The sequence below is a fragment of the Rhinolophus hipposideros genome (genome assembly GCF_964194185.1).
Source record: "Rhinolophus hipposideros genome assembly, chromosome: 9".
NCBI classification, from domain to species: domain Eukaryota; kingdom Metazoa; phylum Chordata; class Mammalia; order Chiroptera; family Rhinolophidae; genus Rhinolophus; species Rhinolophus hipposideros.
Window position 1 is genome coordinate 11,261,441 of NC_138055.1, and position 144,179 is coordinate 11,405,619.

Here is a 144,179-nt window from a genome sequence, read left to right on the forward strand (position 1 = left end):
TCTGTCTGTTTGTCTCTTAGCTCTAGAACAGTGCTCACCTCATAACAGGTCCTAAATAAGTAGTTTACAGAGGATAACATCTCCCCCTTGACTTAAGGAGTCTGTTGTGGGTTGACTTGTGTCTCCCCAAAACACCTGTTTAAATGATAATCCCTAGTGCCTGTGACTGTGACCTTATTTGGAAATAGGGTCTCTGCAGATGTAAATCAACTTAAGATGAGATTATCCTGGATGGGGTGGACCCTAACACAACTATTGGTATCCTCACAAGAAGAGGGAATTTTGTCAACATGCAGAGGGAGAGCATCCTGTGAAGATGGGGGCAGAGATCGGAGTAATGTGCCTACAAGGTAAGGAACACCAGATTGCCAGCTGTCACCAGAGGCTGGGAGAGCGGCCTGGAATGGATTCTCCCATAGAGGCTGCAGAAGGGATCAACCTAGCTGGCATCTTGATTTCAGACTTCTAGACTCCAGAACTGGAAGAGAATAAGTTTCTCTACTTAAAATTCATATTAAACTACTCAGTTGCGGTATTTTGTTATGGTAGTCCTAGCAAACTAATAAAGTGTCCTAAATAAATCCCTTTCTTAGCATCATAAAGAATTTGCAAGCTATTTCTCCTTTCTTCTCTACCTTGGGAACAATTCCTTATTATTCAAAGCTTGGTAAAATAACATTTCACTCATTCATTCATTCATTCATTCATTCATTCATTCATTCATTTACTCATCCATTCATTCACACATCTGTTGAGTGTCTACTACAGGCCAAGCAGTGGGATATAAAAAGAAGTAAGACTTGGTAAAATTACCACTGGCCAATTAGCCACATTCTCCTCTGTGCTCGCATAGCATTTTGCAGTCCCTTAGTGTAGCCCTTATCACATTACATTTTAGTTAGATTTTTTAGCTTCTTTATCTCAAGGGCCCTATGCTCTTTAATGCTTAGTGCACTGTGCCTGGTACAAAGAAAATTGTCAATAACCCCAGAGAATGAATGAGTGGGTAGGTTAAAGATTGTGTTCATAGTATCAACAGGGAAATGTTAACATAGTGCCAAAAGTATTGTTGGAAATGCTCTACCTGTCTTTCTCGTGTGTCTATCTGAGGGTGAGGGAGATGGCACAGTGTGAAGGAACAAAGAGGGAATGGAAATCAGGGTTATAGTTCTGGCTTGGCTGCTGGAAAGGATTTGTTCAGTGTGGTCTTAACATGGAGAGCCAGAGTAAGTGGGCAAAGTGGGCAAAACTGGGGACAAGGAGGGAGGGAGGAAAGAGGGGAAGAGAAGAGAAGAGAAGAGAAGAGAAGAGGGGAGAGAGAGAGAGAGAGAGAGAGAGAGACAGAGAGAGAGAGAGAGAGAGACAGAGAGAGAGAGAGAGAGAGAACAGAGAGAGAGACAGAGAGAGAGAGAGAGAGAGACAGAGAGAGAGAAATGGATTACAGCTCAATTTCCCAGCAGTCAGAGATAAACAAAGATAAAATAGATCGTTGCCTTGGGATGTGGTAAGTTCTCTAATGCTGGAAGCTGGATGAATGACAGTTGACAGGAATCCTGCAGACTTAGAAACTCATGGAGAGGGTGGCCATTAGATTAGAGGGTCTTTTAATTTCCTCTCCACTTCATGCAGGGTATAGGATTCTATAAATGTGACTTGGGCCAAGCCACTCCCTCTCTGGACCCCCCATTTCCGGGTCATCTAAGGGAGTTGCCTTTAAAAGTCACCCAGACTAGGAGTTCTGTGGGTCGAACTGAACTGGACATGTCTGCATTCTAGAGAGCTGCGCAATTATGACAGGAAACACTAGGCTTTCTGGAGAAGTAAGACCATGTCTGCGTGATGTATAGGAAACAAACCTAGGCGTCTCAGCAAAGTGTGAAGTACAAGTATCTGCTAGCTCTAAACAGACAGTGGTGCAGGGTCTTTTGCCCTTGAGGTAAGGATTTCTAAGAGAGAGGATGGTTCAGTGGCATAGGTGGGATTTGGATGTCTGACTGTATGCCCAACACTTGGGCTGTTCCTCACACTGGAGCTCAGGGCCTTGTTATCCTAGGTTCTTTGTAACGATCTGTCAGCAGTAAACATGGGTTTGCCTCATGTTGCTTTCTTACTCATCTAAAAAATTTTTGCTTTTTCTTAGTGGTTACCAGAGGGTAAAGGGGGTGGGAGATGAGGGTAAGGGGGATCAAATACATGGTGATGGAAGGAGAACTGACTCTGGGTGGTGAGCACACAATGGGATTTATAGATGATGTCATACAGAATTGTACACCTGGAATCTATGTAATTTTACTAACAATTGTCACCCCAATAAATTAAAAAAAAATGTCATCGTGTCCGTTCATCATTCATTTGATTCATTAATTTCTGAGCAGCTAGCCTTTGTCATGTGCTAGTGTTGGGCATGGGGAGCTCAAGACAATGTTCGAAACCAAAGACATAATGGAAGGGAAAGTGTTTTACAGACTCTTAAGTTGCTAACTAAATGTAAACTGTATGATTATTACCCCTTCTGGAATATTTGCATCTTAAATGATGATGGCTGGATGACAGCCAAGTGTAACAAATGGATGAACTCCTACTGGTGGAACTTTAGGACTTGTGTGTGTGTGTGTGTGTGTGTGTGTGTGTGTGTGTACTTAGGTAGGGAGTAGTTGATAGTAAACTAGCAAATGGGGGAGAAAATTAAAGGGAGGCAGAGTTTTTCACTTGGGGAAAATTTCCATTAAATTCCCCCATGGAATGATGGCATGGCACGCTTGCTCTAGAGGTGGGAGCAGAGAAAAAGCTCAACTTTCTTTGTGGAGACCCAAAAATTATCTGCTACTAGTGTTTGCTACTCAATCATTAGGGGAAGCAGGGTTTGCAGTCTCTGATGAACTTTCCTTTTTTATAAATATTATCTTTGCTGATGCTATCTTAACTTCAAAGCTGATAGTGAATATATTTAAACTTCCCACAAAGGGAAATGAGGTTGCCCCTTTATTGAAAACATCCATTCTCCCTAAAAGCCAAGGCACCACAGATCACCTAAGACTGGAGGCCTTGATGAAAACCTGGGCTGGAGTTTAGACGCTCCATTCTGGGAAAGACCTTGGAAGCCCTGGTGAAAAGTTCCTCTTTCTTGGCCATCACACTTTCCATAGGAGGGTGAAAGAATTGGCTACATGTTCAACCCTTTGAACTTGAACTTCTTCATCTACAGAATAAGGATAAACTAATATATGTGTATATATTATTTTTTAATTTTATAGTGCTGTATATAATTTTAATATATAAGTATATAATAATATATAAAATATGTTATTTTATATATAATAATATTAAAATATAATATATCATATAATAGAAAAATTATAATTTAATAACATATTATATATAAAATATATAATAAATATAAATATATAATTTAGTAATATATAAATTATATATATAATTTTTAAATTTTAATTTAATATATACATATTTCCCCCCTAAAGGAACCTGATGTCTGAGGATAGGTCTTCAAATGCCAATACGTTCACACGTGCTACATATCATCTGCTGCTGCCATGTATTAGGTTCTGGGGTCTCATATTTACTATGTTGAGCCCCGTTCTGAGCCATCTTACTTCTGCACACAGTAGCCGAGGGTGCCTGGGACAGATGCCCCGTCTATTAACAAGTGTATCTATCAGTCTGGATCCTGCATGGGTCTCACTGCTGCTCTCATGACATCCCAGTCTCTTTACTAGTTTGTACCTCAGATGATGCTCCATTCTCATCATCCTTAATGTGAAATGCCCTTCCATATCACCTTCTCTTTGAGCTTCCCTTAATAATAGCTGTCATGGTACGAGGCGCTGTGCTTAGTGCTTAGAAAAACTCCAAATTGTGCACATTTTGCAGAGGGGGAAACTGAGGCTTTGAAGGTTAAGTGTGTTGTCCAAGGTCACACATCCTGCAAGTGGCTGGGCTGGAATTTAAAGAGCCATACGGTCCCTGAGACTCTTATGACTCTTCCTGAGATTCTGGGAGTATTTTTATACACAAAACAATGAATAAAGGACAGTGAAAGAGAAAACTTCAATAGGGCAGGTGTTATTTTGAGGGTGACACACACTGGGTTTCTTAAGCACCTGTAACCCAGTGCTTGAGTGTGAATGCTTAGAGGCAGAAAGAACTCTCCTGTCCATCAGAACAATTCACTCATCCAGCAAATATTTGTAAAGTGCCTCCCGATGCCAGCACTAGTTTAGGCACCGGGAATATAGCTGTGAAAAAACATGCACCTTTGCTCTCCGGGAGCTTCATGGCTCTTTGGGGGTAAACAGAATCAACGGTTTGTCAGGTGGAGATAAATACTGTGGAGAAAAAATGAAGTCAGTAAGAGCCCCTTGAGAGATTGGGAAGATAAATTTTCAGCTCACATAGAATGATGGGAGAAGGCCATAGCGATAAGGTAACGTGTGAGCAGAGCCCTGAAGGGAATGAGGGTATGAATCATTTGGATATTCTAGAGAAAAGGATTTCAGGTGACGGGGCAGCAAGTGCAAATGTCCTGAGGAAGAGTCCTCGCTTAGGCTACTTGAGGGACAGCAAGAAGGCCTGTGCAGCTTGAGCAGAGGGAGCGAGGGGGAGAAAGAGTGTTGAAGACAGCAGGGGGATAGAGGAGGGAACGCTTGGGTTGAGCCCCGCTGGGCATCGTAATAACATTCTTTTACTTTGAGTGAGGGAGGGAGCCATTGGGGGGTTTTAAGAAGAGATGTGATATGGTCTGCTTATGTTTTAAAAGGATCACTCCGGGTGCTACTTGTAGACAGGCGGAAAGATGGAGGCAAAGTGAACAGTGAGAAGGCTGCTGTGCTCATCCAGGAAAGAAAGATGGTGGCTGGACAAGCCCAGGAGAGGGACAGCCATGCTCAGATTCTGGATATATTCTGAAGATCGATGCCATCCTGGAGAGAGGACTCTAATGGCATGGAGCCCTGTCTGACCATGTATATATATATTTTTATCAGTGTCTGGGATGAAACGAAGGAAGACACACTCATCAAATGTGTGAAAGATCAGAAGGTAGGAGCAGAGAAAATGTGTTGAATGAGAAAGCCAGGATCCCAGAAGATGCCGGCAATGTAGACTTCTGAACCAAACTCAATGAGAAGGCGTTAAAACAAGACTAAAAGTACAGTTTTACTCTTGGATTTACAGGGCAGCTAAACAAAGAGTTGAGGAGTCAAGAACGCGCAAGTCACAATGAGAGCATCATAGGGGGAGGGGTGTCAGAATGGATAAAAGCCCACATGAAGAAAAATAGTATAATCTTGAGAAAATAATAGGTCCTGATCTGCTATTCTGCTTAGATCAGGCAACACCTGAAGAGCATTCAGGTTTGGGCACCATAATTTAAGATAGATTTGGCTACCAAAAATTGACTCTGGAGTTGGACTGTCTAGAGTCAAGTTCCAGGTCTGTCTCCTGCTAACTGTGTGACTTTGGGCAAGTTATTTAACCTCTCTGTACATCAGCTGCCTCATCTATAATAATAATGTCAGGACTTGTGAGGCACAACTGAGTTCATGCATAAAGACATTGTGTGCTATGTAGGAATTATAATTGTTATTTGATTACCATTTAATGTTCTTTATATATTCTCCCATTTAGTCTTCACAATAATCTTACACGATAGGCAGTTTATCCTTATTCTATAGATGAAGATGTTGAAGTTCAATGTGTTAAGCATGTAGCTAATTCAGATGCCCTTGAAATGACACCCCTAGAACTGAGAGCCTGGCTCCCAAGCTGGTACTTTGCACCACTATTGCACTGTCCTTTGCAGCTGATTCCAAGGAGAATGACTAGGATGGTGCAGGGTGCAGAGTCATGTCATGAAGTTTGACTGGGGGACTTGTGGGGGAAGGTGTTGGTGACTAATTATGGAGAATATATGCCATATGTAAGAGGAATCAAACTTGTTGGAGGGTAAAAATCGTATTTATCTACCAGAGATAAATTTCACATCAATCAAACAGTCAAACTGCAGTTTCATACAGTAATGAGTTCCCCATCACTGGAGGAGTTCAAGAAAAGGCAACTAGAATTCAAGCACCAGATAGGTGGTTGGAGTTGATGTCTTTTAAAGCTACTTGTAGTGCTGTGATTGTCTGTCCTCATCTCTGTACTCTGGTATCTTTGTTTCCAAAGTAATTTTAACGATATTTATATCTTCTCAATTCTAAAGGGTATTATGAAGGTTAAGAAAAAAGTGATCATTAAACATGCCAAGCTCCGGAGAAGAAATGCACTATTTTAAGATAAACTATTATTGTAACACTATATGTAATTGCCAAGTGGATAATGGCACTAAGAATCTGCTAAATTCCTGTAATAGCAAACTGATAATTTTGTAGAACCAAATGTGTTTATTGCATGTGCCCAAGTATTGCAGTTGAAAATTGCTCTTACATCCTGTGCTGTAGCACACAGCAAATTCTCGTAAACTATTTGGAAATTTCAAAACCAAAATGCCACCAAAACAAAAGCAATCTTGCGACACATCTGGAACCTCCCCGCCTCAGAATTTCCTAACATATACATGCTGAAATTCCAAGTGATGAGTCTTCTGATTCAATTATGAGATCTAGAAAAGGGACCAGGCTGTGGTCTCATGGGAATTGGTGATTCTTTTTTTTTTTTTTTTTTTGGTGTTCAGGTTTGGAGAGCGGACCGTGGTCCTTGTCCATTTCCAACTTGCTTCTCTGGCCAATGAACAGCATATTTTTGTCCAGTTGGGCCAATGGGATTTAATTGCCCGCTAATTTTGTACTGGATTGAATTAAGTTCAAGACCAAATTAATTAAAACAGATGAAGCTCCCTTCATCTATTATTCATGAGCTTGTTAGAACAGGAGGAAGCACATTAGCTGCATTAAGGATATTACGTTGTGTTAATGAACTTCTTTTCCGTGCCCATTAATGGGACTTTGAGGACCCCACCATGGTGTCTCCAATCAGCGGCTGTGAAGGTGCTCTGCTTTGCTCTGCTAAATAACACATACATGTAGAAACGGCAGCTTTGAAAGCCTCATGGACTTCAGAGGTGCTTGGTATGTGTGCAGGGGCTGGGGGCAGGGGACAGAATTATACACCAACGGAAGTGTCTCTGCTTTGAATGGAACTTCCTGGTTGTCCGGTTTCAGTGTGCAGTAGGAAAATGACTAAACAGTGTGTAGAGATTGGCTGGGTAGTGGCAGAGGAGGGAAGCAAGAAATGAATGGAGCTAGTACCATGTTTCCCCCAAAATAAGACCAAAAATTAATATGACCGGGTTTTTAAATATAATTAATATAATATAATATAATATAATATAATATAATATAATATAATATAATATAATATAATATATATATAGCATAATATAATATAATACCAGGTCTTATATTAATTTTTGCTCCAAAAGACGCATTAGAGCTGATTGTCTGGCTGGGTCTTATTTTCGGGGAAACATGGTAAGAGGGAGAAGGTTTGGTTTGGTTTATTAAGTTCATCAGTTTCATGTCTCCACAAGCATGGTTCTCGGCTGACATGCAGGAAATGCTGACAGGTTAGAACAGACTGAGGCACTGTGATCACGACTGGTGTGGCCCATCCTGGCTGCCAGAATCTTGTCTCTGGGAGATAGGTTCCACCAATTCACACAGAGGTGGTCATTTTAAAACAAAATAAAGGGCTTATATGGAATGACTGAATGCACTCACGGTAGTGGGGAGGCTGTAGGGTGGCTTGCAGAGGGAATATCTGTAGCTTCTATGCCAAGGACTCTACGTGCTGTCCTGTCGGGCTCTCCTTATTACTCTTCACCAAGGATGCAGCAAAGACTTTCCCAGGGAATTAGTCTCTGCCCTGGGAGATAGTCACACTGCCCAGTTGCTATGTCTGTCATAACAGTCGTGATCCCTTTTCGCTAACGGGGGAGGTACCAGTCAACCTCGGACTGGTTCTGAGAAAACATTTCTTCAGTGCTTGGCACCTGTCAGGCACTGGGCCAGGTGCAGAATTGAGCATGACAAGATTTCTCTCCCCGAGAAGACGATAATCTCATCAAAGGATCTTTCTGAGAGTGGGTGGGAGGAGGATAGGAAGAATGGTCCAGGATAGGTGCTGCCTCCCATTGCCACCATAGATGCGTGATGGCACAGGTTCTCCCGAAGAGCCCCAATTTTAGCTTTCTGTTCTTCTGTCCGGCATAATTACTGACTTGTGCTTTAGAAAATACCCACACAGTAAGAGGAATGAAAACCAACATTTATGGAGCGTGTACCATGTGCAAACCTACTTGACACTTGGCACCTTATCTCATTTCACCCTCAGGACTACCGTATGAGGAGCCGATTCTCTATTGCAGATAAACAAACTGGGGTCCAGCGAGGGCCAGTACCACGGCTCAGATCACTTGCATACCTTTTTCATGTAGATTTGGAATTTTGAAATTCAGAGCAGCAGAAAGGAATGGATAATGTCAAGGTGAAATGGGGCAAGGAAGTGGGAAGGGGAGAGGGGAAAGCAAAGAAGAGTACCGTCTATGTGTCTTTGGTGGAAGTGGGGAAATGGTGACAGGGTGACATTCCTGTCCTACTCTTGGGGAGTAGAGGGCCTTCAGGAACTAAAGTGCTTAATTGGCCATGGTGTGGGCAGTTAGGAAGGAGCGGGGCAACGAAGTAAGATGAGACATTGCTGATGATTCTGAAGGGACACATCCCAAACCAATGGACAGATTTAGTTGCCAAGCAAGTCGTTGAGAGGTGGGGGAAGGGATGGAGAGAGAACCTGAGTAAGATGGGCTCCATGGGGTCAGATCCCAAGCTGTTAGAAGAACTTAGCTGCTGTTTGCCCTTGGCCCTTAGGAAGACTTTAGGGATACCTGGAGGAAAGGTGGGCATAGTGCTCTCTGCGTGTTTAGAAAACGATCCTTTGCTATTGATATCTCGATACACGCTTATAGTAACCATAATAGCTAATACTTGTAGAGCGCTTACGTCTGCCAGCCACACTCTCATTTAATCTTCTCAAAGCCTTATGGGGTTTTTATTAGTGTTATCGTCCTCATCCCCTTTTTACACACATAGAAGCCAAGGCTCAGTGATAACACAGAGAGTACGTGATCCTAGACTCCACACCACATAGCTAGTAAATAACGGAGCCAGTATTCCAAGTTAACCTGTCAGACCTCAGAGTCAGGCTGTTAACCATCAGGCTCTGGATAAGCCAACGTCAGCTCAAGAATTTTACTGTCTGGCACAGAAATGAATATGTGAGTCAACACAATGGGGCATGTGTTGTGACATAGGGCTCTAGAACAGGGTGGGCATACTTTCCTCCAAAGGGCCAGGCTTTGCCAGACATTGGGTTTCTGTGGCAACCACTCAACTTTGCTGTTACAGCCTGAAAGCAGCTAGACAATATAGAAATGAGTGGGTGTGGCTGTGTTCCAGTAAAGCATTATTTATAGAAAGATGGCCAGCTGGAGATGGCTTGCCGACCACAGTTTAGTACAAAGAAAAGAGGCCCAACCTGGACTAAGGGGAAAGGATGGGGCCAGAGAAAGCTCCCCTGAGTTTTGGCTTAAAAGGCAAGTGATAGAGACCCAGGCAAAAAAGTAGTGAGAAAAGAGGGCACCAGGAGGAGGGCATAGCATGTGGCAGGGCATGTGGCAGGGCACGTGGAGTTGTGTGCCAAATGGAGCACTGGGGCTTGAGTCTGCAGGAGGTGGCAGGGCCCAGTTCTCAGATCACCTGGCAAATCTTGGGCAGGAGCTGGTAGGGCTTTTCATGCACCAGGAACGACTGCTGTGGTTTGCATTCCTTAGAAAGTCCTTCCAGCAGCATGGACTGTGGTGGGGGTGGGGCGACAGAGAAGACAGGACCCAAATGCAGGAATGGAAGGTGGGCCAGGGAACCTGGGTGAGGAGGAAGAATTTGTGTGTGGGTAGGGGGAGGGAGTTGGGGGAGATGAAGGGGAAGTGATATCACATTAGAAAAGAGAAAAAAGAGAGGGCAGAGGGAAGAGAGTGAAAAATAATTCAAGTCAGAACCCATCTCCTCCCTCTCGGCTGCTCTCTCTGTGTGAACAGTAGGCGCTGTTTGGCAAAAGCATTTGGGGGAAGAGAAAGACCCAATTATAAAAATACCTGTAACTTAACCGCGTTTGGTTTTAATTCTCCCTCTCTGGATGGGAAAGCTAATACCCAGGCCTTCCTGTGGCCTGAGGACGCAAGAGAGGAAAAGGCTCTCCGTGGGGCCTGAGAGCTGGAGGGACCGCCAGGGCCCGTGTGCAGGCCTGCTGTGTTCCGAGTCTGGAAGCTGGGGTGGCCTCCCAGGTCGGCCGCCAGAGTGCATCATTAATGCCAATATTTTAATTCCCCTGCGTACGCGATGACATTGTCAGCAGCCATGTCTGTAACATGAAGGACAACAGAGACTATATATGTATCTGAGTAGGGCCAACAGGCTCCTAAAAAGTAACCCGGCATCCTGGTTCCACAGCCACCACGGAGCTCTCAGTGGGAAAGGACCGTGGTGGCGGCGGGCTGAGTCTGGCCGGAAAGCGCACTCCTACGCATGCACACCCACCATCATTTTTAATCACTTGCGTTAGCTGACACCCTGCCGGTCGCCTCCCGTTTGCCAGAATGCCCATACAACTTGGGTCAGGAAAATACTTTGTTTCTTTTTCCTTCAAAGACCCTAGACTGGGTGGAAGTCTTATGTATGGAGAAGAAAAACCAGCAACTTCTCTTCTCCGTGGTCTGGGCCTTTGTGTGATTTTGGACACAAGATGCCAGTCTGGGAGCTCTGGCCCTGCCAAGGCCTGCAGCAGCAACGAAGGCCTGGGATTTGAGGATTGGCTTCTAAGTCACCATGCAGCACAGGAGAAGACGCCAGCTAACTGTCCCCCAGTTTACAAAGGAACCTCTCCCTTACGAGACACTGAGGCTGTGCAGGTTTGGGGTTATGGGTCACTCGACTTTGCTTCAGCTTGTTAGGAATGTGTCGGTGCCTGGCAGAAAAGAAAAGACAGCAGAGCAGCAACGTATACATGACTCAAAGCACCAGAATTGTACTTCTAGAAGGCCCCAGAGCTCCAGCGATAAAATCGGGAAAGGAGAAGCTCTGTTTCTGAGGAGCTCCACCACCTTCCTCTAGTGGATGAGGAGCACACACCTCTCTGGGCCAGGAACATCCCCCAGAAGCTAAGAAGGGGAGATTTGTTGGAACTGGGGTTGCAGGCTTAGATACGATGTCAGAAAAGGCCTCACTGAGAAGATGGATTTTGAATAGGGACCTGGGACCTGAAGCAAGTGAGGGAGTGAATCCTGTGGATATGTGGGGAACAGCATTCCAGGCAGAGGGAACAGCACATGCAAAAAATGATAACAACAACAATAATAATAATGCTTAGCTACCCTGCTCCAGGTCAGTAGTTTTCAAAATATTCCAGATCAGCACCTGCACCGTCACTTGAGAACTTCTTAGAAATGCAAATTCTCAAGCCGTAGCCCAGAACATCTCTGAAGGTGAAACCCAGAATCTCTCTCTCTCTTCCTCTCTTTCTGTGTATATATTTTCATACTGCAAAATTCAACCCTTTTAGTGTACATTCCTATGAGTTTTGAAAAAGTCATACCATCATATAACCATCCCCACGATTAAAGTATAGAAGCGTTTCATCTCTCCCCTAAGATTCCCCTTTGTAGTCAGTCTCTACTTCTATTTCCCAGGCCTTGGCCACCACTGATTTGGCCTCCCAATGTATGTTTTCACAAGTTCTCCAGGGGATTATGATTTACACTAAAGTTTAGGAATTCTCGTATTATTCTAAGTCCTCAAGCAACTTTATGAGGATTTATGATATCAATAGTACACATAAGAACTTCTTAGGTTCTCGTGAGGATTCCAAGTAACCCTTTTTCTATTATGCAGAAGAGTGTCATCTCCTATTTAAAAGCTTCGGTGAGGGTTGGTGGGGTGCAATTCATCTTCTATCTCAAATATATATATTAAGACATTTTTCTTAATAAATAAAGTGTATGCCCTAAAAAGAATGCTGGTAAAGAAATGCTTTCCCCCTTCCCCATGGCTAAACATAACCTGTGGCTCATGTAAAGGCAAAAGCCTTTATCACCTAGCTAAAACGTTGTAGGAATGTTCCTTTTCACTTTCACACATACCCTTCTGGTTGTACATATATTACCTGTCTTTGATTAAATCCATGTTGAAATCTTTACAACGTGTTTATATTACATAAAATTATTCTTTAAAAATTTAAACAATGCACAAATTGGAAGAATCAGAGTTTGTCCCCCTATATCTATTCCTACTGCTCCCTGACGTCCCATTATCTTCTCCCAAAATAGTCACTCTTAAGGGTTTGGCATACTGGTTTTTAAACATATATACATATATACATACACATGCAGATAAGACTATACAGATTTTTGTGTTAAAGAAGAGCTAATAAGTATATTTACTACATAATTTCATATTTGATATTATTTGTGAACTTTTCCAGCAATTTCATAAATTGGATAATCTGAAAACTTTGAATTACAATTCATTTAGTATATTGGATTAAACATATCAGACATTTTAAAAGACATTGCTGAGTTTAAAAGAATATAAAGGGTATCTCTGGGGTCAGATAGAAGCAATAAAAACCGCAGTAGGAAGCAGTCTTCTTTTTCGGTTTTAGTTTCCATTGCTAAGGGGATTGGGTTTTAATAGCCATGTGGTGACAAAATAAGTGCCTCTGGCTTCCTGAGAGGGTAAATTGGAAATGAGACAGCCACTAAAGCCAGGATTCTCAAATGGCTACATTCTCAGTAACTGTGTATTAGAAAAATTTGCCCACCAGCCTAAGGCGATAATAAGAAAAATTGTCTGTCTGGCTTCTGCTCTCAGTGTGCAAAATCTGCCTTAAGAAGCTGTAATCATAGACTGCTCCCATGTAGGTGTAGGATTAATATTGGCACTAACTATGTGCTTTGGGAACTCCAAAATGAGAAACTATGTAAGTAGTTTTGGGGACTGATAATTTGGTCACACATGAGCAAATCTTTAGGGAGGAAATGCCCTCCTGTCAGACAGCATAGGATTACCACCAATAAAATCCCACTGAAGATGATTTCAAATAAAAAGTTAGGAAATACACAAAGAAAGAATACACCAAGGCAGAGCAAGTCAGCACACAATAAACCAGACAGTTAGGTCATCCCACACTTTGTATAATTGAGCTCTTGGATGACAATTATAAACTACATATATTAAAAATGATTAAAGCTATAAAAGAAAGAGTTAGAAAATAAAAAGAAATATTTTAAAGTCCTAATATATTTGAAGAAATATAACAGAACTTTGAAAAAATAAATATTACAGCTTAAAAAAAAAATCAATGGTTGAATGAATCAGCAGATTAGACCCAATTGAAGAGAGGATTGGTGAACTGGAGCTAGTTCTGAGGAAATGGTTCAGAATGCAACACACAAAGAAAACAAAATATGTTAAGTAGAAAATAAGAATAAGGACAGAGTGGGAAGGTTTAATGTGCATCTACTAGGAAAGAATAGAGAGACTAAAAAGAAGCAACATTTGATGAATTAATGGTTGAAATTTTACCAGAATTTATGAAAGACATGAATTCTCAGTTTAAATAAGCACAAATACTGAGCATGAATTAAAAAATAAAGATTATGCTTAGACATATGATTGCAGAATAATAAAGAGAAAAAGAGGCTTTTAAAGAATATGTCTTTTGCTTTTATACTTAGATGTCAATTTGGTAATGTAAATATTATTGTGGGGCCATATTTTCTTTGACTCCAGGTTTTGTAGGTAGTTATATTTTTTTCACATATTGAATATTCTCGGGAAAAGTCTAAAATCAGCCTGTTTTTTATACCTTTGACTTGCCCTCTCCCTTCTCTCCTCCCCACCTCCACCCCTACCCCTGCCCACACACTGGCTAGGTTTAGGAATTTACAGCCTGAGAATCCTTTAAAAACTTCCCTTTCATCCTTTGATGGTCACTGGCTAGATCCATTAATGGTATGCAGTTTTAAAATTTATTTTATAAATTATCATACAACAAAATTGACTTTATTGAGGGTACATTTCTATGACTTAACACATGTATACATTTGTGTAACCACCACCATGGTCTAAATACAGAAGAGCTTTACTGGCTCCAAATCCTCCTTTCTGCTATCCCTTTATAGTCACACCCTTTCTCACCTCTGTAAAATTTGTCAACCATAGATCTGTTCTCTATAAGTACAGCTTTTTTTTTTTTTTTTTTAAGAATCCCATATAAATGAAATCGTACAGTATGAAATCTTTTGAGGCTGACCTCTTATCATTCAGCATAATGTTTTTGAGATTCATCTAAATTGTCACACATATCTGTAATTCGTTCCGTTTCATTCCTGAGTAGTGTTCTGTTTGTGTGGTTGAATCACATTGTGTTTATTCATTCACCCATTGAATGACATTTGGATTGTTTCCAGCTTGGGGCAATTATGAATAGATAAGCTTTAAACATTTGTGTACAATTTTTGTCTGAGCATAAATTTTCATTTCAGCAGGGTATATTATGGGGTGGGCTATATACTCCAAGGGTGGGATTACTGGGCCATATGGTAATATATCTTTAAGTTTATAAGAAACTTCCAAACATTTTTCCAGAATGGCTGTACTATTTTGTATTCTCATTGGCAATGTATGAGATGTCTAGTTTCTCTACATCATCACCAGTACTTGGTATTGTCAGTATTTTTTTTATTTTTAGCTGTGATTTTATTATTTTACCTTTAGCTGTTATAGCAGATGTGTAGTGATATCTCACTGTGGTCTTGTATTTGTGACTAATGATGTTGAATTTTCTGTTTTAGTCTCTTGCTCATTTAAAAATTGCATATGTCTGTTTCCTTATTGTTGGGTTTTGAGAGTTCTTTATGTATTTTGCATGTAAATTATTTGTTGGATATGTGATTTGCAAATATTTTAATCCAGTGTACTGCTTGTATTTCCAATCTTTTAGCAATGTCTCTTACAGAGTAAAAGTTTTAAATTAGGATAAAAGTCAATTTGTCTTTTTTTCCCTTTTATGGATCATGCTTTTGGTGTCACATCGAAGAACTCTGCCTAACCCATCTCACAAAAATTTTTCTTCCATGTTTTTTCCTAAAAGTTTGACAGTTTTAGCCTTTAATTTAGATCTGTAGTCCATTCTGAGTTAATTTTTAAATGTGGTGTGAGGTATGGATTAAAGTCCCTTTGTCCATATGGATATTCAATTAGAGTACCATTAAACTGCTTTTGTACATTTGTTGAAAATTAATTTGCCATATTTGTGTGGGTCTATTTATTAATTCTGTTCTATTCCACTTATCTATGTGTCTATTCTTCCACCAATACCATGCTGTCATAATTACTGTAGCTTTATAGAAAGTCTTAAAATCAGGTAGTACAATTCATCAACTTCCTTCTTCTTTTAATTTTTTTTTAAACTATTCTAGTTCTATTGCCTTTCCCTATGAATTTTCCCTATGGATTTGCTTATCTATCTATAAAAAGTCCTGCGAGTCCTTGAGATTTCGATTGGATTTGTGCTAAATTTGTAGATTAATTTAAAGAGAACTGACATTTTTACTATGTTGAATTCTTCTGGGACATGAACACAATATGTCTCTCCATTTATCTGGGCTTTCATTGATTTCTTCCATCAGCTTTTTCTAGTTTCCAGCACACAGATTCCATATGTGCTTTGTTGGATTTACAATTATATGCATTTTTAGTTGTAGTAGATAGTGCCCCCAAAACACTGTACTAATTTACCCATCTACTAGTGGTTGAGATTTTCAATTTTCTCACATTTTTACCCACAGTAGATACTATTAAAAATTGTTTTAAATCCTTTTGCTCATATATACTTATTTTAATTTATTTTATAGGGTCGACAGGCTCATCTTCCTCCAACTATCTTTAGACTTAGTTGTTGAACTTAGGACGCATGTCCGGAACACAGGGCAGTGCACGTAAAATGTGTGTACTACCTGCAGAAACTCTTATCTCTTCCCAGCTCAAAAGGAAGGCTGTTGTGAGTTTAGCTTAATCTCTTTTCAGCTTTCTAAGGAATAAACCTAACCAGTTTCCAGATGATCATTTTGGCTCTGAGATTCCCCGAGACAGTTCAGAGTAAATGAGCTATGGACTGGTTGCTGGAGAGCCAAGTTTAATTTCCAGCTCTGCCATTGACCTGAGGTGTGAATTTGGGGAAACCACCTTGCTGTCTCATCCTCAGTTCTTGTAATTTTATTGAGACTGAAGATCTAAAGATTGTTCTAGTTCTGTGGTTCTGATTTATATAAATGATCAATGATACTTCTCAAGTGGCAAATAAAGAAACAGAGGAATGGAGAAAAGAAAAAAAGAAAAACAAGGAGAGGAAAGGGAAGGGCTGAGAGGAGAAAAAGAATCTCGGTTCTGATGGCTGCCTTGCTAAAGGCTGAGTATTTGTGAAAATCATCAGTCACTCCAAGGGAGCTTTCTCAGGAGGGAGCGGATGACATCAGTCATTTCTAGTACAAGTCCAAGTGTCTGACCTCCTGACTGTAGGTCAAAAACCCCATTTGCCATATTTTCAGTATTGTGATTATACTTCCTTTGCACAATAGACCAATAAATATGTTAATCTTGTCAATTTCATAGCAGGCTATAAACAGATAACAGAAAAAAAACACACAATAATTTTGCAATAGAAGAAATGGAGGTTCAGAGAGATCAAGATACTCAATTTCACAATTATTTGTGGAGACCCCATTTGGTGCCAGATGATGTGCTTGCTGGGCGCTGAGAATTCAGAGATGAGCAAGGCGTCCATGTCACTACCATTAGTGACGTTCATAGGAATTGCCCAAAGAGATGCCCGGTAAGTGGTGGTGCATAGATGCGTATATCCCCTGGTCTGTCAGGTTCTAACTTTAGAGACCACTAACCCATGCTGCGTTCTGTATCTGTGACTCGTGCGGCTGAGCACTCTGATTTTACCATTCTGCTTCTAGTGAATCCCAATATTTCCTAACCCAGTAGAAAAGTCACCTTGCCCTTTACTTTGCTGATTAGGTATTTGATTATAATAACGTTGCTGTTATTGCATTTATTGAAGGTGTTTCACATACTAGAAAGAAGATATTGATTATTTGATGAGCTCAAATTTATCAATCTTTCCTTTTATGGATTGTGCTTTTGATGTCATGTTAAAAATCTCTAAACCCAGCCCTAGATCCTGAAGATGTTTTTCTCAGAGTTTTACATTTTATGCTTAAATCTATGATTCATTTTGAGTTGATTTTTGTGTTCAGGTGTGGGGTTTAGGTTGAGGCTCATTTTATTTTGTTGCCATTGAATTGCTTCCATACCTTCATAAAAAAATCAGCCGACCATACTTGTGCGAGGGCCTGTTGCTGGGTTCTCTAGTGTATTTCATTGATCTATGTGTCTGTCTCTCTGCCAGGACCACACAACCTTGATTACTGCAGCTATATACTACATTTAGAAATTGGTAAAGTGAATCCTCCGACTTTATTTTTTATTTTCAAAATTGTCTGAGCTACTTTGGCTCCTTTGTCTTTCCAAGTCAACTGAAGAATGATAGTCTTTTCAGTAAACGGTGCTAGAATAGCTGGATAGCCTGAGACAAAAAAATGAACCTAGATCTCTACACACTCACATCATATACAACAGTTAACTTAACATGAATCAAAGGCTTAAATATAAAATGTAATAATACAAAACTTTGACAAGAAAACACAGGAGAAAACCGTCAGAGCCCAGGCTTGGCAAAGAATTTTTATACTTGATACCAAAAGCATGATCCAGAAAAACAGATAGATTGGAACTCATCAAAATGCAGAACTTCTGCTCTGTGACAGACCTGTTAAGAGGATTAAAAGACAAGCTACAGAGTGGGAGAAAACAGTTGCAAACTGCATATCCACTAAAGGGCTAATAGCTAGAATATATGAAGCACTCTCAAAATTCAACAGTAAAACAATTTAATTAGAAAACGGGCAAAAGATATGAACAGATGTTTCACCAAAGAGGATACAGGAATGGCAAATGAGCACATAAAAACACATTCAGCGTCACTAGCCATTAGGGAAATGCAAATCAAAACCACAATAAGATATTCCTATACACCTATCAGAGTGGCTAAAATAAAAAGTAGTGACAACATCAGACGCTGGGGAAGATGCAGGAAAACTGGATCACACATGCACTGCTGATGTAAAATGGTGCGCTCTGCTCTGGAAAATGTCTTGGAAGTTTCTTCTAAAACTAAACATGGAAGTTTCATTTTTTTGCATTTTGACCTTATAGCTAGCAATGTTGGTGAACTCTAGTTAGCTCCAATAATATGTCTATAGGTAATCTTGGCTTCTCTACGTAGAAAATGATTGCTTTGAATTATTATCCTTTGTTTACTCTTTTCCAATTCTTGTATCTGGTACTGATTTATTTATTCTTATTGTGTTGGCTAAGACCTCTAGGACAATACGTCACTTGTTCCAGACTTTAATGACAATATTCTAATGTTTCCTCATCAAATTTGAGGAGGCATCTATGGTACTGCTGGGTAATTTTTTAAATTTAAGGAAACTTATTATTTTGGAGTAGTTTTAGATTTAGAGAAAAGTTGCAAAGATAGTACAGAGAGTTCCTAAATACGTTTCACCCAGTTTCTGCCACTGTTAACATCTCACATTTTCTTTCCTTTTTTTTTTTTTTTTTTCACGTCAGACGGGTAATGTGCCGATGTCGTAACAAGATTTGTGGGAGGCACATCTCACGCAAGAGCGTGATCACCCAATCATCACGCTTATGAACTACAAAAGGACCAACATCTCACATTTTCATTGTACCTTTGTCACAACTAAGGTACCTCATCAGTATATTTCTATCTAAACTAAACTCCACCCTTTATTTGAATTTGACTAGTTCTTACTTAATGCCCCTTTCCTGTTCCAGGATCCCATCTAAGATATCACATTAAATTGAATTGTCATGTTTCCTTAGATTTCTCTGGTCTGTGAAAATTTCTCAGATTTCCCTTTTTTTAAAAAAAAAAACACAAAAAATTAAATTTATTGAGGTGACATTGGTTAGTAAAATTGTATAGGTTTCAAAAGTACATTTCTATAATATATCACCACATATTTGACCCCCCTTTTCCTTCTTCTACCACCCTCTCTCCCCCTTACCCTCTGCTAACCACCAAGCTGTTGTCTGTGTCTATAAGTTTTTGCTTGTTTGTTTGTCTTGTTTGTTTTTGATGACTGTGATGGTTTTGAGGAGTACTGGTGAGGTATTTCTTAGAATATCTCTCAATTTGGGATTGTCTGATGTTCTTCTCATGGTTGGACTGGGTAGAGTTACATTTTAAGACCTGAAGAAAAATAATCAGGGCGGAATGTATTATTCAGCTGTTCACTTTCAGTGAAGGCAGGAAGGAAGGGGAAAGTTGGTTGAATTTCACCCCCCTGGGTAATAACACAGGGCGGTCATTCAGTGACTCATCCCAGGGACGAAAATAGCCATTGCTACCAAATGGACACCCACCATGTTATGTATGTGCTATATACCAATGCCTGTATCTGTTTGTATGTATATCTGTACATTTCTATCTCTATCTCTGTACACTCACATGTACATACGTGTGTATGTATATAAAAGAATACAATCTTAAATCCTATAAACTACTCACCCTGGTAGATTTAATTTTCTTTATCTTACAAAACAGAAACCAAAAAAAAAAGAGGTTCAGAAGAGAAAGGTTCAGGAAAAAAGGTTCAGAAAAAAGGAGGTTCAGAAAAGAGGAGGTCCAGCAGCCTTCAGTGACTTGCCCGAAGTCATCCCACTAAGCGGTGCCAGAGCTGGGACTCCTAACACTGCACTGCCGGCTCCTGGCTACGTCCTCTGGTCATCTCAGACCCAGGACCAGAGTGATAAGAATGGCTGTAATATTTATTAAGTCTCTGTACTTTTCCCAAGCTTGTCATTTCTTTCTTGCTTCCGATTTTCCCTTTGGTGTCTGCAGCAAAATGCCTAAAACCAAAAGGGGCCCATGGGATTGCTTTGAGAGGCAAACCAGAAGAAACATGTTGGGAGCTTGCATTCCACTCTGTGACCAGATGAAAAGACTAGGAGAGCAACTTCCCTGGGGAAAGAGTGGGGGACAGCAGCTTTCAGAATAGAAGGAAAATAACCAGACCCTCCCTAGAGACCATCAGGTACCAAGCCTGAGATGGAAAAGGGATCCTGGAGCCTTGGTATTTCTCAGCCATTTACCAAGATGCTTTTGAGAATACCTCTGCTCATGTGCGTGGGATGGTAAAATAATAGCGATATTAGTAATAATAACCACAGTGAAAATAATTTTCCCCCCAGTGCATCCCTTCTCATCTCATTCCCGTTTGCTTTCTTTGTTCCTCTTTACTGGGTTTGTTCCCAGTTCAGACACTCTCCTTACTGCCAGTCTCTGCTCGTCTCAGGGTGAACGGAGTGCTGTGTCTGGCCGAAACATTTCACGATTATTCACTTATTGATTAGCTTCCATAAGATTCGCTCATAGTCCTCTAAAAGTTTGCTGCAATCTGATGTTCTGATTACTCCCTTATTAGGTTCTGCTCTGGACGGATTTACTAAGCCAAATTGAAATTCATGGTTGTTATGAACCATTTCCAAGACATCACTCAAAAGCAAGCCGGGAGATGCTTCTTGCTTGCTTCTGTCCGTTAGATTTTGGATCAAGATTCACATTCCATGCCATGCCCATTAACGTGAGGTTTTTGCTTTATTTATGACCTTTACTCGGTATGTTGGAGTCTATTTCTGTTGTCACATTTTCACCAACTTATATCAAATTCTGACTCTCACCTTGCATAACTGTGGAAGCTTCAGTGTCTGTGTTACTTTATTTAGCAGATGCCTGGACCAATTACAATTGCTTTGCCTTTGCCTCCCCCGTTGGACAAGGTGGAAGAGAGTGAATAAAACCAGGACTTTCTCTGTGTTTATTTTTAAACAAAAGCCTCCTTAAAATTGAAAAGATATCATCTCCTTCCTCGGGAAGCTGGCAGCTGTCTGGCCCAGGGACACAATTACAGCTTCATTATTAAGACTGGAAGTCACCGATCAGTCTCTCCTTCTCTGTGTAGCGTGTGCTGATGGAAACTCAATTACTAGATCAGCATGGAGGACAGCGTCACCTCTTAAGGAGTTCTGAGAAGTGGGAGTTCAGAAATGAGCTCATGTCAATGGGGAACCAACCTACATTGCTTTCCCCAGAAGTTCCTGGATTTTCGTCCTGTGTGTCACCTGCCCAGCACCCTGACCTCAAAAGACTTAGTTGTGTGGGTGTCAGGTGACATGGCTCACTTCAGGGCCATGAAAAGGCATTTTCTCTAGAGCGAGACTCACGAAGAAGTTGAAGCCTGAGTGCCAGTCCCAGGACCACCCCTTACTGGCTGTGTGACCTTGGGCAAGCTGCATCATGTCCTGGAAACACCATTTTCTCGTCTACACACTACACATTAGACTATTTAATGCATAGTGTTCTGCCAATAAGAGAAACGTATTTAGTACTCGCACTTGACATGCCCCATTGTTCCCTTAAGATAATTTTTTTTTTAGAAAACTAAACCTTTCGGCTATTCTGAGGCACAGGCTCTTGGGGAAAAAGCTTGGACATCGAAATGAGACAGACCTGTATTCAAAATCTGGTTCTACCACTTATCAGCTTTATGACCTTGAACAAATTGCAAGTATTTTGACCCTCAGAATTTTGACCCTTGTTTTATAAGTATTTTGACCCTTATAAAACAAGCAGAATGATATGGAGTACATTGCACGTGTGCAAAAACTATTAGTGGATTCTCCTGCCTTTGACCTTGCCCTCTACCACCACTTGTGCTGGTCGTTTCATTTAACATGGCTGATGTTTGGTCATCCGAAAAGGTGGTCATGCGGCTTGGTAGTCTTAAGATGACCAAGCACCTGGAGACATTTTCCGTGCTCTAAGCCATATATATATATGAATTCACATACGTGTGTAGTGTGTGTGTTTGTGTGTGTGTGTGTGTGTGTATATGTGTGGTTTTTCCTTTCTTCCCAAATCTTTTCATCCTTTTTATTTCTCCACCTATGATCCACCATTGGCTAAATCATAGGTCTTTTATTGACCTGTGAGTCAGCCGAACCATTTATACCTCTGAAGCCTGCCATCTGATTCAGTGACGGGGGTCGGGGGGAGGGCTGAGGTTGGGGTGTGCTTCTGTCCACCCCCCTCCAAAGACCCCAGGTCTGGAGATCTGGAAATCCCCTCTTCTTACCTCCTTGTGAGCACAGGGATAGAAATTTAACCTTCACAACTTTGGAGCAAGGATATGAGAGAAAAACTTACCTTCCTCTCATTCTTTCTTCTCCACCCCTCAACCCCCTTGAACTTTCACTGCTTCTGTCTCCCTGCTCTCATGCACCTGGCTTGTGGTCATGATGGGCCTCACTGTCCCCATTTGCAGCACAGGAATAATATGGCCTCTTACCCCATCTGGGGATGTCAAGATGTGCTGGAAGAAGTGTCACACACGAGGGGCTTGCAGCACCTCTGTCCTATGGTAATGTGGAGTTAGTCCCTCTTCCCTGAATACCTCTGGGCTTTCCAAGGACCTTACAGTTAAGCCAGAAACCGTTCTCTTGCGTGGCTCTTCTGAACTTAGCACTTTTTTACTATGGGGTCTTTCATAGAAGCAGAGTAGGTATTACTCTCCCAATGCCACAGATGAAGAAAGTGAGGCTCAGTTGTGCCACTTGCTGAAGTGACCCAGGTACCGATGAAGTTGGAGAGCTGATCTCTCTCTCTGTTGGATACGCTGAGCTCAGGGCTTGGAGCGTACAAGCTTCTTAAGAGCCTTCAAAAATAGTTAAGACCTGAAAAATGATGGCTAGTGCAAACATAGTAAAAGAATGCTGTATAATCAAAATGAATATGTATTTAGTTAAATATTTAAGGAATATAGTAGGTCAATTTGTGCTTTGCAATTTTCCTCTTATATAGTTATATGTAAGTTATATTAATGTGGAATGTGGGTGAATTTTACTGGTTTGTAAGCTGTGAGATTTGTGTAGGGCCTTCCAGAGCAAAGGAGCTTAAATCCTGGGAAGAGCCTAAAACAGCCTGAAGTGAAACCCAGTCATAGAGCCTGGTCTTTCCAAACTGTTTCAACCTTCTCTGGAGTTTTCCTATGTCACTGCTCTGGGCTTTATCTGGTATGTGCAATTGCTTAGGTGTTTTTAGATTTTTTTCTGAGCTAACAGGTGACTCAGGGAGTTGTTTTTTTTCTTCTTCCCCCTTTCTTCTGTCTCCCCTCACCCAACTCCAGTTCAAGCCATTGTTTCTCAGTCTAGTTGTGTAGGAAACAGCTCAATGGCCCATGCTGGTGTTATGAACCTGTGCTCGCCCCTGGCTGAGGCAGTCGGTCGCTGGTTGTTGGTTGGTCGCTCACAGCAGCTCTCGCCGGCTGCTGGCCGCTCATGGTAGCTCAAGGCAGCACATGGCAGCTCACACAAACCTCTGGCTGCTCACAGCAGCCCAGCCCTAGGGAGAGCTGTTGTTCACAGTCTGTAGAGGGTGCAGCTCACCGGCCCATGTGGGAATTGAACCAGTGACCTTCAGTGTTAGGAGCACGGCACTCCAACCACCTGAGCCACCAGGCTGGCCCGAGTCAGGGAGTTTAACAGTCCTCTATCCTTCCACAAAACTGAGCATCTTCACTGCTTTTCCATCCATTTATTTCACACGCCTGGTGTCATGCAGGGCGTCCGGCGGGGTCTCAGCTCCCGCTCCCCACATAAGAACGCAGGATATGGTGAGGTCAAAAAGGAACACCCACGGAGCCATAGGTAGGGGAGTCATACCACTGTATTCTCGATGGCGGCTGGGTTGGAGACACAGGAAGCAGGAGCCACACGATCTGCAATATGCTATCCACTTCTCTCTGCCAACCAACCTCACTTGCTAGCTGCAATCCCCCGTGCTAAATGCAATCTGCTCTTGCTAGCTCAGCCACCATCTTCTTGCTAGCCCCCATTTTTTGCTAGCATAGCCATGGCAGTTATATAAGTGGCCAATGGCTCACTGATTACAGCTGACGGCCAACTAGTCACAGCTGATGGCCATCCAATCAGTTGATGGCCATTTACTACCCGAGTGAGCACGTTTCCACATGAGGGCAAGAGGTTGGAAACTGCACTCCTGGATCTGTCCCCACACCTGGTCATCAGGATTCAATCCCCTTATGCTTCTGCTGTGCAAGACTCTGTCAGTGGGACTCCCTGGATGTCTGCCTCATGCTCACAAGAGGTTGGGGGCCTCCCATTCCCATTGTTGGGAAACATAGCCACTGCCTTCATTCCCCATCACTCGACATTGCAAACAAACCCAAGGACACCAGGTCTCATTTGCCCACCAGTGATGTCCTCCTTGTTTTCCTGGCTGGTTTTATTGGCAGAAACGTACAACTTAGTCCCCAGCCTGGGCATTGCCATCTGCCACAGGGTCTTGTACCCAGGCAGGGGGCTGACTAACTTGCTGATTCACAACAAAAATTAGGTCAACAGAGAGCCCTGAGTGGATGAGGTGGAACATGTCTGCACACAAAGCTGCACTAATGACGGGAGCTTTCCAGAGCTCATGGACAGTGGCTGCCCCACCTGTCTCTCCTCACTGAGCATGTTCTTTCCTCAAATTGTTCTAGTGGCTTCTACACCCATTTCCAGAACCTTCCATGTCACTATGTTAGAGATGTCTTCTACAGCAGAACCTACAGGATACCTTGCTGTGACATTCAGAGTCTGCCATTGTCCATGTCCACCTTTCTTGTGACAGTTAATTTTATGTGTCAACTTGACTGGACCATGGGGTGCCCAGAAATGTGGCCAAAGATTATTCTGGGTGTGTCTGTCAAGGTGTTTCTGGATGAGTGTAACATTTAAATAGGTAGACTGAGAGAAGCAGATTGCCCTCCCTAATGGGGGTGGGTCTTATTCCATCAGTTGAAGACCTGACTAGAATAACAATGCTGAATAACAGGAGCTCTGTCTGCCTGTCTACTCGAACTGGGACACTGGTCTTTTCTGGCCTTTGGACTCAGACTGAAACATTGCTTCTTCCTGGGTCCTGGGTTTACCGACTTTCAGACTGGAACTTCCACCATCAGCTCTCCTGGTTCTCAGGCCTTCAGACTCCAACAGAAAGTACACATTAGCTCCTTCCGGTCTCCAGCTTGCTGACTGCAGCTCCTGGGACTAGTCAGCCTTCATAATCCACTGAGCCAATGCCTTATAATAAATCTCTTTATATGTATATATTATGTATATAATATGTTAGGTATACATGCATATACAAAGAGATTTATTTTACACACACACACACACACACACACACACACACACACACACACACCTATTGGTTCTGTTTCTCTGGAGAATCTTGACTGACTTTAATATTATGGACTGAATGTTTGTGTGCCCCACAAGTTCATATATTGAAGCCCTAACTCTCAAGTTGATTGTATATAGAGAGGGTGCCTTTTGGGGGTATTAGGGTTCCATGAGGTCTTGATGGCGCAGCCCTAGTCTGATGAAATTAATGAGCACATAAGAAGAAACACGAGAGCATGTGCTCCCCTCCCTCCTTCTTTTCTCCCTTCTTCTCTCTCTTTCTTTCTCTCCCCACTGCCCCCATGTCCCCAACATGCACAAAGAGGAGGGCACGTGACACACAGTAAGCTGGTGGCCACCTACAAGCCAAGAGAGAAAGGCCTCAGGGTGCAACTTACCTCTCTAGCACCTTGATCTTGGACTTGCCACCCTCCCGAATGGTGCGAGAAATACATGTCTGCTGTGTGAGCCACCCAGTCGATGGTATTTTGTTACGGTAGCCCGAGCTGCCTAATAGACTTCTTTTAAGTTTCCCTGGGAAAGGAGACCACTCCGAATCACACAGGAGCTGTTTCTAGAACATGAAGCACACATATCTGAACAGAACAAAGGTGGACAGTAGCGCACGCCGTGATCCCACCCGGACTCTTCTTCGGGGCAGAAGCCCTCAGTTCCCAGCTGCTGGGAAAGCTGAGAGCTCTCTGCTGAGTCTTTCTCTAAGAAGTGCCCTCAGCAGTAATTCATGTCCTCAGGCCGGCCCGGTGGCTCTGGTGGTTGGAGAACGGTGCTCCTAACGCTAAGGCAGCGGGTTCGATTCCCACATGGGCCTGTGAGCTGCGCCCTCGACAGCTAAGATTGTGAACAACAGCTCTCCCTGGAGCTGGGCTGCCATGAGCTGCAGGAGTTGGAGTGTGCGGCTGCAGGCTGCTGTGTGCTTCCATGAGTGGCCGGTGGCTCATAATACCAGCATGAGCCAGAGAGCTGTGTCCTACACACGACTAGACTGAGAAACAATGGCTTGAACCAGAGTGTCTGGGGGGAGTTGGAAGAAAGGGGAAGGAAAAAAAACACAAGTTCATGTCCTCACGTCCTATCCACAGGGATTACCTGCAGCCAATGACACTGGTACCTGCAGGAATATGAGGCCCAGTCCTCCGGGCAGGACAACTCTGAGGGGCCATCTAGCTCAGAGTTGTGGGCTAGATGTGGGCTGGGCTAGTTGTGGGCTGGGCTGAGGCCTCTGGAGGCCTCTGCTGTCACTCTGTTGCAGCTCAGCTTGTCCCTCTGCCCCCCACCCCCAGTCACCCACTGTTACTTCCAAGGGCACCTGCAATATGTTTCCTGCATGCAGATTTCCGTTTCAGAAGCAGTTTCCTGGGAAACCTGGCCTAAGATACCTTTATATTACAAATGTTTTATTATGTCTCCTTTGTATGAAATTTATAAGTAATCTATCTACCTAAACACAAAATTAAAAACCATATATTCCCTAACCATAAAAAACAAAGCATCGTCCTAAACTTGCTGAATAAAGACAAGTCACTTTTAAAAAACAAAGAAACAACGACAAAGCAGTGTTTAATAAAATGGTGCCTTTAATATTTAATAAAGCAACAATGTAGCAGGTGAAACTTGTCAGATGATAAGAATCAGTCAGATGCCTGTGCCATACAATCACCAAGAATTTGCGGGACCAACAATCGAGGGGTCGTGTTTTGCCAACTCTGATGCTGCCAGTCGTCCTGCTATGGGGGATATTTTGTGAATTAGCAATCAACTTCTGGGTAAAGTTCTGAACAAAACGAGTACAGTATTCTCTCCATTTACATGGTAGCTGTACTCCTGGAAAATTCGGTTTAAAAATAGTATAAAAATAGGGAAACATTGCTTTGTGTTTCTATGTAAAACACAGCAAGGTTCTCAGCTCATAGAATAAGAAAGTTTGTTTTTCCTGCACACGACTGTCGGTCAGGATGTTGGGTGGTTGTAAGGATCAAGGGACAATTCTTTTGTGGCACTAATGGGATCGTTGCAGGACAGAAGCACCTACTGTGGTTCTCCGAAAATAAGACCTAGTCGGACCATCTGGTGTGTCTTCTGGAGCAAAAATTAATATAAAGCCCGGTATTATATGAATTATATTATATTGTATTATATTATATTATTTATATATATTATATTGTGTTATATTATATTGTTATGTTATATTATGTTATGTTATATTATATTGTGTTATGTTATATTATATTACATTATGTTATATGGACCAGGTCTTATATTATAGTAAAATAAGACCGGGTCTTATATTAATTTTTGTTCCAAAAGACGCATTAGAGCTGATTGTCTGGCTAGGTTTTATATTTGGGGAAACATGGTAGGTCCCCACCTACGAATGGCCTCCTTCCCTACCATTCAGACAACTAGAATCACTCCCATAAGTTTCCTATCTGCCTCCTAGGAACAGTACTGGTTCTGCTGTAAAGGAAGGCCAGCGGAGAAAAGGCAAAGAAGGAACTTTTGAGTAGCAGCCCCTAAACTGAAGACATCCACTCTAGAGTCACACAGGTCGGCACAGGACCCAAATCTGGACCCAGGACTGTGTGACCCAGTCCTAGAACCTCTCCAAACTGCCCATACTCCTATTCTCTCTGTATTAGGGATGACTAGGATTAGAGGAGACTGCCTGACTTCTGGGGACCCCATTGCCACTCTCTCTTCTTATTCTCATTATTTTTAGGAATGTTGAAAATATAGAGTGTTTTTAAGCAGACCCTTCCCCATTTGGCCTCAGGGGTCATACCAGCACTCTTTGAAACACTGCCATAGGGTCTCTGCTAAATCAGTAACTTCTATTTTCAGCAGGATGATTGAGGGACTATATCACCAGCCTTTTATAACTCCTTGAGAAAGACAGCCATGGCGGGCAAGTTTAGCTCTTATGGTATGACAGCCTGGCAATTGGTGATTGGTTGGTGAAGGCTGTGTTTGAACAGTTGCAGAGGCTGTTTGTGGAGGTGGTTACTCTGCAAAGGCACACATAACCCTTCCCCTCTCTTGTCTTTCTTCTTTCCTGTGGCGTCTTCTGAGCCTCTCATTTTCCTTCTGTACTTTTCTTAATTGGACTGCTCTACTTCTCTTCTGAAGATGGAGATGGTAATGAGGGAGAGAAGAAAGGAGCAAGGGAGAGAGGGAAGGAGGGAGGGAGAGAGACTCTGCTTATTTACAAAGGCATACTTTCAAACTTGGCTTCTTTTCCAGGTCCCAGGTCTTGCCACACTTCCTAGTTCATTCAGGCTGCTATAACAAAGCCTATGGTAATAGGCTGAGTGGCTTATGAACAACAGAAATATATTCCTCACATTTCTGAGGCTGGACGTCCAAGATCGAGGCACAGGCAGATTCCTGGTTCATAGATGGCTGTCTTCTTGCTGTGTTCTTTCACAGTGCAGGTGGAAAGGGAGCTCTCTGGGGTCCCTTTGATAAGGACACTAACCCATTCGTGAAAGCTCCGCCCTCACGACCTAGTCACCCTCTAAAAGCCCCACCTCCCAACACCATCACACTGGGGGTTAGGCTTCCACACATGAACTTTGTGACGCTGCAGTTCACGGCTGGGGAGTGATGAGGATCCCTTCCTCCCTGTGGTATCTCTTCGGAAACAGATTAGGGAAGCATACTAGGCCAAGGGTTGCAGAATTAATCATAGACCTAATCAAACTGCAAGGGTTCTTCCTTTGCAAGCAATGGAGACTGAGCCGTTAGTTTAAGTAATGAAAGGGCTTATTTGAAGGTTATTGGGTAACTTGCACATGAAAGGATTTGCTGAACAACCAGCTGGCAGAAAGGACAGGGACAAAGGCTCACCAGGACATCTCAGCATTAGAAACATGTGACCCGGTTCCATTGGCTGCTGCCATCAGATGACCAATGGCGAGTCCCTTCTGGCTTTGTCAATCTTTGCTTCAGATTCAAGTTCCTCCACTGAAAGAGATGCTGACTGTCCTGGCGTAGGTCAAGCCCCCCTCCAGTGGAGGGGACGGAGGAGTGGGGGGGAGGCACTATGGACTGCAGTCCTGTGATTGACAGTCTCACCACAACCACCAGGGGGCAGGAAGGGAAGTTCCCCTAAAGGAGAAATGCTGCCCAACTCAAACCACAACTATCCACCAGGGAAACCTAGAACTGAAGGTTATGTTGTCCACTTGCCTGTTTGATGCTCGAGAGTCCACCACACGATCCTGTACTAGGACACGGCATGATGGACAACTCAACAATATTGAGGCCTCCTTCACAGGGAGCAGCCGTGGGAGAATCTGCCCCAAAGCAGATTGAAATCTGCCTCCATGGGACTTGCTCCTTTTGCTCTTAGCCTATTTTCCTGGAGCTCCCCAGATCGACTCAATTCTATCATTCAAGAGATGGTGTGCTAAAGATTGGATGATGGAAATCACGTCTTCACGGGCCATTTCTTATCCAGGCTTAAGAATCCTCCAACCATTCCTCAACCTCTTGGTGGCTTACACACCTCTATTTGTACATCTCTATAAATCTCGTTTAAGGCAGATTCCAAGTTGTAGATCATACATTCATTTAACAATGAGTATCTATGGAGTGCCTGCCTCGGGTTAGGCACTGTATTGGGTGCTGCGGATACAAAGTCCTCCCTTCCACCCCTCCCTAATGTGGACCTTGGTCTAGCATTAACCACCTTTCCCCCTCACATGCCCCTTCCTTTCTATTAGACAGGCTGGGTGGGGGAAAAAATGGAAGAGGTAACAAAATTATTAATTATCTTTCCCTCTTCCTCTCCCCCACCCTAGAACATGCTGACTTAAGTTTCCTTACTTTCGAATAAAAAAAGGAATTCTTTCTTTTCCAAATGGAATACGTAACTAACATTTGTTGAGCATCTGCCACATGTCAGATGTGAAGTTAGACAATTTCATGTATTTTATCACTTTATCAGCAACCTCTTTGGGAAGTGTACTGGCCCAATTTTTACAGATGAGGTGACTGGGGCTTTCAAAGGGTTAGTCAATTGTCCAGTGACAAGCTGGTATAGGAGCGAAATTATGTTTCTGTGATTTATCAAGTGGGAAAAAAATCCTGTATTTTATTCTGCTAAAGTACCATCACCGATGAGAAGACCACGAGCCTCTAAAAGGAAGACACTGTGGCTTGTTCATCTCTGAACTCCTAGCACCTGGCACATACTAAGGACTCAATATATGCTGGTTGATTGGATAGTCATCAGATTCTCGGGGTGGGAACAGACATTAGAGGACATGGAGTCCAGCCCATATCTTACATGCCTTCCAAAGGGACGACCTCATTGCACCTGGTGGGAAATATGTGCAGCTCTCTCCATAGGCCAGGCTCCCTCCAGCCCTTGTTCCTTCTTGCTTAAGTTGTTCCTTTTCCTGGAGGACTGGTTCCCTGCCCCTATTTTATTTTGGCTTGGCAAATAAATACCCATTCATCTCTTCAGCTTCATGTCACATGCCATCTTCTCTGTGGAGGTTTCCCCAACTCTCCGATTTAGCTCCTACTCTCGTTCCTACAGTGTTTTGCATGGGTACCGATTGCCTTGTTGTGTCGAATTATCTATTGACTTGACTCTGTCACTAGGCTGGGAGCTTTCTGAGGGCAGGGGCTCTGCTTCTTTCTCCTTTGTATATATTAAACATCCAACAGAATGAGTGACACATGGCAGATGGCCAGGGAATATTTGTGGAATGAATGACTGAGAGAATAGCAATATATCTTGGAACTGATACAAAGCCAAGAATGGTAATACCAACGACCACCGGCTTTATTAAGTTCCCAGTGTCAGAAATAATCAATAAAGTCAAAGCTTAGCATTTTGTTTAGATTTCAGAAAAACCGTCAGCTCTCACTTTATTAAATGACTCTGTATGGAAAGAATAGGAACCGGGAAGTTCTTCCATCTTCTTGAGGAAGGTAGCAATGAGCTTCTTACCGCTCTGAAGTTTCTACATGTTTCTACAGAAAGAAGCACAGCCAGAACTGCAGATAAGATTTACAAATATGCACACATTTTCACAGTCATTGTTTTATGGTTTAAGTACTTAAAAATGTTTCATGAACTTGAACCGCACTAAGCAAAGGGGTCCTAATGTGAATTCTCTCTCAGAGAAAAACATGGTTGAGGCCAAAGGGACAATTTTGTTTGTGTGGTTGTTACTCGTTTCCTCCTTGAATGTCAAGAAGTTTAGAGAGTTAGAAAGAATAGCATGAAGTAGACATGCAATCTGATTTGGGACTTGCTATTCTTAGCAAAACAATTCCAGATAGCAAAACATTTTACTAATTAAAGCCAACCCCTTTCTTAAAGGGGAAGCTCACATGATTTAATTTGTCATGCAAGGTCTCTGGTCCCACTCCCCACATAAGAATGCAGGACATGGTGAGGCCAAAAAGGAACACCCACGGAGCCATAGATAGGGGAGTCACACCACTGTATTCTCGCTGGCGGCTGGGTTGGAGACACAGGAAGCAGAAACCACACAATCCGCAATCTGCCGTCTGCTTCTCTGTCAATCAACCCCGTTTGCTGACTGCAATCCGCTTGCTAGCTCAGCCACGACAGTTATATTAGTGGCTAATGGCTAACTGGTAACAGCTGACGGCCATTTACTACCTGAGCCAGCCCCTTTCCACGTGAGGCCGAGAGCCTGGAAACTGCTCTCTGGGACTCTGTCCCCACAAATTCCACGTTTTCCTCCAGAAAGAGAATTTTGTGTGTTTGTTGTTTTTCTTACTGATATAGTACGTGGAGCTATGCAAAGAAAATCTCAAACACATACACCCGATACACCCTTCACATAATAAAGCCTACTGGGGGAACATGAGAATTGGAACAAGGATAACAATTATCATCTCATGAAAAAGGGTTTATGTAATAATAGCCATCACTTATTGGGCCCTACTGTGTGCTGGGTGCTTTCCAGACAGCACTTCATTTAACTCACCAGCCAGCCCCTGTTGGTATCATCAGCCTCCACCATTGTGTTCTGCCTGCTGGAAGGCACACTCTCGTCTGTCAAAACTTTATTCACCTCATAACAGTCAAGAAGGGTCTTTTAAAATCGAATCTGATCACATTGCTCCTCCACTTAAAACCACCTGGGTCTCCGTCTCATGCCCTGAGAATATCTCCCTCTGCTCAGGCAGGTGCTGGAGGACCTGCCCTCTGTACCACACCACCATCTTCTGCCACGCACTCCTTCTCCTCCGGCCTTTGTGGTCTCTTTACTGGTCCTCCATCCTGCCAGGTGAGCTCTCATCGCCTCACCTGTCCCATCTGGGGGTCTTTGCTCTTGGTCTTCCCTCTGCCTGGAATCCTCCCCCAGATTTCCGCATGGTTTGTACTTTACTCCCTCCAGTCTGTGTCAAAAGTCTCCATCTGAATGAGACCTTTGATCACTGCATTTAAAACTGGACCTCTCCAGTCCATTCCCTCGGCTTCTTCTCCTTTCTTTTTCTCCTCAGCAGGCAACACCTTCTAATGTCCTATACAGTCCACTTACTTATTTTGTTTGTGGTTATCTCAGCCCCCACACTGTCTCCTCAGCATACCACTAGAATGTAAGCTCCATGAGGGCAAGCACATTTGCGTTTATTTTCTTTACCTTGACCAGTTGCTCAGCACATGACAGATCCTCAATAAATATTTGTGGAATGAATCAACAAAGGAACAGGCTCACAGTGGTTGAATAACTTGCCTGGAGTCACACAGCTATTAAAAGGGCAAGGGTTCTAGCTCAGATTTGTCTCATCCCGGAGCCCATGCTATCCCCCTATGTAACACTGGGTCTGTATCTCTTTGTGGGCTAAAGGGAAGAAGGATACAGGGTTGTACATAATTGAACTGCAGGAAACTCTTGTGGGGCTGGTGATGTGTTTTCATCAGACTGGGCAAGAAAACAGTGGTGAAGCCAGACCTGAGTCTATGTCCCAGTTCTCCACTTTCTGGCTGTGTGACCACAGTCAAGTTACCTGACTTCTCTGAAACTCAGTTTTGTTAGCTACCAAAGGAGGGTGATGGTGATCATCAGGTGGTTATCGTGAGAATGAAATTATACAGTGCTGGTAAAGTCAAGGTGGGAGTTCCATAGATATAGGTTATTACGTAGTGAAATGCTAAAAGTGATCAGCGCTTGAGTACTCTCAGATTTTTCTGCCTCCTGCTGGTTGCTAAAATAAATTCTGACCAAGCCCCATCAGTCTCTCCCTGCTTCTCGTCTCACCCATGAAAGAGACACTCAGTGCATGGAGGTCATTAGGGGTTCAAGACATACAAGAATTTCTACCTGAAATTATTTTAGCTGTTTGGCCACTGCTCTGCCCCAGGGTCTTCCCTCAGCTGGTCTTAGCCCTCTTAGAAGTACACTAATATTATTCAATTTGTTTGTGACCATCCTCTCCTCCAATGGCTCCTGGTCTCATTTATCTTTAAGACATCCCTTATTTTCTATCCAGATCGTGTTAGGTTTCACGTTCCACCACGACTGTAAATAATTTACCACTTCCCCTCACAGCTAGCTCACTGCCTATTACTGTGAATTATTTACAGAAGAAATTGTGATGAGAAAGTAGGATAATGGCACAAGTTATTTATGCAAAAGGAAAGCGAGCTTTCTCTGACTTCACTCCTGCCTCCTGACTTCCCTTATTGCCATTCCTAGTACTTGTCCAGCACTTCAGAAGCATCAGCCAAGTGGGTTTTTATAGCCACTCTCCCATGAAATAGGAGAATGTCCTGTTCTCTCTGAACAGACAGATACAGGGACTAGTAAAGCCTTGTGAGGATGTCTTTTCAAGACCTGTGGCTCAAGAAATCCCTGGAGGGTGAGACCAATTTATCCCATAGCTGATGTGTTGTATTATGTAATATGCCTTTTATTTGCAGAAGTGCCTATCCAGAATGATAAAGATAACTACTATTTAGTGAGTGGTTAGTATGTCCTGGGCTTCTGACAACTGTCACCTCTAGTCCTCAGAGTAATTCTGCAGTCTGTATTGAAAAGACAAGAAAACTGAATTTAGAGACATGTAAAAAGGGGAGTCAGGATTGTATGAAGTTCTGTATGACGTTAACGTTAGGGCTCTTTCAGACACACTGACTTGAGGGAAATAACTGGGGGAGGGAGAAAAGGAGCCAAAGCCACTGAAGCCCAAAGTCCCAGAGGAGCGTACAGCCACCTTGCGGTGCTGTCCTGGAAACGGGTATTCACAAACAAGAGTGTTCAGAGGCCATTCGCTAAGACCCTGAGAACCATATATGGGAACTTCAGTCTGGTGTAGAGAGGACTCTGGAAGCCACTAATTTATCTTTCCAAGTACCCGAGGGTTGACACACAGAAGAACACCAAGCAGAAGTTACAGGGAAGTACTAGATTTCAGTCTTTTAGAAGGACTCGTTCACTCGCCATCGTGGCTCACCATTCCTGGGTGGAGCATTGTTACTGGATGGCATGACTGCCCTGGCTGCAAAGGTTCCAGCAGAGGTCGTCTGAACAGGTACCTATCAGGTGTGATCCCACGAGGATTCCATCCTGAGGACAAATTGCACAAGTGCCTTCAAGGTTCCTTCCATTCTAGGATTCTAGGATTATGAGATTTTTGTTTTCTTTTTCTTTGCTTCTCCATTACCTGTCTACTTCTTAGGGCTCTCTCCAAAACCTTTTTCTCCCAGAGAGCTTTCCCAGACCACTGCAGCTCACCATGATGTAGCCTCCTTGGGAGAAATGTCCTTTTTCCTTTAGACCAGGGGCCAGTAAACCTTGTCTGTAAAGGGACAGATAGTAAATATTTTAGGCTTTGTGAACCAAATGGTTTTTGTTGCAACTACTCACCTCTGCCACTGTAGCACAAAAGTTGCCATAGACAATACCTAAACAAACGGGGTGGCTGTGTTCCAATAACATTGTCTTTACAAAATCAGGTGAGGGGCTGAATTTGGCTCCTGGGCAACTGCCTGCCCACCCCAATCTAGACCATTTATGTTGTCAAAAATTACGTCCTGTGTAGAGTTACCTTTATCCATAAAGCAATATATTGTTGTTTGTCTCTTTAATTACTCTTGAACATTTGTCCACGCTGCGTGGGCTCTATTTTCTTCACTAGGTTGGAAAACACTTTAGCGTAAAGGATCATATTCACCTTTAAGTAGCCTCAGAAGTCTAGCATGATGACTCTAACCCCACTGCAATTTAACGAAGATTTATGGCTTTGAACAAAGGATCATGGAATCATTGACATACTGGCCAGAATGATTTAAAAAAACCCATTTCTCGGGTGCAAACCCTAAAGCGTAGGCAAGAGCTAGTCTTTCCCACCATCACACAGCTAGTTAGAACCAGATCTCCTGATGGGCTGGCAAGTGGTCTCATTCTGCACTATTGGGGCACATGGTGATTTCAGCTGCCCCAGCCACTCATCCTTTGCCCAGCAGAGAACTAGAAGCTGGAGAGGGCAGAAAACTCAACCTTTAATCTGAAAAAGTATGCTGAATTCAGATGGGGACGGGGGAGTGAGACACACCATACACCTCATACCTCCCTCCATGCCACCTTTAGCAAATTCCCCCAGGGCGTTAGTGTCCTAAAGGGTACCGCACACAGGGTCCTCCCAATAATAACGGCTGCAATTTTGGGGCCGTTTCCCACATCCCTGGCATTGTCCTAAGCACTTCGAATGCATTTAATTCCATTTCCTCAGATGACCTCAAGTCCTCTTACCACAAACATATTACATTTTTAATTAAGAGAACACATCACGGCACACACATACCCTCCATTAAGTGTGTTGCTTCATTAAGTATCTTGCAGCTGACAGGCAATGGGAATGACTAGGTGACCTCAGTCAGCAAAAATCGATTTACCTCAGCTACATGGGAAAAGTGTAGCTATTTCAAGAGTCGGGCCTCAAGGCTTCACCGTGTTCTTGCAGCTGGGCACCCCACTGGGCATGCTCTCTCTGGTCCCCTCAGGCGATGGACTTGGGACAGACACATTGCTGCTTCTGAGCAGACAAGGTCCTGCTCCTCAGAGTCTTGTGCACATACGAATTCCCGTTATTCCCACAGCCTCATCTTCTGATGAAATTTCTTGCATTAGTGACATGATTTTTTAGCCAGGCTAAATTCCCATCATTGCTGGGTAGATCAACAACGAAATGCTTGTCTTAAGTAAACTCTTTTAAACCGTCAGCTCCATTTATATGGTCTAGAACACATGATAAGCACTTAATAGATACTTACTGATCCATCATTTATTTTTCCGTAAAAATGTGCTCGCAGGGTATTTGTAACACATTGTGCACACCATCAATTTTCTGTAAAACTACCGTGGCTTGACAGTGAGCTCCCTGTAAGCCCTACCCTCTCTTGTTTATTTTCTGATGCCTGTATCTGAGGGTGAATGTGCTCATACAGGAATGGTGAGATGGAGGCCTTTCTCTTTTGTCTTCAGTCACCGTGCTGCGAGTCAAAGCCAACCTTTTCCTGTATCCATCTGGATGCCCATAAATTGGCACTTGAGCAGAAGACAAAGGAAAAAGAATCATGAACCAAGATTCTGTGTCCGAAAGCTGTGTTCAGAACCGCGTTGAAGTCCATTGCAACACAAGTTCTAAGGAAAGGATGTCATTCACTCGTCCCGAGGGCATGGTGCATTTTGTAAAAGCACATTGAGCTGGCCATAGTTGATGTAATCATACCAGGCAGTAACACGGGAGGGAGAGAACTGGAGCTCTGTTTACTTCCCCAGGGAGAACAATGGAAAAATACAATTGGAGAGAGCTGGATGGGAGGGCCAGATTCTAGGCTCAGTTCTGCTGCTCTGAGCAGAGCAGCCTAGGGCAAAGTACTTAACTAACTTCTCATAGGAAAAAGGAAGGGACAGCAGAGAGGACTGCATTCGATGCTCCCTCATGTCCCATCATCACACAGTGACGTTCAGGGATTTTCTGGAATCAGGAAATATTGCTTTGAGTCTGTGTCAGACAGCAAGGCACCTTGTACTGGACTGAATAGTGTCCCCCAGTCCTAAACCCCAGTACCTGTGAAAGTGAATATTTTTGTAAAAAGAGTCTTCAGAGATGTACTGAAGTTAGGGGTCTTGAGATGGGGAGATGAACCTGGATGATCTGTGGGTCCTGAATCCAGCACTGTGTGTCCTTTTAAGAGAGACTCACAGAGGGGAAGACAATGTGAAGACGGAGGCAGGGATTGTAGTGGGGGTGGTGGTTGTGGTGGGGGTGTGCAAGACCAAGAACTCCAGGGAAGCCACCAGAAGCTGGAGGAGGTCAGGAACAAATTCTCCCTGGTCTAGGTGGAATATGGTCCTGCAGACACCTGAATTTCAGACTTATAGCCTCCAGAACTGTGAGAGAATAGATTTTTATTTTTTAAAGCCACCTAGTTTGTGGTAATTTGTTATAGAAGCCACAGGAAACTAATATATAACCCCAAAAACATGCAGAATGAGGAATCTGGGCTAGGAATCAGACATAGCAGTGATTTTTTCAAATTTCATTGAATTTTTCTGAATGAAGACCTCTCAGCTTTTTCTGCTGGAGCTTTTTGCCCAGTCCACATTGAGCATGAGCCCTTAGTAACTGTACTCCTGCCTCCCCTAAAACGATGGCATGCCATCATCCCTTAGCTGCCATGCCCCAAGTAGGGCAGACCAGTGGGAAAATAGCCTGCTGACTGGTTTTGCACCCACAGGCTTGTGCAGCTATGCAGTTTTCTCAGAGGAGGCAGCTTCTCACACCTAGACAGTATTTTTAAGGCTGTCAGAATTGAATGTAGAGAACTGGGTGGCAGGACAGGTCCCTCATCCAGGCAGAAGCTCTACACAATGGTCCTTTGGGATCGTGTGGGCAACCCCGTGAGGGATCTGGGCCCTACACTTCGGTGCTGGTGGTTCTGGGGTTCTGCTCATGCATCCGTCCTGTGGAAGTCTTGACACTGGGCCCCTTCCTCCCACGGAGGGGTGGAGTGAGAATGAGCTTCACACTCAGAGAGAAGCCAGTCCCTCATCCAGGGCTGACCCTTCCCAGTTGTGTGACCATGGACAGCATCCTCAACCCTTCAGGGACTTTGTGTCCTCAGCCCTGACCTGCCGGTGGTGATAAGGCTGCACTTCGCAGGGCTGTTGATGACCGCATATCTGCTGAAATCATCACAGCTGGTATTTACTGAATGTGCATTATGTGTCAGAGACTATGCTGAGCAGGTGACAAGTGTTATGTTGTGTAGCTTTTATAAAACCACTGAGACAGGCTCAGCTATTATCTCCATTTACTACAAGAGGAAACAAAGACCTAAAAAGGTTAAGTAAGTGTGGCGGCAAAGCCAGACACATATGCAGGACCGAGTTACATGAAAATTGGACCCAACCCTTATGCCAGCTACTTTGTGAGTACATTTGTTATTCTGGTTGCGTTTGTTGCAGTCGTAAGATTACTACACCCCCGCCCCGCCCGACTCACCCATGAATCTCTGTAATATCTTTTTCTTTCTTTTTTTCATTAGCGTAGGGCAGGGGTAGCAAATTATAGCCCACATGCCAAATTTGGCCCACCACCTGTTTTTTTGTAAATAAAGTTTTATCGGAACACAGCCATGATGACCATTCATTTACATAAAGTCTGTGGCTTTAATGGCTGTTTTTGCACTAAAATAGCAGAGATGAGTAGTGGCAACAGAGACCATCTGGCCTGTAAAACTAAAAATATTTGCTATTTGGTGCTTTAGAGAGAAGCAGAAAGCTGACCCCTGCGGTCGGGGAAAGAGCACGAGCTTTGCAGTCAGGAAAAACTGGGTTTCAATCCTGATTCTTACCGTCTCCCAGGTCTGTGAGCCTGGAGCTGCCCCTGGAGCTCTCTGGTCTCACTTTTCTCCTCTGGAAAGCAGGCTGGCTGACAGCTGTCCATGAGGGTTAAATCAGAATGGCTAGCCCAGTGCCTGAAGGGTAGCTCCATTCTGAGTCCCCTCCTACTTCTTGTGACCATTCTGACCAGGAGCATTTCCTGGCAGCCCCTCCGCAGCCTCCCCAGCCTTCCTGGAATGAAGTGTCCTCACTGCTCTTCCGTCTTGGCCAGTCTGCCGGCTTCCCCACCCAAGCTCTGCCCTGTGCACACTGCACACGTTTCCTCTCCTTGGAATCCTCCAGTGTGTCAGAGGCTCAAGGATCCTCCAGTGGAGAATAGGACCAGTCCTGCCGGGTCCACACATCCCTCCTTCGAACTGGGCAGAAATCTGGCTTCCTCAATTGAGCAGCCTGTAGATTCTTTGAAACACGCAGCCGCATGGCCCCCGTTTTCCTTGACTCCCTGCCAAACCTATTACACGTGTCAGAGCAGCAAGGGACTGGAAGAGTTACGATTTCCATTTGGCTTCTGCGGTCGCTTCGTCTAATTTGCACTGGCTTTGAAATACAGCAATTGTTGTTTTTTGTTGTTCGGATTTGGAGCCTCTTTTCAGTTCTATCTCTTTTCTCCCCTTTTCTTTTAGCTCTTTCTCTTCCCGGATGAGGGTGGGGGAAGAGGCATCACAAGTTAAAAAAAACGACAGCTCAGCTGCCACCATCTGAGCCCCTCTCCTGCATGGACTTATTTGCTCCAGCACCAGGTTTCATTAACTGAAGGACTACATTGCAAGGCAAAGCATGGTAATGAGGTTGGAGCTTAATCAGAACATATGGAATGTTTTTACCATTAGCTCCAATTCCTGACTTGAAAACGGATCTGCTGGGGGCGGGGGGGGCAACTGAAGCAGGATTCCATTACCCAGGCGGGGTGCATGATCCCTGAGTCCCTTCCCTCTGGCGTTGCCTCCTTCTCCTGTTCCCGTCCCCCACACCGTGGCTCTTGCCAGCCCTCCACGTGGGACATCATGGCCCCAGGACGGAATGAAAGTTCATGGGATCAGGGGCTCTTGCCAAAGAAAGTTGCCAGTCACCTCCTCATTGACAAATCCTATAAGAATTTCCATCCTTTTCTGCTTGATTTCTTGGCAGGTGTGACACTACTGACCACGCCCCCTTGACCTCAAATGGGTTCTGGGACATTGCTGTCACTGGCTCTTTCTCCTCTCTCTCTAGACCCTTCTTCTTCCTCTGTCCAGTTTTGTGGTTCATTTGTACATGTTTAGAAGCATTTTCATAGCTACCTAAGGTCAGGACATTTTGTGCCTCAAAATAAAAAGTACCATAGTGCTTCCCACACACTTGCCCGACTGCCCTGCCCCCCTCCTCTTTCTCCACCTCCTTTTTCTTCTTTCTCTCTTCCTTTGTGCAGACTTTAACTGCCAGCTGCTGGTGGGGCACTGGTCGTGCAAAGATGAGGGGCTACAGCCTCTGGTCTGGGGGACAGCACACTCTGTGGCCTGCGGTCATCACTCTACTGCCCTTGCCATACTAATCGTCCACCAAACACGCTTTTGGGTTCCCAGGTGGCAGAGACTACAATGTTTCCTCATTGTGGGCTTTGGTTATAGAAATTCTCCCACAAACTCTAACTTAATGGGAGTTTAGGATCCATGTCAGAAATACGAAGCCAGGGAGGAATCTTAAAGTCTATGGTAACCAAATACCACATTAGCAAAAGAGGTCATGGGGATTCAGAGGGGAAGTGACTCACCCAAGACCTCATCCCATGAGAGTGGCTGGTTCATACGGTGGTAACCTTTGTACATCAGCCCTCACCATCATTCTCATCAATAAAGCATCATTTAAGAAAGGGGTAGTAGATGGGGGGAGGGGAGTTATCACTATGTGAGGGATATACATGATAAATGTCTATGACATTGTTTTGGACACTTGAAACGAATAAACAATAAAGTAAAAATAAAAATAAAACCAATTTAAAAAAAGGGCACCGACTCTGTCGCAGATGCTTTTGGTGCCCCTGCAGGTGCCATGGTGGGCTCCCCCTCCTGCCCCCACCCCTCCCCAGCTACTCAGGGGTTGGCAGCTAGCAGCTGCCACCTGCAGTCCTCTATGAGGGTTTACCCTTGGCTGACATTGCCACTTGCCCAGAGATGCCTAGGAGATTGAACTCCCCAACCACCCCAGGATGCAACCTGTGACCAATGACTGTGTGGCACGAAGGCCCCAGCTCTCGCATTTGGACAGGACAACTTCTGCCCCATTTATACCCCTGGCTCCCAGAGAAATCAGGCCAAGTCTAGGCTTCTCCTGAAGTGACGTTGTATTCTAGTGTCTTCCCTACCCTGGCCCTGCTTCCTCACCTACCCACCTCAGGCCCAGTTTCTAGGGAACCTGCTCTATGACAAGTGCCACCACCTCATCGGCTTGGATGGGCCTCAGTTTCCTTGTCTCTTAAATGAGGCAGTTGACCTACAACACGGCCGCTGAGCTTGTGCAGGCAAAACTCACGCTAGAAATGTCCTCTGCACGGCCTCAGAAGGCACACAAAGAGGTGGCCTTCACCCCGTCCTCTGTCCTACTCAGAGAGTACCACAGGCCCCTGAAATATGTAAAGGAAGAGGTGGGGGAGGATTTGTCCTGGAGAGCACGAGGATGTCTTGGCCGAGACAGGAGTGGTTATGAAAACGCCGGACGCCAGCACAAGAGCACGAAGCACTGACTGTCTTGTGCCAAGTATGATGCTGCGTGGACATATCAGTCTCGTGTCCTCCAGACAGACATGGTCTGGATGGCACGACACAGGTTAGGTTGCCTTCATCTGAGAATCACTCACAACTCAACGATAACAAAAGCCTACATTTAAGAAGAGGGAAAAGTGTCTGGATTGGATTCAAGCATTTCTGTTCTCCGTGCTTCTCCAATCACACCCATCCGAGAACTTAAGGATGCTCCCTGCTGGTACATTCCATCTGGAAGTCAGTGCGAAGAAACACATGTTTACTGGGGACTTCTTTATGGGCAAGGGGTTGGCCTGGGGGTGGATCTACACGCTTTGATGGCAAAGATGCATTCACGCAGAACAAGATTGCTAAGTGAATTCCAGTGTTGTTTAAATGGGAAAGGTTTATAATTGGAAGACTCTTGCATTTCTCTGGCATGTGTCATTTGAGGTGCCCCATCTCTACGGCCAGCTCCCTAGTCCAAGCTCCATTACACCTTTCCTTTACCAGAGCAATCACCTCCTCACTGACCACATCCAATCTGGCCTCTTTTCCCTCCAGTTCCTATGCAGGAAGCCGCAGGGAGCTTTTAGAAAGGTAAGTCAGATGATGGCACGCCTGTCCATCGAGACTTTTCCCGCACTTCATTGCCTGGTTCCCCCCCTCATGCTTAGTAGATCTTAGCTCTCTCTACTTTTGACCTTGTTTTTGACTCCAGCTACTTTGGTCTTTACAACCACACTCCTTCCTGCCTCAGGGCCCCCCTCACATGCTCTTCTCTCTGCCTGGAACTCCTCCCCAACCTCTGGCTCTCAGCCTGACTGTGCCTCCTCAGGGAAGTCTCCTTTGCCCTTCTAGAGCAGGTCAGCCTCCCTTCTGTCAGGTGTCACATTGGCCTCACGCTGCCTTTGTAGACTGTGAGAATGTTGTTTATTGACTAAGAAATGTGAAATGGGTGGCTCGACTGGTTTCGTCACTGCTGTATCCCCAGAGCGTACCATAGTGCCATGTGCTCTGTAGGCTTCTGATGCATTTTGATTTATATGAATGAACATAGAAGTTAAGTCAGATGAACTGAGCACCTTGCACACATGTTTTGATTTCTCTCAGTCTCTCTTTCCATTTTCCCTCCCAAAATCTTGGGCTGGTATGTCATAACCTGATCATAATAGTGACAGCAATCATAAATACCAGTTTTGAATTCTTTAAATTTCATAAAACACCTTCACACGTATTCCCTAACTTGACCCTTACAACAAGCCTACAGCTGGTTAACATTATTCCCACTGTATAGATGGGAAAACTTATGCACGGTGGGATGTAGGTATTTGGTGCCTGCTCTGCCACTTACTAGCTGCGTGAGTTAGGACAAATCAGGAAAATTCTCAGGGCCTCAGTTCCTTCAAGCACACATCAAGTTTTTCCTGAGCATGCCCGTAGCCTATCCCCATAATAGTGTGTTTCATACCATATTTTAATTGATAAAACAAATTCTTCTGTCTCTTGCACCAGACCTGAAACATACTGAGGGTAAGAATTGCGTATTCTTCACAGAGTGCTTGGCACAGAGCAGGCCCTTGTCTTACTCCATTCAGGCTGCTAGAACAGGGTGTCACAGACTGGGTGGCTTAGAAACAACAGAAATTTAATTTTCACAGCTCTGAGGGCTGGAAGTCCAAGATCAAGGTGCCGGCACATTTGGTATCTGATGAGGGCTCACTTCCTGCTTATTAAATGGCGTCTTCTCACAGTGTCTTCATGTGGCAGAAGGGGCGAGGGACTCTCTGGGGTCCCTTCTATAAGGGCACGGGTCCCATTTATGAAGGCTTCACCCTCTTAACCTGATCACCTCCTAATACCATCATGCTGGGGGTTAGTTCAACATATGGATTTGGGGACACAAATATTCGGTCCGTAGCACCCCTCAAAGTGTTTGCTGAGTGAAAGTCTAATGAGGCAGTGCCTGGGGAAATCTAAATCCTGATACTAACATGGTGACCACGGTGTTCTCAGCACAGGTCAGGAGAAGACCACGGGCTTTAGAGGCTGTCTGACCTGAGATCAAGCCCTATGTCTCAGCCCTCTGCACTGTAGCCAGCATTGCTGCAAGGGTTAAACCTATAATAATTGCTGGGCACACAGGAGGTACTCAATATGGCGTGGACAGGTCATTTAAAATTGCAGCTTGAACTCATCTTGTGAGGTCCAGTAGTACAGCGTATGTCTCTGTGATTTGTATGGAAACTTCCAGATCCCTGAATCACTAAGACTCACTCAGAACGGAGTAAGGCTGAGGCTTCCTTTGAAGCCCATCGTTGCAAACTGGAGTCACTAAATCATCCCTTGACTGGTTTTCCTCTTGATTTTGGTTGTGAATGTTTATTCACTTTCATTTCCCACTGAGTTACTCAGTTAAACCCCCATATTTCCTCACCCAAGAAGACATACAGTGCAAAGCTGGCGACAAGCTCCTATTTCTGTGACTTTACTTTTTATCTTCTCACATACCTCCCAGTAAATACTCTCTATTAGATCTGAAGAATTGTTTAAGGAACAATGCTAATTTTTTTCTAGCAATCATTTATCTGTCAACATCTTTCTCCATTCCCTTGTCCTTGTTAGAATGACTCTGTGAAGCCATTTTTTTCCTCAGGCAACCATGGTGTGTGTGTGTGTGTGTGTGTGTGTGTGTGTGTGTGTGTGTATGTATATGTGTCTGTGTGTGTGTGCATGAATGTGTGTAGTGCATGTGTGTGTCTCGTGTGTGTGCATGTGTGCTTAGGTGTGGGGGGTCACCGGTGACCTTGGTGCATGACATATGCAAGAATCAAGTAACTGCTCCTGGTTATTATTATATTTTCAGGTCTAATTTCAGTTCGTTCATGTGCCTGGGTGCCATTTATTTACACAGCTCTGTTTATTTATGGCACCTGGTGAAACTGGGCTAAGAAATGAATTTATAGCCTGGAATAAACCAAATAATTCTCGGTAACAACATCTTCCCTAATAGCCCCATTAAGCGCCTTCACATCTATGGCTTTGCTGTTGTGCGCTCAGAATGGGTGCCAAGGCCTTAAAAAGCTCAAGCTTCAGGGAAGCACTTCTCATTCCACACAAATCCTGCCTTAAATGGACCCCAACTCCCAGCCCCCCCCTCGGATCCCTCCTCGGTGTATGCCATAGAAAACTCCTAAATCACGTGAATGAAAGTTATGAACTGATTACTCATATGTGAGGAAATACAAATAATAGGAATTAAATACATGGGGAACTGTTCAGCCTCACCAGTTACCAGAAGAAAATACAGAGGGTTCATTTTGTCTCTATTGTATATTAAAAAATAGCAGTGTTCCAGACGACCTGCTGGCTGGATAGTTACATTAATGGTACACTTACAGACAGTGCACGGCAGTGCAAATTAGTAAAACATTTTTACAGGGCATTTTGGCAGGACAATAAGATGCTTCATACCTGTTGGCCCAGGATTTTTTCTTGTCGGTATGAAAAATGAAGAAATAATTCAGTGAAAGAGGAAAAAACACCTGACATACCCACAACTCTGGCAGGCAGTGTTTTCTATACTATGTGAAATTAGAAATGACCGCCAACAGTGAGAAAATAATTAAGTTTACTTATTCCCTGTATAGTCACTCACTGAAATATTACACAGGTATTAAGAAGTGATTAGAAAGACCGTAGAAACAATACAAATGTGTGCAACATAGTGTTAAGAAGAAAAAGAGGTCAAAAATTGAATCTGTGATTACAAAGGAAACATGTAAATGTATATGACAAAACTGGAGGAAAGAACTCAAAATGAGAATGTTGTAAAAAGATCATTGTATAAATGTTTTCTGTGTGTGTTTATAAAATAACATATTTTCTTAAAAAAATCTTGATACTAAAAATACTGATGTTTTAGTCAGTTTCTCCCTTTAGTTCTGTTAGTAGATGCTTTGTATTTTTGGTGCTCCCTGATAGGGGGCATAACTATTGATGAATGACTGTTATGTACACTTGAAACCTATGTAATTTTATTAACCATGGTCACCCAACAATTTTTAATTAAAAAAATATTGATGGAGGTCAGGGAAATGTAGTATTACATAGTTTTAAGTTAATAAGTTTGGAATTAAGTGTGGTGAAATCGTAACCACTTACTGGTGGAGAAAACATGAGCAAATTATTTCACTTCTCTGAGTCTCAGTTTTTGCATCAGTAAAATGGGAATAAAAATACAGCTTATGTTTTTGGACTATGGTGGGGATTAAATGAGGCAATATATGTAAAGAACTTACCACAATACTTGACATAGGTAACTTTCAATGATTGCTTATTGTTTTTTTGTTTTGTTTTTATAAATTTTATTGGGGAACATTGTGTTTCTCCAGGGCCCATCAGCTCCTTCAAATCTAGTTGTCGACGGCAGAGCTCAATGGCCCATGTGGGAATCGAACCGGCAACCCTGTCGTTAGAGCTCGCGCTCTAATCAACTGAGCCATCCAGCCACCCTCAATGATTGCTTATTATTATTACTATGTCTACCTATCTATTTTCTATCTATCTATCTATCTATCTATCTATCTATCTATCTATCATCTATCTATCTATCATTTGTCTGTCTATCATCTATCTATCTATCATCTATCTATCATCTACCTACCATCTATCCTCTATCTATCATAGTTTTAAAAGACATAGTAATTGACTATACAACACCCATAGTATCACAGATAATTAGTCAAAGCCAATGATGGCAATCCCATCCTCTTGCCAGGGATTGATCCAGCCAATGAGACGTGAGGGGAAAAACACAAAAAGAATTGATGTAATTTCTTCCTCCAATCATTGTCAAGTTTAGATGTAACACTCGAACCTATGGCCACCTTCATCTTCTGAGGATGGAGACAGTACCAAGAATGGGAAAACAGAGGGATAGAAAGAATCCGGACCCTTGTTGACATTGTTGAGCCTTTGGATCAACAACACAAATGTCCCCCCTACCTCAGTTCGTCCCCAAAACGAGAAGATAAATTTCCTAATGATTTCAGTCCATTTGAATTAAGGCATTCAGTTACTTGCAAATAAAAACACCCTGATATAATCAGCATACAATAGTTATCTTTCCTTGGGAGACCTGAACTTTCTTGGTCATAAAATACTTGTTATGGCTCTTTGCTGTCCTGTTGCCTCCTTTCCTTGCTATTCTCACCGAACTCCAGACCTTCCTCCAGACTGGCAGCTTGACAGCTCCACTTGGATGTCTGAAAAGACACAGCCCAATCTTAACACATCCAAAACTGGACTTGTGATCTCTGTGTGTGCTGGCATGTGTGCACACGTGTATGTACACACACACACACACACACACACACACACACACACACACACACACACACACACACCGTTCTTTGTCTCAGGGAACATAACCACCATTTAGCCAGCTATGTAAACCTGCCGTATCCTTGACATTTCCCTCTCCTCTCTACGCATATTCAGTCTATCACCAAATGCTATTGATTTCACTTCCTAAATATTTCTGAAGGCATGCATATCTCTTCCCATCACTGCCCTGGTCATGATCATCATGATCATCTCTTACTTGACCTGCAATAGGCTCGTGATGGGATTCTCCACACAGAATATTGCTCTTCCAAAGATTCTCTAATTAGGATATATTTTTTATAGTTAGGAAATATATCTATATCTTTACTTCTCTATCTCTATCTTTCTATATATATAGCCAATAAAACGTATGCACATTTTAAGAAAGGAAAAAACTGTATTCCAATTGTTTTACTCAATACATACTGATAACAAAAGATGAATACAAGTCATGTTTGACTTCTGCTATTACAAGAGGTGCTCAAAGTGGTTCCCATCAGTGTCCAGACACTTCTGATTACAGCGAACTACTGTTTGAGCAACGTTGACTAAAGTGTCCACTAATATACATTTTTTTGGCAACCTTGATATATATATGTATATATATATATATATATATATCCCATTGTGTCACCTTTTCATTTAAAACCCTTCAATGTCTCCCATTTGCTCTTGGAATAAAGGCAAAAATATTTAACATAGCCTAAGGCACCCTACATGTCTTGACTCCTCTTGCTCCACACGTCAGCCCATCATAGTTTTCCAGTCCTGCATTTCTCTAATTTCTTTTCTATATGTCATGTTCCTGCCATCAGAGGGCTTTAACATATTCTGTTCTTTCAACAGGGAAAAAAAATCTTTCTTCAGTTTTATGTCAAGCTAACTTGTATTAATTTTTTCAGACCTTGACTCAATTGTCATTTTCTTGGGGAAGAGTTCTAAGACCTGGTCAAATCTCCCTGTCAAACCCACTCGTGTAACTCCCAAATGAGCACTTAAGAGGCATTGCAATTTTGTATTATCTACATGACTGTTTGGTCAAGGTCTGTTTTTTCTCCAGCAGACTACAAAGTTTTATTGCCCACCATTCTCTTCCCAGAGCGGGGATACGACAAATATTTGTTGCGTGACTGACAAATGAATAGACGTTGCGGTCATCCAGCCCCTTCATATTACGTGAGCTGCAGTCATAGCCCCAGACTATGGTTTTGTTTCTCCAGTTGTATATATGATTGTTACAGTTAGCTCTGAAGTATAAATCTGATTGTTGCTATTTCTTTGCACAAAACTACCCAGTGGTTCTCCATTGCCTGGAGAACAAAGCCGGTGTGATTCCCAACCTAAGTTTTCAACTTTGTCTCCTAATTCTACTCTTTCTATTGCCCACTGCCTTTGTTTTTTAACATGTAGTCACACTCACCGACTGGCTGTTCCTGATACTTCTGCTCTTCCTAGTCTTGTTTATGCTGTTCCCGCCAATCAGAACCCTGTTCAGCCATTACCTCCCATCAAAATTTAATCCATCCTTCTAAATTCATAGTAAATGCATTCTGCTTAAATTCTCTGAGTTCTCTGTAATTCCTCGGATTAGTATTAGTTCACCCTTTCTCAGTGTTGTCACAGTCTACAAGACAATGGGCACACAAGGACCCCGCTGTGCTATGCCTTAACCACAGCACCCAGCCGATGTCTTGCATGGGTCAGAAGGGAAGAGTCACATGGTCATGTTTCAGATGATAAAAAGTCCATTTTTAACTTTAACCCCGTGGTAGGCTGTATTATTGTTCCTTGCTCCCACCCCCCGGAACCTGAGTCTGTGTAGGGCCCTGGAGTATGAGGTGGTAGAGGAGAGGAAGGGGAAAAGGCACTCAGAAGGGGGACGTATGCACTTGTCTGTGTATTATGTATGGGGCACTGGGGTTCTCTTGTCCAGCTCTTGGAATTATGACCTACGGTAGGCAGTCTCTCTTTGGGGCAGGTGGGAGAGGGGACATAGAGGTGCGGAGCCATTAGTATCCACTCCACGGCCAGCTGTGTCCCCTCGCTATGGCACTTTGCTGGTCACTCCCCAAATTCAATTTTCCTTAAATCCCTTTTAGGCCTAAAAGAAGGAGTTCTCCTGGCCCTTAATACAGCGTTTCTTTTGAAAGCACAATTACCTGAGTAAAAATATATGCATCAGTGTAAAGAAAAAAAAACAAATAAATGGTTGGTCATCCTGGTAGTAAGCAGACGACTGAGGTCTGAGAAGCAGGTGCCTGCCGGGAATTCTGAATGTCAGCCCTCAAGCTGGCCTCCTCCACGCCTGGCCAGGAAGGCTTTGATAGAAAATTAAAGTAGTGACCTGCCATTTTGCTGTTCACTCCTTTTTAATGGTTTTTGAGTTGTTGACTTTTCTCCCTTAAAAATAAGTGGAAAACATCCTGAACTGACAGATAAGACTTGATTTCCTCTTGGGAACTTACTATACAAACAGCTACTGGTTGCAACCTTCGAAAGATAGAACAAAGGCAACGTTTGAAAACAGGAGCAGGAGAAATACCGCTGACAATGAAATTGGAAAAAAAAAAACTAGCCAACAAAGCAACTCTCTCACTTCCTCAGGTCTTCTCCTTTACATGGCAGAAAAACAGGTAGCCCATCATACCATTGTCTTTTAAAATTAGACTTTCAGATCTTTGTTAGAAAAAAAGAATCCTGCAGCTCTCCACTGCCAAATGTAATCTATTGGACAAACCCAGTCACTTTAAGTAGAGAGAGGAGAGCCCGCACTCATCTCTGGGGAACTGTTTGTAGAGCCAGCATGGGGCCAGGGAGGGGGGGCAGCGAGGGTCTACAGCAAATTACCCTGTGTGGACAATCCTGTCGCACCTGGATGTCTGGTTAATAAGAGTTGTGCCAAGGTCTTTAATTGCTATGTGGACCTGAAACAAAAGCTTCAACCATCAATCTGGCAATTACCCCACCACCCCACCGTGCTGGCCCTTCAATTAGCCTGTCGCTGCGTGCTGCCCACTGAATCATTAACTCCTCGGCCTCTCCATGCTGCACATCAGGTAAATTCCCTGTGACCCAATTCCAGTTGTTTCTCAGGTGAAAGTAGAGTGCTGCTGGCTTGGAGGGAGGGCTGTGTCCATTCTACATGGGAAATGATCACGAAGGCCTCCAGTTTCCATCCCAGCTCTGCCCCTGAAAGTCCAAAGCTTTCGATTTGCAGTGTAACTGGCTACAGTTGATGGGTGTCACACCCACGTTGGCTATCCACAGTGAGAGGCTGTGGAAAACGATCAGACATTTAAAAGATGTGAACCAACGCTAGGTTATGGGCCCGGTGAGAGAGCTGAAGTCTCTGGTGTATTTCTCAATCCTCTCCAAAGGAAAGGGCTGGCACAGATGAGTCAAGTTCAAGGTCAATGTTTTGGAAGAAAGAGTAGAAACAAGGTCATGTGATAAACAAAGGGATTAAAGCTTTGATGTCGGCATGATGTCAGTATGGGATGCTTTCTTTCTCCTCTCTCTCTCTCTCTCTCTCTGTGTCTCTGTCTCTGTCTCTGTCTCTCTCTCTCTCTCTCTCTCCTCTCTCTCTTTCTCCTCTCCTCTCTTTTCTCACAAAGCAAGTAAAGGACAGTATAGTGCTCCTTTGAACACGTCTTCACCCCGAGAAGCCCAGGATGACCAAGGCAGCTGATTTAGATGGTCAGGCAAGTGGTGTGGTGCTCCTAAATGTTTCACCATGACTCTCTGAAAAACAAACCAAACTGAAACAAACCAAAATGTCCTGATTTGTAGTGTTTGCCAATGACTGTGGTGTAAATACTCCCTCCATGGCCAGTGTCAAGCTACCAACATGAAGTCATTGAACATGATGTCGGGAAGAGATGACACCTGGTTCCCTTGTGTCCACAGGAGTTGGCTCGAGCACACCACCAAGACCAGCACCCTGCCCCTTTCTTTCCCTGACATGACGTTCCTTAGGCCCATCTTTCCTATCCATTGGAGTGGAAAGACGGAGGGCAGAAATGTGTGGGTGTACCCACAGGGAAAGGAGAAAGGAGACGCCTTGGTCTATTCTGGCTCTGGCCTTGGACCTGTAGCCTTGGAACTTCCTGCAGGCTGGCTCAGCTCATTAGGACTCACTGGGGACTCCACATATGGCTCTGGGATCAAAGGCCCAGTGGCCATTTGCTTGGCCTTGTCTGCCATACAGGTGGGGGATTGTGGAAGGACAGGGTTTGAGCTCAGGATACAAGGTCCCATTCCCACAAGGCCACTCACATAGGTGGGTTATTAACAGGTACAGTGAGGAACTTCAATCATCAGGGCAATAACTGCAGACAAGTTGCTGTTCCTCTGCTCTCATCCAGATTTACTTAGAATGGGAACTTGGCTGCCTGGTGTTGTCACACAACGGGACATGAAGAGTGTTCCAGACAACAGCACGCTGGGGCTGCTGCTCTTCTTTCTGGGAAAGAAGGAGCAGTGTGGCCACTACACGTGGATTAGGGGGTCCTCCAAAGTGCTGTGACTCAGAAGCCGCTTGTCCCCATCAGGGCAGCTCCAACCCTCACACATCTGGGGGCTGCTGGGTGAGGCACGAAATCAGTCTCTTCATTCAGATACCCAGGCTAAAATTTAGAGGTGGGGCTGGTTGCTTCAAGAAATGCCTGAGAGGCAAATGGATGGACCTTGAGCACCTTACCCTAAGCGAGAAAAGTTAGAGAAAGACAGGTACTGTGTGATATCACTTATCTATGGATTCTGAGAAAGATAACCTTGTAAAAAACAGAGTAAAATCATGTTTACCAGGGTTATGGGGAGAGGGGGCTGAGTGATGGTGTTTCAGGATACAAACTTGTAACGAGTAGTAAAAAAGCCAGAAAGACCTAATGCACACTATAATGAATATACACAGTAATAGTATACTATAATCATGTAATGTGATTAATATTGCTACACTGACAATTGTATTACAATATATAAACATATCAAAGTAACACATTGCACACTGTACACTTGCACAATGTTACACATCAAGTTTATTCAATTAAAAATAAAAAGGAATGTCTGAATCTACTCTCACATATGGGAATGTTGCTGTTTCTTCCATGAGGTGAAGACCTAGGAATCTGGGAATTCATTTAGGGATACCTAGATTGAGAATCACACTCTGAAATATATATATATATATATATATATATATATATATATATATATATATATATATATATATTCTCACAGATATAAGAATATATATATGTGTGTGTGTATATCTAGCCACACATGCAAATACATATACATACACATTCCCTCAGAGGAAGAACCATATATATGATTCTCTGTATATGAATCATATTTACCATATGATTAATCTGGAATATCCTTAATCTTGGTGTACCTAAATGAGTATATATATTTGGCCAGAACATGTGTCAGTTTGGATTTTGGTCCCTGGTTCAGTTTCCCTCCATACTCCAGAACTAGATTTTATGCTGATGACTTCAACTTCCAACTCTCCCACCTCACATCCTTGATTTCTTCAATTCCATTGACCTTGACTTTTACACAGCTCTAACCATCCACTCCCTGAATTTTTTTCACACTTTTTTTTTTAATTGAGGTATACTTTACATACAGAGAATTTACCTGTTCTGGAATCTAGTTCTGTGCACTATGCCAAAAACATACAGTACCACTACAATCAAGATACGGAACGGGTCCGTCACCTCAATATATTTCCCTGTGCCTTTTTGTCATCAGCACTTCCGCTTTCCAGTCCCTGGCAACCACTGCTGCTTTCTGCCCTTATGATTTTGCCCTTTTGAGGATGGCATACAGTATACAGAGCAGACTTGTCTATGTAGTTACATCTATTTTTATTGCTGAGTGGCATTTATTTTGTTTATCTACTTACCAGTTGGGAGATGTGTGTGTTACTTCCAGTTTTGGGAAATTATGAACTATAAACATTTACATACAGGAATTTGTGTGAATTTAAGTTTTCATGTCTTTTGACCTACACTGGATTTAACAATTAGTATTATGGTAAGGACACTTAACAGGAGATCTACCCTCTTCACAAACATTTAAGTGCAAAATGTAACACTGTTCACTGCAGGTGCCACTTTGTCCAGCAGCTCTCTAGAATTTATTCCTCTGCATAACTGAAACTTTATATCCATTGAATAGCAACTTTCCATTTCCCCCTTTACCCGGCCCTAACAACCATAACAACCACCGTTCTGCTCTCTGTTGCTATGAGTTTGACTATTTTAGAAGCCTCCTATAAGTGAAATTATACAGCCTTTTTCTGTCTGTGTTTGCCTTATTTCAATTAGATAATGTTCTCCAGTCATCCATGTTTGCACATATGGCAGGATTTCCTTCTTTTTAAAGGATGAAAATACACCCCCCTTCATCTGTTGATGGACACTTAGGTTGTTACCATGGCCCCGCTATTGTACATAAAGCTGCAGTGAACATGGGGGTGCAGGTACCTCTTTGAGATCCTGATTTCAATTCTTTTGGATATATACCCAGGAGGTGTATAGTTGGGTCACGTGAATGTGCCTCAAGGACCTCACTCTCTCAATACTTGATCTCCTACCTGCAGTCTGTCTGTCGGACGCATATGTTCAAGTTTGTCCCACCTCCAGATACACCCCCCTGGCAAAGGGCCTCTAGCTATTGTCCTGCTTCAATTCCATTCAATGGAATTCAGTCCATTCCTCCACAGGGAAGGTCCTTGAAAGAGGCTTCTCCGCACAATATGCCACTGGAACTGCTCTCTCCAAGGTCCTCCGTGACCTCCAGGTGGCCACATCCAAACGATTCCTCCTGATCCTTACTGTCACTCGAACTCCTAGGAAATCCCTCCTTTTAAACTCTCTCTTCTCTTGGCTTCCCGGACCTCAGCCTCGTCTGATTCTCTTCAATATCTTTAGTCCATTTTTAAGCTTCTCTGAATTTACCTACTCATGCAGTGCTGGCTGTATTAGGGGTTCCATTGGTAACGTAGGTGGGCTTTAAATGGTACTTGATGCTATGTGGCTGGAGGACCCAGGAAGGCCTGAATATTGCTTTGCAGTCATCCCCACTTAGTGAATTCATGAAGAAGGAAAAGGTGAAAAACAAATACCATTATATTCTGAGCTGAGTCAGTGATTTATTTACCAGAGTGTGGACCTTGGGTAAAGTTGATACAAGAGAGGGATAGAAGTAAGGTGGGGGGTCCACAGTGTGAGGGATATAAATGATGAACGTCTAAGTATTACCTTCTCTTGTGCACCCGAAACTAATAATAAAAAAATAAATAAAGAAAGAAATAACAGAATCAGGTAGAGAAGTATGCAGAGCAGGAAAACATTTCCTCCATCTCCCCTTTCCTGATAGGTCCCTTCCTAGGTCCTTGACGCCTCTCACCCTAGCACACCCCCTGGGTTATGTCATCCCTGCCCCAGGTCTGACCACCGTCTCCATACTGATGACTCACAATCTCTATCCTTTTCCTGCATAACTCTCACGTGAACTTCAGAACTATACAACCAACTGCTTATTGATACCTATCCCTTGCAAGTTTTATGGGCATCTAAAATGCAACATGTCACAAACGAACTTGTGTCTTTTTCTCCACATTGGCTCTGTTTTCCCATGGTCCTCATTTCAGGGATAACACCCATTTAACGGTCAGTAAAGCACAAGCACAGCAATCATTCTTGACCTCTTCTCCTTTATTCTCCCTATGCAATTAGTCGCCGCGTCCTATGAATTCTCCCTCCGAAATGTCTTTACAGTCTGTCTTCCCTACCTCTACCTCGTTAGGGCTCTCCTCACTTCTTGGCTAGACTATTACAATAACTGCTAACCCCTTTCCCTCCAGTTCCATCATCTTCCTAGTAGTAGCCAGAGGGATATTCCTTAAATGAAAATCAAATCTTAGCAATTCTGTACGTAAACATCGTTAGGGGCTTTCCCTTGCTCTAACTGTTAAGCGTGGCTGACAATGTCATTCCTGCCTGTCACCACCTGCCTGTCCAGCCTCTTTTTCTACCCCCTAGACAGACTACACTTTAGCCAGAATGAGCCATCTGATGTGCCTCAAACACGGCATTTCTACGAAGGTCAAGTCCTCTGTCTTGGAGCTTTGCCACATGCCCCATTCTGAGCCTGGAACACTTCCCTGATACCTTCTTTTAACATTTTTAATTTAATGTCTTTTACTTGCTATAGTTTATTTGAGGGGAAAAGTTTTATTTATTTGTATTCATGTGTTTATATTAATAGTAGACCTGGAAATTATTTTTTTCCCCCCAGTTTTACTGAGGTATAATTGACAAAGGAGTTAGAAGTGAGAAAGGAGTTAGAAAAAAGTGGAAAGCTTAATCTTAGGGAGAAGAGGAATATTTCTCCCACTGCTAAAAAAAAAAAAAAAAAAAAAAAACAACAAAAAGGTAAATGAGTTTCAGATGAAAATGGGATCATAGTCAGAGCAGGGCATTTGGATGGTACTTGCCGCCTTGGCTTATATGCCTTCTGTGAAGTAAGAAGGAGCTTATAGGCTGGTGTGGGGTGGGGAAGGGAACTGGTGGCTGGAAGTGGGAAGGTAGAAAGAAAGTTAGGCAAAAGTGAAAAAAGGAGTAAAATTTCTCTTTGGGGAAAGGGTGAGCTGGCTCTGAGCTCTGAATATTAAAGTTTGCTGGGCTATTCTAAGAGTACAACTGAGGTCCTGCACCTCCTCAATCAAATTATTATACCCATATCTTGTAGCCCAGCCTCCCTTGGTGGCTTAATCTAGGTATGGAATCTTCTCAGGCAGGTATTAGTGATCAACAGACTGAAATGTGGTTGAAGGTAATGTCACTAGAGTAACGAAATCATTAATTCTAGAGCAGGTAGGGAAGGAAGTAATAATGGGAGACTCCCTTAACAGACTGGAGGGAAACCAAGTGTTCAGGGAAGTAGAATCCTCAGTGAGGGGGTGCGATCAAGAAGGATAAGAGGTTGAACTCTAGGTAGAGCAGATTTGTCATGGTATCAAAATCCAGGGTATGTTTAATGTGGTCTTAATTGTCTATTTTTGCTTTTGTGTTATTGTGCTTTTCGTTTCATATCCAAGAAATTATTGCCTAGATCTATGTCAGGAAGCTTTCCCTCTATGTTTTCTTTTAGGGGTTTTATAGTTTCACGCCTTATGTTTAAATGTTTAATCCATTTGGAGTTGATTTTTGTGTATGGTGTAAGGTAAGGGTCCAGTTTCATTCCTTTGCATGTGGGTCTCCAGTTATCCCAACACTATTTGTTGAAGAGACAGTCCTCTCTCCATTGTACATTCTTGGTCTCCTTATCAAAGATCAGGTAGGTGTTTATGCGTGGGTTTATTTCTGGGCTCTCTATTCTGTTTCATTGGTCTATATGTCTACTTTTATGCCAAAACCATACTGTTTTAATTACCACAGCTTTGTAATTTTGAACTCAGGAATTGTGATGCCTCCAGCTTTTCTTTCTTTCTCAAGATTGCTTTGGCTACTTATGTTCTTTTGTGGTTACATATAAATTTTAGAATTATTTTTTCTACTTCTGCGAAAAATGCCTTGGGATGTTTATAGGGATTGCATTGACTCTGTAGATTGCTTTGGGTAATGGACATTTGAACAATATTAAGTGTTGCAATCCATGAACATAGGAGGTGAATAAAACAGGGTTTGGCAAAGAAACAGGCAGGCAGCATTTTCTGCAGAGCTCAGGAGGTAAACTGGAAAGGAGGGCATCCTTCAGAAGCTGCAGGCTGTTCAGTACCACCAGAGCACAGGTAGTGAGACTTCTAAGAGATGAGGCAGGTGAGGTAGACAGGACCAGATGTCAAAGGCCCTTGCATGTCATGCTACATGGCTTATCTTTTATCTTGAGGGCAATCAAGTGCCTTTAGTAGTAGGCATTTGTTGTTTTTGTCCACCAAACAATCATTTCCTTCCTCTTCTGATATCACCTTCCCCCAGCCATCCTTCTGCAGACTGCCTCTCCCAGTTCTACATGGTTCTGGGGAGTGAGCCATTCACAGCCTTCCTCCACCACATGACCCAGGCCTGACCAATCATAGTTCCCCAATCCCTTTGTTCAAGGAGTGGGTATGTGATACAAAGAGATCAATCAGGGTCCTTCTCTGAAGAGATAAAGATAAGGAGAAGGAATATTTATTTCAGTAGAAAGGGGATGAAGATTTTACTTTTAGATTTATTACAGGACATTCAGGTAGAGATGTCAAATGGGATGGTGAACCCATGAGTTTGGAGAAACGTTCTGTCCTGGAGAATTGGATTTGGGAGCTGTTTACTTGGTGACTCCCTTTCTTTCATGTGCTGCACTCAATTCGAGTAAGTCCTTGAAGCTCTGCCTCCTAAATTCATCCTGAATCCATTCATATTCCTCCATTTCCACAGCGGGAACTCTAGTGCAAGCCACTGTCTTCTCTCATCTGGACCATTGCACTAACCACCTAAAGTGTCCACTTGTGTATTCTTTTTCCTCCACACAATATATTCTCCACACAACAGAGTGATCTTTTAAAAATATACATATGTCAAATGACCCCTCTTTACTTCCCCAACAGTTTCCCATCAAACTTAGAATGAAGTTTAACTCCCCACATGTTCTGGCTTCTGCCTCTTGTAACCTCATCATGTAGCACATTTGGTATTCATTCATTCATTCATTCATTTATTCATTCAACAAACATTTGTGCAGTGCCTACTACTTTTTAGGCAATAGGGATACAAAATAAGCAAATATACTAGTTCTCTATTCTGAGAGAGCTTACACTTTAGGGGTAGGGACAGAAAATAATAACACATAAATGAGAAACTTCCAGACAGCAATCAGTATTCATGAGATAATAAAATAGAATGATAACAAAGGGGAGTGATGGGTTTTGGATTAAGTGGGTGACACTTAGATTGGATGGCTTTCCTCCTCTTTTTTAAATATAAGATTTGTTTCTACCTCAGGACCTTAGCACATGAGGTTCTATCTACTTGAGCCCTTTGCTCTTGGATCTCCCCATAGCTGCTCATTCTTGTCATTCACAACTCAGCTCAAATATTATCTCCCCCATGGCACTTCCCTCACCACCCCACCTAGATCTAGCTATAACTTCAGTGTCCCTCTGTTTAATGAAATGTCCAAATAGGGACCTGAGTGTCCCTGAGCCTCAGAAAGAGGTAGGTATTTCCAGAAAGGGGGGGGGGCCTAATAGGAACATCCACTTTCCAAACCCTTTTCCAAGCTCCTGCCCATTTCAAACTGTGAGTGGCTGTCTCCACAGTGGTGCTCTAAAATGCTCATATTTCATATAAAGTCACCAAGAAGGAAAGACGAATCAAAGAGATGAAAATAAACCAAGAGGTAACCAGAGACGCAGGCAATTTTGTCAAAGGCCTAAATCACGCTAAATGACACAGAAAGCTCTCTCTCTCTCTTTCTCTCTGTTTTTCATCTGTAAGATGAGACTATTGAACTAGGAGGTCCTAGGGGACCTTGGTTCTTTCTGAGCTCCGCCACCTTGTGCCTGGTCTGTGAGGCACACACTGCGTCCTGGAGTTCTGGAGTGTTTGGTGCCGGCAGAGGCGAGGGTCAACTGTTAGCTGCAAGAGTCTACTTTCACCTCCAGGGACTCCAGAGCTTTACCAGAGATTTGGCAGCAAGCCTGGGGAAGCACAGGAGAGACAAAGGAGCTCATTACAAGCTCTTCGATCAGTCACTGGAGGGAGGATGAGAAGCAGGGATGGGTCCAGGAGTTGTTAGGCATTTGCAGCTACAATTTGCTTTTCAGGCTCAGAATTAGTTCTAAGGAGAGACCTGTTGGATAGGTGAGAGATGCTGATGGGAGAGCAAGAAGTTAGCATTATTGGAAGTGTTCTGTATCAAAGGCTGCGGTGTGGTCTCTGTATATCTAAAGAGGCCAGAAACAAATGCATCTTCAGTCTCTGTGTGCTGGATGCAGGTTCCTCCCAGACCCTGATTCCATCAGAAGTGTTGTTTCTGCTCTTGTAGCAGCTACAGATCTAGACTGGATATATCTATAGGATGAGCCTGGGCATCTATGGAACATTTCACAGCCTTCTCCACACCTGGCTGGGCTAGCCCAGTCTCATGGACAGGCTTCCTGCCTCAGTTTCCTATTGAATGTATCACTTCCCAGCTGCAGTAAAGGTCTGCCCTGAGTCTCAGCTTCCGACTCCTTTATCTACCTCTTAGGAGTCCCTTAAGATCCTGTCCTTATTGCTGGGACCCATCGGATGACTAATGCACAGATCAGACATGACATAACACCTGCTCTGAGTATCAAACACACATGGGATCAGACCCGTTAGACTACATTGTGGAGTCCCTGGTGTAGTGGACCCCAGGGTGCCACGAGGGATAACTCCACGCCTCCCTGCTACCTAGACCTCTCAGTTGAGTCCTCCTAATCTGTGACTGTACCCAGTCAAAGATATGAGAGCCATTCCGTGCTAGGCAGCAGAGCCGCAAAGATGAAGGAAACAAGGTGTTTAGCCCCATTAGGTCACAGTCTCATGGAAAACTGAGATGTTCTCAGTTGATCAGGGCGTGGCTGGAAGCAGAGTTGGGGAGGTAAAAACAAGTGTCCTGGGGATTGTGCAGAAAATGGGGAAAGCCAGAGAGTGGTCAGTTCTGGTCGGGGGCAGCCAGGCCCCTGCTCACTCTTGGCCACGGTCTCCTACCAGTTTCCCCCTTCCTTTGTCCGCACATACTGCCTCCTTGCTGCTTCCTGAACGTGTCTGGTAGGATTCACTTTCCCAGCATCTGTGGGGGTCCCTCCTTCATTTCATTCAGGTGTCGACTCACATGGCAGCCTTCTCAAGAGAAACGTCTCTCTTCACCACTCTGCCTACAGTAGTTCTGGCCTTCCTGCTCCCCCATCACTCCCTAACACCACACGCTGTTTCTTCTTCTTTACAGCACTTATCACCACTTGCCATAATTTGGGTGTTTATTTATACGCAGTTGACCCTCAGACAACATGGGTTTGAACTGCGTGGGTCCACCTACGTGTGGATTTTTTTCAATAAATAGAGTAAATGTATTTTCTCTTCATGATGATGCTAATAACATTTTCTTTGCTCTAGCTCATGTTATTGTAAGAATACAGCATATAATACATTTAACATATAAAATATGTGATAATCAACGGTTGAAGTTATAGGTATAGCTTCCGGTCAACAGTAGGCTACTAGCAGTTAAATTTTGGGGGGAGTCAAAAGTTGATGCATATTTTTGACTGCCTGGGTAGGGGTGGGGGTGGGGATTGGTGCCTCTAACACCCATATTGTTCAAGGGCCAACTGTATTTGTCGATTTTCAGTCTCCTACCTTAGAAGGTAAGCTCCATCAAGGAAGGGATTTCATATTGTCCACTGCTGAATCCCCGGCACCTCAAAGGGCACTGAGCACATAAAACACGCTACATGAATAGGTAAATGACACAAAAGGATTCCAGCAGGTAGTTCACCTTGGGCTGACCTTGAAAGACGGATGAGATTGAATTGGGTAGGCGTTCCAGGAGGAAGCATTAGTGTAGGCAAAAGCATGGAGGCAAAGAAGGACAGGAGAAATATGGCAGGTAGGGTGTGAGGATAATGGGAAAGGGAAGGAATGAGGGTTCGTAGCCAGAACGGGGAGAGGCGCATGTCAGTATGTACATGGAAACTCTCTCTTCAGCCTGTGATTGTGTTGCGTCTCCATCACCCACCTCTCATGTTTTCTCCTTCATCCCGAACACTACCTATCCCTTGAAACCCAGCCAAAGTCCCACCTCCCACTCTAATAAACTGCCAGCCTGTGCTTTGGAATCTCATAAATTTTGGTTACAGTCCTGACTTTGCCACTTACTAGCTATGTGACATTGCAGAGTCCCTTCTCAGAGCCCCTGTGTGCTATCACCTGCACCACACATTGTAAATGTGCTCCTTGGGGTCCTCTCTCAGCATTCAGATCACAGACAATACCCCTTGTGTCATGAGTGTCTATAGGACATGGCCCTGGCTTTATATCAGTATTAGGAAAAAGCAACCCGCAGGACGAGGAAAGCAGAGGTGAACCTGATACCTGGTTCCACTCCCTTACTAGTTGTGCAACTGGGGCAAGTCATTTAACCTGTCTGGACCTCAGAGTCTTTATTCATAAAAATAGGAGTTAAAACACTTCCCTGTGGGTTTGTTGTGAGGATTAAATGCAATTCCATTTAAAGTGCAGGGAGGTGATCACAACGATTAGATTTCATCTCCCTCACTGCCTGTTCCACTCCTATCCCTCTTCCCTGCCAAAGGTACCGCGGCTTCCAGCGTGAATCTTCCCATGTGGCCAACTCCACAACTCCCCATATGGCCTAGACCACCTGAGGCAGCCAGGGCTCTTGCTAATTAATGGGTTGAATTTTCCAGCAACCTTAACTTCTCAGAGGGGATCATCAGCCCCATTAATCAGAGAAGGCCTTCCCAGGTCCCCTATAAGGCAGCCTCGGGCATCGTGCAAAATTCATCATAAAAAAGCCAAATGAGATGGCAAAAGTATGTTTCCATTTGAAAATCCTGATTACCCATTTGCTAATGCAAGCTGGCTTGGAGACAGAGGTGACACATTTGTTTATTTGTGGGTAGGTATTTGTTGTTGCGATGATGTGTTTAATCCTTCTAAAGACTGATTGGAGTCCATTCAGCAAGTGGGTGAGTTTATTTGTTTAGAATCTAATTACATTATAGAACAGTCAGGGACGGCACCTTGCAGTTTTCCTAGTCTGCTCTCCTTTTCCTAAGTATGCGGGAAGGTAGAAGGAAAATAAGTGTTACAGAGAAATCATTTCTCTCTGAGTTGGTAAATAAGTAGGGGCCAGAGGATAGGAGTGGGTCATTTCTGAAAGTGAAAAAGGCCAAATCATCCCTTTCGGTTACATACCAGGAAAATACTTCACATTCTGCACACAGACATCAGTGGGAAATCTGTATCCAGAGGACGCTCTGAAAAATGTACTTCTTCCTTCCCACATTTACAAAGTAATAAGTAATCATACTTACTGAGTTCTTACTGGGTGGCAGGCACTGTTCTAAGCACCTTGGTTGCATTATTTTATTTCATCCTCACGAAAACCTTATTAAATAGGTAGTTTTATTATTCCCATGCAATAGATAAAGAAACTGAAGCATACAGAGGTTAACTTCTCCACTAGCGGTTATTAAATGGTGGAGATAGATGTGGAAACCAGCAAGACTGACTCTGAAGCTGTGTTTTTAACTGTATTGATATGAATAGTAACATAATATTTATTATTTCTATTAATAGGTTAATGAACATGTTAGTTGACAGATAAGTAAATTGATAGATGATTATCGTGCAGTCTGCTTTGGCTTCCCAATCCATTTTCCTCCTTCCTGGCTGCTCAGCTCAGACTACACTTCCCAGCATCCTTTGCAGTGACATATAGTCATGTGACCAGGCACACCAATGGAACAGGACTGGAAATAATGTGTGAAGCTCCTGTATCCCTTGGTTAACATGAAGCATCAGTCCTTGCCTTTGCCTGTTTCCTCTGCACTGATTGGATATGATGACTGGGGTCACCTTTGGAGCTTCATGTTGAGGGCAGAGCCACACCTCACAACCACAGCTGCCTGGTTTCCATGACGATTTTATGGAGCAGGGGCTGCCAACAAGCCCTACACTATGAGGTGAGAGAGTCATACATTTCTTTGCTCTTCAGGTGACTGGATTTTTGAGTCTCTTTGTTATGACAGCCTATCCCTTATTCCAGTACCGTGATTTCCTTTCCCTTTCATAGAATCAAAGAAGCTTTTTCTTTAAAGGTAATCCAGACTGACTTTCGAATCCATCACCTGATAGAGCATCTCTTGAAGACCTTTAGCTGTAAATGGCTTATTTCCGATAGAGTCAGCCCATTCTCTCTTTAAAACCTCTACCACTAGAGAGTTGTTAAAATTTAAATTCTAAGGTAAAATGTGTCTCTGTAATTCACACGCAGGGTCCAATTCTCCTGAACACCACATAAAGCAATCATGACTCCCTTCCTATATCCAGAGTCTTCCACTATCTGAAGACAATTTTCATCCCCACAAGTGCTCTTCTGGGCTAAATATTTTCCATTCCTCTAACTGTTTTCATAGAACATTGGTTTGAGATCCGAGTACCATTTTCCCCATCATATTCCAGGCTGTTCCCAAAGCATAATGACTCAAGACAGACCCCAACCTTGCACATGCGTTTTGCCCAAATTGGAGAACAACAGGATAGCTATTCTTATTCTCATTTCTATGCTTGTATTCCTTCATCTTGATATTAAGTTCAACAAACATTTATCCAGCTCTTTCTGTGTTTAAGGATGCTTGGAGCTTGGAGCTATAATTAGGGTGGTTGATTTACTCTGAGCCTTATGTGGGTGACTCTGTCATATTGTTCTCAATGTCCTGTGGGGACAAAGGGCAAATGATTTTGGGGACACAAATTCAGGACCTGACAAATATCCCTGTACAATTTCATACAATGACATTTAGTTCCCCACATTGTCCAGTCAAAGTTGTCCCTTCCTGATTATGTCCGCCAATATTGCCTCCCAGGAAAATGATGGAGAGACAGAAGTCATTTTGACAGAGAACCTCCAAAGAATAATAGCTTTAGTTTGCCACCCACAGACCACGTCATTTATCCCCAATCTCAAATTTAGTTAATGTGCATGAAAAATAGCATTTTTCACACCAGAGAAAAGACTTACTTGACCTTGAGAATGACATTAGTAAGATTATTATTGTATGTAGTGATTGGTTTTAAAAAGCTTATGTCATAGTCACTATAAAGCGTTTAATTCTCTAACACAGGTGTGAATAATTTCCTTCTATTTGGTGAAGCAAACAGTTCAGTTAATCAAAATTAAATATGTTAAAGCGTCTTGATGGAAGGAGTGGATATGGTATATAAGGGTATTACACGTGTCTGCAGAAATGATTCTTTCAGGGTTCCTTTGGAAACATTTACCCCACTCATATCCTCTCTCTTCACATTCACCTTGATAATCTATTTCTTCTACTGTGTGTGACTATGTATCCTATCTATCTATCTATCTATCTATCTATCTATCTATCTATCTATCTATCTAATCTATCCTCTCTCTCTCTCTCTCTCTCTCTCTCTTTCTCTCTCTCTCTCTCTCTCACACACACACACACACACACACACACACACACACACACACACACACACACATAACTGGAAAGTTCTGTTTTTCATCGCTATGCCTTACACAAGTTTTCAGCTTTGCTTTCTTTGCTCTTTCTGGTTAGGTTTCCCCTGGTGGTTCCTGTGAGAGCTGCTTGTTCAGACCTGGCCCCAGGGAACAGCATCCCTGGCCAGGCCATTCCCCGACTTCCCAGTCAGGGTTGATTTGTGCATTTCTAATATGCTCAGATATCTTATAGACTGGTCACCTTCCTTAGGACTACTTGGGACTCTAGAAGATTCAGTGGCTCAGTGACTAAGACTGAGAAAAGTTAAAGGAGGCACAAGAGATAGATGGAGGAGACCCAGTAACTTCCTCATTTCCAGAAAACCAGAGAAGCTCTTAGTACTCACCAGTGGAACAAAGTGAGACAGGTGCATTTGGTCAGAAGCTGCCGGGCATGTATATCCTGTGATGACAAGTGTCTTAGTCTATTCAGGCTGCCATAACAAAACACTGTAGAAGGGGTGACATAAATAACAGATATTTATTTCTCACAGTTCTAGAGGCTAGCAAGTTCAAGATCAAGTTGCTGACCAATTTGCTTCCTGATAAGAACCCTCTTCCTGGCTTGCAAACAGCCATCTTCTCGTTGTGTTCTCACATGACAGAGGGAGCTTCAGCTCTGATCTCTTTTCCTCTCCTTATAAAGACACTAATCTCATCGTGGGGCCCACCCCTATGACCTCATCTAATCTTAATTATCCCACAAAGGCCCCGCCTCCTAATGCGATCATCTTGGGGTTAGGGCTTCAACATGTAACTATTTAGAGGACACAAACATTGTCCATAACAACAACGAAAATAGGCCTGCTTTTTTCACACCCCAACTTTGAGTCCCACCTCTGTCATTTACTAGCAAAGAAACACACATTCTCCAAACCTCAATTTCCTCCTCTATAAAATGGGGGCGGGGGTATGAGCATTTACGTTGCAGCTCTTGGTGATACTTGACTGCTCAGGAGAGGTCACTTCCTGTCTCTTTCCCTCAGAAGCCAGTTCATACTTCTCGCTAGCATTTGCCTTTGAGTAGTAAGCTTTCCTTTGCTAGTAAAGGGACAATTGAACTGGAAGACTTTGGAGGCCAAATGTGTGCATAAACAAATGCCTCAGTATCTCCCAGCACAGCTGATTAGAGAAGAAAACAAAGGCCCACTGCTCACGTAGACGCATAGTCTCTCAGTTTCCACTCACTGTCCTCCCAACTCCTGTCATTTCACAAGTACAAGAAAACCATCATGGGACAGTTGAGTGCAAATCCCCCTCCACTACCAAAAGGTTGGATTTCAATGAAATCTGGGCTCCTCAAATGCCAACAACCATCCATGACGACTGCATGGTGTCCTTACCACAGATTTGTTCATTTAACACGCATTTACTCAGAACCTCCATGAGGTGGATTTTAACACTAGAGGCAGAGAGTCACTCTTGCCATGTTGAACAACACAGGCCCCCATGCCTTTGCTCTGTCTTCTGCCTTCAGTACCTTCTTCCTGACTCCCTTATCTGCCTGGCTAACTGATATTTCTAAACTCTGTTCCCCCATCATATTCTGTTTGATGTCTTCCCAGATCCTTCCAAATATAATTACTCTCTCCTCTGTGTTCTCATGGTATTTGTTCATAGTTTCATTTTAACACTTAACCACATTCGGTTGTAATGGTTTATTACATGAGCATTAGCTCTTCCATGGCAGGAACGATACCTTAATTATGCATCTTTTTGAGATGTTATATGGATCTCAATAAATGTAGGTACTCAATAAATGAGTGAATAAAAGGATGGGAAGAAATGGTCTCTGTCCTGGAGAACTCAGGGTCCAATAGGAAAAGAACATTTGTTTCATCTAGATCCCACAAAAATAATGAAGGGTTTTGTTATGCCCATTTTACAGATGGAGATTCTAAGTCTCACAGAGGTTAAACCACTTGCTCAAGGTCACGCACTGTGAGAAATTAGCAGACAGGAGATTTGAAATGAAGCTGGTGTTCTTCCCACTGCTTCATATACATGATGAACTGTGATATTGTGGTCTGAGGATTCCTATAGCCTCAGATGGAATCCACATTCTGCAGGACTGAGAGTGTCATAAGAAGACTGTAGGATCTTACACATCTGGGATTGATGGAGGAGGCTCAGAATGGAACTCAGGGAGGCAATGACTTCTTACTGATCAGATATTAAAGTGAGACTTGATCGCACTTGGGGTTATCTGGCTGAAGTAAGACCATCAACATCCAGACGGCAACTCTACCAAATTCATCTGCCCCCCAGACCCCAGGGGAGCAGCCTGAGATGCCTGGGAGGGAACAGGAGACCATAGTAAATTCCAAATATCCGTTTGGCAGAGTGGAAATGCCCTGATGTTTGATCCCATTTACTCGAGTAACACTTTATATCCAGTCATCTCAGGTTTTAAATTACATGTCAGAGGCAATTTTCCTCTCTGGACATGATGTGAGGGCTTGTCCTTTCCGGGAAGCCAATATGGGCTCAATGATGGGCATCTCCTGTCTCCAGGAAGGGGAAGTGTCTCGGTTTCATTCATTCAGCAAATGTACGCCAAGTACGGCAGTGCTGGGCTCACGGTAAGGGCTGAGGATACACACAGGAATGGGACATGGCTCCTGCTTTTAAGGGACTCCAAACAAGAGAACACTTATAACTCTTCGTCAGTTCATTCCTTCAACAACTATTTGTGGTGCGCCTTCTCTGAGCAAGATACTGTGGCAGGTGCTTGGAATCAATCAGTAAACAGGATAGACAGAAACCCCTGCCATGTTGGAGTTTACATTCTAGCAAGGGGATAGAGAGAGTAAATAATACACATAACAAATGAGCAAATTATGCAATATGTTAGACTCTGATAAATGCCAAAGAAAAGGGGGGGAAAGAATAGGGTTAAAGAGGTTGAGAGTGCTGAGGATGAGAGGGAGGGTGGCAACTGCCAATAGGGAGGTAGGGTAGATATCTTTTAGGAAGTAGCATGTGATGGGAAGCATGAAGGAGAGAACGAGGAACGTAGATGTCTAGGGAAAGCATGTTTGAAGCGAGGAAACAGCCTGTGCAAAGGCCCTGAGGTGGAGTGGGTTTGGTGCCTTTTGAGACACAGTAAGGAGGACCCTGGGGCTTGAGAGGAAAGAGCAAAGAGAAAGTCGGAGATAAAATCAAAGAGGAAATGGGGATGGGCATGGCATGTAGGGCCTTGGAGGCCATTGCCAGGACTTTGGCTGATTCCCAGTGAAACGGGAAGCTTGCTGGAGAGTTTTGAGCTGAGGAGGGATGTGATCTCATAACTACAGGATTATTCTCAAATCCTACCAAGGGTGGAAGCAGGGAGACAGGTGAGAGGCTGTGCCTAACCCAGGTGAGAGATGAGGGTGACGGGGTCAGCGTGGGCCATGGAGATGGTGAGAGACGGTCAGATTCTGGGTATGCTCTACATGGAGAATCAGTGAGCTGTCCTGATGGATTAGATGTGGAATGTGACCGAAAAGGAGAATGAACACTGAGCCCTTGCAAGGCTGGTGTTACCATCCACTGAGATTGGGGAAACTATAAAGGGCAGAGGATACAGTGCGAAATCACCTGTTTCATTTTGGACACGTTATGTTGGAAATGCCCATTAGGCATCGAAGTAGAGAAGCGGCGTGGACAGTTATTTATGCAAGCCTAGAATTTGATGTGTGTGGGAGCAGAAGGCTCAGCCTGGAGATATAAATTAATGGAACTCTTACTAATTGTCAGCATTCTGTCAAGCATTTTATATACTTCATCTCATGGAGTTCTTAACATGACCCTGGGAGATGATATTTCCTTATGTCACAGATGAGGAAACTGAGGTGTTGACAGTGTTAGGAAACTAGCCCAAGGTCATGCAATGAATCAATTGTAGAGCCAGGTCTCAAACTCAGGCACTCTGGGTGGAGCAGTGGGCATTGGTGCTCTTGGTCCACCCAGCCTGGGTCATGCTATAGCAACTGCTAAACTGCATTGGGACAGAACTTAGGAGCCAAGGCAGGTTGACTTTGGAGGTGATGGTGCAGGGCCAGGTAAAATCAGGATGATCAAAGAAACCCATCAAGTTAGTGTGGGTGGGGTGGGTTAGGTACCCAATTCCAAAGGACTCCCAGGCTGCTAAGCCATCATTAAGAAGGGTTGGAATTAGAGCCAGGGAGTGAGAGGCAAGAAAGGGACCCCGGGAGAGTGGGGTGCCTCCAGGATATCCTGGACTTTGGTGGCCCACCTTCTGCCTCCCTCTGTGTCTCATGAGTTTTCCAGGGTCACATGGGTGAGTCTGACACACACACACACAGACATTTTACTTTAAATGATTCTCTATCTGACATAATTATGGCCTCAGGACAGTTTGGCAGGTTGGCGGATGGCTCCCCAGAAGGAAGGGTGTCTGCCGGGGCCCATTGTAGATAACAGGCGGTTCGTAGGATCTAGGTGAGACCTCTGACCCCTAGCCCAGAGCAAGTAAACAATGAAAGATAAAATAAATGTCCGGACCAGATCCTCATCTCTTTCTCAGCTTTGGATACTTATTTCTTATTTCCAGTTAAGGGAGCTTCTTGACTTGATCTTACTTCTGAACACCGGGGATTGACCAGCGTAAGAATGGGATAGCCGCGAGAACCTTCTCAGCCAACCCTTCTCATAGAATGGCAAGGGTAAAAGGACATGAAATTATAATTCTTTAGCGGATACATCCATCTCTCCTAGCGTCCCTGACATTCATCCAGTTTTCCAATCTCTTCTTGGGTGCCCTCAGGAATAGAGGATTTCTTAGACTATTGATGGAGAGACAGTTTGTGGTCAACAGCAAATAGGCTTTGGAATCAGATGGACGTGGTAACAAATCCTTCTCCTGAGTCATCCATGACCTGAGTCCCTTCATTTTGGGCTTCAGAACTCTCACCTGTAAAATGGAAATGTCATCCTCTTGCTACCTGGTTATTGTAAGGATCTATTGAGGCAGGATGGTTCTGGGGTCTAAAGCATGGGCTGTGGAGTCAGACCATCTGAGTTCAATTCTCTTTTCTGCTCAAAACATGGATATTCCTGGACAATTTACTTGAACTCCCTTAGGCCTCAGTTTGCTTAGCTCCACAGTTAAGAGTGAGAGTAATATTATATCACCTTGAAAGCCAGCAGGGCTAATGTCAGTGTATGTGTCACCTGGTATGAATTAGAAAAAAGGTTCTCTTTTCTCCAAGGGGGCACAGCTCTACACCTGGGCTCAAGACTCAGCAGGCGGCATGCCCCCTCTGCCAGGCAGGTGCCTTTCTGCAGAACAGGCCTGCAGAATGGGTCATAGTGGCCTGCTCACAGTATTATTGCCGTGCTTAACTCCTGTGATCACTCAGGACATTGCCTGGTGCACATAATAAGTTCACAGTAAACATTAGTAATTATTATGATATAAATATATTAGCTCTTAAAGCAGCCTGTTTTATGGTGGGACAGCTTGGACTATTCCCCCCGCCCCATATTCTGGGATGAAATCTGCTTCCTAACCAACAGGACTTCGCCCCACTCTCTGTGGCTTCCTAGGCTGTCTTCTGCAGCATCGCCAGCTGGGCTAGTCTCGTGGCAGATTAATTGTGAAAATGGCCCCAGGTCTCCACCTCTCTCTCCACATCTGTGCCCTTTGCTGTCAGACTTCTCCTGTCAAGACTGAGAATTGATTTTTCCGTCTCGTGAATCTGAGGTGGCTTTGTGACTTGGCCTTTTGTGCTTCCATTCTTTCTTGGAACTTTGCCACCACCATCTAACTGTCTACCTGTGGGAGGATGGCAGACGTGTGGGCCAGTTATCTCTGATGGGGTTCTGGACCTGCTACCCCAAAAGGTCATAGTTGCTTTCCTCTGCCCACTTCTTCCCTGAGCGAGTCATAAAACCTTCCTGCAAGAGGTGCCCTCTCTATACCGAGAGGAAAGGAGCATTCTTATCTCTGAAGACAAAAGGGAGTCAAAAGGAATCTGAACAAAGAGGCCTTACAAAAATGTCCCTCAGGTTACTACACTTACCCCGTCCTCTTTGCTTACTCATATTTCTGCACGACTGCCCACTCTTCATCAAACCTAGCATAAAAATACTCAGGTCTAACCTCTTTTTCAAGATTTGTATGATTTTCTCCTGCAAATCTGCCTTTGTCAGTTTAATTTTCAGGCCCAGCCAGGGACACTAAGGAAGGTGAGGAAAACTTTTTTTTTCCTCACACCTCCATTGCTTCAACTGATCGCTAGCCAACTGCCAGACATGCGAGCGGAAGTGTTCTAGCTCAGTCAGCTTCCAACTGACCACAGACATAATAATAGCAAGAGCAGCTGAGATGAGCCAAACCTGGCTCAGAGACTCGTGAAGGAAACCAGTACTTCCTGTTGAATGCCTCTGAGGCTTGGGGACTGTTTGTTACGATGCGTGATCATGGCCGTAGATAACCGATACAGGTCCAGACTTACTGCTGTCTGTGTCGACTGTGACCCTATGGCAGACAGAATTCAATTTGCCCCATGTCATGAATGGCCTCCTCCCTTGTCCTGCTACCCACCCAGCTCTGAATGTATAAGGCTCTCTCACGTCTCTCTCGGGCCCTGGCCTTGAGGCCAAAATGATTTTCTGCTCCCCACAATTTTTTCCCTGCCACCTCCCAGATGAGACTGTGGAGACAGACTTGTCTGGAGGAACACAGCACTGGCCCCGAGGCCTTCTCTCCACTGGCCTCGATTTCAAAGGACATTTGCTTCTGGCACAGCCGCACACAGTTCCGAGCTTAATGACATCTCAGTACTCCCCCTAGAAAAGGCCTGGTTTTCCGAGGGTATATAACTTAGCTATTATGACTCACTCTAGGGTAAAACTGGGCAAACAAGTCCTACCACCCGAAGGCAATTTTGATTTTTAAATTATGAAATAAATCATCCCGAGCCTTTATGTTTTCTTGGGGTTTGTTTTTGTTTTTCTCTTTTGCTCTAAAACTTCCACAGTGGCTTTCTGATTTGAGATTATTTATCACTTGGCTCCCTTCTCACCCAAACTGTATTTGTTTTGTAAAATGACAAATCACCCTGTACGCTCCAGGCCAGAACCTTGTGCTGAGTGGAGCGTGTGGGTGTGGAAAGGGTCGGATGTGAAAAAACAGAGGTTAGCTTTGCTTCGGCAGTGAGGCGAAGGATCCCGGGGGTAGAAGGAAAAAAGAAAGAACTCCCAGACCACGGTGGTATGGGCACAGGTTTGAGCACATATTTGCCTGACACTAAAGTCTCTGCTTTGGCAGAGCTGTTTTTTAAAATTATCTCCTCATTTTGGTTTCCTCGTTAAAAAATAACAACAACAACAACACAAATCAACAACCCTGTAGTACTGTTGTGAACACCAAATGTTTTAAACCAGAGGTCAGACACCTCCCAGAAGCTATGGGGTTATTGGTGAGGGTTCTCCCATCCACGGATGTTCCGGAATGGTCTGTAGCTAGATAACGTGTCTCACAAATTCACAGGTTCATCTTTTTATTAAATGTATGAAAAGTCAGCACTGTACCTGTGAAATTCTATTTTGATTAATAAAGCAGAAATTTCTTTAAAAGCATCTCTACATTCCCCACAGATTTCAGCCATTATGCACCTTCATAATTAGTGAGTGTTAAATTATATGATTTCAACCATGAGGGAGGAGGTGGGCTACATTTGATGTTTTAGTTTATAAAAGAGTCTTTGCACTTGAAACCTATAGAAAGCAATTTCAGATATGAAAGGAGTGAGGGCGCCTAGGCATTCGGGCAAGAGGAAGGCCCATAGGATAAAGCATTTTCCTCTTGGGGACGCTGGCCAGACTTATGGAAGGCAGCTGCAAAGGTGGCAAGTCTGGGAAAGCAACAACAAAATAGTCAACAGCAGGTTTCCAGCAGGCTGAGAGCCAGGGCTGCCAACTACGTGGTAACTAACTGGCTGGCAGAGGACAACTGACCGTCTGAATCCAGAGAGAGACCTGGGAGAAGGTGACAATCTGGCCACTCGCTGCCTATCACACTAATGACAATCTCCAGACTTCTTGTCACGTGAGCTAACTCATGTCTGTACTGCATAAGCTACCCCTATTTGGATATTTTGTTACTTGTGGTCAAAAGCACTGTTACCTGATAGTGTAGATACCAATAAGTGTTTGCTAAATGGGAATCTGTCTGGCATTGTGCTGCTTGAGGGTAAAATTTGGTATTACTCACATCTCGGCCCCCCACCGCTGTCAGCACAGTGCCTGTCACACCCCTGGGCTTATAACATGTTGGGTTCAGTTACATTTCGTCTGTTCCCCCAAATAAGAAACCTGAATAAACCTAACGCGTCTCACTGCTTCCAGTCTCTGCTCCAATCTATCCCTGGCACAGACACCAGACTGGTGACAAAATTCCTCTTCCCTAAAATCTTCTGTAATTCCCCACCATTTCCATAATAGTCAAAAACAATTTATAAGATAATCGAGTTTTCCAGCAACTTGCCTCTGACCTGCTTCCACCTTTATCTCCCTCTGCATCCTAACCAACCCTCCACCAGTGCCACACCACTGGTTTCTTGATTGTCTTCCCTCCAATCCAGGCGCATGCCCACATGGTTCTCCCGACTTAGAACGCCCGCCTGCCTCCCTTTGTTCCCCTGAATCCCTCCTTCCTTTCAGGGAGCATGCAAGCCCCACCACTGTTTTCTGTTCATCCTCAGGAGGAAGGAGCAAAGCCTTGTGCACCAGATGGATAAAAGAAACGTGAAAAGGAAAAACTGATGAGATTTGGTGGCACAATTGAGCCAAGAGGACAGTTTGGCTTGATCAGCTAGAAAGGGGCCTCTGAATAAGTGCATACATTTGCAAGAAATTGGAAAAAAGATTACAATTAATGGATAAAGAAGTTGTAGTATATATACACAATGGAATACTATTCAACGATAAGAAAAGATGAAATAGGACCATCTGTGACAACATGGATGGAGCTTGAGATTATAATGCTAAGCGAAATAAGTCAGACAGAAAAAGTAGAGAATCATATGATTTCACTGATATGTGGCATATAAACCGAAAATGACAAAAGAACAAGACAAACAACTGAAAGAACAAAAACACATAGACGCAGACAATAGTTTAGGGGTTACCAGAGGGTAAGCGGGGAGAGGGGAGTGGGGCTCTAGAAGAGGGTAAATGGGGTCTAATATATAGTGATGGAAAGAGAACTGATTGTGGGTGGTGAACATGCAATGTGAGATATAGATGATGTAATACAGAATTATACACCTGAAATCTACATAACTTTACTAACGATTGTCACCCCAATGAACTTTAATTTAAAGAAAAAAAAAGATTACCACTGAGTCTGCCCGCTCATTCAAGTGGAGCAAATTACCACCGTGGACTTTCACGCGACAAAGCTATGAGATCAGAAGCTTTTTTGGGAAAACACGTCTCAGATTGCTAAACTATAAGGGAGGGGCTGTGTTCCCACCTAGCCGGAGCCCCCTTCTCCCACGAGGCTCCAGAAAACCGTGATGAAGAACAACATTATGCCTAATTAAAAAGGTGTTCTTGCACCTGCGAGTTGTAAATTCTCCGCTTTGATAGGGGCACATGCCCATTTGATATTCATAGCCACACAGGGGCCAGCGCTTGGCTCCCGCAGCCTGTTGGTTGTTCAATGCTATTGCTCAGAGAGGGTGAGTGAACAGACGCACATTTTGTCTCTTTCTTTGGAAAGAGCGAGTGAAGGCACCTGAGTGTATAAAGCCTTAGTCCAAGTTCACACATGGAGACTTTGAGAGAGTCCGCCTAACACAATTCATGTCTTATTCGGTCAGAAATTCATTTGGAAGGGAAAATTTCAGGTAAAGCCAGATGCCATGCAATTTCTTTTCTGGCTAGAAATGTGTGGACATGGCATTAGGTGCGTTAACAAAGGGAAATGGAGAGAACTGATACTTATTCAACTCCTATGTGCAAAGTGCTTTGCATACCTTCTCATTTAATTTTTGCAATAAATCGAGAGGAAGGCATTGAATTTCCCATATTATAGATTTAAAAAGGGAAGCAGTGTGAACCGAAGTACTTAACTAGAGCAAGCTGGTAGAAAATGGTGGCCCCGACTTTCACATCCACGTCAGGCCGATGTCCCATTGTCAAGTTCATTCAATTAACCAATACTCTTTGAGTGCCTACTGTGTGCCAGGCTGCCTATTGTGTGCCACAACACATCCAGGAGACACGTGCTACTGATCATGGTATGTCCAACCTTCAGAAAGAAACACAGAGTGGACAAATCTTTGCCACCTGACTGTGTAAGGCCATGGTCCAGAGTGGTTGATTAACATGTCTAAGGTCACAGAGCAAGTAAGCCATAACATTGGAACTAGGACTCAGTTAATTCTTGTGTCAAAGTCCAGGCTCCCTTTATTGTATTATATTTATAGATCCCAAACTGTTTGCCCTTTAGCCAGGCTAGGCTCGTGTCTCATTTATGTACCCAACAACCCTCTCTTGAGAAGCTCTCTCAAGTCTAAACTTTCCCGTGTTTCAGCCCTTCTCTGCCTGCTGGGTGGTTTATTCACCGATCTAATAAATTACTTTGTGTCAAGGTTTTAATGGGTACCTTAATGTCTTGTGGAGCCCAGATAGCATATTTGCATTTTAACAGCAGCTTTTAATTCAGCTCTATTCACTTCAGTTTAATCCAACAAATACAACGAGGGTAGCTATGCACAGGGCACTTGGCTTTGTGCTTTGGGGGACTGGAAGTGAAAGGGGCCCAGAGTCTCTCCTCAAAGGACTCTCAGGCCCTTGGATGGGGCTGGGGGTGGGGGGGTGAGGGGTGGGGGTTTAAACAACTAACCTGAATACGCAGAAAAATGATGCCAAGTGAAACATTTAAAGCGTGTTATGGGAGCACAAAGAGGAAGCATTTTAACTTAACACAAAGGAATCACTAAAAGAATAAGAAAAAAAATGAGGACTCCTGTCTCCCAAACTCTGAATAAAGCAAACTGAAATCCAAGTTCAAAAGCATACGATAGAGGTAGTCTAGCCTCACAGAACAAGTGTTAAAAGAAGTTAGGGGCCAGCGGTTTCCAATGAACTGGCCACCCTCTGGAACCCAGCTCCAGCTTTCTAACTGCTTTCCTGCCGTTAGTCTGATTCTGCCAGTCTATTCTCTTCTCCAGAGAGCTGGAGTGATCCTAGAGAAACGCAATTATGATCATTACTCTCCTGCTTAAAACCCTGCAGTTCCCCTCCGTTGCCTCTAGAATGACATTCAAACCTCTGGACAAATGTAAAGCAGCTGCATGAATAAGTAAGTATCCTGCTGGAGTGGAAGTCGTATTCCTGCTTAGCCATACACCTGCTACATTCCATCGGGAATGCTGAGTCCAAATCATGGGACCTGAAATGCAGGTGGGAAAGAGACAAATCTGAGCCCATGCGGAGGATACAACAAGGACACTGAAACAAACTTACACTCATGTCGTAGGAGGAAGGGCTCAAACACCAGGAGATGTTTAAATGACTAGGAGATGGGGCAGTGAGAGGGAATGCAAAGACTGAGGGCTTAACCTCAATCTTCAAACCTCTGGAAGACTTCCACATGGAAAAAGGTAGAGTCTCTCTCATCCTTTTTCTTTCTAGAAAGCAGAACCAAGGTTAACTGATGAAGGTCAGAGGGAGTAAGACTAAGGCTTAACTAAAGAATGTCCCAAAGATCAGAGCTGCTCAAAGATATGTAGAGGGTAGTATGTAGAGATATCAATTGGGGGGTATTTACTCTGACACCCTCCAGTCGCCTTGAACTACCTCAGACTCATTTTCCAACCCTATCACGGCTTAAAACCAAGGATATAGCTGAGGTTCTGAATGGGTGTGAAAGACATCCATAGGAAAGACAGCCGTCTTGAAAAACAAAGCTTTTGTTGTTATTATTGCTGCTGCTGCTGCTGTGGTTATTCTGAGAGACAAAGGAAAGTTTTGTTTTTGTTTTTTGATTCTTAATGTTAACTGTTGACCATTAAGAAGAAAACCTCTCGTGGAATTTGAACCAGAATTAATAGTTTGGGAGGAATGCATGATGATATGAGAGCTTATTTTATCACTGTTCATCGATTTACTTATTCACTAAATATTTATTGAGCACTTATTATTTGCCAGGTTTGATTCTAGGCACTTTGGAGATAAAAGTAAACAAAACAAAAGATCCCTGCCTTCACAAAACTTACATCAAAAGAGGTGGACAGATAGCAAAAAAACAGACAAAACAACTTGAATAATAAATAAATGATATACTACTTGTATGTCAGAAGGTGAGAGGAACTATGGGAAAAAAGATAAGGGAGATCAGGGGTGCTGGTTGGAAGAGAATTACCATTTGAAAAATGGTGGTCAGTGTAGGCCTTTTGGAGAAGTTGAGATCTGAGCCAAAACTTGAAAATGTGGGAGTCAGCCATTTGGATAATTGAGGTAATAGTGTTTCAAGCAGAGGGAATAGACAATGTCAAAGCTGAAATTCGAGATTGTGCCTGCCATGTTTGTGTTAAGGAAATGTAAGGAAGCCATTGAGGCTGGAAGGAGCAAGTGAAGGGGCGAGTAAAGGAGACGAAATGAGAGGGGTAAGGAGGACCCAGAGGAGGAATTCTGGAGGGCCTTGTCGGTTATTGTCAGGACTTCAGCTTTTTCTCTAAGTGAAATCAAGGGAGAGCTGTTGGAGGGTTTAGAGCTGAGGCAGGATATGAACCAGGTTTTAATCGGATCACTCTGACGGCTGTTGAATATAAACTGCAGAAGAGCAAGAGTGAAAGTAGGGAGAGTAGTTAGGTACAACTGCAATAAACCAGGCAAGAGAGAGAAGATGGTTTGGAGATGAGCACATGTGGTCAGAATCTGGAGATACTTTGATGGTAAAGCCACAGGATTTCCTGGTGAGTTGGATACATGCAAGAAAAAAAGAGGAGTCGAGGATGAATGGAAGGTTTCGCGGCGTAAGCAACTTGAAGTCCCTATCCATGCAGATGGGCAGGGTTTGGGGGCGGGGGGAAATATGCTGCCCAATTTTGGACAATTTAGGTTTTATCTGCTTGTTAGAGATCCAAGTGGAGACGTTGAGCATGAGAGTGGAGAGAAGTCTGGGCTGGAAATAAAAACATAGGAGTCCTCTTTACAGAGAAATCTTCCCCCACCTCACTCTATAGTTATGTTCCTAGAAAATTCAATGTACAGTAAAGCGATGTAAAAAAATGTTTTGTGTTTCTTTAGAATTAGACCCTAAGCTCAGATCATTGTAAACAGCAAGAGAGTCATGCAAGATGAAGGATTCTTTGGGGACCATCTCTAACATTGTAGGACATCTGGCATTCCTGGTCCCCATTCAACAACAAAAGCCATCTAGTATCCTCAGAGTGACGGCTGAAAAACACCTGTACCCATCTCCAAAATGTGCCCTGAAGGGGGTTGCAACACTTCCCTTGTTGTAAAGCTCTGCTCTGCACACTCTATTCCAGGCTTTAAGGACTACGTGTGACCTAGTGACTCCCAAATCTGTACGGCCAGGCTGGACTTTTCTCGCATTTTGCATCTAATTGTCTGCTAGACACCTCTACTTGAATGCTTGTGGGCAACTCAAGCTCCAAATGTTTAAAGCTGCATTTACCTTATCATCCTGCCTCCCTGCCAAACTGGAGTCTCCATTCCCATAAGTAGTGCACCCAGCTCCCCGGTTGCCCAAACCGGAAACCAGGGCATTATCCCTGGTTATTCCTTCTCCCTCAGCCCCACCCACCACGTTAGCCAGCCAGCAAATCTTAATCATTTCTGCCCTTTTGTATTTCACCAAAGCACCCGTTTTCTTCCAACCCTGCTGCCATTATCAAGTGTAGGCCACCATTTGGAACACTGCACCAACTTTCTAACTGGCATCCTGCCTTTAGTCTTGATGCCTCCATCCATTCTCTCCTCTGGAGGGCTGGAGTGATCTTCAGGAAACTCAAACTGATCATTGTTATCCTGCTTAAAACTCTGCATATCCCTCGATGCCTTTCGAATAAAGCTCATACCTCTAGAGGATTTTAATTTCTTTCATCTGCTCTTCCGCTTGCTATCTTTGGGTAACTCTTACTTATCACGTATTCTTAACTATACAAGTATATCCTTTTCTTCAGAAAGCATTCCTGATCCCCTGCTCTTAAATCTGGGCTAAATTCCCCCTCTATATGCTTTCAAAGTGTCCTGTTCTTTTCCCCTGGTGCATTTATCACTTTACTTTGTAATTACTGTTTTATGTTTCCACCTCTTCGCTCAATTGTAAACTCCATGAAGGCAGAGAATCTGTGTCTTGTTTCCTGCTGTCTTTCCAGTGCATGGAACAGCCCCTGGCACATAGAAGTTTCTATGAAAATGGCTGACTGGGAATGAATGAATGGTTGGATGGAAGGTTCTATGTAGATGGATGGATGAATGATGGATACAGGAGTCATGGTCAAAGTAAACCTATGAAACATGGACACCTACCAATCAGAATCGATGCTGACTGAAAAAAAAATACAGCCCAAATCCTATATTCTTACTTAATGTCAGCCCTAGATGGATGAATGAATGTAGCACAGTCCTGAGAAATAGGGAAAAGTAAAAATATTGAGAAATGAAATTAGAGGGATCTGTGCTCATTGGGATCCTTGAGAGATGATTTGGAAAAAAAACATCTTGATGTGAACATCTTGTCTGTTTTAGAGAAGATTTCTTATTCTGGGGTCTATCCATCGATTCAGGGTGTCTACAAGCTCACTGCAATTGCGGGCAACCTTTTCATTAAGCTTGTGTATTTTTATGGCATGTGGCTCCATAGCTTTCATTGGGTTGCCAGAGGGGTCTATGACCTAGAAAAAGGTTAGGACCACTGCTTTAAAGAGCCAGACCATCAAAGGCTAGCATTGCCTTGTCTTTGAAGCTTTCCCCACCATGGCGGCTTTGAAACTAAAAGGGCTATTCTCAAAGGTTTTCGTGTTAAAGCAGGGGGCCCGGCGCTTTTTCTGACGAGGAGCTATTTTTACCTTCTCTGAAGCCTCCTGAGAATGGGCCTAGCAGGTGTAGGAGTGAGGTGGGGCCTAGCTCTAAGAGAGCACGTCGGTGAGGAATGGTGTGGGCAGGCCGTGGAACCACTGGCCATGTCTACTCCCTACGGGAATTCCAGTGAGCTCCAGAGATGGGACAGACATGTCATAGTAGTACCCAGCTGGGAGATCAATTGTTAACACTTTGAATTCATTTGGAGATTCTACATACAGCCTTAGAAAAGATCGTCCAGGGGGCCCCAGCTTCAGCCTACAGCATGCACAAAAGAGTGGCAGATTCTAAAAACTGGATTATGTCAAGCCAGTTGACAAGGACTCTCGCAGAATAGTATTGGTGGTTGGCTTGTTAGAGGGGAGCTAGAGGTTTAAGGGAGGAGGAGGTAGCATTTCTGCTACTGACCCTGTGGATGAGGATTGAAAACTCTGTGGCTGTAACATTTATTCTCAGCCTTCTTCCAGAAGAGTTTGACACTATATACTTGTATTTGCATTTTGTTTTCAAGGATTATAGAACTAATTATAGTTTCATAAAGCCACATATTTAAATACAATTTTGAACAAAATCAGACTTGCACAGTTCAACCATGGCCTCAGGGGACCCTGAAATATCCAATTTGGAAAGGTCATATCAGCTCGAAGCAAAGTCAGGGGCAACCTTCTTTGCCTCCAAGGCAAATGCTTTCTACAGCTATTGTTCCACCATTCATATGCTTCCTTGGGTTAATTCATTCCATCTTTCACACACACACACACACACACACACACACACACACACACACACACACACACACACACACTGAATCCTTGCTAATTTTCCTTTGGGACAATAATCCTTTGCCTTGTGAGGACCTAAGTCATGGATAGGAGTTTCCAAGCACGTTCCAAGCACACTGCTGCCTTAAGAAGAGATTTTAGGCTGCTCTAGCTAGTTTCAGAGGAAGGAGGACACAGACTGGGTTGTACGACATGTCTTGTCTGGGATGCCAAGCTGTGGCTGTCAGGATTCCTTTCTGAAAGCGGAGGGCCACAGACTTTAATTGACTTACTTGACTGAACCTGGTCAAGGCCAACTGACTCTGGCAGAAGCAGCTCCTCTCCGTGTAGCCAGGTGATCCAACACCCTACAGTGCTCGGTTCTCCACCCCTCAGTCTCTCACCCCTTTTGTTTCTGCACGTCTCTGTCCTTTGCAGGACGGTTTTGCCTCAACTGGCTTCCGTGGCATCATAGACTTTATTTTTCCTTAATGTCATCTTGGCAGGGATCTCAGCTCCCTGCCCAGGGCAAACCCATCCTGTGTGTGTTTGTTGTGTGTGTGCTGGGGAGGCCTGGGGGGCTCTTCCCATCTTACAGTCATTCTGTGACTGTCACTCTGGACTCCACCACATACAAAGGGTGAGGGGAATATGAGATTGCTTACCTGGTGTCCTTTGAGGGACAATAAAAAGCACTCTCAGCCCCCTAACCTCACCCTAAATATGCGTATAAATTCTTGAGGTGTCTTTTCAGAGTCCAAGTGCCTCATCCCATACGAGGCCTAAGGGTAAAGAGGGAAATAGTACCCAGAGAGAAAGTCCTTTGGCCTGAGTTTATCTGTGAAAGAATACAGAAGGAAGAGGATGGGGCCATTTATCTAGAGAAGACAAGCCGCAGTGGCTTTCTGGCAATGCCCAAATAGCTGTCAAGAGACAGAAGGAATACCTCAGTCTGGGCAGCCCTGGGAGCTGGGTTGTACAACGTGGAGGGTACACAGGAAGGTATTTCAGAGCCAGGCTGGCACCTCCTCAACGTGGGAGTCACCCAAGGGACAACAGAGAAGTCAGGTGTTCTCCCGGTGAAGCAGGGGTCAATGGCCGATGTGCTGGGGACAGCAACCCTGCTTCCGGTGGGCATTTCAAAAGATAATCTTTAACATCCGCATTTCATCTAAGGTTTGACAAGAATCACTGATGCCTTCCTGAGAGCTTGTTGACTTATAAAGTGTGAGGGAGAAGAACTGGGGTTCCCGAGGTTCTGAAAGGAAACTGGGTATACCAGGAGGGCAAAAGAGTGGGGGCAAAGGTTCTGAGCCCTGGATCTTTGCTTCGCCTGCTGTACTGTCCGAGTGGGTAAGAGCGTGCCCTCAGCAGACTGAGTGGCTTGGAATTAGATCTCAAGTTCTCCTACTGCTGATGGCGAGAAGACTCAGGGGAGGAGAGATAGTATGCTGGGTTTAATTGGGAAAGCAAGGACAGGAGTCTAAGGAATTACAGCGTGAGTAAATTTTATTTACAAGCAAGCAAGAAAGCATCAATGTTAGCAAACCTATAATCTAGTCATCAAAACTCCGCGCCAACATTTCCCAGTCACGGTACCAGGGATTATAATTTTGTCTTTTAGAAAGAAACCAATCGTTTGCATTTCCCACAGACTGACACTAACGCACACCCTAATGAAGCACAGGACAGCCCACTCAGGTGACTTGGGAATGTGCCGTAACATCTCCCAGCCTGCTACTTATCTCTGTCATGCAAATGACGTACATGGGTGGTTACGAGAATCAGGGTTCAGCGTGGAGCTTCATCTACTCTACAGTGATCTCTCTTCTGGGAAAGAATGTGCACACAGGGAGAAAGAACGAACTGAGACTCAGGGAGAGCTTGCACTCCGGGCGAGGGCGGCATTGGGGAGTAAAGAAGCATCAACCCCAGGACCAAGTGAGACACCCTACCTCACACCCAGAATCTGAGTCTTAGGGGCAGTAGAGACGGAGGGGATCTGAGCCCACTTCTCCAGCAAGTCACATGGCGAAAGATAATGCATCTGTGAACACTTAGCCTTACGGTGCCCAGTATAGAGTAAAAAGCGCAATGTATAGTAGCTGTTAACTATTATGATCGATATTGAATCTAGGATCATGCTCTCATAGACAGGATGAGTGCTTTCTATAACCTACTTCTATGTGGAGAAACTTTTCCTTATTACCAAATAAATTCAACAGTAAAAAAAAAAAAAACATGCTTTAGGGAAGCAGAGGTGAAACCGTAAGTACAACCAGTGGCCAGCAGTGTAATTATAGTCATTCGGTGAGGGCAAGAAGTCTGAGATACTCAATTTGTTTGGGGATACACGTGGAAGCCTGGTCAGACACACTTGGACCTCTAACACAGCCCATCTTACTTTTTGTTGGTTTGACTTTAGCCGAAGAATCCCAACCATTCATCCGTCAGAGTGGTGTATTGTAGGCAAACACAAGAAGATTGGTGTTAGAAGGCAGCTTCTTTGCTCATATACTCTGACATCTTAGGCACTCACTGTGCCTCAGTTATCAAATATCCATGAAGTGGGTACAGTCATGCCAGCCTCTCCAAATTGCAGCCCTGGTCATATAGACCTACTCTCTGACACTTGGCACATCAGAAATACCGTATTTCATCAAGTTACTTGTGGCTGAACTAAAAAGAAGATACAGTTGAATTAGAAGTGTCCTTTCTAGCCTCCACCACCCTCATTCCAAGAATGAGGAGATTGGCCAACTTTGGTCCCTTTCATTTCTGTCATTCTGGTTTTCTATGTTACGATTGTCATTCAGAAGTCCCTGTGAAAGGATTGATATAGATTGAGATAGCTAATGCTAAAATAGAGTTTATAATTAAAAAAAATATCTTGATCAAATGAAAGTATCATAAACAATTGAGCAACATTTAAAATGAGAGCTAGAACTCACATTCTTAAGATCCTAAAGTAAGAGTCCTTTGGACCCAGGAAGCCAGTCTTGAATATAGATTTCTGAGTAATTCTCACCCGGTCCATGAGGACGCAGGGAAAAGTGTATTCGTCAGAGTGTTGCTTGTGGTATCTGGAAGATGGAAGCCACCTAGACATTTATCACTGGAGGGAATGGCTAAGTGAAATGATTGGCTACTGACTATAGAACACTAGTTAGAAACGGCCAACTAGTTATATACATAGCAAGATGAATGGATCTTAAAAATGTAATGCTGAGTTAAAAAGGTTGGAAACAGAATGATTCTGTGCAATACCATTTCTGTAAGTTAAAGACAACAATGCTCAATGCTCACAAAACAGGGACATACACAAATTCAAGAACAGCTAATGAACACCTCAGAGAGGCTATTCAGGAGGTTAGACAAAGTGAGTTGGGAATGGAAACTTAAAAAGAAAAGGATAAATGAATCAAGAAAGGGGAAAATATATTTACCCTGTTTCCCTGAAAATAAGACCTAGCTGGACAATCAGCTCTAATGCATCTTTTGGAGCAAAAATTAATATAAGACTTGGTATCATATCATATCATATCATATCATATCATATCATATCATATCATATTATATCATATATACTATATTATATTATACTATATTATAATAAAATAAGACCAGGTCTTATATTAACTTTTGCTCCAAAAGACGCATTAGAGCTGGTTGTCCAGCTAGGTCTTATTTTCAGGGAAACACGGGTAGTAAGAACAACAAAAGCAAAGCTAAGGGTCTTGCCCAAACATTCAGTGACCCACAAAGGAGGATGTTATATCTGCATTCTGGTGAAAACCAGATCTTAATTAGGGCCTCAGTTAGAATGAAGTGATGGTCAGTTCAGGTTTTGTGGAGAACATCCCGGCAGAAAAGACTGAGATCTGAGCCATGGAATTTTCTGTGTGTCTCTCCAGATCTGCTCCCCACCCTTCTCCGCCAGCTCTGAGCCCAGGAGGCTGACTTCTGTGAACATCATCTGTCTGGTCCCCTTGCCCCTGGTCTTCCTGATGGTTTTGGCCGAAGGGAGTCGCTGGCAGGAGAGATGAGATGAGTGGGCTGGAGGAGAGAGAGGTTGGGGTGTTAATTTCCCTGGATTCCTCTTACCAGGCCTTGGTTTAGCAGTGCTATGCTCCTTTCCTGGAAGCCACTACTCTAATGGGTCGGATCTCGTCTACAGCTTCAGCATTTTGCTAGCTCTGGTAACTACTCCCATTCCTTGTCCCTTCGGGACCCAGAACTGGGTATACCTGCTGTGGATAGCCCCAGGTGCTTGTTCCTCCCTTCCTGCTGCTTCTTACCTCTGTCCATGCGTTTGTAAACAGTTCCTTCCTTAAACTCTTAGCCAGGACCCTGGCTGATACAGTGATTGCTCCAGAATGAGTGAAATAGGATTCAGGGATTGGTGTGCTCAGATATCTAATGAATGCTCTGATAACCTCCCTGCTGGGGAATATAAGACCCTGGTAATCCATGGCATGTGTTGGTGTCAATTACTTAAATTATTGCTAGCGGTAGCATGGGAGAACGTGCTGGTGGAGGTCAGGATTCGGGGAGATCAAAGGACTGAGATACTCAGTCACTATGGCAACCATAGAGATTTCAGAGATGTCATGTGGGCAGGTTGCATCTGGTAGCGTTAGAGAGTATACACAGAGAAAAGAATAAATAGCAAGACTTGAATGTCCTTGAAAAGGCACAGGAGTAAAAGCAGAAAGCCTCTGTGGTCATTTTCAATGAGTCTCTGTTGTCCATAATAGTTGGAGGGTCAAGCTCAAGCCTGATTGTAAGGGCCATGGTTTTGCAGAGCCAACAGCTGCTGTCTCTTATACTAAAGTAAGGGACTGGAGGATAGAGTGAGACCCCGAGGCACGGACTGGGAATTTTAGGTGGCCATAGCTACAGCTGAGAACTCCTGCTGAATATCCCTTGCTGTCCTGGGCTGCGGGGAAGACTTCCCAGGTATAAACGTGAACTTCACTCCAGCAACTGCAGAATTCTCAGGACCTACCTCCACAATGGCTTCGCCTCCAGGCTCATAATGACAGTCCTGCTCAGTCAGACAGAGAAGTGTAAGGCTGGCTCCAAAAGGAGCTAGCCTATTGTTTTAGTTTAGTTTAGGGTGCGTAACAGTCCATCCTGAAACTTAGTGGCTTGAACTAACCTTAGAATGTTCTCTCCCATGATTCTATAGGTTGGCCAGGGCTCAACTGGGTCATTTTTTCTGCTGGGAACTTAGCTGGACCTGGAACATCCAAGATCGTTTCAGGCTTCCCTCTCTCTTTCTCGGTAGTGCGGCTTCCTACCTGGTAGGTGCTTCTGCCAAGGTGAGGACAAAAGCTGCCTATTTCTTAAGGTCCAGCTTCAAAAGTTATACAATATCACCTCCCCCACCACATTCTGTCCAAAACAGATCACAGGGTCAGCTAAGATTCAAGGGAAGGAACGATCGATTTCCCTATTTATGGGAAGAAGAGTATTATGGGCTGAACTGTGCCCCTCCCAAATTCATATGTTGAAGTCCTAATCCCCGGTACCCCAGAATCTGACTGGAGACAGGGTCTTTAAAGAGGTAATTAAGGTTAAATGAGGTCATTTAAGTGGGCCCTAATCCAATATGACTGGTGTGCTTAAAAGAAAAGGAGACTAGGACACAAACGCTTACAGAGGGCAGGTCATGTGAAGACATAGGGAGAAGATGGCCATCTATAAGCCAAGGAGAGGCCATCTACAAGCATAGGAAGACACTGACACTGTAAACACCTTGATCTTGGACGTCTAACCTCCAGAACTATGAGGAAATAAATGTTTGCTGTTTAAGCCATCCAGTCTGTGGAACTTTGTTATGGCAGCCCTAGAAAACGAATACAAATAGCAAAGCATTTGTAGCCATCTTTACCAGATCTATAAGCTGCTAGATTTGTAGAGTCTCACTGAATTTTATCAACAGAAGCCTGGAGATTATGGGAGTTGATTCTGAGAGTAATAAATCAAGGAGATCACAATATATGATTAAATCAGAACAAATGTGTCAGTGGGGGGCATTCATCTAAGACTTAAGATTTAATGAATTGCTGTAAACAGTTGGGAATGGCGTTAACAACCTACTAGATTGGGTAATTGAAGCCTGGATTCGCTAGCACCCAAAGAGATTTGAATGCTAGATGTTTCCTGGCAAAGAGGAGGGAGTCCTTGAAAAGTTCTGTGATGTATATACTATTTAGGCCCATGATAATGGTGGGAGATGCTGCAGTGAAACTGATTTCAGTGGGAATAATGGAAACCAGCAGTTATAGAGGCCTGGTGGCATAACTTAATTGTCAGAGATAAGTGAGTGCAATTCCAAACTAAGCCCCAGAGAAAGAGTGGCAATCAGAGTGTTTTGACCTGCAGGAAACTGTGGTGATGGCTAATTGATCATTGGGTCCCTAGTAACAGATGTGTAGCCTACTAAGGAGATGCTTGACTTATAAGTGAAAATGCTTTAGCTCTCGTGGATACCAATCTCAAGTTGTCATAGTGGGGATTCATGAACTCATTTTCAGTTTCTAGACCCTTGCTTGCTCATCCATCCCATAGCCCATAGCCCATCAACTGAGGGGGAAGCCAGGTCCCTTTGAGAAAAGACCCTTGAAAAGCTTACTTGATGGATCTCCCAAGGCTTTCTCTGAGGGACCTGTTGCCATTTGCCAAGGCGACGGTGAACTAGAGAATGGGAAGTATCTGAACTTCCCAGAAGTTATTGGTACTGGTTTTAACCTGAAGCCTATTCCTTAGAGACACAAATACCGTATGGTCTCTTCATTCAGAATGGAGGCTTATGGAAGCCAGGTGATGAATTAAGGTGTGGTGTATGTCTAACTCACGGGGAACTAGGGGGCTGGGAACTGTACTGTGGTTATTTTCCCAGACCATAAATGTGTATCCGTGGGGCAGGTAGATTTCTAAGAATGACTCCCAAGGACTCTTGTCCTTTTATATAACGTCCTCCCCTGATTGTGTGCGAGACCTGTGAATATGATGACATATTACTCCTGTGATTGTGTATAATATGGCAAGAGGGCTAACCTCTGGATGGGCCCAATCTAATCCCATGAACCCTTTGTGAAAGCAGAGATTTTATTCCAGCTAGTGGAAGAAGAGGAAACCAGAGCTTCAAAGCCCAGAGGGGATTCAAGGTGTCATTATTGGCTGGCAATGGAGGGGCCGTGTGCCAAGGAATGCAGGGGGTCTTTAGAAATTGAGAGTAGAGCCTGGCTGACAGCCAGCAAGGAAATGAAGACCTCAGTCCTCCAACTGCAAATAACTGAATTCTGCCAACACATGTGACGAACCTGGAAGCGGATTCTTCCCCAGAGTTTCCAGATAAGAGCCCAGCCAACACCTTGACTTTGAACTTGTGAGACCCCAAGCTGAGAACCCAGTCTAGCCCACCCAGAATTCTCATCTTCAGAACTCTGAGATAATAAACTGGTGTTGTTTTTAGCAGCTAAATTTATGGTAATTTGTTATTCAGCAACAGAAAACTAGAAATACAATTGGAGCTACATATGCTAGTAATTGGCAGAATCCCTATGACTCACTGACCCATGAAGTGAGAGGTATTTTGATAGGAAGGAATTGTCCACCACATCTTCCAAATAAAGAAGCAATATTGTATCCCTGGGGGGAATTAGGGACATAAATGCCACCATAGAAAGCATACAGGGGTGATGATTCCCTGTTAACTTGACTCTTGTCCAGTGTAAAATCCAAACAGCCTTGATAAACAAGTGGATTATCACAAATACACGTAGGTAGTGACGCCAACTGCAGCCGTGGCTCAACATGAGGGATGGTTACTGGAACAAATTAAGTCTCTAGTGTCTAGTCTACAGCTGTTGATCAAGCAAATGCTTTATGGTTTTTTCAATATCCATTGATACAGATAATCAGAAGCAATTGGCCTCAAGTGGCCAAGAAAGGAGTCCATGGTCTTAACACAGGATTATGTCAGGATTATACCAGCTCTCCTGCTTATTGTCTTCGTATTGTCATGAGGGCACTTGATTATGCTGAGATCCTAGAGGGTACCGTGCTAGTCTGTTACGTTAGAGACATGATGCTAATTAGACTCAGTGAGCCAAATACCAGACAATTGATATACCTTATGAGACACATACCTGCCAGAGAATAAGAGAAAAACTGAAAATTCACGAGCCTGATGTATTGGTAAAGTTTCTAGGTGTCTACTGGTCTGGAAAAAGTTCCCTTAAGAGTAAGATACAAGCAGCCGCATCTTGCCCTTCCCAAAGCAAAAAAAGAGGCACAGAATTTGGTGGGCAACTTTCTATTTTGGACGCTTGGGCTCAACACCAAGGACTTCCTCTCATGAAGTCTTATTTGGTTCTTGCCCCTTGTGAATGCCCCATGTACTGGCAACAGAGGTCATTGCTGAACTTGTGATACGGGCTTTTCCTTGGGGGACAAGTCATCCACCTTAAGGTAGGTAGATTACATTAGAATTCTTTTCTTGTGGAGGTGGTACCCATTTCCCTTCAAGGGAATGTGTGTGTGTTTGTGTGTGTCTGTGTGTGTGTGTGTGTGTGTGTGTAGGTAAATAGGTAAATGTATAAATATATATATATATATATATATAGATAGATAGATAGATAGATAGATAGATAGACAGACAGACAGATAGATACAGATTATATAGAAATGACTTAGATATAGATACAGATATTCTAAATATAAACTAACTTTCTCTGCTTTCAATGCTTCTCCCAGTCCCACTGGTCATGAACTTATAAATGCTTTATCTATTGCCATGGTATCCCATACTGGATGCCTCTGACAAAGGAACTTATTTTACAGTGAAAGAAGTATACCACTGGGCTCAGATCCATTGAGCTCCATCCCTGAGGAGAAACTGACTGGACAAAGTGATGGAATGCCCTGTTGGAGCACATATGATGCCAACTGGGAGATAACACCCTATGAGGTCACAACTGTGTTGCTTTTTCCTGTGAAGAAATGGAAGTGAAAGTACACTTTAGAAATTTTCACTTCCTTTACCAACAACCTTACCCTTAAAGTGTTTGGAGCTTCTTGTGCCCAAGGAAGGGCTGCTTCTACCAGAAAACACAGGCATTCTGTTAAATTTGAAGTTGAGAATGCCCCTGGCCATTTTGGACTCCTTATGCTGCTGAAGCGATAGGCAGAGAAGGTGGCCACTGTGAAGACTGGGTCCTAATTACAAGGAGAATGGTGTCTGTTGTCTTATCCATTACGATGGCAGCCCACATTACATCACCTGTTGTATTCTGTATCTATGGTGTAACAAATTATCCTGAACCTCAGTGGCTTACAACAATAAGCATTTATTAACCGAGTCGTATGTTTCAGGGCTTCTCACAAGGCTGCAATCAAGGGATCTGTCAGGATTGCATCTCATCTGCAGGCTCAACTGGGGAAGGATCCACTTCCAAGTTCACTCCCATGGTTGTCAGCAGAATTCAGTTCTGCACTAGCCGTTGGACTGGGGGCTTTAGCTCCTCAATTCCTTGGCTGTTGACTGGAGGACACCCTCAGTTCCTCTCCATAGGGCCCCTTACAACATGTCAGCATGCTTCATCAGAGCATATACACCAGAAGATTGACAGTGAGTCTGAGAGTGAGAGCGAGGGCGAGAGAGTGAGATACTCATATCAAAATCCTTAATAACCTAATCTCAGGAGTAACATGCCATCGTTCTTGCCACATTCTGTACATTAGACTCAAGTCTAGCCTACATCACACACTCAGCGGGGAGGTGTTCACACAAGGGTGTGAATACCAGGAGTTAGAGATTATGAATACCTCAAGGTATTTATTTTATGATGAAGGAATTAAAGCAATAGTCTTATATCCATTGTGCCCTATCACCTTGAAGGACTCAATTAGGTCCCTCTTAGCACTTCCTCGTCCAATAGTCCTGGGTCAATGGAAAACCATTACAGTTCAATAAAGAAATGATCAACGACTAAGATCCTACAGAAATGAGGGTTTGGCCATCCCACCTGGTAAAGATGCAGGAGATGCTCTGTAGATAGTAACTGTAACAGGGTAGAAAGAAGCCATGGTTATGAATTCATGCCTTGTGACTAGTTACAGAAGTGTGAACTGTAGCAGCTACGTTAGGTGAATTAATTGTTCCTTTGCTTTCTCCCCCGACCCCCACCCCACGATCTTATCTGAAGAGTGCTCTTGGTGTTAATATTTTAGGTTTAAGGTAGGGATATGACTGAATTGGCATTATCAGGTGATGATATAACAGCTGAAGGAATTTTTGTGTTCCATCTGTTATGAACATGAATTTTTCCACCCAAAGCATAAAAGTGAAGGCAAAGGGACAAAAGGGGGTGATGCTGCTGGATGTTCTTCACGTGCTGTCCCAGACCCACTCCCTGCACTTTCCCATCACTCTCCTGAGCCCCAAGAGATTGCCTTCGAAGGATTGTTGGATTCCTTGGGATCCGGTCAATGAGCGTCATTGGCAGGAGATTGGAGGGTAGAAGGTTAAGTATTTGCCTTCTTGTGTCCCCTTCTGGGTCACAGTTTGGCAGTGGGTACTTTCTTTTCATGAAAACCACAGTTCCAACTGTGAGGCCATGTCCTTCTGGAACTACAGTTCTCATCAATTCTGGCAGCAGCCTCTTTCCTTGCCTCTTCTGGTGTAGGGGAAAGAAAAGATTTCCACTGTTGCTGGCTCCAGGGTGCCTCACTGTCCCTTGTGGGTTTCTCTTAAGCCTGCACACACTTTTATAAATAGCTGCTTCTTTAAACTCCTTCTCTTTTGTGCGAACCATCTGTTTCATGTTGGGACCATGCTCAATTCAGTTACAGTGACTCATTGGAAGTTTTTATGAACAACTTTGCTTTCCTTTTCCATTCAGAAAATACATACAATTTAAGGCCATGCTCATGAATTATTTAGCATAGTTTATTATAAAACTTGTTTTGTGTTTCACAAAGGATGTTCCATAAACACTTGCTGACTGGAATATATGAGTTGTGACCTGAAATCTCCATGAGCATTCTTTTCATGAAGACAGAAGTTCAGGAACTTTCAAATATAACAAGTCACTGTGAGAGTCTAGAAGGATTTATGTGACCGGCCAGAGTTGATTCAATGACTTGGAGAACTCAAGTCATAGGAGGCACTGTTCTGAATTTTCCTGAAAAGGGGGACTGACTAAATTTGGCTCTCTACAGAATGTGTTTTGATAGGGAGAAGAGAGGGCATGGGGGATGAGGTTCTTCTCTGGGGAGGTGCTTTCAGAAAGGGGATGCAAAAAGACTGAGAAAGCTAAACACAGCTTTTTGCAAGTAACAACCACAAAAGGTTCTCCTTGAGCTTCAACTCTGGTCTCCCTCAAGCAGATGAGTGAGGGGAGTGACTCTCTGCTGTCCCCTGAGATCCATCAAAGCCTGGCCCTCCCGTGACTGGCAACTCAGAAGTTGGTTATTTCACTCCCCTCCTCCCACTTCCTGCCTGCCAAGTGAAGGCTGAAGGTATTCAATATCCATCAGAACATCTCGGAGGGGACTAATTAGCGTTGCTAATGCTTCTGACTGTTTTTTAAGGCATGACTTTCAGGTGACTTTAAAGCAACATATTTGGCTAAAATGCAGTCCTTTGAGAAGCTGGCATGAGTTGGGCTAGCAAGGCACTTTTTTTTTTTAAATTAAACTTTATTAGGGTGACAACTGTTAGTAAAGTAACACAGGTTTCAGGGTACTTTTTAATCTAGCTTTCCTCAAGTGGACAGAGCTGTGGAACACAGTGGGTACCAGGTTTTTTGAGCCTCATTCATAAGTCTCTTCAAGACTTGCACTCTGACCCTGGGAAAGTACAGCCAAAATCTGGGTTTTAAAGTTTCCATCTACAGATATGTTCCTTTCTTTTAATCTTTTCCAGAAAGATAATCCCTGGAGTTCTTTGTTCATATTTAGCTGTGTTTGGCCTTTCTCTGAGTTCTGTAAGATTTGGTGATGTCTTTCTGATTGGTATGCATGGATGAACCATTTAAAGCGATATTGATAAAGAATTTGTAGAACATGAAAAGAGCTGATGTTAGAATGTTATATTAAGAAAGACCTGTACAAGCCATATCTTATCTAGCATGATCTCAACCACTTAAAATAGACACAGGAAATATAATAGCACACGTCTTTCGAATGCGATAAAAGGAGTTAATTTTTATAGACGATTTTGGAAATAATTTTTATAAAGAGTATGTATTGCATATATAGTAGAAATATTAATTGTATTTAACTAGGCTTTGGGTCACCATTTGCAATTGCAGAACTCATACACGGCTCAGGGCACCTGGCTGGAGAGGTCAGGTGGGCCAGAAATCCAGACCCAGCTCAGCTGTGGCCTGGAGATACACCTGCCTCTTGCTAATTTCTAATTCTCAAGGAGGCTTTGTAAAGTTTAGTGGGATCTCAGAATACGGAGCTGGTGAGGAAGCTGACTAGCCTCATATGGTGAGATTGGGGTCCTAGGTAATTTTTCTATGTGGGACAATTGTGTTTTGCTCATTCTCCCTCCTCTGCCACCATTGAGAAGTCCAGAACAACTGTTGTATAATTGTGCTTTGTTGCACCCAAATAGAGCGGAATGATTCAAATCCAATCCCCTCTGCTAGGAAGACACGCCAAGCTCAGAGGCAACTTTGCAGCTTCATGTTTGATTTTAGCAAAACAGTATACATGTTTGGGATCCTTCAGCCTGAGGAAGTGTTGTTCTCAGAGGGAAGGGGGACTGTTTCTATTTGGTGCAAGTTCATCAGAAATTCTTACCCCAGGTTTCCCAGATTGAGTTCTGTAGATGTTGATGTGGTTTGTATCCACATATCCACATACACACACACAAATGATGGAATAATAATCTGTTCTAAAGTATACACAAAAGAATATTAAATGAGGTGCTTCCATTGAAGAAAACATAGGTACTAAACTTATGGACCTTGGGTTCAAAGAGCATTTTATGAATCTGACTCCAAAGGCAATGGAAGTAAAAACTAAAATAAACAAATGGGATTATATGAAACTGAAAAGCTTCTGCACAGCAAAAGAAACTATTGACAAAATAACGAGGCAACCAACTGAATGGGAGAAGATTTTCGCAAACAGTTCCTCTGATAAGGGGCTAATATCCAAAATATACAAGGAACTCATGAAACTCAATAACAAAAAAACAAACAACCCAATTGAAAAATGGACAGAGGACCTGAGGAGACATTTCTCCAAAGAGGACTTACAAATGGCAAATAGACATATGAAAAAATGCTCAACATCGCTAATCATCAGAGAAATGCAAATGAAAACCACAATGAGGTATCACCTCACCCCAGTCAGAATGGCTATCATCAACAAAACAAATAGTAACAAGTGTTGGAGAGGCTGTGGAGAAAAAGGAACTCTCATACACTGTTGGTGGGAATGCAGACTGGTGCAGCCGCTATGGAAGGCAGTGTGGAGGTTCCTCAAGAAATTACGAATAGAATTACCGTATGACCCAGCAATCGCTCTCCTGGGTATCTACCCCAAAAATATAAAAGCATTTCTCTATAGAGACACGTGTACTCCAATGTTCATTGCAGCTTTGTTTACGGTGGCCAAGACATGGAAACAACCAAAATGTCCTTCGATAGATGAATGGATAAAGAAGTTGTGGTATATATACACAATGGAATACTATTCGGCGTTAAGGAAAAATGATATAGGAGCATTTGTGACAACATGGATGGATCTTGAGAGTATAATGCTAAGTGAAATAAGTCAGACAGAAAAAGCAGAGAACCCTATGATTTCACTGATATGTGGTATATAAACCAAAAAGAACAAGACAAACAAATGAGTAAGAAAAACTCATAGACACAGACAATAATTTAGTGGTTACCAGAGGGTAAAAGGGTGGGGGGTGGGTGATGAGGGTAAAGGGGATCAAATATATGGTGATGGAAGGAGAACTGACTCTGGGTGGTGAACACACAATGGGATTTATAGACGATGTAATACAGAATTGTACACCTGAAATCTATGTAACTTTACTAACAATTGTCACCCCAATAAATTTAATTAAAAAAAATGAGGTGCTTCCTATCTTCTCAGAGGCCTCAAAGGTCAAAAACAACAGTGTCTGGTCCTTCCACATGCTAAAGAGATGTGCTTCCAAGCATATGAACACATCCCTGCTCACACCAGCCCAGCACCTCTTCCAGCTCCGGTATTAGGGGAGTTGGGTGGAATAAAACGCTTTGGAGAGACTGAAAAATGAAGACTTTTCAGAGAAAGAGCTGTTGGGACGCTGTGAGTCCCCACTCCCCTCTCCACACAGAGCAGAGGTGTGATCTACACACAATTCCAGCCAAGCATGGAAAACTTCAAAAGCTATTGGAAGAACTTGACATGCATTCCCTGGGGTTTAGAAGAGCAGGGCCTGGTATCTGACTCACATTTGAAAAATCTGAAAATGAGAGCTGAGGCTGACGCTTCCCCAGTTGGCAGGGGAGCAAAAAGAGTTGCTCTGGGAAGGGTCCTGACTTCTAGAGTTTTATTGACACAAGAATGCATGCATATTTCTGGAGAGTCAAATGTGGGCCCCTAGGAAGGGCATGACACTTGGGACTCACTCCTGGCAGGGGATGGTGAGGTAACTAGAATAGACAAGTGGGCCATTTGCAACCAAGGAGCTGAAGGGAAATTCATCAAGGGAACAGAGGCTGCGAAGATCCAGTCACCTGGGGCGTTTACAAAAACCCCCACAAAAATGCGCTAAGAAAGAGACATTTTTGGACATCCTTCTTATCCAACAGGCAACTCAGACAGCGCTTGTCAGCTCAGAACTCCTCACACTTTCAAACCTGCAGGGACCTGAAATTGAAGCTGGCAAGTGGAGGAGAAGGCAGTAGAAGATGGGGGTGCTAGGGAAAAGGGGACTCAGCCTCCCTCCCATCTCACCTTCTCAGCCTAAGGTGGACCTGAACTGGGGACAAAGAAAGGTTTTTAATTGTCTGAATGTGGAATTTTGACATTTCACTGGAGTAGATTTTTTAATAGCAAAGGCTATTTGTTTAATAACAGAGTGATGAAACTGGGAGATTTTCCTGAGATTTCATCACAGACAAGGCGCGGGTCAAAGAAAAGTGGTGCCAAAGAACCCAGTTTCTGCTCCCATCTTCCCGAGTTTGGCCCTTTTAATTGGCTGATTTTGGATCTCTAAGTATAACATCTTAGCTATGGGGCTCAGCCTCTGATAACCAGCCCCTATACCTCCTTTCCAACATTATCACCAAATGAGCACCCACTGGTCCTACTTGCTGGAGATTATTTCACATCCCAGCGTCCCCTCCTGTCCTTGCTGAGTTTTCTTCTGCGTGTCGCAAAACTTCCATGGAGGAGCAAGTTTCCCTGCCCCTACCATTCCAGTTTTCTCATTGCAGTCTGCTGCCCCTTCCGTTGTGGCTTCTTGTGACAAATAGGTAGACTCTTGGTTCCACTGGACTGACGCTGAGGACCCCTCCCTGGCCCCAGTGAGACACTGTCAGTCTTGGCTGCTCAGATGGCTTTGCTGGAACACAGACTCAGTTCTAACTCCTTGAAATGGGGCTTTTACAACTGCTGCCTATTCCAGGCGCTAGCTACTTCTTTGTGTTTCTGGTGTTGATTCTGCCTACAAAACAGAATGCTCCACGGTGCCACTTACCCATAGCTGTCCCCACATATCCAGGGGCCATTCAGCTCAACCATCTGGACCACGCCAGCCTTCGCCACGTGTCTGCACTGCTTCCAGCCCCAGAGAGGAAGACACCCCTTTCTCTTCTATTCCCAAAGCCACTCCAGTTCCTGACCCCAGAGTAACTACTTCTCCAGGATGACTGCAAGGCAATTGTGAATTTCCTTTAGGCGGGTGCTCCATCGCCAACCACTGGTGTGTAATCGTGACCCCACTAATCCAGCAAGACAGTAACAAAATTCACTTTTGTTCTGGGTTAAGATGACCTCTTATCCCTGTTTCACACAAGAAACAAAATCTATTGATTTAATTATCTTATGTAATGACATGATGAACTACCTTTGAAATGTATCCTGCCATGCCAATTGACTGCCACATAATGGCTTCTTGCTTATGCAACTGGCTTATCACTTCAATACACTTTTGTGGTAATATTCAAATTGCATCGCACAGTAAATGTGTATAGGACTCCAACTTCTGCCCCATGGACCTATGGTCGCAAGAGGGACACTTTCAACCAATTCTGGAATCTAGTGTCTGAATCAAACAAAACCTCAGAATGCAATTCCCAGTGAAGACAAACAATTGATCTTTATAACGCACGAGCCCCTGTCAGCATTCCATCAACCCACAAAAGTTGTGAGAGTGTTCAAAGTGTCAAAAGGTTTCCTAAGTTTGGGAATGCTGCGTTATCAGATGAGCGGAGGCTGGTAAGTAGGGAGTGGGTGGGGCTGGCCAGGCTGTCTCAAAATTGTGTGCCCATGAGTCCCTGCTGGGACAGGGACGATGAGCCATCCGACTCTGCTTAGAAGTTAAGAGTGTGGGAGTTTCAGGAGGTGCCACAAGAGATTGTCATTTATCTTGCTGCCCAGGAGGTGCGGACAGAGCTCCAGTGACCTGCAGGGAATGAGTTACATTTGTTCTTCTGCCTGAAGGCACTCGCTTGTCAATTTTGGGTTCTTGTAAACCGGACGCCCTGCTGGGGAGAAGGCGGAAGGGCTTTAGGGATTCCTGGCTGTGCTCTTTCTTGTTAGTGAGGATGAAACAGTCCCTGTCTGGCTGGGAGACATAATCCAATAAGGCAATAAAAGAAAATCAAGGGATACAGAGAAGGAATTAAGCCCAGTGACATGAGGCTGGCCAGAAGAAGAATGCAGCACAGAAGAACAAGGGAAGGAAAAGGCTTTGAAGCTGGAGGGCTGGTGGGTCGGGGGCTCTGCCTGCAGAAGGTAAAGCTGTCCATTTGAAAGAGTGGCTGCTGCTCATGCTTGGAGAGCCATCAAGGAGCAGGTTCAAGGTGTCTTGTGACTACTGGTCCAAGAGAAAGAGACTCCAGGGGTGGTCTGGAAGGCTGCTAAGCTGAAGGGGGGTATCCTTAGGCAGACTGGATACACTTGATCTGCCAGGGCGCTGACCTCCTGCAGTGACTGTGTCTGCCAAGAGGCAGCAGACCCAGCAATCACCATCCACTTCTTAGAGAATGTGTGGGTAAAATTGATCCAACCTCAAGCAGCTTGACACCTGCCTCTAGTATTAATAGTTTGACGTCTGCTGAAGAAAATGGAGGTCCTCAAGACACACGATGTTGATAGTTCTTCCTCCCTCCCCCACTAGAGGATGATAATTGAGAGGAGAAAGGAAGGGGTGTGGAGTGACTTTTCAATTTCAAAGAAATGAGCCCTGGCCTTCTGGACTGTGTTTTGAGATACTAGAATAATGAATTTGCTACTGCTAGAGGCCACTGGAAAGAAAGGGTTTTGGTAAAAGCAAACGTGCTCCCTTGATCAAGCAGGCTTGAAATTGAAATTTGAGAGGGATGCAAGAAGGACTCCGACAAAACAGGGTGCCAGGAGACCATGGAGAACCAAGGGCGTGATGTAGAACAACTATTCCCGAGTGTGGGAATACCAGCTCTCCATGAGCTTAATTGTTGTCTAGCTAAAAAGGGTCCTTTGATGAAGGAAGAGTGAGAAATCCCGGGTTCCACAAACCTAATCGGTGTCTTTTAGGGACGGATCTCTCACACCAACCTGCATGGTGACTTTCATAGGGGGTTAGAGAACAACGTGCTCCATAACTTCTTTGACCACACAACCTGTTTTTCCCCACCGAAGCCTCTTTATGTGTCATGAAAAAGCTAGTGGTCCATAGCACCCCATTTGGGAAACACTGATCTAGAGGAATGTACCAGTTCTATAGAAACCCTGCCACCTCCTTCCAGAATTCAGCAAATCTCTTAGTAGATCAGTTAGCATTTGAGGGAACTTCATAAAATTCTATTTGCAGCCAGAGTGGGGAAGTGCTTTAGAGATGAACAGCAAAGTCAGAAAGAAGGACTTCTAGGAGTAGCTTTGTTTCTAATCAAAGCTGGGTGGAGAATGTGGCCTAATTAAGGTCCTTTAGTCATGTCGTGACATGGACAGAACTGTGTCCCTCCAAAGTTCATATTGGAAGCCCTAACATGTAATGTGATAGTATTTGGAGATGGGACTTTTTAGATGTAATTAGGCTCAGAAAAGATCATGAGGGTGGGGTTCTCATTGATGGGGTTAGTGCCCTTATGAGAAGAAAAACTGGAGCGCTCTCTCTCTCTCTGTCTCTCTCTCTGTCTCTCTCTCTGTCTCTCTCTCTCTCTCTCTTTCTCTCTTTCTCTCTCTCTCCCTCTCTGTCCTGTGAAGACACAGGGAGAATGTCACCATCTGCAAGCCAGGAAGAGTGCTCTCACCAGAACCCAACCATGCTGGTACCCCAATCTTGGACTTCTAGCCTCCAACAACTGTGATGTTGTCTACGCCATCCAGTCTGTGGTATCTTGTCATGGTAACATGTGGGCTTCCTAAAGTGAACTCAATCCACTCTGTCATGAGGAACTCTGGAAAAAATGCAGTCCTCTGCAGTGGGGAAGTTCAGTGCTTGGCTGAGAATTGGCCAGACTCCATGCTGGTGAGCAGCTGGTCATGCAGGCCAGTGTGTTCTCCTAAACTCACCGATGGGATATGCGTTCTACTTTAGGAAGCGGAGGGTAAAGGGGGGGAGGAAGCATTACGAATACATGAGAGTGTGTTCTTCCATCACAAGTTCCCCCTTCACCAGAAGAGAAGTTAAACTAGTGAGGAAGAATGTCGAATGATATACAGAGGGTGCCAAAAAAATGTATACACATTTCAAGAAAGGAAAACTGTATTAAAATTGTAATACTCAATATAAACCGATAACAAAAGATGAACACAAGTCACGTTTGACTTCTGCAATTACAAGAGGTGCTCAAAGTGGTTATCATCGGCATAATTTTAATATAGTTTTTTTCCTTCTTAAAATATGTGTACATTTTTTGGGCAGCCGTTGTATATGTCCTGTGTGACCATGGAATGAAATGAGACAGAGGGAAGCAAGAGTGAGCTCATGGCGGTGTAAAGCCTGACACGGTGCCTGGTGCATTGCGTGTGCTTAGTGAGAAGTATTTGCCAAATGGATCAATCTGTGAGACGCATCTATGTCTCCCTGTGTGCTCACAGAAATGCCAATGAGCTCATTAAGAGGAATAAATACTTCAATGTACTCGAGTTTGTATCTATGGACGCACCTTGACCGCATATCCAGGTGTACGTGTGAAAAGAGAACAGCCTCAGTGAGCTACAAGTGTCCTTAGGAGCGAAAGAGGAGATCAGAAGTTCAGCGTGGCTTCTACGGCCTCTTGGCAAAGAGGTTGGGAACTGGAAAATTCCCCACCATGGCTCTGAGAACTGGAACATTCTGGGACATTTGTAATAGTCTTCCATAACGTGTTGTTCCTCACATTTCTCCCTCCCTTTCCATTTGTTTCCATAATAATGGATAGTAAAATCCATAAAAGGCAAAGTTCTGTGAATTTATCTTTGGAAGCATCCAGGAGGAGAGCAACGAGAGACATCCAGCCAGACTTTGGGAGACGATGCTTGAGGCCAGAGGTGCTGCGGGACTAGTGGTGAGGCAGCCTGAAGACCCGAGCGAGCCTGGGCCACAGAAGGGGCCCTGGCCTTCGGGGGTCCAAGGATTTCGGGCTTTCATAGGGTGGGATTTGTGCCTAAAAATGAGACACAAGGATGCTTGTTTAAATAAAACGGGTCCAAAGTGGTGGGGTCCTGGAATAGCAGATGCGTCCAGGTCATGAACCCCAAGGGGAAGAAGTTCAAACCTGCAAGCTGAAGCACAGGCTTATCATACTGAACTCCAGGTCTTCTCATATAACAGGCATGGTCCAGGAGCATGTGTAACCAATCAGTTTTTTGGTTATAAAACCATAAACCAATAAATTAGGTCCACGATTTGCAATATGTAGACCTCTACAGGTTGTAACAATTAAGAACTAGGAATGCAGAGTAAAAAGTAGTAATTGCTGAGTTTCCCTTGTTCTTTTTTTTTTTTTTTTAATTCTTGTGATCTTTAGTCTTCTAGCTTGCTCAGGAATATGCTGCATGTAAAACTGCAAGATCATGGTCAAGGGTGATAGGAGAGACTACCTACAAATGGAAGGGCAAACAAAGCTGCATTGAGGTTCGGTTTTGAAACATTTTTTACCCAAGTTATTATTTTTAGCTTGCAATAAAGACTAACTTTGAGCTATTAGAAACACCTTTAGTTCTGACATTTTGGGGAAGAAAAACAACTTTGTTATTTTGAGCCTGAAATTCACTCCAAGTTCTTTCTTTCCTAAAGAAACAATTGTTCTTGCAACACAATTTCCAGACAAAAGTGTTTCTCAAGAACACAATGTGTAAGTTTTTATAGGAGAAAAAGGAGTGCTCCCAGGGCCTGTGATGCGACACGCTCCTTCTTTATTCTACGTCTTACCCTGAAGGCTACTTTTCTGGTAAATCCTCTGCATCTCCATTCCAGGGTTAACTGCATCTGCATTCAGTGTGTTGTGTATATTTACATGTTGCCCACCCCTTCTGGACTCGATTCCACCTTCCTGAAGGGCAGGGGCTGTGTCTTTTCTACTGTTTATATTACACCAAGCACAATACTGACCTTCAATACATACTGATTGAATAAGTGATTTAACAAAAGATAGATTTGGGGTGAGGTTAAAGGGGAGAAGGAACAGGTGAGGTCTTGCAGGAATCTGGAAGAGCTCATTTGGCCAAACTAAGATGCAAGGAATGAATAAGAGCAAGTGAGGCGAAGAGGTGGGGAGGAGGGAAAGAGGAGATGGGGAAGAGTCCCACAGGGAGGAAACAGCATTCAGAACCAGAGAAAAGCAAGGACACACTGCATTCTGTTCTGTTAGAAAAGGAATGTAATGTTCTCGAAACACTTGATATGATAAAAATTCAAGTTATTAAAGCATCATTACAATGGGAAAAGAAGGTTAGGGGGTTAGAGATTTTCAGACTCAAAATAAAATAACAGATGATGCCTTTTTTAAATATACAGATTTCAAAATCTGCAAAGAATTAAGATCTTTTACCAGTGGGATTTGCAATAAGGCAGACATCTGCTGGAGGTCTAACTCTGTGAAAACACATCAACTGATAAATTGTTGTAAAAGCCTAATAAGCATTTCAATTTTCAGGAGCCGGGATAAGCAATGAAGAAGACGGAACACTGTGAACTTCACAGTGATGGACAGAAAACAGCGCAGTGATAAGGCAGTGAAGGACCTTTATTTGCGTCCTTCTCTCTCTTCCTCCCATTCTCCTATTTCCTTCCAATTGCTCACTGTGTGCTTGGGGCCAGAGATACATGATGAAGATTAATAACATTCCATTCCTTTCTGTCCTCAAGGAGCTCACAACCTCGGGAGAAAATAGCAAAACATCCCTAAAAAGTAATGTAAGAAATGATATATCTGGATTCAAATTGTGAAACTCTATACAAAGAGTTCTGTGCACATGGGGGATGGTTCCAGTACGAAGTGGCCCTGTTGGAAGGTATAGAAGTTTCTACTTCAATTGAGTGAGTTATGCAAAGGGCTTTTCAAGAATTCCAAGTGGAGGGGGAAGCTTGGGAGAGGCATGGGCGTGAAAGGATACCACGTATTTAGGGGAATGACGCACTTAAGGTGCAGTTGAATTAAAAGAAATAAAGAAAGGACCCCAAGGTAAGGCTGGAAGTGTGGATACGTAAATAGTGTCTGCCTTCACACCCGTTGTACGAGTTAGATAAATGTGTTATGAAAGCAAATAAATAGACAGGAGGTTTTAAATGGAGGAGTTAAATAATTAGATTTACATTTTAGCTCAGAACTGACTGAATGGTTAATGGCATGGAAAGCAACACTGAACATAAATAATAAAATACAATCTACCTTACTTAGCTTTGAGGACAGCGGACTTGGAAAGGGGCAGAAAAAAGATAGGGATGGTCTTAGAGCTTCGACTATGAAAAGAGAAACCTTGTCAGGAGATGCCACAATATGAAACTCTCGATCTTTTCATTCATTCATTCATTCAACAACGTTTTATCAAGTAATAAATACATGTCAGAGATTGTGCTAGGTTCTGGGGATAGAGCTGTGAAGAAAACAGTTCTGATCCATGCTCTTATGGAGCTTATGGTCTAGAACGTACCGTCACAGCCCATTAGTTGGCTGTGAAATAAATTTAATGGGCACTGTCAAGAAGGAGGAGGAGGAGAAGAAGAAAAAGAAGAGGAGAAGGAATAAATAACATGGTATTGAATGGAGTAAAATAGAAAATATCAGGGTACACCCGCATCTCGGGAGTAGGAACTGCCTCGTTAGCCCATTCCCCCTATGGCACCCATATATACTGGGTTGTGATTAAAGATGTATGTTTCACTGTGGGTTACAGTCAACGGAGTTGGAAAAGCTCCTGGCTTCAGGCTTATCACATTTAGGGCTTTCTATGTTTAATCCGTTGCAGATACAACTCCAGTCCCGTGACCCCGAGCCATCTCTGTAGATTCCACACCACCAGGTTCTTTCTCCCTTCCGCCCCTGGGACCTCTTTTCTTTTCCATTCTCATGGCCCGTATTTAATGGATTTCTTCTAGTTATTAACCTTTGTGTGGGACAGGTTGATAATTACTTAATAAAATAACATTTATGGAGGGCCCACATCAGGCTAAACAGACGATTTAAAGGTGACTTAAAACAACTAAGTCTCCCTAGCATAACAGGATTATAATTGAGTGGGGAGACAACCATCAATTAAAATATCACATCGATAAACACATAATTGAGAACTGTGAGAAGTGATACCAAAGGGAAGCTAGATTGCCAGGTCAGTGTGTAAGTGGTGTGTGTATGGGAAGGGGTGGGTGTTTCTGAACAAGCGGGGTGAGAGGGCATGGGTTAGGGAAGGTGTATTCATTTGCTAGGGTTGCTGTAACAAATTACCACAAACCCAGTGCCTTGAAACAACAGAAACTTAATCGCTCACAGTTCCGGAGGCTAGAATCCAAGGTCAAAAGGTGGACATGGTCCGCTTTCTCTGGTGGTGCCAGGAAAGGTGCCGCTTCCTGGCTTCTGGTGGTTGCCATTAACCTTTGCTGTTCCGTGACTTGTAGGTGCATCTATCCAATCTCTGGCTCTGTTGTCATATGGCCTTTGTTCCTCTGTGTACTTCTCTGTGTTCTGTCCTCTTTTTATCAGGACAGCAATTGTGGTGTGAATGGTGGTTCCTCTTCAGGGACCAGATCATACAGGGCCTGACCTGCCATGCTGAGGAGCTGGGCCTTCTCAGGACACTTGAAGCAGGGCCAGGCCTGCGTCTTACCTGTCCACTGGCCTGTGTAAGAGAATGCTTGGTCTCAAGGGTACCGAGGATTATTTCTGTCCTCTTGAAAACATCGCCTCTTCTTTGAAGTCCTGGCTGAAAAGACCTCCTGAGCTAAACCCTCTCTGACACCCCTCTGTCTATCCCCAACGCAGGACCAATGTCTCATCGTAGGATTCCCATGGAGCTCTGGGTTTCCTTCATCCCAGTGCTTATCACACTGTCTACAGGTTTCTTTCTCTACGTGAAAGTGTGGCTGTTCCAAGGACAGGGAGTTGCTAAGCCCTGATATTTAGCACATGACACAGCAGTAAATACTTAGCCAGCCAAGGAAGGAAAGGAGAGAGGGAGGGAGGGAGGAGGCCTGGGCTTCCTCGGAGCATGGTGGCTGGGTCCAAGAGTAAGTGTTCCGAGGTACAGGCAATGGAAACTGCCAGTTTCAAAGCACAGACCTGGAGAATGCTCAGCGTCACTCCCACCGCATTACATCGGTCACAGAACTTACAGGACACAGAAGGAAGATAAAAGCACCTGGGCCCACCTGATGTTGGTAGAAGAAGCATTAGCAACTTCTGTGCCCATGTTTTGCAACTGCCACAGACAGTAATTGGTAGAGTGCGTTTTCAAATGCCGCTCGGTCTAATTTCAATGTTTATGTATTCTCCACTTCTTTATGGTGTCATTGACCATCTATCCTGGGTTTTAGACCAGGAACTGGCTCATTCTGTGAGATCAAAGAGGGTATTGTTTCCTTCCCCATGTATATGTGGAAAGGGTGGCATGGATGAGATCCCTTCAAACTCTGAGGCACTATGCTTTCTTGGTGTCCTGGAAACAGTCAGAATCGTGGCTGGTTTTGCTTGTGCGGAGGGCTCCTTGGAAGCCTTCCCAATGCTTTCTTTAAATGGCACATCCTAGATGTTTACTTCCATAATGGAAACACCCCAGGTGAGGTCCTGCCTCCTCTGTGACAATAGACTGCCATAGTACTTTCTCATTCCATTCCGCATCGTGGCCCATATGTGGTATTTCACCTACTGATTAATGTAACATTGCATCCTATTGCAAAGAAGATTTGGGATGTTCTTTAATTTTTCTGATTGTTTGAGAAGGGAGCAGGAGCGGTAGAAAGAGTATTAGATGTGAGCTGCCATTCTGCCTTTGCCGTGACTCAGTTTATGATACAGGGCAAGTCATGCCCTCTTCTCTCACCTTCAGAGTTTTCATCTACAAAATGAGTTTGGGGTCAGGGTTGGGTGAGATAATCTCTAAGGCTGCTTTGGACTGGTTTCAAATGTATTTATGAGATAAGTTAGGTGAAGGGGCATGACTAATGCATTTATATCTTATTATTATTTTTTTTACATATAGTAGTAGGTGCTTAATGCATTTGTGCTCCCAATGTGGTGACTTCTTTTGTCTTGTAGACATTTCTCATGTTGTCTGGTATCCTCAGTGAAATTATGGGCTCTAAGAGAGGAGATCGGGAAAGGGTATTCCAGGCAGGGGTAAGCCCGGACAATAGGCTCCCAGATGGGAATTACTGAGACTGCTTAAAGAGAGGAGAAGCACAGTATGCTGAGATTTTGTATACACAATGGGAGAGGAGCACAGAGGGTGGAAAGAGTAAAAAAAGTATTTGGGACCCAGCCATGGAAGGGAAGGAACACTTTCTTAGAAATATGGGCCTTTGCTATGTATGGGTTAAGGAATCACTGGCGATCTGAGGAGGAAGAGCGTGGTATGATCAGACCTATATGACGATCGGACAATTAAGTTCTTATGCACTTACACGGTGGAAAGTTCACAAACTTAATTGTCCTTCAAGGCATGGGGGCTGGTTCTCCTTCCCTCCTGCCTCCACAAAGAACCTTCCATGTGCTTGCCGGCATGCTAAGCCTGGGAATGACGGGTGAATAACAGATGGTCCTGCTCTTAAGGAGCCCATAGTGTGTATATAAAGTACAACGAACTTTGAATAAAGAATCCCAGGCTCTACGGTTAAAGACTGGACAGGGATTTACTGGGATCAAAGGAAGGGATAGCTAATTATACCTGGGGAGTGAGTGGGCGTCCATTAAAGAATAGAATGCAGGAGGGGGAGATGGAGGCAGAAGGGCACTTAGGAAGGCTGTTCATTCCTTTATTTGACAAACATCTATTGAACACCAACCATGTGCCAGGTACTTTTGTGGACACTGGAGACAGAGAGGCACAGGCCGGCAGGGTCTCCTGGCTTCCCAGAAATTACATTCGACAAACTAACGTAGACAAACTGAATTACATTAAAGGAAAGAGGCAAACTAAAATATGAAAAACAAATAATAACAATAATACTATCTGCCATTTATTGAGTCTTAACAATGTGCCAAGTGCCACTTGAAGTACCTGTGATGAATTCACTTCATCTGCATAAAAACCTTGTGAGGTAGATATTATTATTTTTCCCTCTACCCATGGGAAAGTGAAGCATAGTGATGGAAGATTCCTGAGAACTTTCCTGAGGTTTTATAGTTAACAAGTGGCAGAAGCAGGATTTGAACCCAGACAGCCTGACTCCAGAGAGGAAGGTCTTCACAACAGGGCCACATTACTTCTTCACTAATAGGATAAATAAATTTCAGAGAATAAGTGTCATGAAGAAACCAAAACAGGGCAACAGGGTAGAGAATAAAGAGGTGAGAGATGGGGTGGGGTCGTACCGCTCTAAGATTATGCTCCTGGAAGACCTCACTCGGGAGGTGCCAGCGAAATGATACCTTATGGATGGGGAGGATTTAATTAGGAAATGACCCTAGCAGGAGAGTCTAGCGGCTCCACTGAATCACTGAGCGAGAAGGAGAGAAAAGCGACAAAACTCAATTTACTTCCTGGCTAGATGGACAGTTCAAGAGAGGGCCGAACTGGAGATGCTTTCAGAGGAGACTTAAGCCCAAGTGGCATCAGAGGGGTGGTCAGCACTGCCCTGCTTCCCAGCACCACCCAGAAGCCTCCCTCTAATTGCGCAGCAGCCCTGGACCCCCGCCTGACACCAGTGTCCCCAGGTCCCAGCCATTTCTGGCTAATGTTCAATGCCCTGGTGCTCTGACTGAGAAATGAACACTACGAAAAGGCAGGCTGGGATATGAACAGGTAAATGTGTATTTCCTAATTCTGCCAGAGCTGGGAGCCAAGTCTCAGGGAGGACCTATGGCACAGGTGTCTTTGGAGTGGGCGAGGCACTGGAACATGTGGCAGAAGGCTGAGGGGCTCTCCGCTGGTCAGAAGATCAGAGCCTCGGCTGGAAGGTTGTGTGGGAGGCCCGGGCTTTGGAAAGAACTTTGTTTCTGGCAAAGCAGATGGACAAATAATGCAGATCAAGTCCTGGATCAGGAATTAGAACTCTGAGTATTTATACCGTTTCTGCTGACAGCTTATTGTGTGACCTTGGCCGAGTCATTTTTCCCCTGTGAGTCTTACTCTCTATGTAAAAATAGAGACATCAGACGGAGTGACTTCTAAGGTTTCTGGCAGATGCCTTGTTTCCAGGGTTCAGACACTGACTCCATGAGCTGAATTGCCCGCACAGGGCAATTGCAAAGAAGGGGCAGCAATAAAAAAAAGTGTTTTTTGCAAATAATTTGATATTTTAATGTTTCAACAAATGTGTCTAAGCTGTTATTATGAGGAAGAATCAGAACTTTGTGGAATTCTTTCACGTTTAATACAATGCTCTGAAGGTAAGAAACTCACATAGGATGATCAGGAAGCACTGTCAATGTCCCTTTTAGTGCTGAGTGTCCCTAAAGGTGCTAAGCCAGGCTTGCTACGTCCTGCTCTTGCTCCCATTCATCTGGGGAGGGTGGGGGCAGGGGTGGTCCTACCTGCCTCACCAATTCCTGCTTTTTTAGGGAGGTTCAAAATTACGATTCTCCCAGAGAGATGGGGACAGACGGCCCCTGATAGGGACACAACAGACAAAAGGCACAGACTGTCCTGGGCAGCCCCTGCCCAGTGCCAGCATGCTACAGAATCACAGCTCACTGGTGCCACCAGGCCTCTCTCCTCCTCAGAGTTCATGACTTATAGCCAAGGTGAACGCACCTTGAAGGCAATAAGTGAAGCTGAAGACTCAGGAATACAGATTCACGTATACAAGACCCTTTTGAGGCTCTGGGGGAATCCCTAGCAATGTCTTCACAGGAGCATGTCTAAGCATGCTCGGGCTGCCATAAGTCCTAGAGATTGGGTGGTTTATCAACAGCAGAAATTTATGCCTCACAGTTCTGGAGGCTGGAAGTCTGAGATCCGGGAACCAGCATGGCCTGATTCTGGTGAGAGCCCTCTTCTGAGTTGTAGACCGTTGACTTCATGCTACCGTGTTTCCCCGAAAATAAGACCGGGTCTTATATTCATTTTTGCTCCAAAAGATGCATTAGGGCTTCTGTTCAGGGGATGTCATCCTGAAAAATCATGCTAGGGCTTATTTTCTGGTTAGGTCTTATTTTCAGGGAAACACGGTATATTCTCATGTGATGGAAAGGGAACAAGCTAACTTTCTGACGTACTTTTTAGAAGGACACTAATGTTATTTATAGGGGCTCCACTCTTATAACCTAGTTACCTCCCAAAGGCCCCACCTCCAACTGCCATCACATTGAGGATTAATGTCAACATATGGATTTTGGAGGGACTTCAGTCCATACCCACACCTTGTTGTCGTTTGCAGAAGTAAGGTGCATTAACCACAATTGGCCAAGCCCGATGTCCCCTCATGCTGGGTGCTTGTGGGTTTGGAGTGACTCGGGACCTCTTTGGGATTGGCAAAGGGAAAATTAAGATGGGGAAGATATTTGGTTTGGAATTAGTGAGACATATTTATGTGGTCGCAGCCATTTCTGTATATAATCAAGATGTTATCCTGGTGTAGGAATGGCTTCGTGCTGTGTCAACACTTTGCAGTGTGACCGGAAAACAGAGCTGGGGGTCTGTTGTGGTATCTGTATGTTTTCTAGCACCTGGTGCTGGAGGAGCACGGGGAGTAGGAGAAAACACAGTGTGAAATGTCCAGAACCTGAAATTAATATGTGGGACGCTCTTCTCCTCATCAGAGGATGTAAATTTGTAAGTGAGGGATTGATTCGCATCCCATCAATGCCTTCTCAACATGAAAGCTCCCTCCTCAGAAATATACATGATAACGCAGCATGTGCAATTATAAACACCGCAGGCTTTTTAAAGGTGGCATATCTTTTTTGAAGGGAATTGTGGAAAGTAGGGTTTATCATAATCCTGACATTTTTAGGGAGAACACGTATAGCAGTACCACAAACAGTGAGCACATCCATAACAGCTCACAGGGGAAGCGCAGGTGGTAGAAGACTTACCACATTTTGACTACGATCATACACATTTCCATGATATTACCAATATTGAGTCGTGACGCTAAAAGAACCTTTTTATAAACTATTCATAACATTAACTAGAGAGAAGCCTAAGTATCTCCTTATTCTTTCTATAGAACTATACTATTAATAAAAATATTGTTATTTCTCTGAAGTTGTCATTGTTTGGTATGCCATCTTTTTTTTTTTTTCTTTTTACCTGTTTAATTCTGTTTTAAACCGAATTTTGCATTCTTTTTCTTACAGAGAGCCCAAATCATACACGCTTCAGATCCCATGAAGCCTGGCTCCATCCGATATCTCAGTTATGGCCACTGATGCCTCCCACAGTGACCTGCAGCTCAGACCTGCTCCTGAGCAAATCTCAGCAGAGACGCAGGATCGCTTCACACTTCACTTCCTCTTGTCTGCAGAAGTTGGGGTACAGTCCTGCTATCAGATCTGGGCTGGGGCCAGCATGACTGCGAGGGTCTTCTGCTGTCCCTGGAGCCAGCAGTACAGTTGGAAGGCAGCAGCCCCGCACCTCCACAGCCACTCATACATGCCACTCCTGTGCCCAATCCCCTGCCAGAATGACTGCTCAAGGGTCTGGGCCTCTGTCCAGGCTTGATCCAATTCAGGCCAGCACACACACCTGGGGCTTATCTGGGTCAGCCTCTGAGGGATGTAGGAATGAGTAGGCGGCAGCATGAGGACTATAGGAATAAATAAGAATGAATAAGAATAAGAGGCCTGCTCGAGTGCCAGAGGAAGGCAAAAAGAACTGCAATGTGATAGGGGCACTCCTGAAGGTCGAATGAAGGGTACAGGGGGGCAGGGGAGAAAGCCAGTCCTCCTTAGTATTCATAATAAAGATGACGATGATATTACGCCTTCCATGAATAATAGTCCTCAGTGAGAAGAGCAATGGACTGTGAGATCCGTTAGTGCAGAAGCCACATGGGTTTGTCAACGTGTGTTTCTGCAAGCATCGAGCCCAGAACCTGGCACATAGTAGGTACTCAACAGATTGCTGTTCAGTGAATGCAATAGTAAGTATTTTGAGTGCTTACTTCATGTCAGGCACTGTGAAAAATGTTCCATTTCACTTAAGCCCTGCAGCAATCCTCTGAGAGAGGTGACGAGAGTATCCTGTTTCACAGGTGAGAAAACTTATGAGGTGGGTGCAGGTTACACGACCAAAGGTCCCACAGCCAGTAGGGGCAGGTCTGGAGCGGTGCTCAGTTTTCTTGCCTCATTCTAAGCTGGGAAAATTGCTTTCCCCCACTCACTCATTATCACTAGCCATCATTTGGTGGGGGCCCCGGACCCCAACTGCCAGTCTTTAGGCTAGTCCCACAGTCTTGCTGCCAGCAGAGACAGGTGTTCTGGAATGAGAACAGAACCACCAGCTCCCAGGTGTTCGGCTATTGGCTGGGCTTACTACCTGGCTCACCTCATCGCCTGGGATATGGTCTGCTTCTGAAATTAGGGCTCATCTGGCTGCATGGACAGAACCCACAGAGCATGGCCAGGCTCTCCTGCAGACTGGCTTTAAAGTCACACCTCCCTGCCACCTGCCTGGTGGGTTACTGGTTCTGTCCAGCTTTCCCCTCCACCCTGCCCATCTGCTGCCTCTTTAGAAGTTGCTTATATCTTGTACCTTTACAAGCATCACCAGTGGTTTTGCACGTCCCTCCTCCAAAAGACCATCAACTCCCAGAGGCAGCAGCTGTGTGATATGTCCTCCTCTATGCCCTATGCCCTGCATGGATTCCTATATGGTGGCAATGTCACAGGAAGATTCCAGTCTCAGTTCTTCCCCTTCCTGGCCATTGATCCTATGCAAATAACGTAGCTTCTCTTTCCCCAGTTTCTTCATCGGTAAAACTGGGAGATAATAGTGTACACCTAATATATCGCCGTGAGGATGAGCATAGTCTAAACATACAAAGACATGAATTGGTACTGGGCACAGAGACGCTCTGTATCCTTATTACGCTCAGGGGTCATACAGCACCTTCTTTCCTTCCTTTTAACGATGTTCATAAACCATGTAATACATTTTAACACCAAACCATGGGCTGTCAGGTATTTTTCTATGATTGTTTCTCCCGGGTAAGTTTGGTTGCCTCAGTTATAGTTTATAAACTCCTAAGCATTAAGGGCTGCTTCTTAGGAGGCTGGTTGCTGTGGCCCTGGTTTGGGTTACAGACCTCTTCAGGAATCTGATGAAAATAGTGGCTGCTCTTGCCCTGCAGATGCGCATGGGCCCATAGACGCAAAGTATTACCTACCGATTTTAGGAGTTTTATCCACTATCAGCAGGGGCTTTCTAGCCAAGACTCTCTGGCTTGACTCTAGATTTGCCTCGGCCGTCAGTGTGCTGTGTGTTACTCGGAAAGCAACTGTCCCTCTCTGGGCTTCTGCACAATAGGGGAGACTAGGGGCTTGATGGATCCTTCTAGCTGGGACATTCCACATTTTTCATCCTTTGCTTTGCCAAGAAATAACTTCCTTCTACATTCCATTAGATCGGAAAGAAGGGGTAAACCAACAACAACAACAACAACAAAACACTTATCCCATTGCAGCTAAAAGTTTTTGTTCTCTTCATAGCGCCTTTTAAATGTGAGAGACAGAGAGAAAGCTTATAAATCTCCAGTAAGCCAAGAGCTTGGCAAAAATAATTGCAAGATAGGGCTGTAAGTAAACTTACCCTCCCACCTGCTATAGCTGGAAACAGCCTTTCTCAATCCCCATATATCAAAAGCTAAAAGGGGGGCACTCCTATATATCACCTCATCCCAAAACAGAGGTGAGGATCAACGGCTGCTTTGTGGAAGGACAATCAGAACCCAGAGATCTATTCTCCCCATCTCCTGTCCCTTGTGCATTCTCTTATGTCAGCTAATAGGTCCATTACTCTGCCTCCATTTTTTCAACGTGCTTCCTCCACCTCCAAGATGCATTTGATCCTGGGAAGAAAGTACATGAAACATGTGACCTTTGTAAGTCCTTGGCCTTACTTTCCTAGACTATAAAACATCTCCCCCTCCTACCACCCTGGCTTGGCATTTCCAAGGGAAAGTTCCAGGAGAAAGACCGTGAGATGCAAAAGTGCTGTGGTGGAGATGCTCTAAAAGAAGGTCAGAGCAGCTGGAGCCTGAAGGATGTGGTGTGAGATGTGGTGAGCAGGAGCTAATTCTTACAGCACCGTGAACTTCCTGTATAGTAGTTTAGTGCCCAGGAGAATTAGGAAACCTACTGACAGGTTTGAAGCAACGGTAGGTATGGGGATGGTGGCTTAAGTTGAATGGCAGGCTAGAAAGCATCTTCAAGGACCTGGGACACGGCAGTTACACAGATAAAGCTCGGGCACCAGGTAACAGGCATCAGATGGGGCCCAGGACACAAGAGCAGGCAGAGGCCTGGTTTCCAGCACTAGGACACAGGTTAGCGAGAAAAGCAGCAAGGGCATCCTTAGTTTGTAAGGAATCTAGAGATTCTTGAAACAACATCCCTCGTCCTTCTTAGGGAGTGGATCAGCTCCTATAGCCTGAGCCTGGACAGGGACACCAAGTCTGTAGGTGAAGGTCAACCGACACCAAATGGGGACTGGATGGCCCATGGAGAGCTCAGGGCTGGAAATCAGGGGGTACCCTGGAGGACCTGGGCTGCATCCTGTCTTAGAGAAGTTTCGGAGGGGAAGGGGGATGGGGGAAAGGAGAAATTTTAAAGATGGGAGGCTGGTGCATAGGTAGAGTGGCTGTTCCAAGATAATGTAAAAACACTGAAGAGAACTACATCCTTATTTTTAGTGCATTTGCGTTCAAAATCAACCTGGCTAAGAGCTCGCCAAGGTCATGATGGGCATTTTCTCTTGCAGGAACCTGTTCATTTATCCTATTATAGCTATGCTTATTTGCTAGAATGAAGATTCTCCAAAGGTGCTTAATAGACATCTCAGTTCGTCCTCCTTTAAATCTGAGCCATGCAAAAGGCCCAGTGAATTACTGGGTCAGGACCCTTCTTCCCTCTCTGTCTCCCAAACTTCTTCCACCCTCAGTTGTCACAGGGCCATTACCCCTGTCTGGATAACCCTCATTAGCTAAAGAGCACATTAGCATAAATGGCTTTTTCAGATACATATCTTTATGAAGCAGTTCCACCCAGCTTGGGCCCTAAGTGGGCAGGAGATCAGGAGGAGTGATTTTAGTGGAGGAAGTGGGATCTCCTAGAAAGAGACAGGACTCCAGATTCTGGTTCTCAGTATGCCACTTTTCATCTACTTATTCATGCAAAAACGTTTGCTCTATTTCCTAAATTTCCTAAATTCCAGACATGGACTCGGCCCTCAAGGACTCTTAATGTCCTGCAACAATGATACGATCATCATATGGACTTGTTTCAGTACTTCGGTTTATTCAATTAAAGGAGTTAAATGAGTTCAGGGGAAAATAAACTTGTGTTTCAGCTTGGGGTACATCAATAAAGTCTTCATGGAAGAGTTAGCATTTGAACTTGACTTTGAAGAATGGAAAGGGGCTGAGCAACTCTTGATATGTCACCTGGAAAGGGTTACTCATCCTTTCTATGTCACAGTTTCTGACCACATCTATAAAATGGAGAAGTATGTGTGTGTGTGAATTGATCAACTTTTAGTGAGCACTCTTTGTGAGGCAGGGATTGAGACAGACACTAGGGGTAAAGATGGTTGGGATGGGATCTCTTAGTAAACATCCCCCACAGACATCGTAATATGAAGCGTGCGAGCTAATCATGAAGTCATCTGTTTATCAACTTCTGGCTTTCCCAGATACCCCTAAATCTCTGTTTCAGGACCAAGGCCAGCACCTCTACTTGCCTCCTCTGGGGATCCTTGTGGATTAGACTACCACTGAATTGTTTGTTAGTATCTAGGGTGTGCTTTCAGTGTTCCTGTCTAGTCTTGAGGTGTTTTACAGACATGATTGACACCATCATGTCTGGTTAGGGAAAAATCAGAGTGTGGAAGTGTCTAGCCAAAAAGCAAGCATGAGTATGGAAGGAATAAAAGTAGACATCACTAAAACAATTGTGGTGATCAAACAATAAATATGATGGTCTATAAGTGATGACCGGATCCCAGGGGAAGAGGACACACCATCAAGCATATGCAAGAGGCCGCGCGTGTGCAATTGTCACTCATCAGGAAAGCCAATAATAGCGACACTATTAGAACACTTGTAATTTGCCAGGCAATTTCTAAGTGCTCTCTATGTACATTAACATGTTTATTTTTCACTAAAATCCTTGGGAGGCAAGGATTATTATTATCATTATCTCCATTTTACAGATGTGGAAATTGAGTCACAGAGTGGGTAAGCCACTTACCCAAGGTTATACAGTTAGGAAAAACGCACCCTCTCCCCCTCCTCCACCTAGAAAGAGACACAATTTAACATATATGGAGTCTGTACTATGTGCCAGGCACAGTTCCAAGCGTCCTCTATTCACGTATTTCCATGTAACCTTATGTTGTCCTCACGAGGTAGGCTCTAATTATGGCTGAGAGAGGTTGAGAGAGGTCAAGTGATGAGGCCAAGTCAGAGCTGAGAAGAGAATCCAGCCTGCCCAACTCTAGAGCCTTCCTTTGTATCGAGGAACATGAAGACAGTGCCATGTTTAGGTAGAGAAGGGGACCAAACAGCAATACTCAAAAGGTAAAACCCAAATGGCTTTGTGGCTGAGGGCTCAGAACAGGGAGAAGCAGAGGTTTCTCCAGGATTTCTCCTCGCTTTCCCTGTGGGCTTCACAAAGCAGAGCAGCTGGGCCATAGTGGGCTGGCTGAGGCTCTGAAGCAGACACTGGAGTGGCCAAGGCTTGCGAAGGCTGGCTTGGGTCAGCAACCAACTACTGACTTCAGGCAAATTAGTTTTACTTCCGTAAGTCTGTTGCCTCATCTGGTAAACAGGAAATAAAATCTGCTCTCCACTTTTTTCACGTGAGTACTTTTTATATATATAAAAATCTGAGTTATGTGGAATAACATGATTCATTGCTGTGGGCGAGAGCCCAAGGATGAGTGACCCACATCTGCATATTCACTCATCACTCACTCGCTCACTCAGTCATGGCGTCCTGGACTCATAACTAGCTGGAGAGGCTCTTGGAGGCTTATTCCACCAACTCCCCCTAAGCAGAATCCCATCCAAAACATCCCTGAGCAATCCTTTGTGCAAATACCTCCAATGATAGCTAAATACTGACATCTCAAGGATGTTCTCCCCATTGTTAAAACAAAAACAAAAACAAAAACTTTGCCAATGGAGAATTTATCCTTCAATTTAACCTCTCACTTGCTTACTCCTATTGTTCTTATTTTATTCAGTTAACACTTTGACTATTGCTGACCCACTAGCCATGTTCTAGACACTGTGGAGGACGCAAGAGAGAGAGCCATTGACATGGAGCTTGAGGAGCTTCTAATGTGTTTGAAGATATAAGATGAACATTCTGAAAGATCTACACAGCAAATGGAAAAAAAGGTTCTCAGACGGCTCAGCCCTGTAAGATCCCACAGAAGATAAGGAGAGTAAGTGCTGAGAACTCTTATGTATACCCATCAATGGAACAAGAGAAGCCATTGTGGACTGAGTGGTCGGGAAGACCTGACAATGGGGAATGTCAGGGGAGCCTCAGCAGAAGAGTAAGAACTAAACAGAGAAGAGGAGAGAGATCCTGGGCAGCGAGAATAGTGGGGGCAAAATGCAGGGACAAGCATTCAGAGAGTTATCCCTACTGTGTGAAGAAGTGAACGGTCAGACCCAAAGTTTTCTACAGATTTACAGCTAGAGAGAAAACTGGGCTGAGGAGAATGTGAGGAGCCTGGAACTGCAGCTCCAAGGACTTGAGGATTTAGTGGAATGTAAGGTGGTTAAAATCTGGACACTTCAGAGCCACACTGGCTGGGGTGAATCTCTGCTTTCACCTCTTTGAGCCTGTGGCAGGGTGCAACTTCTTTAACATCTGTAAGCCTCAATGTTTCTATCTATAAAATGGAATCAATAATGGCACACAACTCGCGGGACTGTTGGGAGGATAAAATGAGACACAGATGCAGGTAAAATGCTTAGCATGGTCCAGGCACATATTGAGCAGTTAGTGAATGTGAATTGCTGTGGTTTCACTATGCTCTCAGAAATGTGGAACCACTAAGCCTTTGTAAGCTTCCGGTTAGCGTATTTTCCTTCCTGGGCTAAACCATTTATCTCACTAGGACTCAAAGTGGCAGTCAGATTATTCTCTTTTCATTGTTCCAGATTCTTTCTGGCAGGAGATAGTAATGATCCTCCAAACAGTCAAGATGTGTCTTAGCCAAAGGAAAGAGAGAGAAACCAATAGACCAGAAGGAGAAATGCAGTCATTGGTCTCAGCTTTGTCATTGACTTGGCATGAGCCACCAACCTTATCTCACCCCATTTTCCCCATTTGTCAGGTGAGTCTTCATCCTGACAGTCGCTGAGGTCCATCTTCTCTAGCACCCCTGTAGGTCTGGCTGTAACACCCACACAGTCATTATTCAAATGAACTCTTGTATTTGTCTAGCACGTTTTACGATTCATGAGACTTCACCATCTATTATCTCACCTGTGTCTCAGGCACAGACCTGTGAGGTAACTGGGGAAAATGCTCTTCGTCTCTTTTGACAGATGGAGAAACTGAAGGCTAGAGTGGAGAAGTCACTTATCAAAGGACCCAGAGCCACTGAATGTCTGGATTTGGGCTTCCCATCCTTGGGCTAATTTCATCTCAGGGAATCTTTTTTTTTTTTTAATTAAAGTTTATTGGGGTGACATTTGTTAGTAAAATTACATAATTTCAGGTGTACAATTCTGTATTACATCATCTATAAATCCCATTGTGTGCTCACCACCCAGAGTCAGTTCTCCTTCCATCACCATATATTTGATCCCCCTTATCCTCATCTCCCTCCCCCCACCCCCTTACCCTCTGGTAACCACTAAATTACTGTCTGTGTCTATGAGTTTTTGTTTCTCATTTCTTTGTCTTGTTTTTGGTTTATATACTACATATCAGTGAAATCATAGGGTTCTCTGCTTTTTCTGTCTGACTTAGCATTATACTCTCAAGATCCATCCATGTTGTCACAAATGTTCCTATATCATCTTTCCTTAACACCGAATAGTATTCCATTGTGTATATATACCACATCTTCTTTATCCATTCATCTATCGAAGGACATTATGGTTGTTTCCATGTCTTGGCCACCGTAAACAAAGCTGCAATGAACATTGGAGCACACGTGTCTTTATGTATAAATGATTTCAAATTCTTTGGGTAGATACCCAGGAAAGGGATTGCTGGGTCATATGGTAATTCTATTTGTAATTTTTTGAGGAACCTCCACACTGCCTTCCATAGCGGCTGAAACATTATTTTATAAATTGAAAGTTGTTTTCCTCTTCCTAAAAAAAATATCTATTTAATTTCTCCTTCAACAGCAATCTTTGTCACTAATTCCTCTAAACCTTTTTCATTGCAGTTGCTAAAATTTCAGATTGCTTGTAGTACAAATATTAATTTGACTAATGAGACTTGAAATCTATCTGATCACATTTTTCCAGTTTTATCACAATATAGAAATTAAAGAAACACGCAAAAATTTGAATAACAAAGCAGTATTAGACATTTCTTCCTGAAGAAAATCTTGATAAAGGCTGAGAACTCTTATGTATACCCATCAAAGCTTGTGAAGATAATTTGAAAATGTACTTGAATATTTGACATATGGATACATGAAAACATAGGGTTTCAAAGTTTGAAGACTGGCACACATAAGCTACGTTTTGAGTTGTGCCTTTGTCACTTACGAGGTGTGTGATGTGGGAGAGGTTATTTAAATTTCCTGAACCTCAGTTTCATTATCTCTAAAGGGATGATACCAATAGCATCTGCCTCACAGGAACTGAAGATTGAATAAGGCATTCAGTACAGGGTATTCTTTATAATGTTTGGTACATACTAAGAGTTAGAAAGCTTAGCTGCCATTAATATTAGTTTAGGACCCAAGATGCACTTGTGTGTGAAAATCTCCAGGGCCTTTGCATCTGAGCCCAGGCCCCTCAGCTGAGCTTCTGATGTACATGTGTACGGAACCATTCAACATCTCTTCTTGAAAGTCTTCTAGGAACATTTGAGCTCAACAGATCCAAAAGGGACCTAATGATCTTTCTCCCAAACCCAGTGTATCAGTGGCACCACTCCCTATCCAATTGCTCAGCCAAAAACTGAGAATAGTCCTAGATGTTTCCCTCTTCCTCCTGCTGTACAACCAGGCAGTCACCAATCCTGTTAATCCTAATCAGCTTTCCACTCCTATTTTCTCCTACATCGATTGCTATCACACTAGCTTAAGAATCACTGTATCTTATTTGAAATGCTCTCATGGTCTCTCCTCGTCCTTTCTTGCCCATCTCTGATTCATTTTTCATACTCAGCCAGATGGACTTTTGAAGTCAGTCTCAGAAACCTTATTGGTACCCTTGCAAACCCCCTTTACATATTGATGAATTTCAGACTGTAGTCTTGTCTATTTCCACATCATCCACAACCTATTCTTGCCTCTCCACTGTGGTTTCATCTCATGGCTCTGGGTATTTTTTACTTCTTTATTAACAGACTATTTTTTTTTTAGAAGAACTTTACATTTACAGGAAAATTGAGCAGATAGCACAGAGAGTTCCCATACATACCCTCTCTTTGCACAGTTTCCTCCTATCATTAACATCTTACATTAGTGTGGTAAATTTGTTAAAATTAATGAACCAATATTGGTACATTATTAACTCAAGTCCATAATTTACTTTAAGGTGGGCTCTTTGTCTTGTACTATTTTATGGGTTTGACAAATGCATAGTGTCATGTAGCCATCACTATAGTGTCATACAGAATAGTTGAATTGCCCTAAAAATCCCTGTGTTCCAACTATTCATATCTCTTCTTTCCCAAATCCCTGGCAACCACTAATTACTTTACTTTGATATAGTCTTTCCAGAATGTCATATAGTTGGTATAATACAGTACATAGCCTCTTTAGATTGGCTTCTTTCACTTAGCAGTATGCATTTAAGTCTCTTCCCTGTCTTTTTTGGGGCTTAATAGTTCATTTCTTTTTATTGCTGAATAATATTGTATTGTATGAATGTACCATAGTTTATCCGTTCACCTACAAAAGGACATCTTGGTTGCTTCCAGTCTTGGGCAATTATGGGTAAAGCTGCTGTAAACATTTGTGTGCAGGTTTCTATGTGGACATAAATTTTCAACTCTCTCAAGTAAATACCTAGGAATTCTGTATGCTGAAATGTATAGTAAGACTTTGTTGAACTCTGTAGAAACTACCAAACTGACTTTCAATGGGGCTGTGCCATTTTGCATTTCCACCAGTAATGAAATAAGCATTCCTGTTGCTCCACATTCTCACCGGCATTTGGTGATGTCAGTGTTTTGATTTTACCCATTCTAATAGGTGTGAAGTGGTATCTCATTGTTTTAATTTTCAATTCCCTAATGATGTATAATTTGCACATCTTTTCATATGTTCAGTTGCCATTTGTATATTTCTTTGATGAGGTATCCATTCAGATCTTTTGCCCATTTTAAAAGCTGGTTGTTTGTTTTCTTGTTGAGTTTTAAAGTTGAATTTTAAAAGTTCTTTGTATATTCTGGATATGAATCCTTTATCAGATATGCATTTTGTAAATATTTTTTCCTAGTCTAAGGCTTGTCTTTGCAATCTATCTTTTTTTTTAAAGATTTTATTGGGGAAGGGGAATAGGACTTATTGGGGAACAGTGGACTTTTTCCAAGTCAAGTTGTTGTCCTTTCAATCTTAGTTGTGGAGGGCGCAGCTCAGCTCCAGGTCCAGTTGCCAGTTGTTAGTTGCAGGGGACGCAGCCCACCATCCCTTGTGGGAGTCGAAGAATCGAACTGGCAACCTTGTAGTTGAGAGCCCACTGGTCCATGTTGAAATCGAACTGGCAGCCTTCGGAGTTAGGAGCATGGAGCTCTAATCACCTGAGCCACCCTCCAATATCTTAATAGTGTATTTTGCAAACAGTTTTTAATTTTATGAAGTTGAACTTGTCAATTTATTTTTCTTTCATGGATTTGCTTTTACTGTTGTATCTAAAAACTCATTACCAAATTCAAGATCACATAGATCTTTTTCTCCTATGTCATCTTCTAGAATTTGGCATTCCACATTTAGGTCTGCGATCCATTTTAACAGATTTTTGTGAAAGGAGTAAGGTTTCTAGATTCTTCTCCTCCTCCTTTTTCTCCTCCTCATCCTCCCCCCTCCTTCTTCCTCTTCTTTTGCTTATGGATATCCAGTTGTTTCTGAAATATTTGTTGAAAAAGACTATTCTTTCTTTACTGAATTGCCTTTTCACCTTTGTCAAAGATCAGCTGACTATTTGTGTCTGTCTACTTCTAGGCTCTCTCTGTCCCATTGATCTGTTTGTCTATTTTTTCACTAATACAATTCTAACTTGGTTACTATAGGTTTATAATAAGTCTTGAAGTCATATAGTGTCGTCCTCTGATTGTTATTCTTTGTTCTGCAGTTTTTCACAACTCTAGTGCACATCTGTCATCTTGAAGTTTGACTCCAAAAGGATTCTGATAATTCTTACAAATGTAAGAGTGGTGGGATGACCCTAGCTACTCCTTCTGTAAGAAATTTCAAATAAGTTCTGTTCACTTCCACTTATCCAGGAAGCAATATTTTCTCTCCTGCCCCACTCTCATATGAATAGGATGTGTAAGTCTTCTGCCATCTGATCGGTAGATGGGGACTGCTTACAAGTGTCTGTGACAACTAACCAGCAATTTCCATAGGACGAGTTAAGGAGAGTGTTAACAATTACGGGAACATGTCTTTTGAGTCGCTTTCACTCTTTGTCCATCCAATCCATCGACAAGTCAAGCCACCAATTCTCTTTCAGAAAGCTTTTGGTGAGAATTTGCTACTCTCTGTATATATGCTCCAGGAGTCTCTAGTCTTCTCAAGAGTTCTCCTGCCACCTCTACTCTAGTGGCAGATTGAGATGAAGGTACAAACACCTACAACTCAGCTAGTGCCCCAACTGAGTTAGACGTCAGTTCCCTTCCTGGAAGCAAAGCCAACATCTTAGTGGCGTTCTCTTAGAAAGTCTCTCACTTTCCCTTGAGTAGGAGGAGTTCCCTCCGACACTGAGTGCAGGAAAATGCAACCACACTCACAAATTTTGAGGCCAATAGTTTCCCCCAAATTTCAGTCTTCTCTTACACGGCTGATTGCGATAATGAAGGTGAGGATTAAAGGATCAAGCCTTCTATCTTTTAGCAAACTCTGTAAGGGGGAAATCTGGAAGCTTCTAGAAGATGAGAATACTTTGATCCTATTGTTTTTAACTTTGGGCCTTTAGTCAAATATTGAGACCACAGAAAAACTGTCAGTCAATATTCAATCACATGCGAACGTGCACACCTGAATCCCTTTCTCCAAACCTCCAAGTTTCTTACCATAATTTATTAAGACTGCAAGTCAGACCGGGCTTCCTCTCCAAACTCATTATCCATCAATTTCCCTCAGCACATCCCATTCTAGCCACACTTGCTTTATGCAGTGGGTCATAGATGCCACGCTTGAGGTGCCTTGTCGTCTGTGTATTCTCTGTCCCTTCTAACTGGGACACTCGTCCTTCAGATTGTTACGTGGCTCAGTCACTTCATTCAGGCTCCTGCTCAAATGAGACCTCCACTGAATGGTCTCCCTCGGCCACCTTTAGCCACATCCCCCTTCTTTCTATCCTCTCGTCCTGTACTTAGCACCACCTATGTATTGTGTATCTCAGCTCCCTTGAATAGAAGCTCCATAGGGTAGGTGGATGTCTTGTTCACATCTCTGTCTCCAGGGCCTCCACAAAGTGCCCAGAGTGCCACAGGGACTCAGGAACTATTTGTGAAAGATTCAATTCACTAATTACTCCAGCAAAGTTGGTCAAATGCTTGCTATGGATCAGGTCTCTTGCTATCATCTCTATATTTTATTTCTAGCACTTCCCTAGCCATTTTGATTCTATGTCAGAAATTATTACCAGAAGAGTGCTGGAGGACCCAAGACAGAGCTGGGGACACACTGAAGACGTAGTGGTGTTTGTGGATAGACTGCTCTCTACTGGACCTTCGCTTTTAGGTTGTGCCTTTGAGCTAAGTACAGTATATGCAACATTTACATAGAGCTGATAGAATGAGGGGTGCCAGCAGCATTGAATAAGAGATTCATTCTTCTACTCATTTTTCTCAGTTGCTTTTGATTTTATTTCATTCCTACATTCTCTTTTCTTTTGCACTCCCAATGTGGTGTCTTCATTGAGCAGATGTCTTCACCAGAACAGATGTCTTTGCTGAACTTTCGGGGATGGCTCTGAACTCTCTCTCAGGACACTGTCACTAAGTCAGCCCATTACAACATGTACAAAGAGTTACCGATTTCCTTCCAGCACACTCTATCAAGCACTTGTCTATGTCCTATTTTGTTGTCTGCTGTATTGGGTAATTACCAATTAAAAAAAAATTCTAGGGGTCTTCATCGTCTTCCTTTCCAAGTCATTTTAACCCCCCCAGAAGACATGCAGCTCCACATAAGTCTGGATTTTAGAAACATAACCTAATGGGACTCACTCTTTTGATTCACTCTAGCCATGTGTGTGTGGGAGGATGGGGTGCTGGGGGTGGGGCAGGTGATTGAACATGAGTGCTGGTGCCACAGGACAGGAACCAGAGTGAGAAATTCCTAACGGATTCACCCAAGTGTACTGAGAACAAAAGAGTCATATAAAATCAGAGTCTTTCTAGGATTCCTTTCTAGGAATCATAAATTCAAACACCAGCCACACCGAGTCAACCCCCCAAGCCTAGGGCTCCAGAGGCAAAGACAAAGACATGCTCTGCAAGCCAAGAACTGACAGCTTGGCTGAGATGGAATGGGAAAAAGAGGAGGATGGGATGGGAATCCTAGTATCTCAAACAGTGCTTTTTTGTGTGTGCCCAGAAGGCTCATAAGGAGAGACAGTGGGCCAAAATCAGAGAGAATGATCACGTTTTTTGGAAGGAATTTGATATTTCTTGTGACCACAGCAATAAGCACACTGACATTTGAATCTTGATGTAGAGTTTATAAAGAATTTTAACATGTGTTATTATATGTGACTAATTCTGCTACTTAGAAATGATTATATATTCTCATTTATAGTTGAGAAAATTAAGACAGACAAGTTATGTGACTCGCCCAAAGTTAACACAGCTAGGAAATGGTTGAGCCAGGATTCACGTAGAATTATATCTATTTAAAAATTCTTTTTCTTTTTCTTTACTTCAGAGATATTTACTTAGTATACCATATGTCAGACACTCTTCTAGATGTTTAGGAAGCATCAGCGAATCAGAAAGACAAGGCATCTGCAGTTCTGAGTCTTACATTCTCTCCTTTATAACTGTATTACGTAGACCGTCTTGGTTGGATCTTGATCCAATGAGTAGAGTGTGGTTGTACCTTCTGTAATTATATAGCATATCTGTTCATGGAGGAGATACTTTCCAACCACAATTAATAATAAGAAGAAGCAGCACTTATTAAAGATTTATTATGTGCCAAGCATCACAAGAAATACTTTCTGGGCATTATCTAATTTACCTTCACAATAACCCTCTGAGGCAGGCACTATTATCACCATTTTACAGGTAAAGAAATTGAGGCTTGAGGAAAATGTTTAATTGGTTCACACAACTCGTTGTATTAGAGGTGAATTTGGCTCCAAGAGTGTCTGACTCCAAAGTTCATGCACTTCATCCTTTGTCCTGTTAGTAGAAATTGTACTGCCTGATGTAGAACAAAATAGAAATGATAGGGAATATATTCAAGGGTAGGATACCATACTGACTCGACATCTGTGGGAGTTGCACTTTTCTTTCTTCTCATCTCCATGAAGAGAATGGTGGTTCTGCATGATTTTCAGCAATGATGGAGTGGAGTACAGCCCCTCTCCTGAGAAGGACTTGTGAGATTAAACCAATTAAAATTCAAATATATGGTGATAGAAGGAGAACTGACTCTGGTGGTGAACACACAATGGGATTTATAGATGATGTAATACAGAATTGTACACCTGAAATTATGTAATTTCATTAACAATTGTCACCCCAATAAATAAATTAAAAAAAAACAATTAAAATTCTTTATGTATAAATGTTTTCAGATTTTTTTGGTAGATACCCAGGAGAGGGATTGCTGGGTCATATGGTATATAAACCAAAAACAACAAAAGAACAAGACAAACAAACGAGAAACAAAAACTCATAGAGACAGACAATAGTTTAGTGGTTACCAGAGGGTGAGGGGGTGGAGGGTTGGAGATGAGAGTAAGGGGTATCAAATATATGGTGATGGAAGGAGAATTGACTCTGGGTGGTGAACACACAATGGAATTTATAGATGATGTAATACAGAATTGTACACCTGAAATCTATGTAATTTCACTAACAATTTTCACCCCAATAAATTAAAAAAAAAAAAAAAAACAACGAAAAAAAATAATCCAGGACTTAACTTCAAATTCTAAAGCAAAATAAGCATATTGGTGTAGAAACATTTATGGGGAGGGTAGTATGCTTATATCTTCATTATATAAGGGAGTAATCATGGTTTCATTATGAAATTGATGGTGAGAAAATATGATTTTAACAGACAATAGTTTAGTGGTTACCAGAGGGTAAGGAGGGTGCGGGGAGGGAGCTGAGGGTAAGGGGGATCAAATATATGGTGATGGAAGGAGAATTGAATCTGGGTGGTGAACACACAACGGGATTTATAGATGATGTAATACAGAATTGTACACCTGAAATCTATGTAATTTCACTAACAATTGTCACCCCAATAAATTTAAAAAAAATATTTTTTTTAATGTATAAGGGATTTGGCATTAAAGATATACCTATCTCCTATTTTTAATGTCCCACTAAAGGAAAAGTGTCCCTCAACTATGAACAAAATGGGAAAAGTCTCATTAGTCATGAAAGAATTGAAGAAACATGGGTGAAGTGGCAACCAATAAAACAGGATAAAAGACTGGTAGGAACAGTTATAGGAAGGAGAAATGAAACAAAATTAAGAATTGAGAAGTTCTAAATATGGAAGAATAAGAAACACAGGCAAGTAAAAATTCCAGGATAAGAAAGTAAAAGCACCATGAAAAAGAAATGTAATCACAAAAATTTTTAGTTCTGTAGCGAAAAATATTTTCAAAGTCCTAGAAACACTAAAAACATTTATTGATTTTTATATTTTAGGATCAACCTATAGGCAAAGCATTGAAGACATAAATATAATTTAAAAATTTAAATATTATTATTTTTGACAATATAAAAGTAAAATAAAGACAAAAATGTTGACAGGTAAGAAAAGGAGAAGAAAGAATGATTTAAAAAGGATAGATAACATCTGATGGAATAAAAAATATAGATATTAGTATATTATCCAGAGTTTAAAAGTGATCTATTATGGGTTTGCCACAGTATCTAGTATTGCTTGTTATACATATTATTGGTTGATATACACATTAGCATTGTCTTGCCCTCTCAAAAATGTCTTGAGGTTCCAAAATTATGAATCCAAAGAGACACACACTAAGACATAATATAATTAAGTTGTCAAAATGTAAAGACAAGGAATCTTGAAAGTGGCAAGGGAAAGACAACTTTTTATGTATTAGGTTGGTGAAAAGTAATTGAGGTTTTTGCAATTATTTTTAACCTTTTAAACCACAAGTACTTTTGCACCAACCTAATACAAAGGAATCCCCATAACACTCTGAGAAGATTTTTCAGCAGAAACTTTGCAGGTCAGAAGAGAGTGCCATGATTCAAAGCACTGAAAGAAAAAAACTGCCAGCCAACAATACTCTGCACAGCAAAGTTGTCCTTCAGAATTAAAGAGATAGTGTTCCAGACAAGCAAACAAGCAAAAGCTGAAGAAATTCATCACCACTAGACCACCCAGATAAGAAATGTTAAAGGGACTTATTCAAGCTGAAATGAAAGAACACCAGTTAGTAACTGGAAAACATAAAAGTATAAATCTCACTGGTAAGATATATAGTTAAATTCAGAATACTCTAATGATGTAATAGTGTTAGGTATATCACTTGTAAATGTACTATGAAGTTTAAAGAGAAAAGTATTACAAATAACTATAACTACAATAATTTGCTAATGGATACACAAGATAAAAGATGTATATTATGACATAAAAAAACAAAATGTGGAGGAGAGTTAAAATGTAGAGTTTTGGTATACATTTGAAGTTAAGCTGCTAACAGCTGAAAATAGACTGTCATAAGTATAAGGTGTTTTATTAAGCCTTGTGATAATCACAAAGCAAAAACCTATAGTTGACACACAAAAGACAAAAAACAAAGGACACTAAACATAATACTACAGAAATTTAGAAAATCACAAAGGAAGAGAGCAAGAGAGAATGGACCAAGGGAATTACAAAACAGCCAGATTATAATTAACAGAATGGCAATAGTAAGTCCGTACCTATCAACAATTATTTGAAATGTAAATGGATTAGATTCTCGATTCAAAAGACATAAAGTGGCTGAATGGATAAAAAATAAGACCCAACTATAGCTGCCAACGAAAGACTTATTTCAGCTTTAAGGACATAAGCAGACTGAAAGTGAAGGGATGGCAAACGATTGTCCCTGCAAATGGAAACCAAAAGAAAGCTGAGTAGTTATATTTATACTAGACAAAATAGACTTTAAGCGAAGAATATAGTAAGGGACAAAGAAGATCATTATATAATGATAAAGAGATCAATCCAACAAAAGGATATACATTTTTAAATATTTATGCACCAACACAGGAGCACCTAAAAAAATAAAGCAAATATTAACACACCCAGACAGCAATACAATAGTAGTATCAGACTCTAATACCCCACTTTCAACAACGGATAGATCATTCAGACAGAAAATCAATAAAGAAACATTGGATTTAAACATTAGATCAGATGAACTTAACAGATATTTACAGAACATTCAATCCAACAGCATAAGAATACAAATACTTCTCAAGTGCACATGGAAACTTCTCCAGGATGGATCATATGTTAGGCCACAAAAAAACTTCACTGTCCATTGATGGATGAAAAAAAGATGTGAGTTCTAGATAGATAGATAGATAGATAGATAGATAGACAGACAGACAGACAGACAGACAGACAGACAGACAGACAGATAGATAGATAGATAATGAAATATTATTCAGACATGGGAAAGAAGTAAATCCTGCCATTTGTGACAACACGGATGAAACTTGAGGGCATTATGCTAAGTGAAATAAGCCAGACAGAGAAAGACAAATACTACATGATGTCACTTATATGTGGAATCTAAAAGAAAGGAAGGAAGGAAGGAAGGAAGGAAGGAAGGAAGGAAGGAAGGAAGGAAGGAAGGAAGGAAGGAAGGAAGGAAGGAAAGAAGGAAGGAAGGAAGGAAGGAAGGAAAGAAGGAAGGAAGGAAAGATGGAAGAAAAAAAGAAAGAAAGAAAAAAGTCAAATTCAGAAACGGAGAGTAGAAAAGTGGTAGCCAGAGTCTGGGAGTGGAGGAAATAGGGAGAGGTTTGTAAAAGGGCACAGACCTTCCGCTGCAAGATAAATAAGGTCTGAAGATGTAATGTAAAACATGGTGACTATAGTTAATAACACTGCATTATATAATTAAAATCTGCTGGGAGGAGAACCTAAATGCTCTCACCAAAACAAAGACAGATAAATATGGGAGGTGATGGATGTGTTAGTTAACTAGACAATGGGAATCCCTTCATAATGTACACCATACCAAATCGCAACGATGTACACATTAGATATATTTCATATGTTTATATATTATTTTATTCTTTATGTGTTCTTAGGCTTAATCTGGTCTTGGGTAAATCTTTTGAGAAGGATATGTAGAGATCGTTGGTTTTTAGAGTTTTTTTTTCTCCCCTAACAGATGTATTCACAACTATAAATTTCCCTCTAAGTATGGAAAATATTTTCATTATCATTCAGTTAATTTCCATTGTGAATGTTTTCTTTGACACAAGGGTTTATTTAGAAGCATACTGCTTACTTTCCAATCATATTGAGATTTTCCAGTTGTCTTATTATTACTAATATCAAGTTCATTTCCTCTGTGCTCAGAGAGCCTACTCTGTAGGGGTTTAGCCCTTTAAATTTGTGGAAACTTTCTTTACGGTCCAGCCTATTGTTAATTTTTGAAGTTTTTTTTGTTTCTGTATGCCCTTGAAAGGGTATACTTTTTGCATTTTCCAGGTGCACGTTTTATATTTTTTATTATTTCTAAAATCAAGTAAGTACTTGTTATTTCCAAGTTACCATACTGGACACTGGGGGTTAAGAGCTTTATTTAAAAGCCACAGTGCCTCTTCTTAATGAATTTATGATCTGGTTCCTACCCCAATTCGAAAAATAGGTTTATGAAGGTAGCAAAACCATCTGTAATCTAACAAAAACAGATATTTTATTTTATTTATACAATTCCCCTCCAATATCTATTACTATAATCTTAATCATATAATTAGGGCAAACTTATACACTATATATTTAGGTTATATATTATATGTAATTATATATTATAGAATATGTATATTTAGACATTTAGAAACTGGCAGAATTGCTGGAGTAAGGGTTACGGCAGTTGGAAGGGCCAAGGTCAAGCGAAAGGCCTTGTAACTGACGTGACCTGACACCTACCCTCAGAACAAAATAGAAAACCAAAGCAATATCACATACAGCAGAAGTTAATGCTTCCGGCAAAGATTTGAGAGATTGTAGAAGTAATGATCCCTATTCGATTCCCATTCAACTCATCTGTTCAGCTGCTACAAAGGCATTTAGGTCGTGGAGGATGACAGCAGATTATCACAAACTTAATCAAGCGGTGCTGCTACTCCCTGCTACGGTTCTCGAAATTGCATCTTTCCTGGAACAACCCAATCCAGTCCCAGGCACACATAGATATGACCGAGCAAGTGCTTTTTGCCCCATCTCAAGTAGTAAGCAGAGTCACAATCAGCCTGTGTGTACTTAGCTGGTACCTTTATTGTCTCGACCCAGGGCTATGTCAGCTCTCTTGGCCTTTTTCATTGTATTCTGGAGGGGCCATCGTTATTCTCATAACCCACCAAATATCACCCTGGCCTGTCATATTGATGACATTATGTTAACTGGCTATGGCTAGCAGGAAACATCAACCACTCCACATACCTTATTAAGACATCGCTGTGTCAGAAGGTAGAAAGGAGATCCTGCTACATTTCCAATGTCTGTCACACGGATAGAGTTTCTAAGGTCCAATAGCTCTAGGCTTATCAGCATTACGCCACTGACGTCAGAGCCGGGTTGCCGTGACTTTCATCATGTACCAGAGAAAGAAGGACAGCTATTGGTGGGTCTTTTTGCTTATGGCAGACAACATATATCATGTTTGGTCACGCTCCTTTGACCCATTGATTGAGTAACTCATAATGATGACAATTTCGAGTGGGACTTAGAGCCAAATCAAGCTCTGTGTCCAGTCCAGTCTGTACTGCAAAGCATTACAGAGCCTTTTGATGCTGCAGGCCCAGTGGTATTAGAAACATCTATAGCAAACAGTGATACTGTGTGAAGCCTCTGGCAAGCCCCAAAAGGTGCTTGACTCCTAGGGTGTGTAATGAGGACTTCTTCTGTCCCAATTATTCTCTATCTGAATAACAGCTACTGGAACCCAGTAGAAACTTAATGTGTAGCCACGAGATACCAACTACTATGAGACCTGACCTGCTCATCATGACCTTGCTGTTATTTGATACACGGAAGCATAAAATGGGCACATACAGTAGTATTTTATTACAAAGTATAAGTGGAATATATGGGACCATGCCTGAGTTGTTCTGGAAGATACAAGAAAACTGCACTCACAGACGGTAAGACTGCTCTAGAGCTTCATCTACTGCTTCGCTGCCTCTCCCTCAACTCACACCTCTGACTTCATGAAGAGGTCCCTATGACCAGTGTAAGGTGGAGGGAAAAAGGTGGCCTGGTTTAATGACGGATCTGCAAAATATGAGAGCCTAAGCTGGAAGTGGATGGCGGCTGCATTTCAATCTTACTCTGGGATGTCTCTAAAAGAGAGCAGCGGAGGAAAGTATGCCAGGGGGAAGACCCTCAGGCACTACATCTGGTTGTCCAATTCACAGGGAAGGAAAGATGGTCTGAGCTGCCAGTCTACACTGATACACAAGCAGTGGCTGATGGCTGCGTGGCTGCTTGAGGGAAAGAACCGGATTGGAAGACTGGGACAAAGAGATCTGTAAGGAAGGAATGGACCTGGACCTCCCGAATAGGTAAAGAGAGTGAAGACATTTATATCTCATATGAATTCCTGTTTGAGGGCATCCGTCACTGAGGAAGTTCTTCGAAGTCAAATGGTCAAGAAAGTTTTGTGGATATCAGTCCCCAGACACCCTGGGGCTTGCTCAGCGGGTCCATATGCAAAGTGGGCATGGCCGCAGAGATGGTCTCAGCATCAAGGATTTCCTCTCATCGATGCTGACCTGAGTGTCTAACTTGTCAAGATCAGAGGCCAACTCTAAGCTCTGGAAATGACATCATTCCAGGGGGAACCAGTCAGCTGTTTGTTAAAATGTCAATATCCCAGCATCCCTCCCTTCACAGATAGGGTAACCATTTGTTCTAAGAGGGAGTGTCACAAATTCCAAGTTTACATTTGGCTTCCCTGCCCCAACTGCCTTGTTAGCACCAATGTGCTTAGTTCAAAATGACATGCTGCTTTATCTAAACCGATACCAGAAACACCATGTCCTTTGACCGAGAAACTCATGTGATAGCAAAGAAAGTGCATTCATGGACTCACATTCATGATCTTCACTGTTCTTACCAGCTTGTCCATTGCACAGAAGCAACTGACTTGATAGAATGATGGACGGTTATTAAAGTCTCAATTATTATGACGTGGGGGAGCCACACCCTGGGTGGCAGGGGTACTATCCTACAGGATGTGATAAATCCTATAAACCAGTAACTAAACCACATGGCCAGAAGGCATAGGTCAAGGTCAAGGTGGGAACAGACTCTCATACTGTTATGCCCAGTAACCCATTTGAAGAACTTTTTCTTGTCCTGGCAACCTTCAGCCTGGTGGGCTTGTAGGTACCACGATCCAAGGAGTAATGCTTCCAGCAAGTACAGCCATGGTTCTAATGATTTGTAAGCCAAGATTGTTCTCTGGCTTTTTTGGACTCTTTATGTTAAGAAACCAACAGGAAAAGAAGGGATCCCTATACTTATAAGCATGAGTGACTCAAGTCCCGTAGGAAATTGGGTTGCTGCTACACAATAAGGCCATGTTTAAAATGCAGGAGATTTACTGAGATGCCCCCTAGAACTTCCTTGCCCAGTAGTCTCGGTCAGTGGAAAACTGTGGCAACCTAATAAAACAAGACCTCTCAAGACTCAGATCCCACTGAAATGGTCAGGGTCCCCCTCTTCCTAAGGTACTGATAGAATGTAAGGGAAATGGAAAAGGAAAGGTGGAAGAAGGTATCTATGATGACCAACTGGCCGGTGCGAGGCAGGAAATGAGGTATGTTTAAGTTAATGGTGTGCTTCTCTTTTTACCTCCTCCCTGACCCCAGATACCTCAATATGAAAGATGCTGGTTATGGCAAACATTTTAAATCTTAGGTGAAAGTGAGTTACCACTATGGAATAATATGATGAGGGATGGGGTTTGTGCATCTCTTGAGTTGGAGATAAAAACTTTCCAAAAGGACAACAATAGGACTGATATTGTAAATTTTATTAAATGCCTGCCCTGTACTAGATAATATGCTCTGCGCTCGAGATGCAAAGGTTGAAGAAAATAGTTTATTACCTAGTTCAACAACCCCCAAATTTGGAAAATAGGAAGAAAGGGACAATTTACTAACAGTCTTATGACCCTAACATGAAATTTAATAGTCTACTACATTTCTTTTATCTCTTCTTTTTCTTAAAAAAATTAATATTTAGTTCATACCATAAGGACAAACTTACACCCTGCTTTTCTCCATTGTACTGGATGTCTTCATTCGACCTCTCCTGATCTGTTTAGGCCTCCTTTCCCTCTGTTCTGTTTCTTGAAAGGCTGATTTGTGTGGATGCCAACAGATGGCTTGCTTGTCCTCCAGCTTCCACTAGCGCCAACCAGTGGGGGATTCTGGAAAGTTACTGGGGAGCTGCAGGGGAAGGTTATTAGAACGTTTATTACCCTGGATCCCTCCCCTGTGGGTGGCTTCAGGATGGCTATGTTCACAGCTCCTCTCAAGGTGTAAGTGTTTATCTAGTCATGTGAACAGGTAGTTCATATAGTCAATCCTTGCAAATTCTGGCCATTGCCTTTCCCTCACCTTGTTCTGCTTGGAGCTAGCCACAGCTCTTCTTTTACTAACTCCATACCTTACGTTTTCCTATCTGCTGTCCGTGCCCCTGTGAACAGTTTCTTTCCTGAATCTGCTTCAAATTTTTCTAATTTGAATTCATCGTCTGTTTCCTGCTGGAACCCTGACTGACATACCTAGTAACGCCATATAAAGCACGGGTGAATATATCATAATGAACTCAGTTTCCCTCTTGTTAACAATGTTACTGATTTATTAGTTTAAAGTATGCTGCACAGAATCTCTTGTTAATGGCTCCCCTTCTTCTGTGTCTCTCCTCACTCCAATATTTAAAAATAACTTTTAGCTGAGATTCTGAAAATTGAAAATGCAGCTTAAGATGATCTGAAATCTTTGCAAGTGTCTTAGGACAAATTGTGAAAATGCTGTGCACAAGTCGTACCCAAATTCACACTACTCCATGCAGTGGGTAAGGGTGATGATTTCTCTACACCTTCCCCAGCACTGGATATTCTTATTTTAAAATAATTTTGCCGGATTCAGACTCTGGGTGGTGAACACACAATGGGACTTATAAATGACATAATACAGAATTGTACACCTGAAATCTATGTAATTTTACTAACAATTGTCTCCCCAATAAATTAAAAAAAATAATTTTGCCAATTCTATGGTTTTAAATTCATAGTTTATTTTTAAAATATACTGTTCTCTTAATTTCTAGTGAGTGTCTATCTTTTCCCACTTTTGTTATTTGGATATATTTTCCTCATGGGTGATCTTCTGTGTCTTTGCCCATTTAGTGATCCAGGTCTTAGTGTTTTTTTATACTGATTGATATGAGCTATTTATAGAAAAATTAACACTTTGATAATATTTGCTGCAGCTGTTATTTCAAGTCTGACTTTAGCTTTTGTGTGTCCATGTGTCAGGATTTAAAAAATTAAATTGTAAGTCGCTGAATCTGTTGATCTCCTTTGTGTTTTATTCTATCTCTGTAAGCTTGGAAAGTTCTTACTCCTCTGGAGATTGAATTCTTATTCACTTCTCTTTTTTCTCTAGTTTTTCTAAGATTTGATATTTTTTATATTTAATTCTTTAACCCATCTGGAATTGATTTCTCTGCATGATATGAAGTAAGAGCCTAAAATTGATTTTTTTCCCCTCCTAAATTGCTACCCAGAGGTCCCAGCACCATTTGTTAAACAATCCTTCCTTTTCTCATTGATGTGTGATGTCTCCTTTATCATACATTAAATTCTCATACATACTGGAATGTATTTCTGGGCTATCTATTTTGTTCCATCGATCTGTCTGTCTATTCCTGCGCTAGCATCACACTAGCCAAAAGGGGCTTTTTAGATACATTTGGAATAAGAAGACATGGAAGGAAGAGATAGCCTGAGCAGTTGAGGACAATTGTAAAATTTTGATATGACAATGAGGAAGCCATACTCTTTTTTTTTTAATTTATTGGGGTGACATTTGTTAGTAAAATTACATAGATTTCAGGTGTACATTCTGTATTACATCATCTATAAATCCCATTGTGTGTTCACCACCAAGAATCAGTTCTCCTTCCATCACCATATATTTGATCCCCCTTACCCTCATCTTCCACCCCACCCCCCCTTACCGTCTGGTAACCACTAAACTATTGTCTGTGTCTATGAGTTTTTGTTTCTCATTTGTTTGTCTTGTTCTTTTCTTGTTTTTGGTTTATATACCACATATCAGTGAAATCATAGGGTTCTCTGCTTTTTCTGTCTGACTTATTTCACTTAGCATTATACTCCCAAGATCCATCCATGTTGTCACAAATGTTCCTATATCATCTTTTCTTACTGCCAAATAGTATTCCATTGTGTATATATACCACAACTTCTTTATCCATTCATCTATTGAAGGACAGTTTGGTTGTTTCCATGTCTTGGCCACCGTAAACAAAGCTGCAATGAACATTGGAGCACACGTGTCTTTATGGATAAATGTTTTCAGATTTTGGGGGTAGATACCCAGGAGAGGGATTGCTGGGTTATATGGTAATTCTATTCGTAATTTTTTGAGCAACGTCCACACTGCCTTCCATAACAGTGGAAGCCATACTTTTTACTTTTTCTCTTTGTTCTCTTTTCTTTTAGGAAAATATCTCAATAAAAGAGAAAGGGCAAATATTAATCAACAGGGTACTAGAAACTAAAAATGGATAAAATGTTACTTAAAAAGAAGAACAAATTTCATTTTTTAAATGAGCATAAGTCTCTTGGCCTAAGTAAGTTACTTTAAACACATGATCTTTTTTTATCCTCACATAATTTCTTTGTGGGACACATAGTGTTATCCCTATGTGTCATATACCCAGAATTTCTTGGGCCTCTGCAACCCAACCAGGATTCAAAACAGACTCCCAATAAAAAAGACAGAAAACAAATTTTCTCTGGCTTCCTCTTCTGTGGCAACATAAGAACCACAGTAGCCTTCACATTCTTTCCAAATAAGCCAGTAGAACCCACAGCATGTATGGTGTGGTCTGTAATTAGTTCTCTCATCTCCAGGTGACATCTTACAATTTACCTCCTGTCCTGCTGCAACCATCTGTGACAATGTTTTACCAAGACACCATAATACTGCTAAAACCTGCCAACATCCAGTCCAAGGCTGCTGATGCCTGACGTTGAAATAAATGGAGTTTGGGGAGTAAATTGGGTTAAACTGAAGTAAATTGGGTTTGGGGAGTGGAGAAGAGGGACCGGCAGTGAAAAGAGATAACTAGACTTCATCAAGAAATTGATCACATCCTTCAGGATATTCAAGGAGTAAAGACAGAGCATAGGTTCTGATGCCAGCAAAATTCAGAAGACGATTATGGAGGTATATAACTGTCACCAAAGGATGGTGATGAATAGTTCCTGTGAACCTGGAGGAAGTCCCCAGGGCTAGATGACCAGCTCCCTTTTATCTCTATTCTACATAATCTTTTCCTCAATGTCTTGGATGAAGACAAAGAAGCCGCATTTATCATGTCTGAAATTAACATTGGAAGCATAACAAGTACATTGATGATATACTAGGAACCCAAGTCAATCTCAGCAGGTTGATCAGTGAACCCATATAACTGACTTGGAATATTATAGGCTATTCAAGTACTATTATCAATTAAGGCAGCTGTCCAGAGATATGTTTGAGAAAGGCTAGGCACTAATGGAATATGACTTCAACATGGCCACCCAAATCTTAGCTCTCCCGTTTTCTAGTTTGCTTCTTTTCTCCACCACCCTCTGAAATCACACAAATTAGTTCCTTGAGAAGTCCTTACTTGGTGTTGTAGGCAGAATTTTAAGACAGTTCCCAAAGCTTTTCTGCCATATATAATTTCTTCCCCTATTAGTATAATGAGGTATCACATTATGTGAGATCACAAGACAAAAGGGATATTGTTGGTATAATTATGGCTGACTTTGAGATAGGGAGATCGTTCAGTAGGCCTAATATAATCATGTGAGCCCTTTAAGAACACAGTTTTCCCTAGCTGGTGGCATAAGAGGAAATCAGAGAAGTTCGTAGTGTGAAAAGGACGTGATGCGATGCGGCTGGTTTGGAGATGGAGGGGGTATGTGAGCAACCTCCAGGAAGGAAGAGAGAGTGGCCCCTGGAAGCAAAAATAATGGGGACCTCAGTCCTACAACCACAAGGAACTGAACTCTTCCAAAAATCTAGGTGAGCTTGGAAGTGGATTCTTGCCCAGAGCCTCTAGATAAGAGCTCAGCCGAGAGAGCCAGGATTTCAGCCTTGTGATATCCTGAGCAGAGAGCTCAGCTAAGTGCTTACAGATTTCTGAACCACAGAACTGTGAGTTAATAAATGGGGGTTGTTTTAAGTGCCTAAGTTTTAGGTAATTTGTTATAGAAGGCATAGAAAATGAATACACTTGGTAAATGTGCCTTGATATCATGGTAATAATTATTATTGTTATTATTGTTTATTGCAAGCTTGCTATGTGCTGAGTACTTTACAAGATTTCTCTCAATTAATCCTCACCTCATCTCTATGGCCTAAGTTACAACTTGCCCTTAGTGATCTACTAAGTAGTAAAGTCTGGATTTGAATACTTTGACTTCATTATAAGATGACCCTACTCCCCACAATTTTACGCATTAATTCATCAACATCTCCCTGGCCTGCAATCACTTGGCAGAATTTTCAAATATGGATGTCCTCATCGCACTGTCCCTTTTACTAAGGAGAACCACAGAATGCTAGCATGTCTTCCGTTAGCTCCAGCTCCCGGAATTCCTCCTCCAGTCTTCTCTGGCTACCCAAACCCTTGGATCCATCTCCTTCCCTACTTCCTCAGCACCCATTGTGAACACCATTTATGTAGCAGGTCGTGCCATGCAGCACGATGACAATTCCCCTACATTTTATTTCTTGCATTTATATCCTCAGTAGAACCTAAGCCCTGTGAGGGAAGAAACTTCTCTGTTTTGGTCCCTGCTAGGTCCCAAGCATCTAGAATAGTTGCTAATTCAGTAAAGATGCTCCATAAATTTTTGTTGAAAGAATGAATACATAAATGAGCTTAGACACTTTGCACATCTCTCATTCAACTTATGTTGACCTGATCCATTTTAGATCAATTTCTTCCAGAGTTCTGCATGACCTTCTACTGGAACTATGTCTGAGCTTTGTGAAGGTCATGCAGAAGGTGAAATGTTGGCGTTTTCCCTTTAACCCATGGCTATCTATTAGTGCTCTAAGAATACAAGGGAAATACCATTTATTGACTAACTGCTTTGTTCCTGGCCTTTATTAGATATTTTACATATATGTATTATTTCATTTAACCTTTATGCTACTGTATGAGGTAGGTGTTATAGCTCCCATTTAACGAATGAAGAAATTGAAGATCACGAGAAGCCAGCCCATGGTTACATGTGCAGTAGAGACCATGACCGCCATTTAGGTATCTCAGAATCCAAAGCCCGGGTCTTTCCACGATAGCATGACCACTAGAATGGAAGTTCCATGAAAATAGACTCTTGGTTATTCTTTGTTCCTGTATCTTTAGTGCTTATCACATATTTGGAGATCAATGCACATCTGTCAAATAAATAAATAAAAGGAAGAATAAATGAATGAATCAAAGAACACATAAATGAATCATGCCTCTTCTCTAGTTCTGCTTCAGAGGGAAAGACGCTCATCTTTCATCCATGTGACTTCGATTTAGATTCTCCTATACAGGTTTTAGTGCACTTTCTATTTTCATCTGGGTTGATGGGAGTGTAATAAGCGTATTGGAATTGGAAGTGTTCTTAGAAGGTGGTTTTTCAGCCTCCCACCAATGCAGAATTCCTTTCCAAGCATCCTGGACAGATGGTCGGCCCCTCTCTGCATGAACACCTCCAGTGATGGCAGACACAAGTGAACAGGAGGAGGGCTGCTTCATTCTGGAGACAGCTCTGATGACTAGGGACATTTTCAATTGACTGAACTGGATTCTGCTATGTCAGTAAGGTTTCTTCATATTGCAAGAAACAGAGAGCACGACTGAAGTTGTATCTAAAAATAATGAGAATTGATCATCTCAGTAATTGAAAAGTTCAGCGTACGGGTGAGCTCCAGGTACAGTCCGAGTCAGGGGTCCATAGTGTTGTTGGGGTTCTGTCCCATTTCTTGGGGATGCTCTATGCCGTGACACCTTCCAGGTGTGAGCACCCTCCTTAGGCTGCTTTTCCTTTGTGATTATTAAAAATGGCAAGAGCAGTTCTGGAGCCTTCCAGCCTCACACTACCCTTGTATAGAGGAAGAGAGACAGAGCTTTTATTCTAGTCAGTGGAGCAAAAGTCATGAGGCTTACGCTGACTGGACAGGATTAAAACCTAACAATCCATGGGTCCAGGATGATGAAATATGGTGACCGACTGAGCCCAAGTCCAGGGCTCCAAGGCTGTTAGGATGTGGGAAGGGGGCTGCAGTGAATCCTGTTGGCTGCCCTATCATCCTTCTACTTCTGCAACAGAAACCAGATTTTATTCATGTGTCTACTCCCGGACAGTGCAGCCCATGTGACTCAGGGAAAACCACTCTAGCCCTGGGTAAATTCCATGCTTACCTCCTGATTAGCCTAATACAATCAATGCATGGAACTCCCCTGGTGACTATTCTTGGCCTGGAGTTGGGCTATAACCTAAGTTGAACCAACCAGATAGAGAGAACAGTTTATATTCCACACTTGGAGGAGAGGTTTGCCCCTCTTTTGTTGGAGATGAATAAGAAAGTAGATTGTCCTTACAGCCTCGAGCAGCTGTGTGCAGCAACAATAGTGGTCAGGCTTAGAATAAAGCTATCACTACATGCAGCAGAATGGGATGGAACGTACCCAGTCATCAATGATATTGTTGAGTTCCCAATAGTTCCATGCCTGACCCCTGTACCCACAGCTCCTGATGTCCAGCTGTGTGAGATGAGACTATCCTATTGTTTAATCCTGTTTGAGTTGGGACTTCTATTTGTTCAAGTCAAAATTAGCCTTCTTGACACAGGTAGAATGGAAGTTGGAGAGGCCAGAGGCAGGTAGGGGCAACCTCATTGGCATCTTCTGGCATCTGGCTCCATTTCTACCAGTTAAGAATTGAAGAATGGATGTCCTCCTCCATGGGGCAATACTGGAAGTCAGTGACCACGCCTGCGGTAGAATTCTACCCTTCAGGCTATTATTTGTAGGCCATCTGATAATGCTTCACACGACATGGCATCCAGATTCTTCATCACGTTGGGAATTCTCCTCTGCAAATACAACAAGGCTTCCAGAATTGAACCATATTCCACGAGTGGCCAGGTCTCCTCGGGGACAATGAGAAGGTTATGTCATGTTCCACATACATGATTCAGCTTTATGTTATGGAAGGAAATTGAGTAAGGGTGATGGTAATGGATTCAAGTCCGGGATCCATCCACTGTAAGCAAATTGTTTAACCATACCGAGCCCCAGCTTTCTTTCTGATAAAATGGGGAAAATAACTCCCGTTTACTTCAAAGTGTTGCTATGCAAAGCAGATGAAGTAGTGGGTGTAAAAGTTCTTTGTAAACTGTAAAACGATGCGAATGTAAGAGATGATGATTAATGCATCTTAAGATGGTGTCAGCCTCCTTCGACAGTGGTACCACACAGTTTCATTATAGCCTGCCTTGTTTCAGAAAGAATTTCAGGCGTCTTACAAGAGAACAGATAGCAGAAATTAGAAACATTTTTTTTCTAAAAGGAAACAGACATTGAAAGTAGGCACCCAGGAAACATTTTTCAATGAATATTGCAGTTGATCAAAGAATTTCCTCTGAGCTTCCAAGAAGTCAGTGTGATTACAGAAACTGTGTCTGTCACACAGTTCTCAACTCCCATGAAATAAAAAGAAACGTAAGCATCTGTGGTAGCTTTTCTGGATTTCCTAGCTGAGGAATCACATTATCGTCACATGTACATTAACATCGCAAAACGCACATCTCCATTAATTTCACTAGCATGTTATGGACCGTACACCTATGAGATGTGGCTGAACAGGCCCAGACCCACCCAATGAAACCCTTCCCTGGGTGCCTCCTGGACTAGCTTCCAGGCTGTCTCCACGGGTCAGCAGACCGTGGACACTTTCCACCGTCAGCGTGTCCTTGAACGTGTCTCCATTCCCAGCCCTGCGGCCCTAAGTGCTTGGTGGTTCAGAGGGAAGAAGACGTTCTCTTCCCACCCAGATCAAGGCCCACTAATGCCTCCTCACTTTCCACCTCAGCTCTGCCTCTCCACATCAGGTTGGCAGTGGGACTGTCACTTCCTTTCAGGGAAACCCTACCCCATCCAGAGAATGTGACTTTACTCTCTGGCCCCAAGATGACGATTACGTCAACATGGAAAATTCCCACCTTAGTACAGTTCCCCAGAGCAGAGGTCTTCAGTCTTAAGTAATGCCCTCCTGTGTTCCGGTTGAACTCTGCTTTTCCAGGCTGGTTGGCATGGTCCCTTCAGTCTGACGGGAAGACCAGCCCTGCTCCTCCAAAACTCAGGTTCCTTGAAGGAAAGCATGAAGAAATGATACATAGGGTTTGAAGCAACTTTTCTGGGCGTTGCATTTGGATGGTCATAATGCTTAAATGTATCAAAATGGATGTGGTAATTACTGAATTGTTTTATGTAGGTTTCACCTAATGTTCAAAAAAATGCTGCAGATAAAAGTATACACAAGAAAACTAAGGATTGGAGAGCAACATTTCCAGGTTGTAGAACCAGTAGGCAGCAGTCTGAAGGTTTGAATTCATGTTGTAATTGTAAATCGTATCCCTTAACCTGGCATTAGTGTAGCTACGTAGCACCACCATGACTCAAAGACAAGATGAGTTGATTCAACAAGCAGGCTCTGAACTCGTACTACCGCGTTTCCCCGAAAATAAGACCTAGCCAGACAACTCTAATGCATCATTTGGAGCAAAAATTAATATAAGACCCGGTATTATATTATTATATTATATTAAATTATATTACGTTCGACCGGGTCTTATAGCAAAATAAGACCATGTCTTATATTAATTTTTGCTCCAAAAGATGCATTAGAGCTGATCGTCTGGCTAGGTCTTATTTTGGGGGAAACATGATATGAGCTAAGCCTTGTCTTTGGCCCATCAGCTCTATTAGTTATCTTTCATTAATGAAGTCATTAATTTTTCCGACAAAATCTTTATCCTCTATTTCACAGTAGAGCCTCCTACCTGGGTTTCTCCTTCAAGGATATTGCTGGAGACTTGGTACCCACAATGACAGATGTCCCATGACTGCAGATCCACTAAAAAGGGCACAGTAACTTTCCCCTCCCTGCCATGGGGTAGCACTCATTTTATGTATCATTCCACATTTAATTAGCCTAGAGAATTCTCTTCAGAGCCTCGTGAAACTGCTGCCGGCCCTGAGATTTATTGTAGTGTGTTTCATCTTGGATGGTAGTGTCAGCTGCACATAGAGAACTCGGTCTCGTGTTTCGCTGCTAGCTAAAGCGGTAACATCTGCCACATCCTGCCAGCGTTCGCCGTGGCCCTCGCTGGAGTTGGTTCTGATATGCTCACCAACAGGGTATTGTCTTCGTTTCCCCGGGCCAGACAGTGAGTCAGAGAGAGAGGACAGGTCCCCGAAGCCTGGACCATATATGCACGAGGATGTGATTGTTAGAAGTATGCAGCAAAGAGCATGCACATCCACTGGTTAGCTGGAAATGAATGCAAATCAGCTCTCATTGGTGTCCAAGGACCGCACCAGCGAGCGGGTGTGAGAGGCTGCAGGGTACAGCACACTCCAGACGGGGGACAAAAAGTCTGGATTCTTGTCTTGGCCGTGCCGCTGACTTATACGTGAAGTTGGGCATATGATTTGCTGGCTGATCTCAGCATCGTCCTCTGTGAGGCGCGTGCATTAGTAACTGCCTGTCCACAAAGCAGTCATGTCCTACGGGTCAGACAGGCCCATCCCTGAGCCCCAGCTCCCTCGCTAATTGTGCAGCACTGAGCATGTTCCTTGGTTTCCTCATCTGAACAACAGGAATAAGGCTAAGATTTAACTCCAAGGGCCACTGTGGAGATTAAATGAAGTAGAGCTTGTAAAGTATTTAACACGGACCTGCCACCTGGTAAATTAAAGGACTATGAATACATGGTAAATATGGAAACAATGTTAGCGGTTCTTGTCACTATTATTCCCTCACAGGGTTGTTGAGACGTTATGCATATTCCCATTTGCTACAACCCCATGAAGTAATTAATCGTAATTATATGGAAACGATAAAAATGACATTCCGGATTTAAAGGATCACTGATACTGAGTTGTACTCAGCAATATACTAAGATAACAGAAACATCTATTTTTACATTGACAGGATTAAAGAGATGGTCTGATCCTGCCCTCTTGTTCTGTGGGAGAAAATCCGGAGGCACGATTCCCAGAGCTAATCAGGGGCAGGTTGGGACTGGAAACCTGATCTCATGACGACGAATAGGGTTGTCCTTCCATCTGTTGCATTTTACACGGGAGAAAGCCCACGTTGGAGAGAGTGAGTGAACTGCCACACCGATAAGCAGTGATAGGTCATATTTACAAAGCTCACATTTATGGTGTTTTGTAGATGCCAAGCACTGTGCTCCGTGCTTTGCATGTTTCAACCCATTTAATGCTTCCTACTGCCTTAGGAATTACCATTAGGACCCTCCCCCCCTTTTTCAGATGGGGGGGTGGAGGCACAGAGAGGTCAAGTAAATTGCCTGAGGGTGCACAGAAGTCATCTGCATTTGAACACAGACCATCTGGCCTCTGCATCTGCACACTTCCCCACGACAGTGTTCTGAGTCTCTCAGCCTGACGCTGTTATGTTTTCCCACGTCGGGTACCAATAAATTTGAGCCAAGCAGCTACAGCCCACACACGGATCAGTACAAGTTCCTGCAGTTCAAGTGTCACTGTAACTGAAGAATATGCCCATGGTGGCCTCCTGGACAACAGATCTGCATTCCACTGGGATGGAGAGTGCCTTGCCCTCCATCTCCATCCTGGAAAAACTGCTGCCAGCCCAGCATTGGCGTCACTGCAGCAAGACACAGGCTCACCGGGTCATGCAACCCAGGTTTCAATGTCAATCCTGCATGGAGCAACAACCGGAAATGGGGGCCCACCCGCTGAACGGATTCTCCAGCTCTCTGGGAAGCATTTTTCAGCAGAGCTGCCTCCTTTGTGCTGATTAAGCATTCTTGGATCATTCAGGGGCAGGGGAGGTGCCCTCGTAGGAAACTCTGGGCCTCTTGGAAAGCTTGAGAAATTAATTGTATTATTAAAAGAGATGTGACTTTATTTATTCTGCAACTAGTTACATGGAATAATAGCAGGGATATTTAATGAGAATTTATAATGCTCTAGGCATAGTATCAAGTAATTTACATAACTTAACTCCTTTAAACTCTGCAAGGAGTCGGGATAGGCTGTCTTATCCACATTTTACACACGAGGTGACTGCACCCCAAGAAGGGAAATCCCTTGTCCAAGGTCACAAAA